Source organism: Aplidium turbinatum, chromosome 2 (genome assembly GCF_918807975.1).
Source record: "Aplidium turbinatum chromosome 2, kaAplTurb1.1, whole genome shotgun sequence".
Lineage (NCBI taxonomy): Eukaryota > Metazoa > Chordata > Ascidiacea > Aplousobranchia > Polyclinidae > Aplidium > Aplidium turbinatum.
Window position 1 is genome coordinate 16,135,175 of NC_137473.1, and position 144,179 is coordinate 16,279,353.

General features: G+C 38.5%; 4 protein-coding genes across 4 annotated transcripts; 1 reads left to right on the plus strand and 3 right to left on the minus strand.

The window, feature by feature from the left end:
- Positions 1–14,529: 14,529 nt before the first annotated feature.
- Positions 14,530–24,537, minus strand: LOC145765332 (fibrinogen C domain-containing protein 1-B-like). Its single transcript, XM_082577136.1, has 6 exons — positions 24,253–24,537; positions 23,738–23,841; positions 22,995–23,091; positions 16,482–16,578; positions 15,822–15,968; positions 14,530–14,707 (listed from the first exon to the last, which is right to left on the minus strand). Exons 1-6 carry the CDS (start codon positions 24,515–24,517, stop codon positions 14,563–14,565), a joined length of 855 nt encoding a protein of 284 aa, XP_082433262.1. The 5' UTR covers positions 24,518–24,537; the 3' UTR covers positions 14,530–14,562.
- Positions 24,538–27,145: 2,608 nt separating this feature from the next.
- Positions 27,146–39,358, minus strand: LOC145788369 (uncharacterized). Its single transcript, XM_082600142.1, has 6 exons — positions 37,108–39,358; positions 35,910–36,020; positions 34,875–35,035; positions 31,174–31,286; positions 29,001–29,068; positions 27,146–27,504 (listed from the first exon to the last, which is right to left on the minus strand). The coding sequence occupies exons 1-6, from the start codon at positions 39,356–39,358 to the stop codon at positions 27,251–27,253; spliced, it is 2,958 nt and encodes a 985-aa protein (XP_082456268.1). The 3' UTR covers positions 27,146–27,250.
- A 5,262-nt stretch (positions 39,359–44,620) lies between these two features.
- On the minus strand, positions 44,621–62,509 carry LOC145764932 (DEP domain-containing mTOR-interacting protein-like). Its single transcript, XM_082576636.1, has 12 exons — positions 62,396–62,509; positions 61,782–61,909; positions 61,296–61,412; positions 60,388–60,502; positions 59,519–59,700; positions 51,029–51,209; positions 50,377–50,456; positions 49,892–49,940; positions 49,282–49,381; positions 48,923–49,027; positions 48,274–48,431; positions 44,621–47,501 (listed from the first exon to the last, which is right to left on the minus strand). The coding sequence occupies exons 1-11, from the start codon at positions 62,440–62,442 to the stop codon at positions 48,309–48,311; spliced, it is 1,227 nt and encodes a 408-aa protein (XP_082432762.1). The 5' UTR covers positions 62,443–62,509; the 3' UTR covers positions 44,621–47,501; positions 48,274–48,308.
- An 8,243-nt stretch (positions 62,510–70,752) lies between these two features.
- Positions 70,753–86,129, plus strand: LOC145788370 (monoglyceride lipase-like). Its single transcript, XM_082600143.1, has 8 exons — positions 70,753–70,768; positions 71,104–71,218; positions 79,871–79,977; positions 80,508–80,644; positions 80,949–81,059; positions 83,138–83,227; positions 84,099–84,311; positions 85,841–86,129. Exons 1-8 carry the CDS (start codon positions 70,753–70,755, stop codon positions 85,946–85,948), a joined length of 897 nt encoding a protein of 298 aa, XP_082456269.1. The 3' UTR covers positions 85,949–86,129.
- The last annotated feature ends 58,050 nt before the right edge of the window (positions 86,130–144,179 follow it).

Here is a 144,179-nt window from a genome sequence, read left to right on the forward strand (position 1 = left end):
GGGTGGAAAGGTGATGTAAGATGCCTTCAAAGTGACTTCCCTTAATGTGACCCCCTCGGAAGGTTTATTCCACCCCATAAGGTACATGGACCAAACTTGGTCAAAATGAAGTCTTATGTCAGGACATCACAAAAATATCAAATCTAACAATATTTTCGGGTGGAAAGGTGGTGTAAGATGACTTCAAAGTGACTTTCCTTAATGTGACCCCCTCGGAAGGTGTATTTCACCCCATAAAGTACATGGACCAAACTTGGTCAAAACGAAGTCTTATGTCAGGACATCACAAAAATATCAAATCTAACAATATTTTCGGGTGGAAAGGTGATGTAAGATGTCATCAAAGTGACCCCCAGAGGGTTTATTTCACCATAGAGTACATGGACCAAACGTGGTCAAAACGAAGTCTTCTAGGGCACCACAAAATATCAAATCTAACAATACTCTCAGTTGGAAAGGTGATAAAAGACCTACCCAAAAGTGAATCTCCTCCTATAGTTTAATTTACTTCATCCCTTTCTCGAACCAACCTTGGTGTAACGAAAGTGCTATGCCAGGACAGTACGAATGGATTAAATTTAAAAATATTTTTATATAGGTTTTGATGAAATACATTCACAAGCTGTCCCATGATGCATGAAATGGAACTATAGCCTACTTTACAAAAAGTTTTTGTATAAATCATATTAAGTCAATCGAAAAAAGGCAACAGGACATGACAATACATGGCTTTGTAACACCAAAAACAGAAAGTACACAAGAAGCATATAGGCTACAGTAGCCAGAAAATTGATCCAAGATCTTGATACCACCACTAAATGTGGACTTAATCGAACAACTGACTATCCAAATCAAAACGTTTCGAAATGAATCATTTGGAACGTTAATTTAGGCAGTAATGAACATTTTCCAGCTGCTACAATAAATAACCTAATAAACCCAATGCAGTAAATTTTTATTTAATGCCATTTGCTTCATGTCTCCAATCAGTTATCGTAACTGTTCATTCATAAACAGAGATTGTTCGTGTAAATGTAAACGGTCGTTTCTTTATTCTTCATTGTCACTGCTGTCGCTTTCACTTTCTTCATCTTATTCTTCAGATTCATACAATTCTCCTGTTATATACAGAGATAAAGCAAGCTGTCTGCGATGTACCAGCCCCAAGCAATGTGGTTATCCGCACGTCTGACACTGACTGTCTTGTAATTGGCTTAGGTTGCTATGGAACTTTTGATCCTTCATTAAAGATATGGATAGAAGCTGGCTTGCAAAGCAATAACACGCAGCGGTACATCAACATCAACCAGCTGCATAGGCCTACCGCACTTGGAGTGACGATTTGCAAGTGTTTACCTGCATATCATGCCTTTACAGATTCTGATTACACCTCGTCATTTAGCAGGAAAGGGAAAGTGCGGCCGCTGAAATTACTCCAAGGAAACCACGAAGCGCAGGCAGCTTTTAGCCAACTCGGACACGACAAAGAAATTAGTGAAGACACTATCATCGCCATAGAGAACTTTGTGTGTAACATGTACAAAAACAAGAAAATTAATTATGTCAACGAAGTCCGTTTACAAATGTTTTTAGACGGCTACAAACCCAAAAAAGAAAATGAAAGGATATCATGCATACCAGAAGCTACTGTAGATAGTAGTACTCTACCACTTTGTTTACGAGTACTTCTCCAGAAGACAAGGCGCACACATCTCATCACAAGATGGTGGTTATCTTCAACTAGAAGTGAACAAGCAGCAACGTTGCTGCTAGAGTATGGCTGGAAAGAAGAAGGAGGTTCTTATAAAGTGGTGTGGTTTGAAGGTAAAGGTATAAAGCATCTTTAGATGTCTCTGCGTGGAATCTGATCTCATCCAGGAAAGTCAAGAAGAAGATAAACAGCATTGGATGTCGCTTGGGTTACCCTTTATAAATATAAAACTTTCTCCTGGTCTATCAGTCGTTTACTTTCTTACTGTAAACATTAGCCAATAACTGGCTGTAAAGTTTCGTTTTAGGAACCTATAACCAATAGTTTCTGCAATCTTGAGAAAAATGCCTGGGTGCACTAAATAACAAATAAATGTTGAACTTTTTCCAGTTAATAGTAAGTTGCAATGTTGCATTATTCGAAGAAAAATAGACGTCTGTAAAAGATAATAAAATTACTATTGTATGTTACGCATATCTGTAGTGCATAATAGCAATTGTTTCGTACAGTCTTTATTTCTCTGTATATAACAGGAGAATTGTATGAATCTGAAGAATAAGACGAAGAAAGTAAAAGCGACACCAGTGATTGATTGATTGATTGATTGAATCTTTATCCTCGGACTGGGAAAGCTTCTTGCAGAGCTTAATCCTGGCAGTTTCGCATACTTGTAGAGCCTTTGAATCACTGGCGCAGGCCCGGTCACCGAGATTGACAGAGTGAAGTTTCCGATTGTTGAAGGCTTGTTGTCGGGGAATTATTCCATCCATTAGATGCCGCTGAATGGAGAGCAGCCCTTAACGTGCGTTGCTCAAGCGCACACCCCGAGAGTCGAACCAGCGCCGCTATTGATCTTGAAGCTTCTTCGTTCCAGAAGTGACGCGCTAACCAATTGAGTTACCGTTTACATTTACACAAACAATCTCTGTTTATGAATGAACAGTTACAATAACTGATTGGAGACATGAAGCAAATGGCATTAAACAAAAATTTACTACATTGGGTTTATTGGGTTATTTATTGTAGCAGCTGGAAAATGTTCATTACTGCCTAAATTAACGTTCCAAATGATTCATTTCGAAACGTTTTGATTTGGATAGTCAGTTGTTCGATTAAGTCCACATTTAGTGGTGGTATCAAGATCTTGGATCAATTTTCTGGCTACTGTAGCCTATATGCTTCTTACGTACTTTCTGTTTTTGGTGTTACAAAGCCATGTATTGTCATGTCCTGTTGCCTTTTTTCGATTGACTTAATATGATTTATACAAAAACTTTTTGTAAAGTAGGCTATAGTTCCATTTCATGCATCATGGGACAGCTTGTGAATGTATTTCATCAAAACCTATATAAAAATATTTTTAAATTTAATCCATTCGTACTGTCCTGGCATAGCACTTTCGTTACACCAAGGTTGGTTCGAGAAAGGGATGAAGTAAATTAAACTATAGGAGGAGATTCACTTTTGGGTAGGTCTTTTATCACCTTTCCAACTGAGAGTATTGTTAGATTTGATATTTTGTGGTGCCCTAGAAGACTTCGTTTTGACCACGTTTGGTCCATGTACTCTATGGTGAAATAAACCCTCTGGGGGTCACTTTGATGACATCTTACATCACCTTTCCACCCGAAAATATTGTTAGATTTGATATTTTTGTGATGTCCTGACATAAGACTTCGTTTTGACCAAGTTTGGTCCATGTACTTTACGGGGTGAAATACACCTTCCGAGGGGGTCACATTAAGGAAAGTCACTTTGAAGTCATCTTACACCACCTTTCCACCCGAAAATATTGTTAGATTTGATATTTTTGTGATGTCCTGACATAAGACTTCATTTTGACCAAGTTTGGTCCATGTACCTTATGGGGTGGAATAAACCTTCCGAGGGGGTCACATTAAGGGAAGTCACTTTGAAAGCATCTTACATCACCTTTCCACCCGAAAATATTGTTAGATTTGATATTTTTGTGATGTCCTGACATAAGACTTCATTTTGACCAAGTTTGGTCCATGTACCTTATGGGGTGGAATAAACCTTCCGAGGGGGTCACATTAAGGGAAGTCACTTTGAAGGCATCTTACATCACCTTTCCACCCGAAAATATTGTTAGATTTGATATTTTTGTGATGTCCTGACATAAGACTTCGTTTTGACCAACTTTGGTCCATGTACCTTATGGGGTGAAATTAACCCCCTGGGGGGTCACTTTGGGGGGAGTCTTACATCACCTTTCCACTCGAAAATATTGTTAGATTTGATATTTTTGTGATGTCCTGACATAGAACTTCGTTTTCACCAAGTTTGGTCCATGTACCTTATGGGGTGAAATTAACCCCCTTTTTGGGCTTTTTAGGGGGCTCTAGGGTCCAGATCCACCCGGTGCGGTCAATCTTCCATACTTTTTGTGAGTGACATGGTTGACCCCAGTAACTTCAAGGGCTCAAACCTTTTGTACCTTATGGGGTGAAATCTTCTGTCGTAGGCTCTCGGTCTATTAAGCGTTATTACATTTTACTTATCGCTCAAAGTGATAAATTGGAAATGTCTTGTTCATGTCTTGTCATGTCATTATTGTCATCGAGCATTTTATTGAAATGAAAGTTAAAAAAATATGAAGATGAAAATGAGCAAAGTAACACAACATCACTGAAACAAGTCATTGCGTAATATGATATTGCTTGCAGCATTTAACATGCAGACCGACATCACATTTTTTGCATCTTGTAGTAGTTTTTGCATGACAATAGGCGGATCGAGTTATGTGGTAAAATTATGCTAAATACAGTATAACCTTTCTCATTTACTGTAGCCTACCTATGCGACATAGCCTACCTCAATCAAATATTTTTATTCCCACTAATATAGTGCCTACATTGTAATTCTTATCAACAACTCAGCGTTCTGCCATTGCTTTAATGATGGTGTTCACAAAGAAAAAAAAAAAAATTATCAGTAAATTACGATAATTATGTTATTGTTCACAAACACGACTAATTTGACAAGCTTGATGGATTTCACAGTAGGGGAGACTGTCCAACAGTGCCCCACTTTTTGGAAAATTGAGGTTTAGACATCAAAAAAAAAATATTTTTCAATTTATTTTTTCCATTATGAAATTCCTCTTGTTCTTTAGTATTTCCACATAAAAACAAGTTTAAAAGTTTTACACAAATTTCATAATCAGGCCTTAAAAATCACCTGTCAAAGTGGGGCACTGTTGGATATGGTATCTAGCTAGATATGGTATCTAGCTATATGGTATCTATATATGGGCACTGTTGGATACGCTGTCTAGCCGTCGTGGTGACTGTGCCTAAACGAAAAGATAGCGAATAAGTTCCAAGGAACCATACGAACACACTGAGCTGTAGTTTACAGAACAGCCCAAGTTGATTTAATTAGAGCTATAATTATTTTTTTAAAAGCTTTGGTGTTATGACTTAACTACCAATTGCAATGACAAGGAAGGTGTTTATTCAACAGTCAATCAGTGAAAGAACATGCAATGCAGGAAATTAAAGACATCATTGATTTGGCCTACATGGAAGGTGTGATTAACACAAGATACAGACACAACACACTTTAGTAGGCCTATATTGGCATGTGGTTCACAAGAAATGGCTTGGTTTATAGAGCAAAATAACTAAATTTGACAGACAAAATTACTAAACAATAGGCCTACTTGTAGTTCAGGCACTGGAAGCTTCTTCCACAGCCGAAACTTAACTTAACATAACTTAACCAAAAATAATATTAACATAACTTAACGAAACATAACTTACCAAAAACCCCCAACACCTATAACATTGTTGATATAACATAAAATGTTGATAATCACTTTGGCACTGTGCATTGATTAATAAAATCTTATGGATTCCAACAGTGCTCCACCGGGGCACTGTAGGAGACCTTAGGGTGGGGCACTGTTGGAACCGCGGGCCTACAAGATAAAATGGCGTCAGTTTTTTTTTATCGAGGCCTACGATCTGAAACGTTATTACTTCTTCTTCCATCGAGTCTTCTAAAGTTCGTTGATACACCACAGATTGACACATTCTTCAGCAACAGAGTTATACTCTGACAGGTGCCACCTACTGCACCGAGTGGCAAGCCGAGGGCAAACAAGAAGGTGGTCCACTGCTTGGGGCTCGGTGCCACAGATACATGCAACAGGGCCCGTGTCGTAGCCCCACTCCACCATTGCAGACTTAGTGCGTCCAACACCGGTTCGGAGTCGATTTAATGTTTTCCACTTTGCCCAAGGAGCGTTTGCTCCTGGGGGAAGGGACTCTGATGGTGGGATCTTCATTTCAGTGTATGATGGGTCATTTTCGAATAGTTGTTTCCATTGCTTACGTTATTACTGAAACCTAGTTTAGTGACTGACCAAGCATGAAAAACTTGTGAAGCATCCCTGAAGCCACCGTAAAAACTGTAACAAAAAAAGTTACAAAGTTCTGAAAATTTACTTTTTACCACCTGAAACAAACTTTCATCTCTACCAACAACAAGCAATGACTTATTTCTGCCTAACTTAGTTTCAGCAGCTTCTACGAACGACGTGACCATGGTAATGCACGGTGGAGTGAATAATTTGTCACGGATTGCGAAAAACGATGGGAGCGGCACTGTAGGCAACCGGGGCACTGTTGGACACTCTCCCTTATGCACATTTTTACTACCAATAACGCTTAAGATTACTGATAAATTTTCAAGAATTTTGCGTTTTTGGGAATTTTTTCAATTATTGCTGACTTTGCTGTAAACACTAAACAGCCCTTTAAGCAGAAAGCAAAATACAAAGTTTGGAATTTTTTATGGTATTTTCATTTGATTTAATTATTTTGCCTACTGCACGTAAGCGGCAGTGTAACTCAATAAATAAAAGCATCCAACTGGTATCTGAAGGTAAAATTATAAGCACGGCGGTTACCTCAGTGATTTGATTCTGGATCAAGAGGTTGAAGATTCGATACCCACTGCCTCTATTGCGATTCTATTTATGCATAACTTACAAAAAGTTTTGTCCCTTTACAGTATATTATGTTCGATTTTTCGGCATGTTGATGAAAACAGTTCGTGCTGCATGGGATGGGGCAGCGCTAATCAAGAAAAAAAAAAATTATCGTTATCGGAGATTATCGGCGATAATTTATCGTTATCGCTTAACTTTTTTTTGATTTATCGTTTATTTTTATCGCTTTAGGCATTTTTCGTTTATCGATTATCGTTATCGCTTAACTGAAAAATGAGTTATCGCGCCCAACACTGCCTACAAGTTGAAAACTATAGGCTTAAGTTAGTTAGTTGGCAAGAATTTAAAATTTAATTTAAAAGTTACTTGGCATTAAAATATTTCAAGAAAAAATTTGTAATGAGAAAAGCTAAGTTTGTGTTTGCATTGATGTGGTGTAAAAACATGTAAGGATATTGTATGAATAACAACCTACTTTGTACAATGAAAGACCATGAACCGTTACCTATTTTGGCCCAAAACTGGCAATTTGTGTTTTGGAACTCAAGCTGCAATATGGCGCAGATAGTTAGGACTGGTTTGGCTACGAAAATCATAAGTTTGGTTTTAACGATTCAATGAAGTTTTACAAAAACGCTCAGCAAAAAAGTGTGTCATAAACAAAACTAAAAATGTTACTTTTCCAATTAAAGATAAAAACACATCAACTGCTGAAGAGTCGTGTCATTGTAAGATTTTTGCAAGAAAAATAATACAATATGGCTTTAAATACTTTGTAAAAGCCAAATCTTGAAAATCAGAATTTAGTTAGAAGGATTTTATTAACGCAGAAGCAGTAATCTTAAGCAACCCATATATGCTTGTTTTTAAACATTTACTAGGAGCACCAGATAGGACGCTACGTCGCCCAGTTTGGAAACCGCTGTAAGATAAAAAAAAAATATGCACAGCCTATGTAGTTGTAATTGTATCTCTTCTTTTGCATTCGGACAATGAGAACTAACGAGACTTGACGCAAAGCCCAATCTAATAGCCTAGCCCTAGTGCGTAACACTTTGAAGCAAAATGAAAATGCTCTTATTTTTTTTGCGTAATGGTTATTGCAATCCACATGCAGTGAATGCGTTCAAGGTCAACTCTCTATTCAGCTGTGCCTAGGGGAGGAAAACATTTATAGATAACAGCACTTCAATCAATCAATCAATCAATCAATGTTTTATTTGTCAGTAACAGGAACTTCAACAACTTCAGGAGCCACAACTTCAACAATCAAAAAACTTTATTCTGTCAAACTCTGTGACCGGGTCTGCGTCAGTGGTTCAAAGCGTCTGCTGAAATGTGCGAAACCGCCAGGATTAAACCCTTAGGAAGCATTCTCAGTCCGGAGATAAGTGTTCCCACAGTCAATCAAGTATAATCAATTATTGTAACGTCATACTTGAAAATTGAAAAAAGACCTTGTCATTCTTTGCTCTCATAGCTATGATACCGGTAGTGGGAAGAAAAGTAGTTTATTGAAATTCATTGGTAAATGCAAGAAAAATTTTCGCAACCACACGTTATGCCAAAAAGTACTTTGTCAGCTCTTTCCAGACAGCAACCGTTTTCCTTTTTACATTGTTTTCTTGAATGGTTGTGTGACAACGCAACCATCCCCGATGAAAATATCAGTCACATCGAAACTTCATTGTGGCACGTTGAAATAATGTGCTTCGCCAATATCGCTGATAAGTTGGACTATTGAGATTAGAGTCTGCACAGTTTCCATACCACCATCCAACATTGCTGTATTGGGACGAACATCGTCCGCCTCTGAAAAATAAACCGAAAGCTAGAAAAATAAATTATGGAAATGCTTTGCCACCAAAAATTTGTAAGAATAAGAATCAAATGTTTACTACTTTATCATTTTCAACATTTTACATCCCGTATACCCTACTCTTGATATATTTTTTTATAAAAAGTAGGAACTAAAAATGTTAGTCAAGAAGAAACTTTGAAAGTCAAATGACTAAATTATATTGTGTAATGTATAGAGATAGAAACAATATTAAAATACCCATGAAACAATGTTTGTCAGCAACAAGATGCTTTCATTATGACATTATCTTAAATGAACATGAAAGCATAACCACAAGCCAAAAGCTTTTAGAACATTGTTGATGTTTGCATCTATGCGACCAATTAACACTTATGGGTTTGTGCTGAAAGGTTTTGAAGATCGTTCTATGTAAATTCTTAAATCTTGATCTACAGATAAGAATGACAGATGATTTAAAATAAACTAAATAAAATCATCTTCTCCTGATGAGCAATAGAACACGATGTTGATCACCTGATTGTGAAGTGCTTTATTTGCTACAGCTGTTATTCTTGATTACAAAGATGTTTGGAAAAAAATCTTGCGACAAATTTTATCTAGCTACCTTCCACTGCTTTCCCTAGTGACAAACTCTCTACTATTGTGACTGCCATCGGCGGTTGCATGTCCATTCATTCCATCACCAGCTGTGCCGCTGTATCCTCTCACATGTAACCTGTAGTTGTCGCTTTCATCTTCGATGCTGAAGTCACTAAAAAGCATCACAAAATCACATCAGATTTTGTTCAAAAATTAATTATCATATGAAACCAAGGAAGTTTCCAGAAATAGTTAAATAAAATTAATTATGCCGTACCAAAAACAGATCCACAGCGAAGCAATCAATAAGTTGAATAACTTTAGTCAAGGCATAACAAAAGAAAACAAACCTAAACGTTTTCGTTGCAGCACTGTGCCCTTGTCAGAAAAAATAACCACACTTGAAAAAAAATGCTTTTATCAGTAAGCAAATTGTGAAAAAATATATACTTTATTCATATCCTTGCTGATAGGTATGATGAAACAGCTAGACATTAGAACGTGCCAATGGAAGCTGGAACGCTGCTGATCTGATCTTCTGATTTTGTAACAGAAATTTGCAAAGTTGAAATGTTGAATGCCGAAGTTCTATTGCTGAATGTGGTAGTTATTGTATAGTAATCGATAGCTGATGATATCTTTACCAAAGTTGCATACTGAACAGCCTACTGAAAAGTTTGGGTATTTATCAGGAAAATTATCGTTTCTAGCACTATTTGCAACGTTCATCTGATGAAAGTAAAAGCAAAGACAAACAAGTAGACTTATCGCTTCACTGACGTTTCGTGCACCATCACAATGCACAACCTAAGAGCGAATAACATACAAAACAAAATTTACAAATATATATGCTGCAGTGCGGTTGAAGGCAAGAGAAAAAATGAAACACACATTATTAAGTAATCGCTCTCACATCTTTCGGTTCAAATTCAAAATAATGCATGCTTTATTTTTTTTTCTTTTGTCTTCAACCGCACTGCAGTATATAACTTTGTACAGTAAATTTTATTTTGTATGTTATTCGTTCTGAGGATGCCGATTGTGATGGTGCGCGAAACGTTGGTGAAGCCATAAGTCTACTTGTATGTCTTTGCTTTTACTTTCATCAGATGAACGTTGCAACTAGTTCTGGAAAGGAAAGTTGCATACACCGCGCAGTATTTACAAATCTCTCACTGGTCACAGTTGTAGAGATTTTATTTACTTAGTAGCAGGTCCAGGGAAGCCATTGGGATACTTGACTTCCAAAAAAACTGAGAAAAAAAGCAAATTGTCTGTTTTGGGAAAATTTCTAGCTCTCTTCGCTCATTAGCCCAACCAACGGCATATAAGTGCACGTATATTCTGTTACCCAGTAGAAAATTAATAAGGGTGAAAACAATTTTATCAGAAATTCTTTAAAACCTGAAAAATAGCCACATGCTATTTTTTCGTAAATTAAAAAAAAACTCATCATACTGCACAAAATTGGAAAGCGTAAAAAGAATTCTACACTATAGTGCTTCTCCGTTCTAACATCACTTTCCACAAATTAACGAACGTCGCTCAAGACGTTGTCAAAAATAAAATACCGGTATTGAAATAAATTTATTTTAAAGCCTACTGCACCTGTTACTTAAGGAATAGTTTTAAACGTTTGAATTCAGTTTTAAGCCAAAGCTTTGTAATTCAAGGTGTAGACAATAAAGCACTAGCCTACGTATTTTAAGGTATTTTGTTACATAGGCTATATTTCGCATGATGTCAGTTTAAACTTTTCTGTTGAGCCGTACTTTTATGGTAAGCTATCGCAATGCTGGACTTTGCAGCAAAAATGTGTTATTCTGTCGTATTTCATTAATGTGCTTCCTTAGTTTATGCAGGTTAAAACATCGCTTGATTGCAAATCGCACTCTTGGTTGGAGATCTTACTTGCAGGCCTAAGCAGAAAAGCATAAAAGGTTATGCATATATCAGTGCTTTTTCAACTTTTTTTCTTGTGAAATACATTTTATAATTTTTCAAGAAATTTATTTACCTCACAAATGGAAAATTTCAATTCCGTTTAGAATCGGGGCGGCTTAGAAAAAAAAAATCCAAAAATGAAAACTAGCATTAGGTGGCTCGTTATGTTATGTAAAAAATAATTGAACTAGTTTTGTGCTGGGCACTACAACCAGGGCACCAGTAGCGTAGCCAGGAAGTTTGGAAGGGAGAGGGGTTTTTGACCACCCAGCGGCGGAGGGCCTGGGGGGCTTACCCCAGAACATTTTGAAAAATTACTATGAATTTGGTGCATTCTGAGAGCATTTTCAACAAAAATGTGGGTATGAATATTCCTGTAAAATGGTGCTGTCCGGTGGCATAGCAATAGGATAAGATCATGTTTTCTTCGGCATTTTTCGGAAATAAAGCTAAGTCTCTGTTTTCTTGTTGCTAATTCCTAGCTGAGATGTTTGAATGTTTGGTATTGGCAAAACTCGCTCTTTCAATGCAGTTTTGTTTAAAATTAGGCATTTTTTTAGACTGAAAGCGTCATTCTCAATATCGTAACGTCACACGCGTGCCAAAGAGGGGGGGTTGTAACCCCCAACTCCCCCCTTGGCTACGCCACTGCAGGGCACTACAACTAATTAAACAAAGACAAAAAACCAAGACACGTCATTTCACATTGGCAGTATTCAAAAAGATTTTGAATCATTTGAACATCGGATTCTAGATCTTCGCTTGTGATAATATACGAGCAATATAAAAAAAAACAGTAAAAACATAAATTTTGAGAGGCACCAGAGATTTATGAGGCAAACATTTTTAAGAGAAAATTTACAATGTGAAAAAAAGAATTCCTAAAAACCAAACCGACTAACTCTAACAGTAAGTCTGGAAGGCAACTTTGACACATTTATCTTGTGTTGGAGGCTTGTTTGCGTATTTTGTAGCACGGTAATGCTTTTACTTTAATGCGAATATGTAAAAGTTGGAGTTATGACAGAAAGATTTTTATCACTTTCAGTTTTTAATGAAGTTTGTACATAACCTAGTTTTTTTCACAGTGCTGTAGGTTATTGTCTTTTATTGAAATTTTGTATCTCTTTTCCTAAGTATTCGCGATTTCCTTTACAAGGCTATAGTAGGATACGGACAGGTCCGGATTTAGGGGGGGGGGGGGCAGAGAGTGCAGGTGTCCCGGGCGCGAAATTTTTTTTCCCACGAGATTTTTGTCTCATTGATTCTAGTCACTCTAAAAGTAAGATTTTCCGAAAGTGTTTTGAGAGATTGGTTGATTCAGATTGCGAGATAACTATTTACCAATGAAATTGTGCAATGATAATAAAATATAAGCTTTCCCTAACCCTATTTTTTTGAAAAGCTCTTGCGCACCGCAAAAATTAATTTAAAGAAAAAAAAAGTTTGACTACGATGGGCGTCGAACCCCTGTTCTCCCGATCAGCAGGCAGAGGATGAAACCACTGAACCAACGAGAAAATGTTGCATTCACACGGTTTTAATACAAACTTTTACCAAAATATGTAAATGAGACAGAAATCTGGTGGGAAAAAAATTTTCGCGTCCCGGGCCCCCCCTTGGAAGGGCCTCCCGATGTGGAAAAAATGTGATTTTGTGTTATTTTTTTTCTTTTAGCCTTTAAAGTTTCTGAAAAGTGCGGTCAATGAATATGCTTGAGCGAACGAAACGAGCAATACAATTTTAATATTATTGGAAGCCCAAAGGTGATCTGTCTACCTTTCGTATGCTATAGCCTACACCCTTTCTCAGTTGTATACCACATTCGTGATCTGACATACATTTGGGTATACAGTATACTGGTTTATATACATGATAAAGAAAAACATCGTATTTTACGTTTGTGACATTTTTTTTTATAAAATTGGTTGTAACGTCCTACGAATATACAGAACCAATCAATCACAACGTAGCTTCATCGTTGCACGTTGTTGCACGGTGTTATGCCAAAATCGCTGAGAGGTAACAGCATTGGGGTTAGAGTCCACACAATTTCCATACCACCAGCCAACGTTTCTATAGGCAGCTGCACATCGTCCCCCACTGAAAGTAAAAAAAAGGAAACGTAATCGCTTAGCGATATCAAGACTCATCCTACGAAATCTTATGTCAATTGGTCAAAGATTTAGTTTCAGAATGAGTGCCAAAAGATGTAATTTTATTGCCATGCATGTCAGCACATGTGTTGCAAAAATTGGTTATGTAACAGAACTCTTTTTAAACATGCAAAAAAGCTTTCACCATTCGGCAATGCAGACGATGATACTAATCATCAAAGTAATATAGTATTGTTACCGTAAACAGCCTAACCGTGAAATACCCAAAGTTTTCTAATTAGTTTGTTTTTCATTTTGGAAAAAAAAATTGTAAAAATGCTACAGTAAAAAGTCCCACTTCAACACTCGTGGCTTTAGTCCACTTCCACTTTATGGCACTCAATTAGATAACACTGATTTTGCAGATGGTAGAAGAACTTCCGTTGGTCACATGACCAGCTCATGTTTCAAGCTAAGCAATTAGATTTACGAAAATTGTGAGCCACAGATATACTGTAGGTCCGGCCGGTTATCGAGATTGGCAAGTACCGGTATGCAGTTTTCGATTGTTGAAGTGTTGTTGTCTGCGCATTATTCCATCCATTAGGTGCCGCTGAATGGAGAGCAGCTGTCCTTGAAATGTGTTGCTCAAGCGCACACCCCAGAGCTGAGCTAGGAACTTTAGCTGAAGTCGTGATGAAGAAAAAATATAGGCTATATTTCCCATTTTTATCGTTTTCACTATAAGCGCTTACTTGAACCCCGATCTACCAAATAAGGATTATATGCAAAGCGTTTAATTTCGGACTGCTTTAGGTACCTAACAAGTACATCACAGCCTAGGCTGCTACAAAGACAATGGACATAAGGGTCATAAGCTGTAGCCTACAGTAGAACAAAAGCTAATAGGCCCCAATAACACCAGGGTAGATTTTAGTAACCTACGTTGCTTTCTGTTGTTTTCTTCAGTGGCAAATACCCCATCATTGTGAATGGCAATTAAGACTACATAAAGTTTTAAAGATAGAATATGATTTCTCAAGTTCAATTCAAAAGGTAGCGCCCAAATAAACCGAGTGCAATCATTCTCACCTGCAAAGTCGCAAGTGTTGATTACGTCATTGTGAAGTAGTTATATTTGCTCCAACTGTGTTGGAGAGATGGTTGAATAAAGGGTTGAGAAACTAAATAAAATCTTCTTCTGATGAACAATAGAACACGATGTTGATCACGCGATTGGGAAGTGCTTTATTTGCTACAGCTGTAGGCTACCTTATTCCTGATTATAAAGATGCTTGGAAAAAAACCTTGCGACAAATTTTATCTAGCTTCCTTCCACTGCTTTCTCTGGTGGCAAAAATCAAGAACGTTTGTGACACTTTTTTTTTATAAAATTGGGTTGTAATAACGTCCCACGAATATACAAAACCAATCAATCACAACGAAGCTTCATTGTTGCACGTTGTCGCACGGTGCTACGCCAATGTCGCTGAGAAGTTACAGTATTGAGGTTAGAGTCCACACAATTTCCATACCACCACCCAACGTTTCTATAGGCAGCTGCACATCGTCCCCCACTGAAAGTAAAAAAAAGAAACGTAATCGCTTAGCGATAATAAGATGTAATTTTATTGCCAAGCTTGTCAGCACATGTGTTGCAAAAATTAGTTATGGAACAGAACTCTTTTTGAGCATGCAAAAAAGCTTTCACCATTCGGCAATGCAGACGATGATACTAATCATCAAAGCAATGGAATAGGTATCCTTACCGTACACAGCCTAACCGTGAAATACCCAAAATTTTCTAATTAGCTTGTTTTTCATTTAAAAAAAAAAAATTGTAAAAATGCTACAGTAAAAAGTTCCACTTCAACACTCGTGGCTTTAGTCCACTTCCACTTTATGACACTCAATTGAATAACTCTGATTTTGCAATTGGTAGAATAGATTCCGTTGGTCACATGACCAGCTGATGTTTCAAACTAAACAAATAGATTTACAAAAACTGTGAACCACAGATTTAGGTCCGGTCGGTTATTGTGATTGGCAAGTATGCAGTTTTCGATTAGTACCGAAGTGTTGTTGTCTGCGCATTATTCTATTCACTGTAGAGTGTAGATGCCGCTGAATGGAGAGCTGCTGTCCTTAAAATGTGTTGCTCAAGCGCACACCCTAGAGCTGAGCTAGGAACTTTAGCTGAAGTTGTGACAAAGAAAAAATATAGGCTATATCCTATTTTTATCGTTTTCACTGTATGCGCAAACTTGAACCCTAATCTACCAAATAAAGATTATATGTGAAACATTTAATTTCGGACTGCTTTAGGTATAACAAGTACATCACAGCCTAGGCTGCTACAAAGATAATGGACATAAGCTGTACAGCAGAACAAAAGCTAAGGCCCCAATAACGCCAGGGTAGATTTTAATAGCCTACGTTGCTTTCTGTTGTTTTCTCAAGTGGCAAATACCCCATCATTGTGAATGCCGATTAAAACTACATAGAGTTTTAAAGATAGAGTATGATTTCTCAAGTTCAATTCAAAAAGTAGCACCCAAACAAACCGAATGCAATCATTCTCACCAGCAAAGTCGCAAGTGTTGATTACGTCATTGTGAAGTAGTTATATTTGCTCCAACTGTGTTGGAGAGATGCTTGAGTGAAGCGTTGAGAAAAGCATTAACTGGTTACCTTCCACTGCTTTCTCTGGTGGCAAATTCTCTATTATTGTGAATTCCATCGGCGGATGGATGCCCATTCATTCCATCACCAGCTGTGCCGCTGTATCCTCTCACATGTAACCTGTAGTTGTCGCTTTCATCCTCAATGCTGAAGTCACTAAAGAGAATACAGAACCCCATTGTAATGTACTTTGGTTTGCATACAATCGATAACGACGATAAAGCACAGCAATTTGGTACAACCAAGCAAGGAGCTTGTAGGTTACAAAACAAAAGGTATATACAGTATAAGCTTGTGCAAAAGAATCGGTGCAGTAGAATGCAAGAGATGCAATTCGCTTCAATAAATGTAGAAGTGGAAATCAAGAACTATCTTTAGGAAAAAGTAGAGCACTGGTGGAAAAGATTGCAAAGTAGGCTGAGTTTAAGCAAACAACCAGTAAACCAAAGGTGAAGCTCAGAAGCTCAGAAGCCCATAGGCCTACCACCGTCACCAGTGCTTTGGTAAACCTCAAAGTGCTTTCATGCAAAAACAATTGTACAAATTTTGATTTAATTTTAAAAACTAATGTTTGTCAATGTTGTGAGAACTAATTTTACAAAACAAACATATGAATAGACTTATATAGATTTGAAAAAAAAAAAAAATAGATGTAACTCTCCATGTTACCTGTAGATGGCAAATTTATGGTCATTGTCGGAGTCCCAAACGTCCACACGAAGTTTACAACCTCGATCTCTTGTCAGGTTGTAAATATTGTCGAGGCCTGGTTAGTAAATTGAAAAGTTCATAGAAAATTGTTTGACTTGTAGATTAAGATGTTCTATTGGATTAAAAATTGCAAGTGCGTTTCTAGTGTAGCTCACTTATCGAATTAGTATCTAAACTGTTTGATTAAAAAAAATCGTATACTCTTAGCTTAAAAACATATAATAAAATCTTGTAGTCTTATTTTATTCTATTCTGTAAGAGCATTCTACTTCCACCAACACAAATTACAAATATTTTGATAACTAACTAAACAAGTGTTTTGTGTTTTTCATGCAAGATACAAAAACCTTGTGAGGCTTCCGAAAAATGTAATCAAATTTTCAGAACTGTGAAGTTAAGAAATTCTAGACGAACTAAAATCGGTCTTGTCAAAAATTTCCGCACTGACGTGAAAATAGCAACACATGAAAGCAGTGGCGTAGCCAAGGAGGGGGTTTTGGGGGTTACAACCCCCCCTTTGGCACGTGTGTGACGTCACGATATTGAGAATGATGCTTTCAGCCTCTTTATGCTTGAGAATGATGCTTTCAGTCTAAAAAAATTGCCTAATTTTAAACAAAACTGCATTAAAAGAGCGAGTTTTGCCAATACCAAACATTCAAACATCTCAGCTAGGAATTAGTAACAAGAAAACACAGAGACTTAGCTTTATTTCCGAAAAATTCCGAAGAAAACATGATCTTATCATTTTGCTATGCCACCGGACAGCACCATTTTACAGGAATATTCATACCCACATTTTTGTTGAAAATGCTCTCAGAATGCACTAAATTTAAAGTAATTTTTCAAAAATTTCTGGGGTAGGCCCCCCAGATCCCCCGCCGCTGGGTCGTCAACCCCCCCCCCCCCTTTCAAAATTCCTAGCTACGCTACTGCATGAAAGGTCTTCTACGTCAGTAAAGTAGTGATGTTTATCCACGAGAGTAGCCTACACAATTGTGTTCTCTCAATCAAGCAAAACAAACAATTATTGCTTCATCCTATTGTAACTACTGTAATGTAGATATGTAAACATCTTGCATCAACTACAAATACTAACAGTAGGCGTTCTGATTGGTTAACTTTGGTTCTCAGGCGCTGGGGGCAAAATAACTAGTTTTGAAATAGTTTGTATGAAAGTGGAGACGGTGTGCAAACTACTTTTTGCTGTGTGGCACATGCTGTAGAGTAGACTAAAGCACCGTTTATTATTACTTAGTTAGACTTGTGTGCATAATTAACGCTAGTCGCTAGGTGTGGCAGGTTCTGTTAATAAAACTTTATTTTTGTTTGAATTTTCCCAGTGGTAAAATTATCCTCAAAATCTAGAGTTATTTTGCACGTCCCACAATTTCGGATTTTAGGCGTCATCAATTCATCACTGAAACAATTAAACAGCACCTGTAATGTATTGGAACCCCGCCGTTGCACTCTTAATTTTGTGTGGGAATTTGCCCTTACCACTTCTACCAGTGTCTCGCATTTTGCTTTACGCGCTTTTCATGACGTCATAATTGGTCGCCTTTAAATAGGCTTCCTTGACAGTGTTGCGCCAGTTTCTTACGTTTATTACGTTCAGCGCTTCCACTTTGGTGGAAATTACCACAATTGTGGAAATTTCATCATGCTTGTTGTAAAAATGTGGTAATGAAAAATTTGTGGTAATGTAGTGGTAATATGGAAATTTTGTGTGGAAATTATTAATTTTGAAAATTTGACATAAAATACTATCAATAAATAAGAGGATTTAAACTGTTGTCTTCCAGAATCGAACAGATATGCAAAAAGCTACTTAGAATAGCATGTTCGGCTGTTTTTCTGTTTGATTTTGGAATGCGTCCTGACTTTTAATTTTGAACGTAGGGTGACCATAGTCAAGATGTCTTTCAGATTCTAGCTGCGGTGTCAAATACAGTACTTTGCTTACTTATTTCGGACGTTTTAATAACTGTTAATAACCGGTACTGTTAATAAACTGAGTACCGGTAGTTTAAGACCTACTAGTCGAGGCTATAAAGTTTTTTACCGGTACTGTCAGTGTCACTACATAGTGTAAATTTAGCCAAATAATAGCGTTGCTAGATAAGGAATTCTACCTTATTTTGAGAAAAGTTTAAAGCTGTTAAAAACAAAAACTCGTATTTTGGAATTTTTTTTTAGTTTTGGGTAAAGATCAAAACCGTAACCCTATTTCTAAGTGTAACCCTTACCTTAACCCAGTGGTTCCCAACCTGGGGTTCGCGGACCTCTTGGGGGTCCGTGAGAAAGCACTTGGGGGTCCGTGATTACCTTGATGAATTTTGGAAAAAAAGAAAGAAAAGCGATCTTTTTACTTTCATTTCTCTCTACCCTTTTAAGTACACTGGTACATATAGGTACCACAAGTTAATTTTGCTCTTGCGCAAGCAGTATTTTACCTATCAAGTCAGTTCAAAGTTTTAAATCTAGCCTAAAGTACGCACTTTAAAGTTAAATAAAAGTTTGGAAACTCTGAGCACGTGTTCGCTAGATACCGGTGTTTAAACTTTTTCTTTTTTGGCAAGTTGAAGCAACAGGCGTTCAGGCTGTGCTGTGAAAAGGTTTGAGTGTGTTTGTTTACTAAAATTGAACTAAGCATCTTGCAAGGGTATCGAGATGACATTTCTAACTTACAAAAACGTTTTTTGTGACATGGTCAGCAGTGAGAAGGTTTTTTTTTGCTTGGTACCTATAGGTACCACTGTACCTCAAGGGTAGTAATGGCCGTGTTGTGGTTGATCAAGTGAATGGCTGTTATATTTTTTAGTAATTGTTTTATAATGTAACTAGAAAGTATTTGTTTACATAAAGAGTGTTATTATTGTTGTTTATGGTAAATTAAGCGTTCTTTTCAGTCTTAGGAAATTATTTTAGGATGAAAATCAGAACTTAAATTGGACTCAGGATATATTTTTTGAGGGATTTGTTATGCCACAGTCAAGAGAGCAAAACAAAATTCATAATTATTACTTGTTTTGTTGTAGGCTATTTACCGTTTGTATTTGCATAATAGTAGGCGACATATATTTTCTATTACATTGTATGATGTCGTCACAAAGTAAAGTGTTCTATTTGAAAGAGGCAGAAATAGACAGAATACTGTTTTGTGATGAAAGCGACAACGAAGATGGTCTTGTTCTCGATGAAGAAGATTTAGAATTTTTGGAAAATGATGTCGCACAAGTTGAAAGCACTGGTTGTATAGACGAGCCGATTGAAGTTATTATTGACCCACCAGATGCACCACAATTAGAGGATGATGCAACAACAGAAGATGTGGCAACTACATCAAAGGAAAATATATTTCTCTGGAAAAAAGTACCTCTGAACGAGGCAGCTGGCCTCTCCAAAGATGATGACGACCTATTATCTAATTATGAATATGGACAAGTTCTTGGCAATGGGATGAGTAATAATTCAACTCCATATGAAATTTTTGACTCAATCGCAAGTTTTGAACAGTTTCTGACAGAAATTGTAATCCCTCAGACTATGTTGTATAGTCAGCAGAAAGGCCATGTTCTTTCTGTAGGCTTGGAAGAAATGAAAGCGTTCTTTGGAATGCACATAGTCATGGGTTACCATGTTCATTCCTGTTTGCGAGACTATTGGTGTAGCGATGCTGACCTTGCTGTTCCCTATATTGCAAACATAATGCCACTGAGAAGATTTGAAGAGCTTCGTGCGTATCTTCACTTCAATGATAATCAATTTATGACAAGTCGTGATGACCCCAAACATGACAGAGCTTATAAGCTAAGGCCTGTTTTAGATCACTTTAATCGTTCCTTTTTAGCAGCCCTATCACCAAGTGAGCATCAAGCAATCGATGAGCACATGATTAAATTTAAAGGGCACAACATTTTACGCCAATATGTGAAAGGAAAGCCTATAAAATGGGGCTTCAAAATGTGGTGTCGGTGCGATTCAAAATCAGGATATCTGTATGAATTTGACTTGTACACTGGCAAAAAGAAAGGACAAGTTGAACATGGTCTGGGTGAAGGAGTTGTCTTGCAGCTCACTGAAAAAATCCGGGATCTTGGTTGTCAAGTCTATATAGACAACTTTTTTAATTCACCAGCTCTTCAACAGGAGTTGTTGAAACGAAAAATATACAGTGCAGGCACTGTACGAGTAAATCGTAAAAACCTGCCCAAAACCTTGGTTCCTACCGACAAAGAAATGACAAAGGGAGACATTGCTTGTTTTTCTAGTGGAAGTGTCAATTTTGTAAAATGGATGGATAACAAAGGTGTGTTTTTATTGTCTAACTTTTTGTTTGCCCAGCCTTTGCATGTCGCCAACCACAAGAAGAAAGGTTCTAGTGACAGAGTTGCCATCTCTTGTCCTGCTGTTCGGAAAAGATACAATGAGTATATGGGAGGTGTAGACATTATGAATCAGAAAAAAGTGACCTACCAATTTGACCACCGCTCAAAAATCAAATACTACCTTCGCGTGGTATTTGATCTGTTAGACATTGCTGTAAACAATGCTTTCATTGTTTACACCAAGTTGCAAAACGACAGCAGTGATCAACTTAATTTGAAGACATTTAGAAGGGTTGTTGCTAGAACTTTGATTGGGTACTATTCCAACAGAAAACGAGCATTTCCAGACAGTGCTATTCTTACTCAAAGAAAGGTCAAATACAACAAGACCTCAAATGGCCCTGTCAAGCATACTATGCAGAAAGGGGAGAAAAATAAGCAACGTTGCAAGCATTGTCGCAACGGCCGCACGAACAACATGTGTCTAGAATGTGGAATTTATTTGTGTTACGTGAATGGACGCAACTGCTTCCAAGCTTTCCACCAGCAGTTGTAATGAACTTGTGTATTCTATGTCGCTTTTCTGCATTAGTAACACGCATCCTAGTATTTTTACATTTGAACGTGCTTTGTCAAGTTTGCTATTCAACTGCGATATTTCAAGTTGCTAAGTAGCAGCAGTTGCTTGTCATTGCACATTTTTGTCTATAGTAATCGATTTTTGACAACCTAATTTGCATGTTTTCAATTTTCATGCCTAATTGGCAACATTCTTGTGCTCAGTACAAACGAAACCACTGCAATTGTGCTTCATTCTATTCGTTTCTACACGAGACTAAGAAAAACTCAAAATATAAATTGAAGATAAAAATTTACCTTTGAAGCACCGTGGTACCTCTAGGTACCACGTCATATTTCAACGATTACACCTGTTTCATAAAAAAAATAAAATAAATCCCTTTAAGTAACCTCAATGGACCTTAAAAATGTAAGATTTATGCAAAAAATCATCCCCCAACTTTAATGTGCATTAAAGGGTTAAACGCAAATGTGTCAAGCTTAAGCCATCGAGAATAAACTGTTCCGTATGCATTAAAATAAAGTGTAATGCTTTGTTGTGTCGTGAACGTTCATGCGGATCTGCGACATGTGTGTCAATGCTGCCATACACAGTTTTAGCTACAGTAAGTTTTTGATGTTTTGGATGGTGTGAATTAAAATTTAAATATCTGTCAGTGTGTGTGTGTTTTTTGAAAATTGTAGTGGTCAACGTGTTTGTGGTATTGTGACGAATAACTAAGGCGTCTAAAAATGATATGGAGTTGTTTTTTTCATGTTCTGTTGTGAATTGAATTGAAGAAGATATGCTGTTCAAATGTTGAATCATATTATTTAATTTAATGCCTGGTGAACAGCCTCATTCAATTCTCAGCTCTTGTTACAATAAAAACTAAACATCGAAATCGCCTGGACGTTGAAGATGACATACGTGTTGCATTGTCAAAAACTCAACCACAGTTCAGTCGTTTAGTTGAAGAAAAGCAACAACAGCCCTCTCATTCAATTTGCTTACGTTGAAAAAGTTTCGGCATGGTAGCCTACTTTGGGTCACCTTAATATTCAAATACTGCGGACATTTCTTGAACAATTCATTCATTTTGGCAACACCTCATTGTAACCATGGCAACAAGTGGGTAAAAATAGCCACTTCATTAATGCAAAACCAAGTCAAAATACGGTTGAAATCAGGAAGAAAATCACAATGAAAAATGTTGTAATCTGAGGACAAATGTGGTAATACAAGTGGTAATCTAGCTTTGTAAAAGTGGAAGCACTGATTACGTTATTACAATTATAAGTTCAATCGGCTTAGTGTCGGAGTCATGTTGTAGTTGTCGAAATCTGTGCAACATTAGTACATTACACAACTTAATTAAATGTCAACCGCAAACTTACCAAATGAATGTGCCGATAAAATTATCAATTTAACTGATACTTAAAAATTTCATGTTTTGCCAAATAAAAAATTAAAATTCACAGCTGTCACCGTGAACACCAAACAAATCTGACATCCGTGATCAGCGAATTATTCTTATGAATTTGCATTTAGAAGCCAAGCCTACATAAGGCTACAATTTACCTAACCAAAAATTTTCATCCAGATTACCAAATCCCGATTTATATTCTTGCCAACCACCAGTAAAATCTCCAACGTCGTCAAAATTTCGTTGAAACATCTGTCAAGTCAAACATTAATCAAAATCAGATTGTATAAAAATATCTACAATGAAACATCAGCTTTCTGGCTGCGCTGGTGTAAGTCGATAACTTATTACACGTAGCTTTGTGATAAATTTGCAATTCCTAGTTGTTCAATTTTCCTATTTTGTAAGTTCGAGTTCGGTGACTTATCATCGATTTCAAACTTGTATGCACAGCATAATGATTTTTTGTCGCATCTAGGGTTTCGCCTGGAGGCTGAAGATTTAGTTTAAGTGGACGGTTAGGCCAGGAAGCCAGTCTTGATGTCCACTTTCAGGCTCTTTCGAGTGCTGTAGGGAGTGTAGGCTACCAGGGCTCTCACCACTAGGCTAAACAGACGACAAATGATGTATGTTTGCTATGCAGCCGAAAACAGTATAAGAATGAGTTTAACCAATTTTAGAAGCTTGCAACATTCAATAATAATAGTAGGCTAAATCTGCAAATTATGGCTAGCTAGCAAACTTGTTTGATTACCATTCTACAGTAATTCAACGTTATTTTTCGAAGTTCCATTTTTTTTGCTTAGCTTGGTGGTAATACTATGCAAAGAATAAAAGACAAAATAGTTAGTTCAAACGTAAATTAATTTGTAGCCAACTAACTAAAATTGCTTTTTACCGTCCAGCCGTTGTCACAGAATGCTTCTTCGCCCGAACGCAAAGTTTGCCTTCCATACACTGATGACGTCAGGCAAGATGCTGGAGTGAGAACGGTTTCCAAGTCTAACAATACAATTACAAAGATAAGGTAGGACAAAATACGTTTATAACGACCCATGTAACAGACTTCCTTATTGATTGTTGAATTTGAAAGGACGTATTCCACTACTACGCCCCTACTCTAGACTTATGTTGCCATAAATGCAAGCAACTTGTTGATACAATTTTTTTTACAATAACATGCATTCATTTTCTTGAAGTGAGGCTTCTTAGTTCACAAACTTTGACAAACAGTTCAGTTTTGACAAACAATTGACAAACAATCCGGGTTCATGCTTCTTATTTAAAACTTTACGTAGAGTAGACGTAGCTTAAGGTATGAGAGACAAGTTCCAGCGTCATAGAAACTGTTTTGCCAAGACACAGTTGCAAACTTATGAAATGTATTTTTATGTACTTAGATTTTACACTTACTTGAGAGTTTTCGTCGCATTTCTGATTCAAACGATCCCAGAGCACAAGATTCTCCTTGGATTCCTTTCTCGCCAATTCCTCCAACTTCTCCCTTTGCTCCCTTCATTCCAACAGGTCCCGCCTTCCCGGGAGCTCCAACCTCTCCTTTGTCGCCTTTTTGTGATGTTGCTTGATCTTGATCACAAACGGTCACTTGACGACATTCTTGTGACTTTGTCAATTGTAAAAAACAAATCAATAAAACTGATACCAAAAGCAATTTCATGATTCTCTTCTATAGGCTACTCTTTCTCTTCTGTTCTTGTTGTTTTCTGTAACACATGAACTAACTATTAATTTTATGTGTGTCTTCTTATAAAGGTTTTAAATGTGGAAACTACGTAGCGTATTGAGGCCGTGTGCAATACAAAAAAGTGCAGTTTTGTCATAAGATTCTTGAGTTGAAAGTTTCTGAAGGCGTTTTTATTGTCATCTGCATATAATGTATAACGAATAGCATGATGTAAACATATCTAGCATGCCACCCGAAGTGATGAATGCTGTGACGGAAGTAACTGTTGAACTGTATATGCAGTGGAATACGAAAATTTAGGTGTGCACTTTATTTCAGCAGGCTTAAACACTCACTTTGTTTGCAGTTTGCTCAATTGCTGTTCAGATCATATCAAAATAAACTAATATGCTACAATATAAAGAGTCACTACGCAAATGAAGCATGTGTTTGAAACTTTTTAAAAAGTGTGAACACCCAAAAATTGTCACCACCAGTTCCGGTTCGTGGTTATTTTAAACGGATAGGCTGCAAATTGTTTTACATTGCATTTACATTCACCAATTTTACGAGAGTAGACTGCATCCATTCAGCCTATTGGGACGAGCCGCCACTGGTCACCACATGCCACTGGTTGTACGTGTTGTACTAACGTGTTACTGGTTGTACTAACAAATATTGATGATTTCCGGTTTAAAGAAACGCAATGATGACCTCAATTAAAGAAATGTCTAATCTTAAGTCAGCCAATGCAATGTTGTGTCCAAAATACAAAAAAAAAAAAAACTGCGTCAGCGCGGAGAAGAGTACAAACTATCGCATTAATAAATAAATGTTCTTAACTTTATAGAACTATTGACTAGAATGATTTCCGTACAAGCAAGAATTCTTTTATTTTCCAAACGCTGTGTGTATAAATTTAAATTTTTTTTTGCTTCAATAAGAATGATGTAGTGATGAAATTGCACTTGCATGGCGAACGCTCGACGGTAAATTTGGCTTGTCAGTTTAGCAGAGCACTTTCTATTATTTCTTTATCTTAATCCATTACACCTTTGCATGATGTATGTTTGTAATATGTAATATTTGCAACACAACGGCAAGAAGAAACCGACCTTAGAACTGACATGAAATGCTACAAATCTTTCCTTACTGGTATATACAGGACTGCATTATATTGAAAGTATTTTTTTAGATATCAAGCAATTCGTTTATCAAAGTTATAGTAAATTTAAGCCTCAAACGTCACAAGTGCTAACACAGCGTGGATAGCCTGGAAAGGTCAGCCCTAAACTGCCTCAAATGTCAACCAAACAAAGTTGTTTAATATACTTTTGAGGTAACTTTATAGTACGGTATCAAACCTAAAACGCTTATTTGTTTTTAGCAAACCTTTGGCAGATTAAGATAAGAGTGATCCTACGCTATACGGGACATGAACGTGCGTATCCTCCCAAATCAATCCAGTGTAATAATTTCGCTTTTTTAATAAAAAAAAAAAAAAAAAAAAACATTTCCAGCTTTCTATGGAAAATGGTTTCCCCATCTCTCCATTTTCACTTGACATTTAAATGTTTTTTACAACAGGAGCTTCGAGAGGGGGGGGAGTCCGGCAACTGTACCCCCTAGCATAACATTGTAAAGGAAAAACGAGTAGTTTTTCGTTTTTTCGCTTTTGAGGGGTCCATTTTTACTACTAAAATAAAACTGTTTTAACTTAAAAATGAACAAGTTTTTGCGTGGAATGGGTAGTTTGAAGTATTTTTCCATCATTTTACTGTAGATTCTGCTTCATTTGTTTCTCATCAAGAACAAATTGGGGTAAGGTAATATTAAGTCAACAGGTCTGCAATTGTCTAACACGAGTAAAGACTCTATCACGGGCGATTTACAACCTTGTAAGTAATCTAAGATTTTAATACGTAAACAGTGCTGTGAACAATTATTATCGATTTATTTCTCTCGCTTTTACAATTCAGCAATATCAAACTTACGCTATCGACTAACCCTCTGATCTAGGATAAGCTCACAGACTAGTGTAGGTGGAAAAGCGCCAAAGACAAATCGGCTTCATGCTTATTTGAAGCAAACTTTTGCAAAAAATTTAATGACTAAACGTAACTTTAGCTTCAGAGAAATGTCGCTAGTCGCAGTCAGATACTTTTAAAACTTACATGCGTGCGTTTCGTAGCACTTTCTACCAGCCCAGCAAGCTCAAACTGCAGTAGAACAAAAGTTACTGCCAGCCTCACAGCATAAAATATATATCAGTAAATACACAGTCTTGTTTCAGTCAGTCAAAATACTTTGCCACACTAATACATTTATTTCTCTTGATAAATCAAATACGTATGTACTGTTACTTTTTTCGAGGGTGCTAATGATCGATCGCTTGCGAACTGGGGTGGGCCGTTTCAATAATAACATGTTTCAATGAGGCCTCGCCAACTTACCATCTTGTGCATGTGGTTCAAGTTTTCAAACTGCATACCACATTATCTACCAATAACCTATATACCGAGCGCAGGATAGATATATTGACCTAGCAACGTTCCATAAACACACAACTCATTGGCTGTTGCGCCTGGATTTAACAACGTGACCTGCGACGCTTCAAATGTAAGAAATAGAAAAGGGTTACACCCTCTTTAAAAGCAATGTCTCAAAATTAATGTCGTTAAACAAAGAATTTCGGTCATGTGGATGAACTGTTCCTTTCCTCTTTGCTTATTCTGTAATCCTTGGACGTATTTTCATTTGACTTCTCCTCATCGAATATTGATTCCCTTTCCACAATTGCCAAACCATTCCTGTAGCAGATGCTTGCCCGCCTGTGAGGTACTTGCCGTTTAAATTGACGTCATGACAGCGTCCATACCACCAACCACCAAAATATTTGCTGGCACAATCTTCTGAATATATGTCGTTGTCGCGATCCTTCGTGGAAAACTGTCGGTTGTTGTGGGGCCCCAAGGCGTTTCCTAAAGCATAGCAAATCGAAAGAGATTGACATCACATTTTACTGTAGAACTTGAAAAGGCACGACATAGGCATAGGAAAACATTGCATGTAATTAATCAACATCAACCAATGAATAAAGAAATTGGAAACTTTTCATCGAATAAGCGCTCGCAGTCACGCCATTAGTAAACTCACGTCTCCATGCAGCAAAGTTTTTTCAAAAGTTGGATGAGTAGTTGATGCAACATTTTTGACTTTTGTCATTCTTGTTATTATACCAGACTTTTATGTTTTTCAAAGAAAATGAAGGGTGTGCCAGCAAACATCTATAGGATTGGCGATGATACAAGAGAAGGATCCACAGAGGATACAAACTGATATGCATAAATCAACAAATGAATAAAGAAATAACAGTAACCTCTTAAATACATGTAGCTCCACACAAAGTAAAATTTACATGACTTTTGACTCTTTTTTATTTGTTTAAAAATAATGTCTAAAAAGACATTATTAAAAGTAATTACGGACAGTGGCCAGTGTTTCGATCTTCCGATCTCTTCAGCGTAGTTAAAATCAGTGCCGGTCTTAGGGTATTTCGGGCCCTGTGCGGAATATGCTTTGCGGGTCCCAATGACAATGATCCAATTCAGTAGCGTAGCTAGGTATTTTGAAAGGAGAGGCAGGCGAAGCCTGACGGCAGGAGGTCTGGGGGTCTCCCACAAAAAATTTTGAAAAATTACTTTGAATTTGGTGCATTCTGAGAGTATAACAAAAATTTGAGTATGAATATTACTGTAAAATGGTGCTGTCCGGTCCCTGGTCCGGTGGCATAGCAAAAGGATAAAGGACCTAGGATAAAGATAAGCAAAAGAAAAAATATTAGTAATAGCAAATGCCAAAAGGATAAAGGACCCTAAAACCGCAACTGACTTCAAGGATACCAGTACTTGCTTGTGAATTGAATTGAATTTTTTCGATTGAAAATTACAAAAATACTGCATTTTCTGAGTAAATTGCGGGCCCCTTAATTTGTGGGCCCTGTGCAATCGCACGGTTTGCACACCCCAAAAACCGGCACTGAGTAAAATGAAAGTGGAATGTTGTCTTGAAGTTATGAGAAGATGGTTTCAAAGAGTAATTTAATAAGCCAATGAGAATTGATTTAATTTTTGAGTTCAGACTCCAGCGAAACGTAATTTTACTGCCAATTAGAAGATGTGATTTATTTCGAGAAAAGTTGTGCCAAGCAATGACTGGGATTTCTCGACAACAAAACTTCAACAATCGCAAAACTTCACTCTGTCAATTTCGGTAACCGGCCCTGCGTCAAAAGCCTCTACAAGTATACGAAACTACTAGGAATAACTTATTAAGGCTTTGTCAGTCCAAGGGTAAGGATTCAAAAATCAAATCTACGATATCAATACCCAAAAAAAACTTAGACTCACCTATTTAGGATATAGTTGATTATTGTATTTCAAACTAAAATCAACTGATCGTGCTTGTTGATACCAACCTGCATTTCCACTGAAGCCATCCAAGTTTAAACGATAATTTGTAGACTTGTCTCCAATCGAAAATGAGCTGTAACAATAAATGTTCAATTTAGATAAAAGGGGGCGATTATGAAGAGTAGACTAAGTTATTTATTACTTTTCGATTTAATGACTTGAATTTGCAAGGAAAAACTCGTGCCTTACTTCCCATAGCCAAAGTATCTTGGTGTAAAGTTAAACAGATCGCTCACGATCTTCAAAGTACAGTAGTTGCTCATGGACCTCCATTATTTTGTGCCATTGAGAAAAAAATAGCATCTTACGCTGCTTTACAAAAACGCCTAAAAAGCTCCAGTTGGGAAAAAAGAGCTGATTCATTATATGCAGGAGCGTTAACGTAGGCCCATATACTTTTCAACAGTGTACCGTACGCCATTTGAGGGCAATACATGCACACTGACAGCAATGACGTCCGACTACTTGTTTCAGTTCCCACTTCATTGCAAAAACCTCTATATTTTTGCAAGAATTTAACCTATGAACAGGGGCGTTGACAGGGGTGTCTAGGTGGTACTTTTCGATCCGGGCCCGGAACATTTAAGGGGCCCGGATTTAAAAAATTCCCGCGACTTCAAACATTATCAAGGTCTTAATATAATCAGATCTAAAGGAATTGCCATCAGAGGTTAAAACAGCCATTTCAGCTGTCAGATGGTAAAGTATCGGGCCCCCTTCTGGGTACCGCGCCCACTTCAGCTTTCTGGTGGTAAAATAGCCACTTCAGCCAGCTAACATTAAAATAAGAATTTAGTAGTCTATAGTAATTTCCCTAACCACGAATATTACCCGAAACACGAATTTCAAAATAAACAAACTAATATTTGTTCAAACTTAAAAACTGAAATGGCACAGGTAAGAAGATTGCTATCCCTATTTCTACACTAAAAATTAGACCAAAACCGCTTTTTAGATTGCAGCAATCAGCAAATGTTTGACCTAGGCCCAAACACCCTTTCCCAAATCAAATTGAATATTTTCTGACTTTCTGCACTAACTTTGCTGTAAATTCTCTTTTATGAGCTTAGAATGACCAGCGAAACATCAATGGAATCGGGAAGTAATAGCCTACTCTAGCGCCAAGTGACAAATAAAAGTTTGAAAAAAACAACCGCTAGATAGAGATACTAGTAAGTTTTGCGGTTCAAGAAATTTTAAGATTGCGCAAGATTTGTTAAATGACCATGCTTAAACGACATCAATAAAAGTTTGTACACAACCTTTATATTCATAACATTGTCGATAAAGGGGGCCCAAAAATAAATTGGTACCCGACCCCAGAAGTCCTGTCAACGGCCCTGCCTATGAAAAACAGTCGGAAAAATTCATCATTCTATCTTTTGGTCGACGAGTACTGATGCCAAACCACTTGCCTCAATTATGACTATGTTTTTCCAAATGAGGATGAGATTTTTAGGCCGTCGGACCACTCAGCAAGTGCTTCAACTCAGCAAGTACATTTCAGCTAATAGGCCTATCAAGTCAGCAAATGAGATTTATGTGCTCACGTCAGACTTGCTTAGTCATCGCTTGTCAAACTCATGTCGCTGACTTGTGACATACCAACTTTCGGCTTGATCAGTTGTCACTTTCTCAGTTTCATCATTCACCAACTTTAGCCATTTGCCCAGACGTTGTTAACTCAGTTGTCACTTGCTCAGTTTACAACTTCTGACTTGTAGGAGACTCAGATTCTTATGCATTGAAGTTGACAAACAAGAAAGCTTGTGGAAAGCAGAAAAACTAAATATAACCAGTCTCTGTGCAATTATTCCAGTCTCCGACACACTTCCAACCATGACAAGGGTTGATGTGTCTCAACTGTATCCATACGAGTATCGGCTTTTTTGCTCAACCATGCACCAATAGGAAGTGGAATCTTTTTTCCCTCCAGTGTGATTTTAAACCGACCGTAAACCGGCTTTAAAAAGAGATTGCTTTGTGTGTTGTATGATTAACTTATCTCTCATAGCAACTTTTGCACAGCACATGTAACTACTTAATGATTTTAAATAAAAGATTTAAAAATGTTAAAGAAATGGCCCTATTAGAAAGCTTTATTTTATTACCCGAAACAAAGAATGCAAAAAGTAATAAAAGCTTTTTCAAAATTAATTAAAACGACTCTATTTAAACCTGTATTCAGCATAAGCAGCATTTCCTTCCCAATCTTCGATGTCAACTCTCAACATATGTTGTCTGGTACTTAAAATTGCATATAGATGTTTGAGTCCTAAACACAGTTCAAACTATAAAATACGTTATCATTTATAGCAGACTGTGCTTTGCACAACTGCGTAGTTTTTGAATATATCTGCAGTCTGCACGGATATAAAAATCTGTATATCCAATCCTTTTGTCTCTATTTGTAGAAGCTTTTCTTTATTCAAACAATCGAGCCCTTATCCAACTGAGTTAACGGCGGGATAATAACTTAAATTAATTTCTTTTAAAAGGATACTAATTAAATAACACATATGGAAATATGGTACAATAAGTATAGTAATAAAACTGATATTATTATGAACATAAAATTTCAGTGTTCGCCACTGGTAGGCTGATATAGTTTTACTCATTTAACAAATTTGACTCTTCACCAAACTCTAGAGACAGCAGTTATAATATAAAATAATTAAATAAAACACTGAAAGTATATTCAATTATATCGATCGTATGTAGGTAGGTTATATACCTAAACTAATTGTTCTGTGAATATTGTCTTACCAAGCCAAAACTCTCCGCTTTTTTGTCCAAATCCTTCCTCATAGTGCTTTCAATTTAAGAAGAAGTCAACTTCTCCGGAAAACCGTTTTTGAAAAATGTATAAGAAAAATTAAACATTACGGAATCTTCAATGTTGTTATTTGATTTTTCGCTCAATTAATCTAACTAGGCCTAATGCAAGTCTTTGGGATCAATTGGATGGCTCTCATCATCATCATTATTCAACATATTTTGACGTCACACGAGATCGTAGCGTCATAACAATAGCACATTTAAACAAGCAAACAAAAAATAGATACACAGTGTCAATTATCTCGTAATAACATTCTGTGGAAACTTTACTTCTTTGCAGTGGATATCAATGTCAAAATTGTTGTATACTACTACACTTACCCTTTCATACTCAGTTTTACTGTATGTATGGTCAGAGTGTGAATTCACCTTACATCATTGGACACAATGATAAGCGACAGTTGCCGTCTGGTTAGCGAAAATTTAAGTTTAAAGACTCTGAAAGTTGCCCCTTGAAAACTAATTAATTTAAGGGATAGCTTTCATTTAATGTAGCTAGTTGAGATAATCCCTAATATTTTCTATACAGTAGCCTACTTTGATTTTATTACCGACCTTCATGTTTATCGGCTGTAAAAGACTTGTAGGCAATAGGACTGGTGGAATAGATAGCCTAAGGACTTTCCTCAGATCCCCCTCAGATCATTGAAAAAATTAGCCAAACAAAAATTGCGTTATCTTGTGGATCAGCCGCACGCTTCCAGTTTGTTATTTTGCAGTGTTGTGCAAAGTGCAATGCAGAAATATGTTGTCTGGTGCCTATTACGCCTATGCTGTTTAGTTCCAGAAGTATCATATGCTTTGATTTGTTACCGTATGCATTTAGATTCCAAATGGACACAGTAGGCTATATGAAAGTCAAATAGTTCGATTCTACTTTTATCTTATGTGTGTTAAATTAAGATTTGTATGCAATAGACTGAGTTTCGCTTTTCTTAGCATGATCGTTGTTTACTTCACAAATGTAGATTAGGCTAAAACAGGTTGCTTATATCTACATTTGTAAAGTAAGATTTGTATGATGTTCCAAAGTTTAAACCCTCTAGTGATAGGCTACATGGGTTTTGTATCTTTGCTACACAAGTTTGAAACTCATCTGGCGTTGCGGAAGTAATACAATAAAAAAAGCAACACATCAATATCGGCAATATGCTGACAAACTAACATTCTAAATGTTAAACGTAACATGGTCTCGTGACAAAAGCACAATGAATTGTTAGGCTACTTCATTTTATGTCGTATATGCGGACCACCGAATGTGGTTCCCTGGTGAAGTGGTGAGAGTTGTGGTAGTGTGATGTATGGAAGTTTAAAACAAGTGCTCTGATATGTGTGAAAACAATATTCTAAAAATCGGTTTTGAATTCGACGCTACAACAACCCAATATTTTGTAGGTAAGCGAGCAATTTTAAACCTGCAAACATAAAGAACATGTTATTAGTAGGGACATTTTTATTTTGATCTAAAAAACTTTTTTTTTGACTTTATTTTGACCTAACGAAATTGCTTATTTGTAGAGGCCACAGTAATTCTTTGAATTGATACCAGTTACCCAAACGTAATATTTTGTCGATTTCAGACCCAAACGTGTTCAAGAAAAGGGCCTTGATTGCGATGCGTTTACTTTTCCTGTGGCTTTCAACAAAATACTTTTTATCGCACTTCACTATAAACTCGCAAAAATTGCACCTTAAATCATCCCTGGGAATTGCATTAAATTCACCAGAAAAATCTCGACAAATCTGTTAACTTTTGCTGAAGACGATTTAGCTTGCTTAGGCATTTTTGTATTACAGAATGTCAGTAGCCTAAGGCAGGGGTCACCAAACTTTTTTTCTCTGAGGACCGGATTGCTGCGAGATTAACAACTGCGGGCGGATGCAACTTGCGAAAAGATATACTATTTAGAATATCCATTGACTTGAATTGAACACAATAAATAACAAAGTCAGCGGTGGAATAGCAAAGTTGTGATGAAAATCGAAAGGTTGCTGGAAAATTTATCCCCTGCTGTGATACACTACAGGGCATAGTGCTCTTGAAAAAATATTACATTTTACCAAAGTTGGCTTAGGCTGTCCCCATTTGTGGTGGCCAAGTGATAAAAACAGAACACCAATATGTAGGCTGCATGGTGGAAAAATGTACAAATTCAACATACAGCAACGAACTATAAGAACGAACAATTTTAACAAAAAACATTTTCACTTTTTTCCTTAGCAGTTGTAGTGCAGCTGTTATTTCCGCAGTAATACGTGGCGGCCGGATGAAATCAGTTTGCGGGCCGGTTCCGCCCGCGGGTTGTAGTTTGGTGACCTCTGGCCTAAGCTAGTCCTAAAATCCAAACTGTTTATTTTCGAAAAGATCACGTTTGTGAAGAGGAAGTGTTTTATAAGAATTATTTAAATACGTAACAATGAATAAACAGTGGACAATTTGCGATACTGTAGGCCTACAAGTTACTGCTGATCCAAGTGGGCATTGTGACATATTTCCTGCTTTTATGGGTTAATATGGTTTAATTTTGTCGCAGTTCCTGATTTACAATGCTTCTATAAGTATTTTGACAAAATTTACTCCCAAGAAACTCAAAAAGTTTGTCAAAAGCCATAATTTGACAAATTTTGACTTTATTGAAAATTTTGACTTTATTGTCAATTTTGACTTTATTTTGATCTATAAACGTTTTAGAAACAGTCCCCTAGGTGCTGAAAACAACTTTATTCTTTGATTCGTGGACAGACGAGGTCCTTAAAAATTGTTGACTGTATTGACTTTTGCGGCCCTAGTTATTAGATTGAAACCGAATAAAGTCTACAATAATCACTTAGTCATTATATCGTTCTACCGTTACTGCGTTGAAAGTTTTTTCAACGTGGTAGGCTAAACAATAAATCAAAATTATTTTAACATTCATATTATCATCATTTTGTGCCTTTCTCGTATTGAGGGTTGGATCTTAACAATGCAAGACTGAAATTAACAATAATGTTTTTATCGAGTCTCCATCTCAACTGCTACATGATTTAGGTCTACTAACCATCCAATTGTGACCATTTCTTTGAAATTCGCAGTACACTTCCAGTATATTCCCACCAATAGCGATGCTGTAGAACCCATTTAGAGTGGCACCTTCTTGGTACAGATCGTCGCAATTGCTATTGTTGGTCAAGATTTTTCCCACATCCGGTCTAAGTATACCTTAAACAGAGTATAGCAGTTGAAGTTAAATATCTTACTTTGAGGTGGTTGGAGTGCAAAAAGGAGAAAGTGGCAAAAGGAAGACGGGCATTGCAATAGGTAGGCTACGCTTCAAAGCTCAGCCAAAAATACTTAAGCTACTTTACTGCAGCCTATAATTAAGCTATGCTGCATTGAATTGCTAAATATTAGGTTATCCACTTTCAAAATCTAAAATCCAGTGTGAAAAAAGCTGTTGCAACCGTGTCAAATTTTTGTAGGCTTATTTAACAATTTATTTCGGTCTCGAGCACGTCTTATCATTTGCGTTTAGGAGCTTCTGCTTGTTCTGGACACCTGATGCTATATTATTGCAAGTTATTTTTGCTATGATTGCCAAAAATGAAAGAATGAATCTGAAACTAAAAAAATGAAATGTTTTGGCTAATGAGATGTACTTCTCAATATGTGTGAGAAGGCAATATAATTTTCCATTACTATTATAAAATAACGATTAGGGTTATCATGGCCGTTGAGGGGAAATTTTTGGCCAATGAGATCAACTCAAGACACTTCTACAAATAACGAAGGGTATTCAAAGAATATGTGGTGGTTTTCCGGGCCCCTTGGAAAGGTTACTGGCCCTAAAATTATTTTTGGCCCTGGTCCGAAAGTACCTCCTAGACTACTCCCCATCAACTTTACTGCTGAGTAGATTTACATTTTTTAACAAAACAAAAGTTCAGAAGTTAGAAAATTGAATCTGAATTTAAATCGAGTCACTTATTTGTGAACAACGTCTGAATAGTGTAAAAAGGTTTTTGAAGATTCATCAAAACCAATTCATCAAAATTAAAAAAAAAAAGTGTATCTTTTTAATGAAATAATCAGTTACGTTGTGTTTCATGAAGACTGTTTTCTAGTTGTGAAATTCTTTCTTGAAGTTGGTCAATGGTTTTTCTGCTGTCATCAGACTGTCCTTTGTTCCCTTTCGTTCCTTTTTCTCCTGAAAAATATTTGTTTTCAGTTTTCAAGAGAACAATGACAAAATAATTGCAAGGAGATATTTTTAGCTTTCCTCTTGTTCTATCTTCCAGCCAAAAATCACACCACATCATCACCACCAATCATTGTAATTCTTTCCACAAAGATAAGAGTTAAACTGACTGGTAAAGCGGCGGTCGATTGCTCAAGTGGCAAGGTTTCTTAAAGTCTTCGACCTGGCTATGTTTGTTTGTGCTCTCTCGTCGTGTCAATTATTTGTACCCGTGCGCTGTTGATGCAAATAAAACAGTTTAACACAATACGGTGCGATACTGATGAGCCCAGCCTCATGGGCGAAACACGTGTCTATCGCTGTCTATTCGATGCTACAATCGGCTGCCAAAATAACTTAAACGTTTAATTGGAGGTCTCAATGGCTGGCGTGGAAGCTACACCGTTCTGGTTAGCGAAGCGTCACTGCAGCTCGCTGTGCTAGTGAGTAATCAGCCTTGTGCTGATAGCCGGGAAGAACGCCTTTCTTCACAATCATTGTAATTATATCATACATCCGAAGGGAAAAATGATTTTTCTTGATGTATTATTGCCTTATGCCTATTTGAAGGCAGCCAGGTGCTTAACCTAACAATCAGTAAACTGTTTAGAGTACTGAGCCATTTCAGAAAAATTGAACTTGTATAGCAGTGGCGTAGCCAGAAAAAAAATTTGGGGGGGACCAAATATTTGATGAATTGAAGAGAACAACAAAGTGTTTGATTTAAGCCATCGCCACTTGATACGCAGTGGCGTATCCTGGTGGATTGCGCAAGGGTAGCAATAAAAGTGCCACTTTAGGTTTGTTGCTGTTTCTATGACATCTTTGATACAAGTTTTGTTTCTGATAACTTCATTTCTGATCTTGTCTTTTCTATTTATGTTCAATATTATTCTTTCCATGTTCTTTTGTGCTGCTGCCAGTTTTCTTGTTTGTTGTTTTGTGAGTGACCATGTTTCTGCTCCGTATGTTAATGTTGGCAATATTACTGTGTCCATGATTTTTCGTTTTAAGCTAATTGGAATATTCTTGCTCTTTAAAAGAGTGTTATATTGACCAAATCTTCTCCAGCCTGATGTTATCCTTTGGGTGATCTCAGTTTCCATGTCGTTTCCTGGCGTTATCATTTTCCCTAGATATTTGTATTGATCAACCTCCTCTATCTTTTCTCCATCTATCAAAATACCCGTCCTTGGTTGTTTCCCTGCTATCTCGTTACACATTATTTTTGTCTTTTTCTTGTTCATCTTCATTCCATCTCGTTTCCCTTCTCGATTCAGTTCCTCAAGCAATTGTTGCAGAGTACATTCTGACTGTGCAAAAAGGATGATGTCATCTGCAAATCTGAGATTGATCAGCAGTTGTCCATTAATGACAAGTCCAGTCTCAGATTTCAGCCTCTTGAATATCTCTTCAACTGCAGCTGTAAACATAACAGGTGAAAGAGTGTCACCTTGGCGCACCCCTTTCTGAATCTTTATTTTATCACTTAATTTCTCGGTTCTGATTTGTGCAGTGCCATTTGTGTATGTATTTTTGATAATTATTACTATTTTATCTGATATACCATGAATTTGAATTGCATTAAAAACAGAGGAGTGCTTGATGGAATCAAATGCCTTCTCATAATCAACAAATGCCATAAATATGGGTAGTTGGTATTCATTCATCTTCTCTAAGATCTGCCCAACTGCATGCAGGTGATCAATGCAAGAGAATCCTTGTCTGTAAGCTGCTTGTTCAGGGGGTTGGTTTTCATTTAGACTGCTGCTTATTCTGTTCTTGATGATTTTCATAAATAGTTTGTAAATATGAGAAAGTAGGCTAATGGGGCAATAGTTTGCAAGGTCTTTCTTGTTTCCTTTTTTAAAGAGAAGAGTAATTATAGCATTCTTCCATTGTTCTGGCACTTTTTCGGTTTCGATCACGTTGTTAAATAAGTCACAAAACTTTTTGAGTAGAATATCCCCTCCTGCTTTTACCATCTCTATTACTATGTGGTCTTCTCCGGGTGCTTTTCCATTTTTCATCTGTTTGACTGCTTTTTCAACTTCGCTTTTCAGAATTGGAGGAATTTGTTCGACTGGATTTTTAGTGACAATGTTTTGTGTTTGATCATTGTATAATGTTTGATAGAAATCAGCACATCTTTCAATTATCTTTTCTCTGTTTGCTGTTTCTGAGCCATCTTCATTCTTCAGTGCCGGAATCAATGCTCTGTTTCCATCTTTTTCAGTATTGCATTTTTTCAATCCCTTGCCTGTCTCAATTGCATTTTTCACCTGTAGGGTGTTGAATTTTCTTAGATCTTGTCTAATACTTTTTCGTATGTTCTTGCATAACTCTCGATATTCACTATTGCCTTTTGATGTTTCTCTCATCATTTCTCTACGTTTCTTCAGCATCTTTTTAGTCTCTGGTTTCAGTTTCTCTTCTCTTTGCCTCGTGACTATTCCACCAACTTTCTTTGCGCTTTTTTGAATAATATTGTTCAATTGTTTTGTCTTTTCATCTAAATCTTTGACGTCGCTTTCAAGTATTTCAAAACGGTTTTGCAACTCTATTTGGAATTCATCTGCCTTTTGAATCAGTCTCTCGGTGTCAATCTTTGGGTTTGATATTCTCATCATTCTAGTTCTTTCTTGTTTTACATTTAATCGTATAGTGCTGCGAACCATCCTGTGATCACTTCCGATGCTAACCCTTTGAATGACTTCAGTGTTAAGGACAATTTCTCGTTTGTTTGTTAAAATATAATCAATTTCATTTTTCACCTTTCCATTTGGACTTTTCCAAGTCCATTTTCTTCCATTTGACTTTTGAAAAAGAGAATTTGTGATGATCAGTTTCTCTGATGCTGCAAACTGGATCATCCTATCTCCCCGTGCATTTCTCTTTCCAATGCCATATGCTCCAGTGGTATTTCCGTCACTCTGTTGGTGTTTTCCTATTTTTGCATTAAAGTCTCCCATGATAACTTTGTAGTGACTTTTATTCTTTTCCATTTCTTCATTTATTTCTTCATACAAATCCTCTATTTCTTCATCTTCATGGCTTGTGGTTGGTGCATATATCTGTATTATTTGCATAGAGTATTTATTGTTAATTTTCATTGTGAGGGAAGCCACTCTATCACTAATTCCTTGTATTTCTGTAATTTTGTGTTTTATGCTTTGATGGATTAAAAAACCGACTCCTTTTGTTGAAGTATCTCCCCCTCTGGTGTAGAGCACGTGTCCTCCTCCAATCTGTACCAGATGCTCTCCTTGTCTTCTTGTTTCTGCTAGACCAATTATTTGCCACTTCATCCTTGTTTCATTTAGCTCGTGTGTAATTCTAAAAGCCTGTCTTCATCTTTCAAGCTTCTTACATTATACGTAGAGATGTAGATTTTGGGAACCCGGAGATTCTTTGCACCCTCTGCCTTTCGGCTGCCGGGGACTAAGGGCCTTTTTGAATGTGTGTTCATTTTTCATTGTGGGTTTGAACCTTTACTCACCACGCTGGTTCAGTGCGGGTTGGTGAGTGCCTGCAACTTGATTAAGCAGCAGGGCTATCCAACAGGTGGTACAGGATTACATTTTACCTGTAGCAGATCTATTAATGACCTGACCTGAACAAAAATCAGAAAATATAGATCTTAAAATGTTTCAATCATTCATTGTTTCTTACTGTGTTCTGTAAAAAGCTCTAGCCTAAATTGCAGATAAGTTGGGAATTGGATCATCACGTGAATGCAAACTTTCTACTGATTGTTTTGGAAACTTTTTGCTATGTCTTTGGTCTCTATATCAGTAGCCTAACCAACTAACCATATCTGACTAACAAGCGAAATGTGCAGTGAAACAAAGCTAGAAGGCTTTTATACTTATGAAATATATTTTGGTACGGTATGGAAATTAGTGACCAAGTTAAGAGCTGTGCACCTTATGTGATCTGCAGAACGCATCGGTCCAATTCAGATGACTGACCAGTGGCGGCTCGTGACTTTTGGTGATGGGGGTGCTGCAAATGTTGATGCTAAATATGACATCGTAACGTGACACGAACGGTCGAGCGCCAAAGGCGCGAGCTTTCTAGGGGTGTCTGGGGGCATGCCCCCCCAGAAATTTTTTCACTTTTATATGCTCTAAAATGCCATTCCTGGTGTTTTCAGGACAAAAAATACAAATTTTGAGCAGTTGAAAATGTGGACTTTTAAAACTTTGAAATAAAAAATTGTTTATACTTAAAGGTTGGTAGGCTACAAAATAGGAAACCTGAAGTTAATAGATGGGAACATTTTGGTCGTAATATGAATATCAATCATTTTATTTTTTGTCATTAACGCGTCCGGGACGAAAAGATACTTATAATCGATATAGACCTACCAGCACGTTAATGAATGGGAAAAGGTGGCAAAACCTGGAAAGATTTAAAACGTGCCTGAATAGAAAATCATGTAGTAGGCTATATATCTGTAGTTAGCACGGCCACAAAACCCAAAAAACAAACAGCAAAAAATAAAACAAAAACAAAGAGAAGCACACATGTACACAGTTCCAATATTGATGTGGATGAGCACTGAGCAACATTTTGATCATAATAATAATAGAATGGAGAAAGAAAACCGGACATAAAAGAAACCCATCCTCAGGCAAAAGCCCGTTTCGATGTGGCCCAGGAGAGCAGATGTTGAGCTCTTTCTATGGTCAGACTGCACATCACACAGTAGCCTACGACGATTGAGGTTTGAGATCCCGTTTAAGTTATTGTTTCTTGTCCTGGTGGGTGGGTGATGGAATAGATGAACTGGTAGATAATATGATGATGTCCTGATGGTGTTGATGAAGCTCTCATCCCCTTTGGTGTCGTGTTGGTTATGGAGTGTTGCGTTTGCTGTTAATATCTACAAACATAAAAGTACAGCACAAGCAGTAGACATTATTGTTAGGTAGGCCTAATCTTTTGTAAATTATTTCGGATTTCAACTGAAATCTTCACAAGAATGCAAAATAGCCTTTCTACGTTGTCTTTCTATTGCGTAACCGTTTTGCCTAAATGTTGTTTTAGTTTGTAAACAAAAAGTGGCTTTGTATCAGTCTTTCTAATTGAAGAAGGAAATTCGTTCCATGTTTTCGCACCTTTGAATTCTATTGAATGCTGAGTAAGCATTTTGAGAAGTATGGAATGTTTAGAGCAGTGGTTCTTAATCTTTTTTGTATGTTTTACCCTTTTAACAAAGATGAATATCAGATTTACCCCCAATAGATAAAATGGTAGCCTACCGGTAATCATTTATTAAAAAAGGAAAGTAACAAGTTCCATCAGTTATATTCAATGCGACGGCTGCCCTTGCTTTTTGGCAACGAGTTGTTCAATGTCTGGTAAAGTAGGAGATAATGCACAACAACTGCTTGTGCTGTCATATTATCTGAATGCACAACAAATATCGGATTCAATATGAAGTTGGTTTCGTGCTTTGGATTTGATAGTAGGCTAAGCAATGCAGAGAAGCCGCATTCGCATAGGTAAGTTGAAGAAAACGTGACCGTAACATTCAGAGCTTGAATACCTATCCTTGGATAGCAATGCTATATTTTAACATAGACAAAACTTTTCTAGGTTGCAAGAGTGAAACTCATCTTTTGCAAAAGAATCGTTTGTTAATTTCATAAATTCTTCTTGGATTACTTCAGGAACATCTTTCACTCCATACAGAAGGATTTCTCGGTACTTTCATCAAAATACTGCCAGTAGGCTATTGATCTCGGGAAAATATCGTTCAAACTCCTCCTGCAAAGTTTAAAGATAGCTGATGATGTCATCCTTTAAGATTTGATTGAGATCATCTCCAGTTATCTCCGTCAAGCGGTGAAATGATATCTACAATACCTTCAGCTGGCACAATTTTTCTGTCCCGTCAACTGATGTGGATATTTTGATTGATAGCTCATTTACCCTCCAAAACGAGGAAATTTGCCCCCAGGGGTAAACTTACCCCAGTTTTAGAAATGCTGGTTTAGAGAATCATTATCATGGTTTCTTGTACACAGGCTGTGAACCTCTTTGACATATTTAAAACGGTTGGAGAAGCAATCTGGTAGTAAATTGTTGTGAAACTTAAACACGAAAACACCAATTTCCAGTTTGAACAATTGCTCAATTGATATCGGGATCTTGCTACAACTATCATTGTTGGGACGGAAAATACAATGAATTTAAAGCAGACTTTTTCTCCTAATTTACAAGTACGGTAACAAAGAAGTGTCCAACAGGAGAGTGACAATATAGCCTATACATTGGTTGAAATTATTTGCTGTAACATATATATACATACATACAAGCACTGTTTTGTAAATATTTACCAGTTTTAACAAATTAGATAGGCTATTAGAGGCCTAACCCAAAACATTAAAAGATTAATTAATCAGTACTGTACTTAACTATAGGATGTCTTCTGAAGATTTGATTATGTGTGTCTGTGAATTAATAAATACAAAAATATTGCCATTGATTGTCCAGACATTTCTTTTCCCAAATTGGTGTTTTGCATCATTGACAAGTCGAACTCTCCACTTAGTGAGTGCCTCAGTCAAGGCCATAGATGATCCAGCAAAGTTTTTCTTTTGCTGAAATACAAGATTTCTTGCGGTTTTCTGACAAATTTTATTATGATGGGTTATTTTATTATTATGAATAACAAATAAACAAAAGACACAAAGTTCCTACAGTGCATGGTGCACATGCACTATGCAGGCTATAATTCGGGTGGATACAAAGGTAAACAGTGGGATAAACTACAAAACATAAGTTACTTACAAATAAACTGCTCCATGCCAACTGGAACCAAGCTTATTTATAGACAAAATCCATTCTTCTTGTTTTCTTTTGAGCAAAAAGGTTAATGACTTTGTCATTAATATGTGGGTGACGGTTGAAGAATTTTTTCTCCGTTGAAATGACAGCAAAAGCATTTAGCCTTTCTTGATTCATGGTAGGCCTACTCCTCAGCAAAGTTTTGATTCTTGTTGAAAAGCAGCGTTCAGGCTCTGCTGTGGTCATAGGAATGGTTCAAAGGAGGATTTTTAACAGTTTGGGAATTTCACTGAGAGCATCATTTAAATTACTTTTCTGAATAAATGTCAACAATTCAAATCACGTGGAATATTCATGTTTGTCTGATCTGCTGTAGAATACTGCAAGTTCAGTTTCAAACTTTTCTTTTTCTAAGATGGGATATGCTTCAACAGTTACTGCCACTTCATCTATGGGCAGTTTATTCTTAAAGCTATTGAAGCTTCTTTTGTTGAACCATTTTGCAGCAACTAATTGTTTGGTGAAGGAATATCTAGCCATTATGTCAACACATATGCAGTCACACACCTCCTTCGCTTCAGCCATAAGTGTTTTTGAAGAATTCTCACAGTACTTTGAGTTCCTTACAACAGAAATTGCACTTTTGAAATTGCTTATATATAATATTCATGTACGGTAAATACTTTGAACACATCAATATCTCGAGATTGCATTTGGTTGAAAATCACTTCAACATGAGGCATTATTTGATGAAAAAGCTGCAACCAAAAGAGGAATTTTTCGTTGTTAAGGTAATGCAAAATACCTGTTGCTTCTGAAATGGTATCATGATCAGTACCGGTAGTTGATGTAGACCAGTGGTTCCCAAAGTGAGCGCCAGCGCCCCCCTGGGGGCGTTGGTGACCATGAAGGGGGCGCTGGTTATAAAGTGGGCGATTGGGGGGCGCTGAGAGTAAATCGGGGCAGTTACAAGAAGAGGATTGCAATTTATTTTTGTCATGTTTTGCTTCAAAGAAATACAAAAGAAGACGGTGACTATAAGAGCTCCGTGGCAAATATTGTGGTAATTATGTAGGCAACCTCGCTTCGCATTGCCTTACAAGTTAGTTGAGGTCGTAACGTAACGCATGATAATTTGAAGCACTGCGATTACGCAAATCCGATCTTACAGTCCGAGACAGGCGCGAATCTAAGAGTTTTTTTCGGGGGGGGCCAGAAAATTTGAAAATCAATTAAAAAGAAAGAAAAAGCTAAACAGATATGAACAATGATACTACGACATATACGATATGCTATAAAATAGACATTAAAACAACCATTTTCATCAATTGTGATGCCGAGGGACTAATATCAGCTGTTTAGAAGCATATCAAACCATTTGATGCGGAAACATACAATTTCTACAATTTTTCACAAAATTTCGGGGGGGGCCCGGGCCCCCTGGGCCCCCGCCATAAATCCGCGCCTGGTCCGAGAGTATTTTGATCTAGCATTCGTCTTAATTTATCTTTGAAGACTGTCATCAAATCAGTGAATAAAATTCGGAAGACCCAAGAAAACGTGAAAAAGGCAAGTTGAGGAAGAAAGCATCAAGGTGGGCTTGACAAGAGAGGACGAGTTAGATTGATGTGAAGGCAGGGTGTGAAGGCGATTGCGGCATTTGGAGGTGAATCCGGCCACCCTCGCTAACGGGGACATCACCGGATTAAAACTGGACTACTACTACACTACTACTAGTCTACTACTACTACTACCACAAATGTTCATTTTGCGTTGTTTTATGTCACATCTAGCTCGAAAACAAACGGATATCAAAGCTAAGAAGAATGGTACAACAGATAGAGCAATAGAAAAATATTTACAACAGATAACAAACCATAAGTACATAACGCCTCAATAAATTGGATAGTTTTCCGCTTTTCAACAATTACTCAAAAAAACAAAACGAAAGTGACTATGAGAGGAATAACCTATTACACTAGTGCAGGGGTATTCAGCCTTATTGCTCTCGTTCACTCTCTATAAACTTTTTGAAGATAATTTATAAGCTTCGGATAAAAATATGGGTACTCAGCGTGGGATCAATTTTTTCTGTCGAGTGGTTAGCGCGTTGGGCTCGCAGTCGAGAGCCTGCATGTTCGACTCCAGCCACCTGCAATTGCTGTTGTTTCTCTGGGCAAGAAACTTTACGATAATTGCCTCTACCCAGTGATCGATTTCGAGTAATGGGTAGTACCAAATTTAAGTCATAAGTAGAGTAGTCAACCGGAAACAGACATTGCCGTCGGCTGCAGCGTGGGTCAGGTGTATGTCGGAAGGCGTACACCGATGCATAGCGCTCAAGTCCGCTTTCCCGCAATGCAGGATAAAGATAAACAAACAAACAAACAAAACAAAGACCCCTTTGACAGATGAAGTTTATTGCACGAGAGTTCATTTACCCTGGACTGAATACCCCTGTAGCCTATTAGTGGTTTTAACAAGTTTAAAAAATGAGTTATGCTGTAGATCAACTTGATTCCGTGCGTACGTATCAATTGAACAGAGTAAAAAAAAATAGCATACACGAGGCTTAAAAGTCTAAAGTATGATTATTTTGCACCTTCTGACGAACCAACATAATTTTAATTTCATCTGGGCATATGAACGTATTACGCACAATAGGTTAAACGTGAAAAGCAAATAAGAGGCAAAATTTTTGGAAGATTGCATAAAAACGACACGAGTTTTAAGTACCTGTATATAGTCAAGGTTTGAACATAGCACGTCTGGAATACAACATGGTTTAAAATGATGAGTAAAAACGTATAATAGATAAACGAACTTTCCACATTGTTAGAACTTTAAAAGAAATAACTTTTATTCCAATCTCGTAAAAATAGCAAGATGCTGGAGCCGTTTGCAAACACCAATTTTAGTTCATAATTCGCTGTCGCTGCTTTTTCTGTTTGATTTTGGAAATATAACGGCATGATTTTCATTGAATAGTTCAGTTATGTAAATGAGCAGCACTGTGTAAAAATTCAAGCGATCATTTGAGAAGAATTTTCACAGATCAACAACAGCTTGAGTGCCAACGATGGCTGACTAGTTAATGGCACACTCCACCTATAGCTACATGGTGTACAGTGGTTGCACTGATGCGCTACGAAAATAATGATTTATGTTCATAGGCCAATACAACGACATGCACAGTTAAGATTGCGCATTGACTTTGATGAGAATTACTCAAAATTAACACCATTGACTTACATAGTAGGCTACAACAAGTGAAATAAGATCAAAGTCAAACTTTTTAAAAGTAAGACAAAAGGTCGTGGAATTAAACGGCACAGAGGATTCGGGCAATAAAAAAGTTATTCGGTAAAGCCATATTCAGCTTCGGAGTTTTACCAAACTGTGGTTAGAAAATAGAACTTTCACAGTTTAAAAACACAAAAGGATTTTTATCGGATTTAGATATTTATCCACGTTATAACTATAATAAACTATTTAAGTGATGTAGATATTTCTTGAAAGTAAATTTCATAAACTTTTAGATATGCCAATGAATACACTCAAGCAATACTAAAGTTGTAACGAAGCAACAGTTAACTTTTAGATTAGAGAAGGGAAAATCATTAAAACTATGTATCTGTGACTGGTACCAAACGTTTAGTGACTAATGATGTGGTTTGAGTACTTTAAACAAAGGATAAAACCAGCTCATATTTTTGAAGAATGTAACACAGATTCGGTTTGGGGAAGTCAACGCCATCAAGTGACGACGAATTAAAAAAACTTAAAATGAAAAAAAAAATATTAAAAGAGCACCATTGGCAATGCGGTGTGATAACACATTTTCATTACGGGTTTATTGCTAAATCATGATTAACTAATTATACTGAGGACAAATGTCGTTCCTATTCATTTCGCATAAATTAAAATCTTCGAAAATTGCGTTTTGGAAACATAATGTAAAAACAACACCAGCACACCCCATCCAGCAAAAGGGTGCACTTTTTTTACATTTAAACAATGTGAAAATGGCAAGTTGTTCCATCCGGTAAAGTAAAAGACAAGTAAAAGCAACTTGTAACGTTCTTTCTGGTCTTAATTCGTCCTCACAGATGTCAAACATCGTTGACAAAATGCGTCGAACACTTTATCCAGCCAAAACCTTGAAAATTTATCGCTAACTTGAATAAATTTAAAATGTTCATTTTTACAAGAAAAAATATTTACTAAAATACAACGTTACAATTATGTTAGTGTAATTTTTCAAAATTAAACAAAACTCCCGTTGCTTTTTTGTTTTTTTGAATCAAAACAAGCCACGAAAAATGAATTATATGTGAGATCGCCTGGAGTTACAGGATCAAAAGAATTTCTAACTCCAGAACTTAATATCCTCCTCAGGTTCATGTCTCTGCATCCTGGACTGTTTAGTTTCTCAACAACCATCAAGCAATTCCTCCAGTTAATTTGAAAACAAAGTTTCGGAGACATCCTCCAGCAACTCTTTGAAATAGGAAGATTGAAATCAAACTTTGGAATCGTTAGATGGAATCAAACTGGCAGTAATAAGTAGATGAAGGCTCATCTTCATCAAGGAATCGGAAGATGAGATTAGTAGAGCCGGAGTATCTTGCTCTTCTATCTTGGGAGGAGAATCTGTTCATAAACACAGTTGGAAATTTAGATCCATTGAGATCTTATTGGTATCAAGTTAAATACTTGAACAGATTTTTTAAACAGTTTAACTGCACCGAAAGGACGTTGAAGATAAATATCGCTTCTTGGTAACTAAAATTCAGTTTTACTAGCATTCTACGTAACCTGATGGTAATATCGCTGAACCATGAATGATTTCTATGCATTGCCATAGTGGCATCAAAAACTACTGCCAGCAAAAATGCAATTTCGTTCAGAAGCTTTCCGTCAACTCCATGCTTAGTGTGGCCATGGCCACCTGGAGATGCAGTCTAATTTGTCACATTTTGCAGATTTTGATTACCACTACTGCTAGTGTTTGACTGACATTTTCTGAGATTTTTTTACTTTTTGCTGTCTCTTGATGATATAAAAGCTTTTTGTTGCCTTGGGGAAGCAGTAGCAAATGAGAAAAGTAAATTGAAAAACGCTCAATCAGACTGTTATTGAAAAATTAATAGTCTGACTAAAATCTTTGAAATTAAATTGTCTTTGTTTTCCAACATCTGAGGATGTTAAAACCTATTGTGTCATTTGGTGAAAATAGTCAAGAAAGCGTAAAAATATAATTAAAAAAAAAAAATCAATTAAACATTCGCCCAAAGCTGGCAAAATCTGGAAATTTCTGCAAAATGTGACAAATCAGGCCGTATCTTTAGGTAGCCATGGCGAGGCTAATTCAATGCAAATGCAACGCAATGATTTATCCAGTCCTCCGAAGAAAATCGCTTACCTGCATGCAACTTCAGAACTTATTCAAAGCAAATGCTATGTCTTCTGCATTATCGTTATCTTGAGGTGCTTTGGTCCATTCAAGATCAAGTCTTCGATCCCGGTGTGGGGGAGTCCCATCACGTCATTTCCGTTGATGTTAATAACATACTGAGAGGCCTGAAAAACGATGAGGTACACATTTTTTTCTGAAAACCGTATTTAATATCAGAAACGATACTTGGTTTACGTTTGTCTTGTAAAATACGCACCCACACTCAACAATAAGCTAAAAATTTGATGCAACACTGTACAAAGACATGCCTCATCTCTAATTGTTAGATAGCAAACCACAGTATGGTAGTTTCACTTGAACAAAATCGTCAATCTGAAGAAAAATATCAGTAGGTCAGGTATTTGATGCTCGTTTGTGTTTTGCAATTGTCGCGTTCGTACAAAGCTTTTGCAGAATGGATTTTAAGAACTAAATAAAGAGCGACTCGCTAGTTTAAGTTCGAAAGTTTCGTATGTTTCGGCAAAGAAACACGGTAGCCAAGGCATATACAACCAAAACAACATTTATTACGTAAGTGGGCGAACTGTAGTGGTGTCGGATTACGACTGAAACAAAAGGGCGCACACCCGTTTCGAATAATCTTTCACGTGTATACCTTTAAACCAGCTTTCCCAGCAGGAGAGTCAGGGTCAACTATCTTGATGAAACAAGGACCACTGCCGCGAACAACAAACCCATAACCAACAGGGTCGGGGTAAACCTGGAAAAATGTTGAAATAAGTTGAACAAAATGTACTTTGAAGATTGTGCTGACGATGACACTGCTTACACGCTTACACGACGACGACTTATTAATAAATATCGAGAAAAAGTTTTTTAAATCTCAAGGAACAAAATAGTAAAAGCAAATATGAAAACCAAAAATGTTGCCATTCTTAAAGTTTCAAAACTTTAGTTTTTTTTGCAGGGATTCTTTTGTACTAAATTGCCACCTTTAACATACCAAACACGTACCCACACATCTTTCTTAACATACGGCGCAGAGGGATGCAGCAAGGCCTCTTTGGTCACACCACCGTCGGCATTGAGGAGGGATTTGTACGAAGGTTGGCACCTAGAAAAATCACAAGCCTTCATTTATTGTTTAGCTTATAGCTGTTTCTAACGACTAAGATTTAACGTCTCATTTTTTCATGCCTACAATATGTTGGAATTCGGTGGAAAACTTATTCAAACTTACTTTTATTGTTAAATTCTAATTCTAAACTTCAAGCACAAATGCAAATTAGTTTAGAAATCATCATCATGGTGGTTAATTTTTTGTATTTTATTCATACTTGAAAACAATTTTATGTTTTTTAGTTTTGCTTTCAGGTATTACTTTTTTGCTTTCACTTTCTATTTCATCAGGTTGATGTAAACATCCTGATAATGTAGAACGTAAGTGTTAGTGAAGTATGATCTATATAGCTTAGAACTTAATGTCGTCTGAACTGGATAACATTGGGCGTGATCAAGACAATACAGACAAAAATCCTGCAGATTGAGAAAAAATAAGTGATCACCATCATAACAAAGAATGAAATAATTTATAAATTTTAAAGTGTTACACACGAAAACCTACTCAGCGTTATTGTGTGTGGAGGCATTGTTGTTGGCTGAAGGATATCCACCTGTTTTATAAAAAGCTTTATTACAAAGGGAAATGATTGCATTGTGTGTCCTTAATTTAATATTTTGCCAAGCAAAATTACTGTTAGTTGGTAAATATTTAAAGGTTGGAGACAATTTAAAAGTTAATGGAGAATCCATTCACAATAGCTAAATAAATACGAGCGGATGTCTTTAAAATCAATTATTTTTTTAAATTTATTTAACATCTATAAACGTTGAGTCTACGTAAAAAGGATATATTAGTAAGCTGGGATGAAACTTAGGAGAGGTTTGAACAAACTAAACAGTTAGAAGTTGCGCTTGGAAAAATACCCAGCCAGTACATTTGCAAGCTACTCAAGCCTTTGACAAACTATAGTACTACACTGTTGCTTTTCTATTGTTATACTACGATCAACGTATGGCAACACATAAAATTGAAAATTAGTTTTTCACCTTTTCTTCCATTAGACATTTGTTTGGTTTGTGATGTAAGAGACAGATAACTCAAATCCATTAATTGGTCGCTGGTTTGTCTAAAAAGTAGAGAGTTTGGTGTGAATACTTAATGATACAACGTCAAAAGCAAGTTATGAAAATACAAACTGAAATCAAAATATTGTGAAGAGAAATCTTCAGCTTGAAGTAAGTTAGCTGCAAGCTGGAATCCTATCTTCTTGTGTGGTCTTCCTGGTTTTTAAAACTTTATCGTTTCCTTTAAAAACCCTCAGGACTACAAGTTGTCAGCACTTAAGCGGTTTGTATCCATAATAAAAAGGAAATTATCCCGGCAAGTACTGGCAGTACAACGTGACCGAACAGACACCCCAGACAGCAAGAGAAGTTGAATCAATGTAAAAAAGACGGATTTTGTTGTCTGGGACTAGACTTGCAAGAGCTGCTACGCCTATCAGCCGTTTGCCCTCCCCCCCGGTTTGGCTTTTCCTTAGAATAGGGCGATCATGCACATTCAGCTTATTGCACTGCAAACACTTCAGAACTGTGTAAGGAATGAAACTGAAAGCGATTCAACGCAAGCTTATAACGATGCAATCAGCTAAATGTCAACATGAAATGTTATAATCAGCCAACAAAACGAATTCCGTACCGTAAATGGATCAGCTTGTTTCTGGAATGAGTTGGCGGTGCGTTATCATTGACTGGGCTTCTGTGGTCGTAGATTATGTTGTTGTCCAAGAACTGTTGCGCAGTTATGCGGGGACGTTTAAAGTCGATGTCAAATATGTAGAAGGCTGATCCATCTGTAAACTCCAGCACATCAGGATCGACTAGAATTAAGAAATCTGGTTAGAATGTCTTGTTCTTGAGTAGTTTTGACCACTTTTTAAATAAAAATAACGTTTTTCTGATTTGTATTAGGTCGAATTATTTCGAGCTAATTTTTGCACTATGACAGGTAAGAATACTGCTAAAATGCAAGATAATGGAATCCCTCATGAAAAGTGTGAATAAACCGTGTGAATAAATCCAGTGATTGGAAAAAGTCATTGGCTTCAGTCAGTGGAAACCAAATCAAGAACGTCAAAGAAAATCGGAATAAGTTGTGTTCAATATGGCTCATTCAGTTTATTAGCGTAAGAAAACATCCGAATGAACGCGTCCTGTTTCACATTGATTTTTCACGTTAAATCAACGTCAAAAAGCACTAATTATCTGCAGGGCCGGATTAAGCTGATGGGGGGCCCGGGGCACTTTTAGATCGGGGGGCCCCCCCGAGCAAAAAAAATTTTGCGCCCAAGGCGCGAAAATTTACCTCTACGTCCACAGTAGCATTGATCCAGCACTGCACAGCATTTTGTAGAAACTTCAAATGCTGAAGAAAAAAATATAACACATATTTTTTCCACGTAGGGGGCCCTTTAAAAGTCGGGGGCCCGGAGCACCTGCACCCTCTGCCCCCCCCCCCATAAATCCGGGTCTGATTATCTGGATGGGATAGCGCATCGTAGTGGAATATCAAAGCTAGCTATTTGTTCCGTTCAACTAGCCAAATATTTGACGAGTTTGATGACTTTGCATTCTAAGGATTCCCGTAATAAGTGTTGTGTGAATGTACACTGTACGGGCCTTTGTGAAAATTGCTGCACTCGAGTATTTAGTGTCGTCACAATGTTAGTACTGTGACCTTATATAATGTAACATAAACTGCGAGACTTGCAATAAAGCATTGGTTGACTTTCATCACGTAATACATTTGCTACAAAGTTTTCCCTTGGAAGGCAGAGATGCAATCATGAAACAAGCATTAAAAATGAAAAACAAATTCTTCCTTTAAACCTTTTCTCTTCGTCGACAGCTCAAAGGTAGAGGGCTCTGGCTGTTACTGCACTTGGCCACTAACGGTGGCTGGAGCTTGATATTAGGGCAGGTGTCAAGCAGACATTGAATTTGATATCAAAAACACAAAATTAGCCTTTCTGCAAAGTTTCTGTCATGTGTATTACAAGAACACCAAGCTTCTTTTTACAAATCGTCAACACAAAACCATAAGAAAATGGTATATAAAGCCCAAGCGTTCCCACAAAATTTCAGTCGCACCAATTTAAAGAATGAAAATGGTCAGTGGTAGAATCATGAAACTACACAAGAGACATTTTAGTACTTACAGCAGCTTTTATGGTAAAAAATGTCAAAATCAAGAAAAGAATACAAAGCACGACTTAGCCATCATTTCTCATGACGTTAATTAAATCTTGTGTCAGGTGTTTTTTTTCTCAACAATCTCAGCAAGACGTGTTTATGCTGAAAACTTGTTAATTTTTGCATCGTGCAGCAAAATTGCTTCATTGCGGATGAAAAACAAAACAACGTCAATGAGAATTAACAAACTCAGAAAATCCGATGCGGTGATAAATGGTAATGCATTAAGAATAAATATCACATTATCAAATTGATCTGAGGAAACAAGAAGTTGAAGTAAGGCAAAAGCATTTGAAGGCACTTTAACGCTGACTGCAGTTGTCTATCACTATCGGTATCATATCAAAAAAGTGAGATTTTGCGTGTTTCAAAATCCTTGGCTTTATGTTGATTCAATATAATTTACCATTCCATTAAACTTGCATTAATACACGCAGTTTCGGCAGCTATATCGGAATTGCAGAAAACATGATATGCAATATCGAGCATGTCTAATTGATTTAATCGTTCAGCCGACATCCTTTAGAGTTGAGTTCGACATTATTTCTTTGATAAAAATCATTTCAAGTAAATTTTCGATGCTTTTAATGTTAGGATTTTCGGACTTATTCTTGAAGTACCCAGCTATAGTTTTCATGAAACCACGTGCACCTCTTTGAAACTGGACCAGTTGCGAGTGTATGCAGCGGACATGCTCTGCAAAGGAGTTGTTCACGCGCCGCAAACTGCAAATCACGCAGAAGACGCGTGATTTGGAAAGTTTGTATGGTTCAGTGACCTCGTGCATATGCAAGTCAAAGTCACCACCAGAAAAAGTAACTATATTTGCGGATAAGAGCAAACGGTGCAACAACTGCTCGAATGCCCTGGTCTGAATGGAATGTGCTTTGTACGCGTCGCACAGCCGTAGGAGGTGGGGAGTAAGGAGGGCGGTCGCTCCGCCACTGAAAAAAAAACAAAACTCGCAAATTTGGGGAAAAATTTCCAGTTATTTGGGCAAAATCAATCTTACCATGATGTTTCGACATCTCACCAGTTTGCAAACTTTACATAATATACATTGATATTTTCCAATTATTTTCCAAAATGTACTACCATCGAGTTTGAGAACGATTGCATGTGGTATTGCAATTTGGACTAAATGATAAGTTTCGCTGTAACATTTGCAAAAAGTAACTGTAAAGGACCACAATTAGCGAGCAGAGGTAAGTTTATTCACTAGCATGTAGGTTATATTTCTTCACCGGTAGGATTCAAAAGCCTGCTGGGTACTGGTAACCGTATGAGATGTTTTGCTTTTTTTTTACATATCCTACTAATGCATGTCTACCGCCATGGACTTCTAAATAGTAGAATCTGGACTGGAAACGCAGTGACCAACCGTAGGCCAAACAGTTGGCCAACAGTGGGCCAACAGCCAAGTAACTAACCCTGTTGGCCAACTGTTGTACCAACTGTTTGGCCTACTGTTGGTCACTGCGTTTCCAGTCCAGATTCTACTATTTAGAAGTCCATGTCTACCGCAAACGTGGAATTGAACACTCGGCAATGATGGGGCGACTTCCTGGTCAGAGGCACCGAGGGCGTCCACGATTGGAAATCTTCAAAAATCTTACAACATGGACAAACCAAAACTTTGAAAACCTAATTAGAACTATGGACAATCGATCGTTGTGGAGACTCATGGTAGCCGACGCCTTATTCAGGCATGGCCGATGATGATGATGATGATGACTAATGCAGTTATTAATAAAATTATTTGGGAATAATGTTTAGTGATTTGGACAAATCAATTTTTACCATGAGTTTTCAACATTTTACCAGTTTAGGAACTTTGTATAGAGTTCTATTTTGAAGTACCGGTCCAATACATTAACATTTTTCTTAGATTTTAGAACGTAAAATGTAACAGCTCAACTTTGAAGGCCTTACGACAGCTAAAATCGACGTCGTACAAAGAATATCTCAACAACAAAAGATCTTTATCCTTATACTCCCAGAGACCCACTGCCACAGCGCAGGCAGACTAGTGATTCCAAATTACTCACAAGCTGGATGTTTAGCTAGGTGTTCTTGGAGCAAAGTAATTTTCCACTAAGAAACTACTGTATATTCAAAATGATTCGCAACCAAACCAAGACAAAATAACCATGTCCACAAGAAATGTCATAATGCGAAATATTTTCGCTTCGAACATCCCTGTGCGAAATGTGAGTTGGTCAGCCATGCACTTTGGGCTGAGCTGCGTGTTGCAGATTTGCTGACACAAGCAAAATATCAAAACGCAAGTGCAACGCACTAAAACGTTAAAATGAAATCAAACAACCAGCCAAATTTTTCAAAATGAAAAGCAAACACGTGGCATGCCAAGGTGATGCCTTGCTGCTCACACAATAAAAGGTCATAAACGTGACATTAAAACCCACCACTTTGATGTAAATAAACGCGTTGTTTCGATTCAAAAACCTATCAATTGGTGGGCATGACGAACATCGATTGCCATTTTTTTTTTAATGAAACTTTGCTTATCAAATGCAGCAAGGGAGACCTTGCTAACTGCTACTTTGGCTGAGTAAGTAAACATACAAATAATGTAACTAAGTACTATTTTTTACAGCCTAAATATACATACATGTGTTCGAACATGGAAAAGAAATCACAAATCAGCTAGAACTTATTTTTTTTACACTGATTCAATGTCTGCAGATGTTGAATCAACGCAAAATGATGTTCTAGCTGAGAAAATAAAAGAATACATCATTTTTTGAGCTTACATAATACATAACCCTTCAAAACGACAAAGCAAGCTGCAAATATGTACTCAATATGCTTTGTTTAAAAAAAACAAAATCAGAGCGTTGAAAGAAAATTATGAAGTTTTTTGTTTTGTATATGTAAGATCAATTACATAACTCAGCACACAAAACAAACGATGATAGTATTTACTAGACGATTGCAAGTGTGGGGACTGCCGGAACGGGATGACACCAGAAAACATCCATGCGGGCAGCTGAACAAACAAATTATTACTTCAAGTGCGGGTGGAAACTTCGGTCCTTTTTACATTAATTTAACGTCTTCAGACCTCGCTAGATGGATAATACATAGCTTTGATTTTGTTAGCTCGTAGCTATTTGCAGAATATGATGCAAATATAAAGCGGAAAAGACGACAAATTTAGGCTACAACACAATGATGAGACTGTTGATATGTTTATAATACAATTGAAGCAATGATCAGACCTCAAGAAATCTTTTTTCCAGTTGAAGATGTCCATTTCAATTTCAACCCGATTTAGTTTAACCGTAAAGCTTTACGAACATGGTAAATTAAAGTAATCGTAGGGTACTAATGGCATATCCTTAACATTTCGATTACAGATGCACGTCCAGGTCCAGACAAATATGAAAAGTCAAAAAATGTGAGGTTAAAATGTAAAATTGTACAGCAGATATCGGCAGGAATAAAACATTAATTTGAAATTTATTTACTGTGTAAAGCGACAAATATCTTTCGGTTTTCACTGTACGAATGTCGACAAGTTGCCAGCATGAAGGAGCAAAGGGTGGCAAACTCTTGACCTCAAAAGTTCATACGAAAACGGTGATACAAATACTGTGCCAGCAGCACTACAGAATTGCATCCAACAATGAAATGCTGGAATTTACATAACAACCAACACACATTGCACATGTTAATCGATGATTGATTAGCAACATGGCATCTTTAGGTTTTTCAAATGAAAATTTTGAGAGTTCATTAATTTTCTATAAAAAGGGAGTGATACGACACTTCATTGAACCACAATTTGTCAAAACAACAAGAAAAAAAATCGAAGCGGTCTTTCATTTGATAAGTTGCTTGTCAATATCAAGTTGTCAACATTCGGTTCGATAAAACCGCGTTTTAATGAATTGTTGTTTTGTATAAGCTGTTGTTGGATAAAGTTTCTAGTCATGATGAAAAGGACTGACTTCAATATTTGGATTGCAAGGTTTTCTCAAATCAATTGTTTTACATTGATTCAACGCTTGGGCACATTAAACAATAGAATCATCTGCTTAACAAAAAGTCCCGTGACGTTACCATATCAACCGAATTTCAGCGAAAACTCCATACAAGTATTTTTATTTCTTTGCAACTTATTTAAAGCTGTGAGTAATCTGCTGAGCAACGCTCAAGAAATCAATAAAATCGACACATGAACAAACTGTGACTAATAACGCACTAAAATCTAACCAGCAAGCAACTGTTCCAAACAGAAGCAATCGTTTATCTTCTCAGCGCGCAAAACGCCCACGAAGTTTTGTCTAAGATTTGTTTCACACAACAGAAAGCGGAAACATGTTGCTTTAATTTACGTTATCTTATAAAAAAAAAAAAAAAGAATCGATGTTGGTTTTGTTTCGTATGACACAACACACATATTTGATTACTAGTCCAAAAGGTTTACATTGAGCCATTCTTTGAGGTCATCGTTGCATTAGTGGACTGGGTCATGGAGTAATATCTTTCTTGAAGCGAAGTAATTGGGTTACGAGGCACTCTAATACAATAGGCCTGGTTTGGAGTGTTACATTTTCGTCTTGGAACAGTAAAATGCTATTCGAGTTGCTGATACCACGGTCTGCTGATACTCAACGTTTTTGGACAAATTTTCATTTATATATTGCATTTTTGTCGCTGCCGAATCCGGAACAAAAGAACAAGTAGCCTGCTAATGGTAACCGGAAAACTAGAATTTTCTTATTTGGTACGTTTAATAATGAAAGAAAAACAGAGATACTGGTTGAAGGGTTTTCAATTTTTAGCATTTTAATTAAAACCAGGAAAACGGGATTGTTGTGCTTGGTCTACATTCCTGCACAGTGCACACACTGTGAATTTTTGCTTGTAAATTTACTTTCATCAGTAAAATCAACAAACCAAAAATGCTTCTACGCTTGTTTCATTTATTTTTCATAAGATTACTAAGCATGACAACTGAGACAACTTCACAACATTTTTCCTTTGCTGTAGTCGTGCATCGTAAAAATGTGTACGAAACGGCAAATCAAAACGTCCTAACCGCCTTTAACCAAAATGCTAGCAAAACCGTTAAGGTGAGTTAAGAAATGACATGCTGATACAGTCGATAACTCATTACCTCAACCGCCTTAGACTGGTTGTTCTTAGCGCTGGTATTTGCGTTACCAAGAAGCAAAAATGTGAGAAATGATGGAATGTAATTCTCGTGTTACTGGGTCAACATGCCGATGCTATCAGCCTTTGCATGGAACAGGTTTTAAATTGGCGGGAAAGACAGGCGCACTTAACATGAGAACAATTCAACAACAAACGAAGTAAATTTCTTCGATATTTTTTAGCTGAAATTTTAGCCGAAATGACACAAAAATTAAATTTAAGCATTTCAAGTAAATTGAATTGCACACCATGTAAAGCGGGATGGATTCCAATAACAGTGTTTGTTGGTGTCTACCAGCAAGTCATGAGCAAGCGCAACACGATGGTATTAGGTTAACCTTGCACTTAGTAGCCTCAGCGTAAATCTTTTTCTCGCCCGTTATATAACCGTTAGATTATATCACTGTGCGAAAAATCGCCACAGTGCTGGTAAAATAAACTTGCTCGCGTACCCTCGAAATTTCTCTCGCGTAACCCTCGGATTACGCGTACCCAAGTATGAGAACCGCTGGGTTAGAGGTTACCACTGCAAGAAATATTCTTGGATTATGAAACTACGTATGTATAAAACTACAAAAAGTATGCATGAAACATCATTTTTAAAAATATCAGTTGTCACTCGAACAGGGGCATAGGCTACTGGTTTGCAGACCCGTTCAAGATCACGAACCACAAATGGAACAGAAAGGATAGTGATTGTGAATTTTCGTCATTTCACATAAATCGTACGTCAGTTTCTTTGATTGAATTTTCAGGATTGTGACTAATGAGATCGATACCATTCGTTCAAAGATAAATATTGATGTTTCAATCCGGTCACTGAGCTGTTCAAAGAAACTGGTCATACAACTGTACAGCCTACAATGAACAATTTCCAACTGTGTTGGTGAAACTAGCACGAAAAGCGCTAAGCTGATAGCTGAGAAAAGGATTAAACTAACTGTAATAATGCACTGAAAGTCTTACTCTTTAAAAAAAATTAACACAGTCTACCATAAAGGGTAAAGTTTCTTGCATTTTTCTGGTGACATGAGACCAAGCTATCACAAAATGCTAAAAATGGGAACCAAGTGAAGGGGTGTTCTTCCCGGCCATCAGCACAAGGCTGATCACTCGCTAGTACTTAATTAGTAATGGGAACCAACTTAATTTCCAAAATGTCGCCAATCAACACGACTTTCAGCAAAGGGCTGAACAAGATAAAGCTGACCTAGCCAGCTGCACAAAGCATAAAACTCAGGGTACATTTTCTAAGTCTTTACATAGTACATCTTATTGAGTATTGACTGGTGTGTATTATGATGCAAACGTTTTTTAAAAATGCAAAGAGAAATAAAATTTTGTTGATACCGCTATGGCCTTCCTTCAGTCTAAAACAAAAAATAATTAACAATAATAACCATTTTATCTAAAACTAGGTAAAGCTGAAATTTGATCAGGTGAATATTATGTAAACTACGACATCGTAACGATTTGCATCCGCAGTTCAAATGTACAATTGTACATAAGTTGCGCTATTGACAAATGTACAATTGTACATAAGTTGCGCTATTGACCGACATGAAACATATATACCATTTATACAATACCTTAATCTGACAAATTTAGTTTATGTTATTAACAAGTTGAGGACAAAACTATACCTCCAAAGAGAAAAGGGAAAGTGGCATAATTACCAAGAGAAAAAAGTGAGGTATCCTACATTCAAAGGATACTTTGACGTTGCAAAAAAAGAGAGACTAAATGAACTAACCTGGCTTTATGACATGAAATTCTCGCATCTGCTGGCCAAAGTCGACCGCAGCTTCACGTGTGCCGCATAATTCATTCTTCAGAAGCCAGTCCACAATATCAAGCGACTTGAGACACTCGCACGAGACCAGTTCTCCCAAAGAGCAAACTTTTTGAAACATTTTTCCACAAGAACACCGAGCACTGAAAAAAAAATCCAAGTATAGGTGGATTTGCAGTGCATTTGATTTTGGTAAAGTTCAAATTTTCTTCTCTGGGTCAGTGAAATAGTAAAGCAGTGTTTTCAGCTCATTTTTTGCCTAGAAACACTTTTTGAATTAAAAATATCTTCCAAAACACCAAACAAAACTGAAAAAATAAAATTGTGTTGTACCAAGCAATAAACGCAATCATAGTTTATAAAGTTTCTGTTGGTCGTTCAGTATGATATGTTGTTTTGTTGTCTATAGTGTGAACTATTCCTCGCCTACAATCAGGCCAAGCTTACTATTATTTAAGCTTAAATTTATTGCACGCAAACCAACAAACAAGCAGACTTCTTTGGTAATATCATTAAACAATATTTAAAGTCTTATGGCAATGATAATGGCGAGCCGCAGGAGAGTCAAGACTTTCTTGCAAAACACCTGACGGCTTTGCACGAAGCATTAGTAAATTAGTTATTTTTTTTTTGCAGTGCACTGCACCAGTTGCCAATCACTAACATCGGATCAATGGCTCTCAAAGTTTTAATATGATTCCATGTCAGGAACATATTCAAAACTTTAAACGTGTGGGAAGCAGTATGTAAGCAGATAACGGAATTTTATTTAAAAATAAAAAAAATAGCAACAACAATCTACACATTGGTTCAAACAAAACAGCACTCACCTGTCATATAGTCTGTACCCGATTGCCACGGCCCGAACGAGAGTTTCAGTTTCCAAATCATCAGACGAAAACCGAAACAGCGATTTGTCTCTTTTGAACTCTTCTTGCGTTGTTACTGCAGAAGACAAGTGGCGACGTTGGCAACCGACAGATACGAAACTTCGTGACATCAAAAGTTTTTACTGCTCTATTCAACCTTTTATGACACAATAAGGTGAACTCCCTACCAAAGATCTATAACTAATAACTCAACTAACAAAATTAGTCTTGCAAGTCTACGATAAATCGATACAAAACAAACCAATTTTGCTCGGTGGAAAAACTTGGTTATAAAAAATTTCCAGACATTTGGTTTAAAGAATAGTAAAACTGATTAATATGAGAAAGTTCTTATATATACATCTACGAAATCATACGGCTGCATTTTTACAGAGTGTATGTGTAATGTGCAGAAGAAATGTGATGATGATATGCGAGAAAATATTGAACTAGGCATCTATAGTGTGTGAACTAAAACCCAGTCACGTACTACCCTTCTGGCACATTTTGTTTTAGGTAAAATAAATGCTTACTGAGTCTATTCTCAATACTGTACAACAAAAGCATGAAGCTGTCCATGCGCATGACATGAGTGATTAGATGCAACAAAAAAATTATTAAATAAATAGCACAAATATAAACAGTGCTTGAAACGGGGAAGGGCCAGTTTTTGTATTGGATGAGATTGCATAAGCTTGTAGTTGGATTTACTTTGGTGCAAATGTATAACTATAAACCCAAGCCCAAATTAAAAACGCAAGCAAATAAATAAAGCAAATTTCGCAGTGATTAAACCACGCTGCAGTACTGGTTAAAATTGGTGCAATAGAGTTGTTGCTTCAAGTAAAACGTTCCACACAGACAGTTACCATTTTTGAGCAAGCCAGCATCCATTAACTTTTGGAACAAACTGCAAGCTTGTTTCTCGGTTAAGAACTGACTTGCTTTTTGGGCTTCATGTTCTTTTGATTCTTTTAATTTATTGGCTGAAAAATAATAATTTACATTAAAAATATATAATATATATATACTCCACAGTCCACATGTGGATACAATAACACACACGTTTACAAGATACCTTTGTTTGAATAAAGCTTACAAAACATCATTGTATATATAAAATAGAATTACACAATGAAATTATTATACATACAGTGTCATACCAACCTTCAACATTTGGCATCTAGCATAATTGCAACAAATCTAAAAGCATTAACTCTATTTCAGAATGATTTTTGCAAAGTTTGAAATTAAGATTGTGTATTATATAAAAACAAATGCTGTATTCAGCTGTGCTTGTTGCTCTCCTAACCAAATGAAACCCATTATCAAGTTTATGAAAAATTTCTTCATACTTTTTTCGATGTCAAGCGTCCTCACTGCCCATGCAGTGGCATCAAAACCAGTAAAGACATTTGCATAGCCCCGTAAGAGTGGTCGCCTGAAGCGTATCAGTGGAGGCTTGACAAGTTGCATTTCCTTCCTGACAAAAGACGTAAAGCATTACATAAAAAACTGAAAAGCCATATGATGCTCAAATAAGAAAGTCATAGTGGAACATGAAACTTTTGAAGAGATTTAAAGAGAGGTCTTATTCTCCATCATTATTTGACAGATAACAACAATATACACTAACATAAAAAAGTTGCCTTCATGCAGATATGATATAAAAACACTGTGGTGTAAAAACACACTGAAAGAGTACACATAATTTTTTTTTCAAGTTGTTAAAGACCACAAAACAAAAGATGCTGACACACAACACGATTGACTAATGCAAAATTTAGATTGGCAAATATTTTGAAGATATTTTGAGTTGAAGCATTTGACACCAACTTGTACAGGAATATACAATGCTTATATTGCTTAAGTGCAATGTGCAATTAAATGTACTGCAAGTGGATTTATGCAAAACAATTATAGGCCTACTGTTTCGGACAAATACCATTCAAGGCTCATAGTACATTACCTGACATATTCTGAAAATATTATAACATCCAGATTATGTGACTCCATTATATTTCACTTTTACGGCACAAAGCTGACAAACAATTAAGTTAGACACAAAAATATAACTTTGTTAAATACTGAGAATATCTAAAACATAAAATATCCATATTGCATGTGTATTATCAAATTTTTATATATTATAACACATGCATTACACACACTTTGTATATACTTGCTGACTTATCATAACTTGATCAGCTAATCCACAACAAAGTAAAAAACGACCAACAAATCAAACTTGTTGAGCAGCCTAACTAACCATACTGTACAAATAATGTAATAAAGTACAAATTTTATAGCCTAGCCTAAATAATAAGTATGCTTACATAAGTATGAGCATGGGAAAGAACTCATAACTTTAACTCAGCCAGAAATTCGATTTTTTTTCTATCTATCAAAACCAGTGGTTCTTAACCAGGACGACGCGCCACCCTAGGGGGGCATCAACTACTTCTCATAGGGGGTTCAAACTTTACAACAATATTTAGTCTTTTTACAGAGTGCAGTGGTTTCAATGTCCTGTAGGCCTACTATTTCATGCAGTTTAGTTTTTTAAAAATCGGTATCCCTAGTGATAGGTTTATATGCAGACGAAGCATTTGTTGCGTTTGCTCTGTAATCTGACTTCATTATGTATAATATACAGTATGCAAAAAAGAATAAAATCTATTTAGTGCTAATATTCATTCATCGCAAAACCTTAGTACTCAAAACTATGACTTCAGTGAATCAATAAAGAGTGTCCTATACTTACTTGTCAAAGTGCTCAATTTTACCAAGTTTATGAAGTTAGAGCTCTATGCAGTCGGCTTTTCAATCGTCTGTGTAAGTGTAAAGGCATACTGTATTATCTTATCGTAATATCCAGTCTTTGAAATTAGCGCCGGCAATTGCCAAGGTGATTGCCGACACAGATGCATGAATGGCGCATTAGCGTCGGCAATAAAAATCCCGAAGCCACACGAGCGCTTGTAAGGACCACAAGATTACAAAAAAACTAATTTTCTTAGACTACACCAGACCTGGGTTTGTTTTTTCGCTGACACTTTTCGGTCATTTGTCCGAAATGACTTGAGAAAATTCGGTCATTTTTTATTTATTTCGGTCATTTTTTCTGATGTAAATATTTCCTTTCAAGTAGCCGATACAAACCAAAATTTGCACTTCCTGACTAGCTACAACATAGGCGCCTAAGCCGTGGGGGCCAGGCCCTGACGCATATTTCTGCATGGGGGCAACTTTTTATGCTGTATTGATACATAAAACAATAGATGAACTAGCGATCGGCAGCAGGACAACATTTTGTGAATGCAAACCGCAACAGCTTTGCGATAAATAATCACTAGAACGAGTAGGATGCTACAATCCCACACCAGACAAAATTTGTCATTTTTACATTGATTTAACATCTGCAGACGTTGAATCAATGTAAAAATGACTGATTTTGCTGCCTGGGACATTTCAAAAATCTACCATTTTGTGTCGATTCAATGCCATCAGATGTTGAATGCACCCAAAAACAACATAATTTGCTACGTAGACGGAGCGTGCGTTTAGCTTTATGCACTTGCACGCTTTCGAAAGTCGAAACCTCTGCAGTGAATTGTGCGGCAGTGAATCGCTCACTGTGAAAATAAACTTGAAGTCTCGGCCCGAGGTAACCACTAACCAACGCAACAAGGGCTGGTACAAACCACTTTGCAGGCACGTGGCATAATCAACGCAGCAACGGACTCGCGCAAACTGCATGGCGCACACACAACTGTTGCCATAAAAACCCGATCAAAGGCGGGAATTTATGCGCATCTTTTGTTTCATCTGCTGAACACGAAAACAGGCGTTTTACAGCGAATTGAAAGTAGGTCAGTCATAAGTTGCGATATTGTAGTGAAAAGGGAGCAATGTCAAGTCGAAAACTTAATCAAACGTCTCTCTGTAACTATTTTTCAAGGGCTGTTTACGGATGTCAGCAACTTTTAAATTTATTCAAGGTGACGTGCTGTTGAATTGATGTAAACATGAATGATTTTACTTTCCACAGGTATATTTTCAAGTGTATGATCAAGTTAGTATTTGCATTCCATTTTCAAAACATTGTCATTCCATTTACAGTATACCTTTTAGTAAACCTTTTCGTCTCTTGTTTCATGCTAATAAATCTAGTACGTTGCTAAGCTGTATGTTGTGCTTAGCTTAAAAAGTCGCAGTCCATCAACCGCTAGCCAACGCAGACGCATGGCATGCGAAGTGGTCGAGCTTTGTTTATAATAATTAACGGTAGGTCGAACGTAGCGACAACTCCGAGTGTGGCAATAAAAGCAATCCTAGTGTGACGACATAATTACATCATCCATCTGCGTGACATTTTGCTGAATTTACGTTGCTGCTGATGAAACACGCTTTCTCCCCCACGGCCATAAAAATAGTTAGGCGCCTATGAGCTACAATTAAGTTTCGCTGAGAAACGTTGTCGTGTTTTATCTGAGAAAACTTTCTTCAACGTTCATCAGTGAAACTCAACCTTGCAATACCCGAATTGTCTATACATTTTTTCGGACATTTTGACCGAATTTACTATATTTTTTTCGGACATTTTGCTAAAAAATTGGTCAATGACCGATAAATGACCGAAAAAAAAATCCAGCACCAGACTAGGATGTTGAATTGTTGATTCAACTTTACTATTGCTGGATGTTTTATTTGGGTTACTTCCTACTTTGCTGGCACTAAGACACGTGCCCAACTGGGAGAATTGAATCTTTTATAGAAATATTACCCTATTTACGTTGATTTAACACCACTCTTTATTGCACCTAGCTTTCCGTTATCTCGTCCAGCTGATACAGCATCTGAGCATCTGATGATACCGATTCTGACTAGTTCTTTATCAAACAGACTTTGTGTTGCTCGCAGTGTCCCAATTGTGCTGAAATTATGTTAGCTTATACGTAAATCAAGGCAATCTTCTTGCAGGGAGCTATTATTTTGTTACCGGTATCTGGTTTAGCAAGACATGTTATTTTATGATAATTCAACATCGCTAGATGTGAGAAAAGTGAATCGATTTGTGCTGACTCGAACGTTGAATCAACCCAAAATTAACTTATTCCCCCCGTCAGTTATTTAACGTGAATTACCGTAACAGCGTGCGGATCACGTTGCTCGCTTTATCGCTACTTTTGGTATTATTACATCACAACAAATGAAACAATGCGATTGTGATAGACAACTCTAGTATATTTTTCGCTTCTCGTTTTACATGTTTTGGTACAATCTTTTCGTAATAAATGTTCACAGCAATTGCCGAGGCAATTTCAACTTTTGTCGTTTGGCCTCGGCAACATTCTTGCCGCCGAAGTAAAAATATGCTAATTTCGAAGACAGAATATCTGGCTTTTTACACGTATCTTTTATGGTTCGGTTGTCCAAAGAAACATGCTACATGAAACTTTGATTTTCAAGCTTTACCTTTACAAGAGTCAAGTTGAACAAGAAAATCTAGTAAGCTTAGTAACTTGGATACTGTACTCGCAGATGATAAAGTTGAGTAGACAAATCAACCAACAACTCATGTAAATGTCTTGAAAGTAAAGGTCACGAAATAGTTTCTGATTTGGAGGAAAATCTGGAAATCCAGAAAAATATTTTGAAAAACACCAAAACAAGTTTTTGTCTGGAAGTTTAACCCCATCAGTGCCAAGTAAGACTTTGAAAAACTGGAACTCCACACTTTACATCTTTTTTAGATTTATTCATTTTAAATCAGTTCATTCCTGTACTAACATTGCTCAGATTCATATATCCTTGTGAAACTTAATTTTCTACTGCAGTTGCTATCAAGACCAAAGACAGGCTGAGAATTGAAGACTTAGGCTACATTATGCAATTTCTGGAGTTAAACCTCAAGTTCAAACTTTATTTGCTGAGAAGCAATTTCAAGTATGGTAGGCTAACTCACTAACACATTATGTATGGTCATTATAGCCCATACACCATAAAAAAATTGTTTTTAGTGTTACAGTACCTTGTTCAAAATTAAGGGGGCATAAAGCATGTTATCTTTGCTGAAGGGAGGCGTGTCAAAGAAAAGGTTGAGAACCACTGATCAAAACTATCATACAACCAGTGGCAAAGCCAGGGGGGGGTTAAAACACCCCCTTTGGCACGCGTGTGACGTCACGATATTGAGAATGATGCTTTTAGTCTTTATGTCTCCAAAACAAACTTTGCCTAATTTTAAACAAAACTGCATTAAAAGAGCGAGTTTTGCCAATACCAAACATTCAAATATCTCAGCCAGGAATTAGCAACAAGAAAACATAGAGACTTGTAGCTTTATTTCAGAAAATGCCGAAGAAAACATGATCTTATCCTTTTGCTATGCTACCGGACAGCACCATTTTACAGGAATATTCATACCCAGACCCTATTTACAGGAATATTTATACCAAAATTTTCTGGGGGAAGCCCCCCAGACCTCCCGCCGCTGGGTGTCGCTTTTGGCAAACACGCCGCCAGGCTTTGCCTTCAAAACCCCCCCTTTCAAAATTCCTGGCTACACACCGCATACAATAATAAAATAACTTGCATTCTTCTAGTCATCTAGTGACTGTACTATGCTACCAGAAACACGATGTCTATCGCTGTCAATTCTTGCTACAAATCGGCTGCCGAGAAACACAGGATGAGGATGTTGAGCATAATACCAAACTTTTATTTTCAACATTTAGTCAGTCATGTTGACTGACGAGTGACAAAACTTCAGAAATAAAAGCTTCGTATCATCCTCAATCAAACTTGTTCAACTAGAATTTTTGTAGTCTTTCGAAATTAGATTAGAATTAGACTATATAATTCAAGTTTTTACAAATTAGACTAGGATTAGAATTAGACCTACCCAAGTTTTCACAAATTAGAGTAGAATTTAAACTAGATAAGAATTAGTTGGACGCAGTTGTCACATATTTTTTTTAGTTGGATAAAAACGCCAATGTGACAACGGGATCAAAGTGTCATTCCACCATCACAGCGCCAAAGCCACTTACATTATAATATACATCGTAACGTCAGTGAATTGATGAATTAATCAAATTTTTCATGACTTTGCTGCTCAAGGGATGGAATGACACTTTGATCTTGATCGTTTTGTTGCATTTTCTTTTTGTAATGTTAATAAGAGCGCAGTATCCTTCCATTTGCCAAAAATACTTTTGGACAAACTAAAATTTTTCAGTAAAACTGGAGACTGGATAAGAACTACAATTAGAACACACAAGTTTTTACCGAATTAGATTAGACTTACCGATATTCCGCTCTAATTTATCGAATTAGACAACTAAAATTATTCAGTTGTCCAAGTCTGCTTGCGACGCATTCAGCGATAGGAATTTTAGTCATTTTTATTTATTTTTGTGTCTTGCTTTTATTTGTTGTACGACGAAATGAATTTAGAATTGCGCTACCGGTATAGGATTGTTAAACCATAAGCATTTGCTACAGTTTCGCAATGATGAGTTCTCATGCACATGTCAAGAGATAACAATATCTGTGAGAGCTTTATCATGCAATTGAGTTTAGAAGCGGAATCATTGTGCGATGCCCTTGAAAAGTTGAAACTATGCACAGGATGAAAACCTCTGACCTAGGTTGTTCAACAGACAAACCAAAATGTTTCAGGTCTCAATGTTGCTACAGATAGTAGTCAGTAGTACGGTAGTGCACCCTATTGGTCTTCTACTAATCCGACAGAACAGCTTACTGTAATTATATTTAGTCTAATATTAAAATCTTTTAGTCTTACAGCGCTATACTAAAATTCGTTAAACGTTCTTGCCTTTTATTGTATATATTTGAGATTTTTGGTTGTAGCTTCGGTGGTAAGCAGGGATGCCAGCAACAAATTTCCAATAAACTTAGATTGTGTGCTAAAAAAAACCCAGATGAGGCAAAAAAACCCAGGTCCAGAAAATATGTAGTAAAGCGGTTAAAAAAACCTGCGAGTGCTTTTAGCACCATTTTAAATCATTACACAGAAGCCTCAGAAAGCTACAAATAGTAACACGTATATAAATGTAATTATACCTTGCTTATGTTGGTATGGTAGTTAATATACCGGTATATGGAATCTGGGTTTTTTTTGTCGCTGAGACTTTTCGGTCATTTGTCCGAAATGACTTGAAAAAATTCGGTCATTTTTTATTTATTTGAGTCATTTTTTCTGATGAAAATATTTCCCTTCAATTAGCTGATACAAACCAAAATTTACACTTCGCCCTGACCAGCTACAACATGAAGTTTCGCTGAGAAACGTTGTCGTGTTATATCGGAGAAAAGTTAGAACAGACAAACGTTTCTTCAACGTTCATCAGCGAAATTCAAACTTGCAATTTTTTTCGGACATTTTGACCGAATTGACTATATTTTTTTCGGACATTTTGCTAAAAAATCGGTCAATGACCGATAAATGACCGAAAAAAAAAACCCAGTATGGAATATAACTATATACAAAAACAAGAGCTTGGTAGACCTACCGTATATGGGCCACAGCAAAGATTTGGTTCAAAATTGCCTTTATGGTAAAGCGTCTAGCTAGCAAGGTTCAGTGTGTGTTTAACCAAAATTTCTAAAACTGACTAGATGTATGAGTGTATAGGCTAGCCATTGAGGTTAGTTTTGACTTTTGAACTAAACTTTTTGCTGCGTGAGTTGTAGACTGCGGCTGAGGAGAATCATCATGCCTGCTAAGTGCTTACAGTTTGGTGTACAACTACGGTAGCTTAGTTCTTGGCAATAAACCCTGCTTAGCTTTTTTCATTTAAACATAATGTTGAAAAGAATAACTCAAATTCACAATAAATAAATGTTCAATTGTTCAGTAACACAAATAGTTGTACTACCGGTACTCCAATTTTTAGTCATCCACATTTTCATAAAGTTGGATCATTTCTTCAGCATCCTGTACCTCACTGACTGCAGTAGCTGATGCAAAAAACATTACCTTATCATTTTTGTATTGCAGTGTGGACCATTTATCGAGGATCCCAGTGCCTTAATACCGTGCAAGCTCTGTACAAAGTTAAAAACCAAAAAACCTAGATTTATCTAAATTTGAATTAAAAAAACTTAAAACCCAGATGTGGTAAAAAAAAACAGATCTAGGTGGAAAAACCAAGCCCTGGCATCCTTACCCTTGGTGGTAAGCGAACACTGTATGAAACTGAGTGCTAAATGGTACGCGAATAGAAAAAGTTTGGGAACCACTGCCATTGCCCATAGATGACATTGATATGGTTTGTTACTTTGTTTGAGCGTGTGGTTACTCAACCGTGATACGTGGTATTGGTTGAAAGAGAACAATATTGCAAAGGAGCCCAGTCTGGCCGATCGCAAGATTGCTCATTATCTGATCTCCTTATTATTCATGTGTAATTGTCATGAAAAACTCAGTAAAAAAATAAACCATTAATTGATTTCAACTTAGTCACAGTTTGAGCAAAATGTGTAAAGTTGTTGATTTTAAATTTTGAATAATTTAATTTTGACATCAATTGCACGTGTCAAAAAACATAAAAAAGTCACACTGCAAGCAAACAAACCAAAGTGCTATGAATTTGCGCAGATATATGGCCAGACATGATATTATATCAAAAAAAGTGATACGCCTGAGATAAATAGCAATTCAATAATGTGGTAAGCGTATTTATAAGGTAAAATATTGAATCGAAAAATTGAAATGAAATCCTGTTGTGCTGATACACACTCAATTTGTATTTACTTTTTGTTTGTTTATTGCCAGCAAAACAATAAACTGAACTGAACAGCCTCCAATGAAAAATAAATTGAATTGTAAATGGTATAAAATCTGGCAACACCTTCCTGAAAAACTCACTTTTGGATGAATTTTTAGAGCTTGTCATTTGCAGTTTTTGTTTTGCACTTTTGCAGGAATACAATACGTTACCGTACTGTATCCATCTTCAAAGAGCTTTTTAATTAGTTGGATATTAGTTCTGGTGAAAACGTTTTGGTTTTGGAAACCATGCCATACGGTAATGATGCTTATTTAGTCTGTATCTTAAATGTGCTTTATTTAACCAGCACCTGCGTGAAATCCTTATAGAGACTAGTTTCTACCTATAGCCTACTTTACAGCGAAGGCTTACACTTCTCACTTGACTGTTTTTGCTTTTATTTACAATTTCTTTTACATGCTGTTGATTGCTAGTGTGTACTGCCATAAAAGCTGGCGCAGGATGGAGTGCAAAGCTCTTATACAAAGAAAATGTACTCAAGACGACTGCAATTTTTTCTGCCAACATGTCACAGTGTGCAGGTAACATTGCATTTTTGTACAATGTTTATGTGTGAATTTTGCTACACTAGTAGTCCATATGATTATGCAACAGATTGATTTTCGCTTTTGGCAACATTATTGTTGCTTGCTTCACAAATGTAGATCGACTTTTGCTTGTGGTATGGTGTATTATTCAAGTTTGAACCTGAAAGTTTGTGCAATGTTGCTTGTGTTTTATGTAGACAACTAGACATGTGTAATTGTGTAAATCCACTGAGCTATCTAGGCAGATTATTGTTGCTGAATTGTCAATTCTTCAAATAGGCTATCTTTGCCATGTAATCGAATTGTACATCTGTAGCCTTTTTTAACAGGGACAACTACTGCAAAAACTTACACAGGAAAACGGTTTTCCGAAATTGATCATTTGGTCAATGCTGATCAGCAACACCTTCGGTGCATGTACTGGAGCCCTGCAAACAAAGCAAGGTAACAAGAAATATACTTATTAGCTAGGCTTTATTTTGTTGCTGGTACGGTACTGTCACGGATGTATTAATGATCTGGGACAAAGACTAACCTATGTCTGGTATTGCATAAGGCTAGCTACAGCTCGGAAGTATATTTAAAAACTGGCAGAAAACAACAAATCGCAAGTGTGAAAATGCCAAATGAAGCCATTATTTATATATATAATTATATATACAGTCTTCGAAATTAGCATATTTTTACTTTGGCAAAAACGTTGCCGAGGCCAAACGGCAAAAGTTGAAATTGCCTCGGCAATTGCTGTGAACATTTATTACGAAAAGGTTGTACCAAAACATGTACGGTAAAACAAGAAGCGAAAAATATACTAGAGTAGTCTATCACAACCGCATTGTTTGATTTGTTGTGATGTAATAATACCAAATGTAGCGATAAAGCGAGCAACGCGATACGCACGCTGTTACGGTAATTCACGTTAAATAACTTCCGGGGGGGGGAGTAATTTAATTTTGGGTTGATTCAACGTTCGAGTCAGCACAAATCGATTTAATTGTCCCGGCGAATGGCGGGTTATATTGCGTAACAACAATGCCTAATAATTTTTTTTCTTGTTTGTTTAAACATTAATTAGACATCTAGCGACGTTGAATTATCATAAAATAACGTTAATTGTTCAACCAGGTACAAGTTAATACATCACTGCGAGAACATTGTCTCGATTTACGTATAAACTAACATAACTTCGGCACAATTGGGATACTGCGAGCAACACAAAGTATGTTTCGTTTCTAGCACTAGTTGTTTCGTTCATCTGATGAAATTGAAAGTAAAATTAACAACAAACAAGATGGTTTATTGCTTCACTGACATTTCGCGCACCATGACAATGCGCATCCTCAGAGTGAATAACATACAAAATAAAATTTCACCAGGTTATATACTACTGCGGTGCGATTGAAGGCAAGAAAAAAAAAACGCAATATTTTAAAAAATTGGCCAATGATGTGTGAGCGGTTACTTTTCATGTTAAAATTACGTAAAAACTTCCAACAAAAACATAAAAATTCGAAGCAGTGACAACCAACAGAAAAAAGTGCGATTGAAGGCAAGAGAAATAGAACACAATGTTTTAAAGATTGGCTTAATGATGTGTGGCGTTGATTTACGTAAAAAACTTCGTAAAAATTACGTAAAAAACTTCTAGTTTTGTCTCGAATTTCTAGTGGTCTTCAGTGCTTCAAATTTATGTTTATTGTTGGAAGTTTTTTACGTAATTTAACGTCGAAAGTAACCGCACATCATTAGCCAGTCTTTAAAACCGGAATGGCCCGTTTCGGCGAGTCCGATTCGGCGAGTTCCCTATTCGGCGAGTTTTTGAAATTTTAATTTTGAAAGGTAATTATCGGGTACCGCAGCCTAACTGTTTTCACATCGTTTTAACGTCGCTGAACGTGCAGAAAGAAATAAAAATAAAATGTTTGAACTATTAAATTAAAATTCGTTAAGTCAGTTCAGTTGTTTTTATTTCAGACCATCATATCACAAACAATACACGTCAACATAGCAAAGGTAGAAGCGACAAAACGCGAACGCTAAAACGTGCTTGAATTCGTCATGTCAGTTCAGTTGTTTTTAAGGTAGAAGCGACAAAACGTGAACGTTAAAACGTGCTTGTGACCGAAGTAAGTTATTGAGTTCAAAGAAATTTGGCACGGTCGCAACACCTTCAGAAAAATTTAAGATGTAAAGGGAAAATAAAAAAAAGAAAATGTTACAAAAAAAATCATGTTTATATCCATAAGTTAGTACTTTTGAATAGTTAAAATGATTAGTTTGGATCAACAAATGTGTGGCCTACAGCTTGGATTGAAAGGAAATTATCGGGTATTATACCATAGCCTAGTTATCCCTACCAGCAAAAATTTGTTCCAAGAACCCAGTTAGCCTAACAGTTCATTTTTACATTGTAGTAACAGAATGAAAAGACTCACCAAATGTGTGGCTTCTCGTTTTAACGTCGCTAAACGTTGAAATCGTGTAGTAAAGAGAACTTTGATGACTAGGATACGTTGCAAACCTTAAAGGTGCACTGCAACGAAAATACATAGCTTTTGTATTTGTAGATCTTTCTGAAATAAAACGTTTTTCAAAAAATTTTTTATTTTTTGTGTTACCATTAATTAAAAAACCTAAAAAAACCTTTTTTGAATTAAATGATTCTGATTGGTCAAAGTGTTTTATGACGTCATTGGCTGGCAAAGCGGCATCCAAGGTCTATTGTTTTGCGTACAAACACAAGGAACAAATCGCGTAGGCTACCGAAACAGCAAACAATTTTGTGCTAAGGGAGTTTTTACACCCTTAAAATGGTGGCTACTTGTATGGCTCCCGGTCGTACTAACCGGGAAATCGTCAAACCTTTCATCGTTTACCTCTGAATAATGACGACAAGCTGAAGAAATGGATCTCAGCGATGAAATTCAAAAACCCACCTGTAAATAAGCACTGGCATGTGTGCACCAATCATTTTCTGGCCAGCGATTACCAACGCGATCTACAGGCAGAGCTACAAGGCACCAAGTCCAAACACCTGCTCATCCCTGAAGCTGTTTCTTCTGTCTTTGATTTTTCAAGATATGTGAAAGCCACTGTCAATACAATACAGTACAGTACCCACAAAACTCGATCGACCTAGGTACAGGTCTGTGAGTACGATCGGGCGTTTGGATCGAATAGCAAAGCGAGAAAACAACAAGACTTTGAAACAGGTCAGTAGGACAGTAAAACATTGGCAGGGTAGGCAAAGGCATATTAGGCAACTCTGAATACATAGGCTACTTTTAGTTGATATAAACCACTTGGTTCAAGCAAATTATTTTCCTACATTTTTTTCAATGTAAATTTTCCATCCGACTGCTGTCTGAACTGGTGTTGTCAGAGCACGAATCAGAATGATGTTCTTCGCTGTCAAGTCGCCGTCTTTTTGGTTCAAAGAGAAATCCTTGTCTTGTTTCAGACATCTTGTTTATGTTCAATATACAATGACCTATGCGACGTTTCTAAGGCAAGTGCATGAAGCTGTTTACTTGGTTGCCAGCCGATGACATCACAAGACACATAGCGCCATCAGGTGGCCGATTTTTATTTGGTTATATCTCTCAAACAAAAAGGCATATCAAAAAATTTTTTTTGAAAAATATAATACTTAAACACTAAAGAATCACCAAAAAAATTTTAATTTTTCATTTCAGGTCCCCTTTAAAGCAGCCAGCGACCATCGCGGCCATGGCTGCTAAGTAGTGCTTGAATGACCGCCTGTGCTACCTCTTCCGTCGGCCAAGTTTGGCCGCCGGTTTCTTCTAGCCAATTATTTAATTTCGCAATAGAATGATCGTGGATTAAATGTCGAAAATATGTAGTATCAAAGAGTGACACAGAATTAGGTCAGCGCATCATAGTCACCACTGTTGTATTGAATATATCCAGCTGCGATCACCAGCGCTGTAAGTCTTGTTTGCAATTCCCGATGTTTATTTTAACGAAGTGTTAATCCGAAGTGCTAATTTACATCGGCTGGCAATATTGTCGTTTTTATATCGATTCAATGTTGTCGAATATTGAATCGTTGTTAAAAAGGAGAACTAGGTTAGTTGACATCCGTGGGTAAAACACGTGTCTTCATAGTTGAGAACGCTGTGGGTTAGTGACTTCACACCCTCAATGATGACATTATAGCGGAATAAATGGCCAGGTTTTATGAAAGGCGGTATGCAGTTGAAACAATTTACTGAGCTGCGAGCAGTTAAAACAATTTAGGGTTGTTAGATGGTCCCGCAATACTGGATTACAATCCCGATAAAGCATTTAATGCGTGGTGTGGTACAACGATTCTATTGCAGGACGTCGCCCAGACTTCAACAACGCTAAGTGATCATTTTAACATTGTTGCAAGTTTAATGCTATTTACTTGTGCTATCGTTATTGTATTTTGGCCTCCAAGCACGCAGATTTGGCCGCCGAGAAAGAGCTCTCGGTAGGCCTCGATGGCTGCCGGAAAAAAACATGAGTTTTAAGGCCTGCGTTGAAACTGAAAAACATTCACAGAAGCCCTTCGATACGTTGCATTTTTAAGATTATGCATTTTTAAGATAATGTATTCGGACGTTGAATCAATGTACAAATAAACTGTTAGGCTAAATTGCTTCTTGGAACAAATTTCAACGTATTCTAGTCATCAAAGTTCTCTCTTTTACACGATTTCAACGTTTAGCGACGTTAAAACGATGTAAAAACGGCAATTTCTGCTGGTCGGGATAACTAGGCTACGGTACCCGATAATTTCCTTTCAATCCAAGCTGTAGGCCACACATTTGTTGATCTAAACTAATCATTTTAACTATTCAAAAGTACTAACTTATAGACATGAAACATGATTTTTTTTGTAACCTTTTCTTTTTTTATTTTCCCTTTATTTCCTAAATTTTTCTGAAGGTGTTGCGACCGTGCCAAATTTCTTTCAACTCAATAACTTACTTCGGTCACAAACACGTTTTAACGTTCGCGTTTTGTCGCTTCTACCTTTTTCTACACCTTTGCTATGTTGACGTGAATTGTTTTTGATATCATGATCAAAAATAAAAACAACTGAACTGACATGACGAATTCAAGCACGTTTTAACGTTCGCGTTTTGTCGCATCTATCTTTGCTATGTTGACGTGTATTGTTTTTCATATGATGGTCAGAAATAAAAACAACTCAACTGAACTGACATAACGAATTTTAATTTAATAGTTCAAACATTTTATTTTTATTCTTTTCTGCACGATTTCAACGTTTAACGATGTAAAAACGGCAATTATAATTACTAATTAGGCTACGGTACCCGATAATTCCCTTTTAAAAATAAAATTTTAAAAACTCGCCGAATAGGGCACTCGCCGAAAAAGGCTCTCGCCGAATAGGGAACTCGCCGAATCGGACTAGTCGAATCGGACTCGCCGAATAGTAGCAGACCCCTTTAAAACATTGTGTTCTATTTCTCTTGCCTTCAATCGCACTTTTTTTTGTTGGTCGTCACTGTTTCGAATTTTTATGTTTTTGTTGGAAGTTTTTACATAATTTTAACGTGGAAAGTAACCGCTCACACATCATTGGCCAATTTTTTAAATTATTGCGTGTTTTATTTTTTCTTGCCTTCAATCGCACCGCAGTATAACCTGGTGAAATTTTATTTTGTATGTTATTCGCTCTGAGGATGCGCATTGTCATGGTGCGCGAAACGTCAGTGAAGCAATAAACCATCTTGTTTGTTGTTAATTTTACTTTCAATTTCATCAGATGAACGTAGCAACTAGTGCTAGAAACGATAATTGTCCTGATGAACACCCAAACTTTTCAGTACAAAGTATGTCGGTACACGACAACTGGGCGAGACAAACTGGGCGATACCCACTTGGGCGAGACCAGGTGGGCGATGAGTCAAGTGAGCGACGGACTAAGTGGGCGACGAGTCAAGTGGGCGACGAGCCAAGTGGGCAACGGACCAAGTGGGCGACGGTAGCGAAAGTTTCGCTTGAAAATCACTGCAAAAAATTCAAATGTCTAATGCATGTACCTACCAAACCAGCTACTCAGTAGTTAAGATCTCAGCACTGGCTGATCTAGTGACCCACCGCAAGTGTTTATTTACTTTATAATATTCAGAGACTGGATTGTGTGCTGCAAAATAATGTGTCAACATGACGTCACAATGAAAATTAACATCAAACAGCAAGCGCTATTACTAGACTACAAAAAATAATGAAAATGTTGCTTCCAATGCTTCGTGAAACTCAGCGTGAGAACTCTCATTGCCTCCCTTCCACAAATCAATCATTGTATTTTAAAGTAAAAATAAAAGTTATATTTTACGATCTAAAACAGAAAATGTGACTTTATAACGACTGACAAGCTTCGATGACTTCAACCACTCTTTGGCCATTCGTTTGTTTCTTTTCTGAGGGGTTTCTCTTAAGCTTCACGATAAACCGTAACGCCGCAAAGCGATTAGATAAATTATATATGTCACCACCGTTCCGAACGGCTAAACTTTCGCTACCGTCGCCCACTTGGTCCGTCGCCTACTTGGCTCGTCGCCTACTTGGCTTGTCGCCTACTTGACTCGTCGCCCACTTGACGCATCGCCCACCTGGTCTCGCCCAAGTGGGTATCGCCCAGTTTGTCTCGCCCAGTTGTCGTGTACCGAAAGTATGTTTGATAAAGAACTAGTCAGAATCGGTATCATCAGATGCTAGATGAGATAACGGAAAGCGAGGCGCAATGAAGAGTACATGCTTACAATAATTTAACGTCTTCTGGCGTTAAATCAATGCAAATAGGGTGATACTACTATAAAAGATTCAATTCTCCCAGCTGGGCACGTATGTAAGCGCCGGCGAAGTAGGAAGTAACCCAAATATAACATCCAGCAATATTAGTAAGATTGAATAAGCATCCTAGTCTGGTGTAGTCTAAGAAAATTAGTTTTTTTGTAATCTTGTGGTCCTTACAAGCGCTCATGTGGCCTCGGCATTTTTATTGCCGGCGCTAATGCGCCATTCCTGCATTCCTAATTTCGAAGGCTGTATATTGTATATAGTTTTGGGGGAGAGTTTGCTTTTTTATACCAAAGACAGGCAAGACACAACATATTGTAATAACCCTATATATTGCATAATAGTCCATGTTTCACCATCGCAGGTCTGGAAACTACACTTAGAAACATGTACTGCACATTTTCAATCTACAAAATGACAGCTGTTTTAATTTTTGTATAAAAACAATTTTAGACAATCCTTTATTGCATTTCAACATTAATCAATGTAAATTTTGTATTTTATAGCAATTTGCGGTCACTAATAAGAATAACAGTTTATTTCACAAGTTGTATGAGTTTTTTTGGGGGTTTTGTGTCAATCTGTTGAATATTCAACGTGGAACAAAGTATATGTATTTATTGTATATATATATACCAAATGCAATGCATGGTATGAACGCACTTGACAAAGCTACACATGATTTGGCTTTTCATCATGTACTTTAAAATAGTATGAAAAAAGTGAAAGAAAAATGTCTAATGCATTATTCACAACATGTTGCACATGTTCTTTTTATAAAAAAAGATATTTTTGAAGGTTTATGGGTAGTTAGTTTTAATTTTGAATTCTTTTTTTGGAGTATTTCTACAATGTTGAAAAAAGTTTGTGTCAATAGCAGTTTATCCAGTAGACATTTGCACTAATAACAATAATGTTAACTTGCTTTCTATTATAACCAACATTTGATTTATTATATTGTATAATATTTTGGACAGCTTTATTCAACCTACCGTATTTATCTGTGTATATATATATCTTATAAGTCGCACCCCAAAATTTGGCTCAAATATTGGTACAAGTTTTTTTAGCAAATTTTCCTATGCCTTTTTCTCATTGCAATCAAGCGTGCCGCACACGCACATGCGAGTTGTTCGCATTAAAATTCACATGCATGCTGTGCAGTGAGCATGTTAATACAATGCTCGCAATCCTCGCACGCAAAATACAAACGCTTAATAGCAGCGCTAACGCGCGATCTGTAGCATTCGTTTGTCAGAAGTTCAGAACCTTGTGTATAAGTCGCACCCAGGCCTCGAAATTCACGGCGAACATGTCCGCCGTCACAGCATGTGAATCGGACATATTTGTCCGCCGAGAAATAACACGGGAACTACCGATACAAATCGTCATTGCATAGCACAAACAATTGTTGCAAGAATATAATTTCCCGCGCATCTAGAAAATGTGAATACTGTATCTCCTAGCTTCCATTCAAAAAGGAAAACTTTCGACTTTTACGTTGCTTCAACGATTGATTAACGAAGGTAAATTCTTCGCTAAGAATCGATGGGAATACCGGTACTTCTACACTAATCACGTGCAACTTAATTCAAGTCTTACGTCACAATGTCTGGCTTTGATCCAGTAATATTGATAACACGCAAGGTTAGTTACAAAATTAGATTATGCGAGTAGGCTATAACAGCAAGATGCAGCAAAATTTGTTAAGTTTTAGTATTACAATAAGAAAGAAAACGCCTACGGAAAAGTAAACTTCGCTCACAAGACACACAAAAATAAACCTAAAGAAAAAAGCCCAATGAAACTTCGCACAGCAGAAAATAGTGGCATTAGTGTAGAAGTTTTCCGACTCCTGCCCAGAGCATTGTGACGCAAGAAGCCACACGACCTCGTTCGGTGGAAGTTAATCAGTTATGCGTCGTATTAAGCATCTACACGGCGCTTTAACTCTTCGAGCGCATATCGTTGGTCTGATGAAAGCCTTTCAGAGTGACTTCACTGAAATTTAAAAAAGCCTTCTCAACCGTAGCTATACAGTAGTTCTCAAATGGCGAAGAATTATCAAGATAAAGTGATTAAACATGACGATCAACGCTAAAACTGGTGTGTCCGCCAAGATAGCTGCTCAGACCGGACACGTTTGTCCGCCGTCAACAAAAACGAATATCGAGGCCTGGTCGCACCCCAACCTTTTTGGGCAAGATTTGGTGCAAAATTCTGCGACTTATACACGGATAAATACGGTGTACGTTTTGTAATGAATAATGTTATCAGGTTTTTATTATTCATGATTCATGGATTCGGAGGACATTGTGGACGTTTTGAAGAACTGGCTTTTCGTTTAAACTCTCATGGGGGTCTGTTATTTTCACATGATCATGGTAAGCTATACGTTTTTTTTAAGGATGAATGATCAAGGAATAGTTGATTTCAAAACTTTAAATATTTTGTCTTAAATGAGGTACGGTAGGCTGTATAAGTGTATTGTATATCTATTATGTAGCATGATACATGCTAATAATGGCTGAGGAAAAAGAGGCAGGTGAAATACTGAAAATTTTCGCACATATAATTGGTTTGCATAATTATGTTGCTAGTAGGATATTCCTTTAATATAATGCTTTATGTCAATATATGTTTGTGTTCATCTTTTTCACAATAATGTTTTAAAATATTAGATATTTGGTCTGTCATGTCAATGTTTGATTAATGTTCCTAATCTACTTTGAAAATTTACTTTGACACCTGGGTCTTTGTGTGAGGACTAAGAAACAAAACTTGGTAGACTAACTGCATTTTGGATTAATATTTTATATTTCCTTTTTGCTTCATTTAACCTTAACTTTTGTGAAACCAGTATTTATGGAAACGGAATGTGATTTTTGATTAAAACTTTATGTTATGATACCAGTTGGTCATGGAGAAAGTGAAGGAGATAGAACCACAGTGAAAGATTACTCTATATTCATCCGCGATGTATTACAGCATATTGATCACGTGAAGTTGCAGCATCCAAACTTGCCTGTATTTCTTTTTGGACAGTCCATGGTAACATATCGTTTTATTAAATATTAAAAGTATAACTATTGTCGATTTCTTGATAATTCTGCATATTTGTATTTATTACTCTATATAATAGCCTACTGTATCATATGTAATTGTAAAGAGTTGTATCAAACCTGCATGTACATATGTTATCTTGTATTGGCACTAAAAGAAGAGTTCAAATTTGAAACTAAGTGGAGTTTTGCCTTGTTACATCACGTAAAGTTTCAGTTGCAGACCGATATAGTATACAGACGCTTTTCTGTTGCATTAATTCCAACAACCTCCCTCATGCTTTGCTTCTTAGGGGGGAGCACTGGCTGTGCTAACGGCTCATCAGAAACCTGATGCTTTTCGTGGAGTTATTACTCACGGGGGGATGCTAAAGTTGGACCCAAAGTTTGAAACCCCACTCTATGTAAGTTAACATATTATTAATGTTTAACTCTTTTTCGATTGTCACTGTTAGTAGCGATTTGTTATCGTTTAACAGAGGTATATTTAGGCCGACAGTGATTGATTATGTGAAATATCGAAAGTCTTATTCTTGTTTGATATGACCATACGTAATTGATCTAAAGCATTGCTGATAAACAGTAACACACACTCACATAGGCGTCGAAATAGGGTGGGCCGGGTGGGCGACGCCCACCCTGCCGTGAAACGAGGGTGGGCAAAATATGTTTCGCCCACCCTGTTTTCATGACACTTATGAAGTGTTCGTTACAATTATTTCCGTTTTTCTTAAACGCTGGATTATCCAACTAAGTGCAACGCAACTTCTTGATTTATGCTATGTCTCTCGCTAAGTATCCGACAGAACATTAGAACAAAGCAATTCCGCAACAACGCTGCATGGAAAAAAGGGGTACTCAATGCATTGTTGTTACGGCAACTGCCACAGCTGGCAATTCCTGGTGAGAGAAAGCCACGTTTGATCTTTTCTCCGAATGGCTCACTTTCGTTACGTCACAATCAAACTTCAGTTCCCGGTCAGCGTAAGGGAATGTGAATATGACATCATAATGAACATGACAATAAAATAACTGATACAAACTAAAGACGTACGGTACTGAAACAATCGCTTATACAAATCCAAATGCGGCAAATCCGAAGGCGCCACTTTAAAGATAACAGGTCACGAGTCACACGCTTTTTAGGTCACAAAGGAAAACATAAAAGAAGTTTGTTTAGTTTAGCAGCACTCATAAAATCGCAAGGTGCAAGAAAGAAAACATCCAACCTATTAAAGCCTAATTGCTGCAGCGACGCTAAACGCAGTCTTTGTGAGAAAGACTAACCACACTCTTCGAAATTACCGTCGGCAATTGCCGAGGTGATTGTAAGGACCACAAGATTACGAGAAAAAACTAATTTTCTTGGACTACACCAGACTAGGATGTTGATTCAATCTTACTATTGCTGGATGTTTTATTTGGGTTACTTTCTACTTCGCCGGCGCTTGGACACATGCCCAGCTGGGAGAATCTTTTATAGAAATATCACCCCATTTGCATTGATTTAACTCCAGTAGACATCAAATTATTGTAAGCATCTACATCTACTCCTTGTTGCGCCTCGCTTTCCGTTATCTCGTCCAGCTGATACAGCATCTGATGATACCAATTCTGACTACCTAGTTCATCAAACAGACTTTGTGTTGCTCGCAGTGTCACAAATTGTGCAAAAATTATGTTGGCTTATAAGCTTACGTAAATCGAGGCAATCGTCTCGCAGGGAGCTGTTGAATCTTGATATGTTACCTGTACCAGGTTGAGCAATTAACGTTATTTTATAATAATTCAACGTCGCTAGATGTCGAATTAATGTAAAACAAACGTAAATTTCTTATTGGGCATTGTTGTTACACAATATAACCCGCCAGGAAAACTAATCGATTTGTGCTGACTCGAACGTTGAATCAACCCAAAATTAACTTACTTTCCTTCTACCCGTGAGTTTTTTAACGTGAGTTGCTGTAACAGCGTGCGTATCGCGTTGCTCGCTTTATCACTACTTTTGGTATTATTACGTCACAACAAATCAAACAATGCGTTCGTGATAGACTACTCTAGTATATTTTTCGCTTCTCGTTTTACATGTTTTAGTACAATCTTTTCCTATTAGGCTAAATGTTCACAGCAATTGCCGAGGCAATTTCAACTTTTGCCGTTTGGCCTCGGCAACGTTTTTGCCGAAGTAAAAATATGCTAATTTTAAAGACTAAACCATTGCGAATTTGCAAACATACACATTCAATGAAATCTGTTTGAAAACTCTCGCCCACCCAGAATTCCTCTCTTCTAAGAAAAAATCGACGCCTATGCACACTCATAGTTTTTGTTATAATGGTTAAGCATTCCAAGAACATTTTAATCAACTTTTCATTTGTGAACAAACATTCTCAAGTTCATTGCAATGAATCCATTGGCAGAAGTGTATACAAAACCATTTGTTTTTTCTATGACACTGATTGACACTGACCTATTTTTTTAGAGATTCCTTATAAAATTTGTGGCAACAATTGCTCCAGATTATCAGATTTCAGAATTTGACAGCGCTGGGTCAACTCGCGACGAAGACCAGGTATTGGTTTGTTTGCTGTAAATTTAAACCGATCGATTTTGCTTGCGAGGTATGTGGTCTATTTGAGCAGTTGTGATTGTTTTCTGTCATATCCATTCCTTATGGCCGGTAGTTGAAGGCTTAGATTGAAGTCGACAAAAAGGTAAAGAAGATAATTTTTGTTCATCTTTCCTATCCAAACAACCCCTTTGATGATTGGTGATACAGCATTTTAATCGTGGATTTAATGCTTTGAGGCAGAAAACTTAAGTTGTTACTTTACATGGATTGGATCATTCAATGAATGTCACTGGGTATGCAGTGAGTACAGTACAGGTTGTCGGTATTTTACACAACCCAAAAAAACGCTGGTGTTTTTTTTTTTTTAATGAACCAAAGTACTACAAGGTACTTAAAACAAATTCAGATTAGGACTTAAGAATGTGATTGTGAAGAAAATTTCCAAGGATAAATTGAAAACACAGTGGATATTTCTGTACACAAAAATCAAGTAATGCCAGTTTGTACTACACTAAAACTCATTTATGCAAGAAGGCCTCATAGTTAAACAGCCCTAGTGCATTATTTTATTGAGTTATACCAGCATGTACTGTGAGTGAGAGGCACTTCATTGGTAAAAAGTAGTATTTGAGGTGAAATAAGCATGAATCTACCTTTTTTGCATCTTTTTTAAATAAAACCCCCAAAAAAACGGGTTTTTCTCAACCCTGATGCTGTACATCTTTGTACATATGGAATATTCATAAAAAAACCTGTGTCTGACATTATTTAGGCCTTGTTTCACAATTACAGGCCTGGAAACTACTTGTAGAAACATGTATCGCACATTTTCAATCTATAGTGCGACAGATTTAGGTATTTTTATTTGTAGATGAAGATAATTCTAGAGGATCCTTTGTTGCATTGCAACATCAAAAGCCACATGGCTCTCCAACTCCTTCGCATGGCGCAAATGATACTGGAGATTGGAAAAGATTTTTCCTCCCCATTCCTTGCTGTACATGGTGGAAATGATGCGGTTTGTGATCCAGATGGATCACGTTGGCTCCATGATTGTGCTAAAAGTGAAGATAAGACTCTTAAGGTAAGTTTAATTTAGATGCAAGTCCACTGTGGTGGAAAATTAAACAACATCTTCTAAATTTTCGTTACCAGCTTGTAGCGACAGCAACAAAACATAAACACCTAAATACAATTTAAATTAATCGTTGAAATTCTTCTTAGAGTGTTAAATTAAACTTTGTACTTATATCCAGCTACCCAAATTCATCTTTTTTATATTAATCCGACTTCTGCCGATGACGTGAGTCGGTGGTTACTTTTAGTTACTTGTGCACTAATCTGTACTACGCTAATCTTCAAGCGTCACTGCAATGTTAGCAGGTCACTGCAATTTGTTTACCATGGCCGAATAACAACACTGTTAATAGCTGCTTGCACTCGTACAGCATTATAGTGGAAGAGGATTGTGGGAGCAAGTCTTTTAGGCGCTGACAGTTAGGCGCTGGTCTAATAGGCGCGCACACTGTGGCGGGATATTTAGGTGCGGAGCAATGTGGCGCCCGGTCATTTAAGTGCTATTCCTAGTAAAGTCTGTAGATTGTATCAGCTTGGCAGAAAATTATATCACGGCTGCCGTGTGTGAAGCTGCTTAAACCGGCAATGCTTTTCACACAAAATGTTATATTGAACAGAAAAATATATTGTTGTTTTATTGATTTATTATTGTTTTGTTTGTTGTTAGTCCTTAGTCCAAGTTTGCGTTGGTGAAAGCTTTATCAATAAATTATTCAAGCTTCCGAACCTTATTGAGTTCATTTTTAGTTAACTCTTTCGCGACCACGGACGTATACACACGCCTTGGGATTTTTGTCATGATGACCAAGGAAGTATCCCTACGTCCAAGGTTAAAAGGTAGCTTATTTCAAGCTAAAAAATGTAAATGATGGCAAATCCATAGTCTTTGCCTGTCCTTTTTTGGCTAATTAAAAAAAAATATATTTTGGCGGTGCAGTTATCAGATGAGGACTTCTTAAAGATGGGGACGCAGTGGATTTTTTTTCTTTCACTCATTGGAATTGGCAGTCAAAACTGACTAGGCAACCCCTTACTTTGGAATTTCTCGATGAAAAAGACTGTAGGCTAAATTACGTAAACTTTTTGCTTAAAATTATAATATAACGTTTTGTGTGAAAAAGCATTGCCGGTGTAAGCAGCTTCACTCACTGAAGCCATGACCAACAACGCACACGTATTAACAAAACAATATGTTTTCCTGTTCAATATAATATTTTGTGTGAAAAGCATTGCCCTACGCCCCTCCCTGCCAAGCTGATACAATCTACAGACTTCACTAGGAATAGCACTTAAATGACCGGGCGCCACAGTGCTCCGCACCTAAATATCCAGACGCCACAGTGTGCGCGTCTATTAGACCAGCGCCTAAAAGACGTGGACCCAGGATTGTGGGGTTGGCTGAATCACTCAATTTTGTTTCAAGGTTAAAACAGCTGACCTCTCTTGACTTTTTTAGGTTTTGTTGCTTAACCATTTTATCACATTCTGAAAGTAGATATTTGCACTCGTACTTAGTTGCAGTCTACTTGGTTGCAGATATACGAAAGGTGCTTTCATGATGTGATCCACGAGCTTCCTGAAGATAGAATGCAATGCATTAGTGACATTGGATACTGGATTAACAAAAGAATCGACAGCACTTAAATGTGTATTTCATATATTTCAGTATTTTCAATGATGTATTTTACAATTTAAGGATCTACCTCAACTAATGTTTTTGAGGCTAAAATCTCATCATGGACGTAATTGCCTATTTCATGCGTCGACGATCCCAACTTTTGACTTTAATTTTTTTTAAATCAGTAATTTTTTAGCCATCTTTGCATCTACGTCACTATTACGACTAGGCCCTGGGCAGTAGGTTACCTATTCGTGCTGATTTCTTCTCAATGACAAGTCATTAATTAGTTTGAAGAATAGGTTACCAGTCTTTTTTCTATTCCATTGGTGAGAATGAAATTATTAAATTTCTGTTTTTGGCTTTGGTAGGCTCGTAGTTGTAGTCCAGTTGCCTCCCCCCCGTAACTACGCCCCTGAGCAAGGCTTGTCAAAATTTTTGCTCTCGACCCCTTTTAATCTCTTAAAATTTCCCGCAACGTTTTACTGTAAAAATGGTAAACGATGCGAAGTATATCTTTGTAATATTGAATGAAAGGCTTAATTCGAGCAAAAAGTAAAAACAAACTACCTGTATTAATAGCCTACTACTTTGCACGTTTAGCCCACTGGAAACAAAACAAAAAAGCAACATATTTTTTTAGTGGGATGGGTGCGACTTCTTTCTGCTACAAAGCAAGTCCAGTCGCATTGCGCACGATTGTGTGGGTCGCCTGTTGTATTCGTCTTATTAACTTAGATACACCACACTCCAATAGATTGCATACAGACACAATTTATTGTACTTATTCTCAACTAACCGCCTGAACTTCTAGTCTCATAACTCTGCAATGTTGCCAGATGCTTGAAGATGCTTGGCACCAAAAAGTAACTAAAATTTTACCAGGTTGCATACAATTTCAAACATTTAAAACACCCTAAAAAGCAATTTCGCCCAAAAATACAAATAGTTTATAAGACATAAGACTAAAGTAAAGCGAATATGCAAACATATGTTTTGTCACACATTGCATACACGGATTATAACTATAGCAATCATATCAAAAGTTGAATCATGATTGAAATCATGATTGACAGTAAACATCAAAAGTTGCTGGTTTTACTTTAAAAGTGGCAACTTTTTCTGCCAGGGTTAAAATGCACTCAGATACAATAACATCCCCATGAAAAAATTTGAAAGAATTCATCATATCCTGCTCAGGATATCCATGAATATTAAATAATTGGTCAGTGTATGTATGTGGCCTATGTAAGGTCACTGATGTTGATAAACTTCTATGTTTTGTCTTTAACACTCAAACAAAATGGTTGAATAACAATCTACTAGGTGATGGGCCATAAATAAAGGCAGTTTGTAAATTCACATAAACAGACAGTAAGCAACAAACACACATGGAAGGTGCATTATTGGATTAGGAATCGTATTTTGTATACTATTTGTTCGTAACGCTCACAATTCAAATTTATCTGTCCTTGTGAGTTTGAACTATCTTAACCAGTTTCATGACTTTTCTGATACATTCCTTGACAGTGTAGTGTCATATACAATTACACATACATTTCAGAGCTAACAAGCTTAACATGTCACCATTCACAGTTACATTTTTGCATCAACTGTCTTTGAGAAATAGGCTTGTTCGAATTCTGATAATAATAGCATCAAGCATCTTTAGGGACATCTGGTTTCTGTATTTTGTTTTTCACAAGATACTTGGCTAAAAATTATTTCTATGGTGACATTGGAAATAAGGCACGATAAACCAGCAAGAGCATAATGTGCCAGCTCCTTGTATAGGTGTTCATTCCAAGCATTGTCGTACTTGTAAATCTTTACCCAGAACTCTACAGAGTTATCAGGAATTGATCCACCGAAAGCTGCCTCTTCAGACCATAAATGCATTATAATTTTCCTGTACTGCTCCTCAACGTCTTTACTGCTTTTGAGCAAATGTGGAAATGGTAACTGTGAAAATGAAAGGCGGGCTGGTTGAGATTATGGGACCTTAGATGGATGAAGTCCACTGAGGCCGTGAAATAACGATTTGCTGACAGGAAGCCGTTTTTGGACAATTATTAACTAAGCCACATAAAAACTCCTGATGTCTACTTTTCATACCATCTACTGCAGCTGAAAAGTTTGCATCATCTCTATACTTCTAAATGTATTGTTGCAGACTTATAGAACACTGGCTCCTAAAGTCTGTAACAGCCAGAGAAAGGAGATTATCATGCCCATCATATACTTGACACCTTTGAGTGCTTTATGATGAACTTCAAGTTCATTTGTGAGTTTTGCAGGATCAGCGTTTGCTAATTGGAGGAGAGCATTAATTCTTTCGAATTCTAAAATGACTGGTAGAAGAAAAATAAAGTATAAGTGATTGATGTCATGTTGGAGTATGTCATTAACCATCCGTGCTTTGTATCTTGCAAACTCTCTCCCATAGCTGTATTAAAGTAGACTTTTCCAATTTCCCAGTGATTCAAAAGCCTTGTTATGACACGACCCCAAGCCATCTGGTGCATGGATAATTTCAAAAATGGCATACAACAAGCATTGTCACTACCATTCTCTCCATCTATATCATTGAGATCATGAAACAAGGGCTTGTGACGCCGAAGTGTAGGTACTTTGTGAGAACCAACTGAGTATTTCGGATAGCAAGAATCCAAGGCGTGAGGACAACACTTCAAAAGTTTTTTTGCACACAGAGTGCAAGAGAGTGACAGATACACTTATTTAAAATGCAGTGAGGAGATTCTTCTCGGATTCTAGACCAAACGCTGTTGTGCTCACCAACCATCATAGCTGCACCATCACATGCAACACCAATGCAATCACATAGAGAAAGATTAAACTGAGAGAGGCATTCTTTAAATAGAAACAGCTTTTCCAGTAGCATGCACCACTGGATATAGCCCTAACAACACGGCTTCCACTTTCATGAAGTTTTCAGTAAAATAGATGGCACAGATAGCCAAAATCTTTTCTACGCTTACATCGGTCGAAACATCAAGCATGATTGAGAATTTTCTACCTTGCGTATCCCATTTTAATTCATCTTTAATCGATGGGCAATAACAGACTGAATCAAAGCCGAACATTTTGTTCGAATCAAGCGGCGTTTTTCAAGCACACTGTCAGCTCCATTATGCTTTATGACTTCTCCAAGATGATCTACGGCCATAGTAGAGAAATGGCAACAAGTGCAAATTGCCAGCAATATCTCAGCTTTTTTAAAATCATCACTCACAACAAGTGCTTTGCGTACCTGTATCTTTCTAGTGTGAGAAGCTGCACTGACATTTTCCTTGTGTTATGTTTTGTAAGTGTTCCTTGTGTGGCTGCATTGTTTTACGGCATACTTTACAATATGAAACCTTCGTTTTTGTTTTGTTGCACATCGTGCTGGTTAGCCAGGTAAATTCTTTTTTCCAGACATCTGAATATTTTCTATTTCCCTCATATGTCTGTTTTTGGTGGACCCAGATGAGTTATTCCATTTTCGTTTTCCTATTTTCACTGCTCTATTGAACACAAAGCCAGCTTCAGTATTTTAACCACCAAAATAAAAAAATTTAGCACCAACTTTACTACAATTCCACAAAAACATCAGAGTGTTACTCTTAGCCTTTTATAATTCTATTCTGTCCAAGCCAAACTACACTAGGTACCTTGCTGCTTATGGTGCTGTTCAAACGTCAACCACCGAAAGGTTATTACCTAAAGCAATAAACATAGGCAATGCCTGCAACCAATGGCGTAATTGCCCCCCCCCCCCTTCACCAATTTTACATTATAAACTAACTATTTGACTAGTTTTTGGGCAAAAAAAAAACAAGAAATGGCCCCCCCTCCTTCACTAATTTTAAATATAAAACTCACCATTTCTGCCATTTTTTTTGGTTAAAAGAACTCTCCGAGAAGCTGTGTCTCGCTACTGCCTGCAACCATGCCAGTGACAAAAGCTACACGATTGCTGTTACAGTGCTGCTGTCAGATTCAGAAGATTGATTAAAGAGCGCAAATTTGTCACTCTGAATCAGGATTGCCAGATTGATAAAACAAAAAGGCTGAGGTTCTGTTCTCTTTGTTGAAACCAGTGGTGTTTTTTGCACTTACTTTACATCCATCGACAACAAATTAGATAATATTGATATGCCCAGTTTCTATTGTTCTATAGTCTACACGTTATATTATGTTAAAGAAGAATTGCTTAGCAAAATTCCTGAAAAAATGCAATCCGTAAAATACAAACACATAGATATGAAAAAAAAAACAATTACAATACAACTGAAATATATACAGTAGGCCCATACACAATAACATTAAACTAAGCATCATCCATCCTGTAGATCAGGGTTACTTAACTAATGTTAACAAAGGTCCAGTTTGACAAGTTAAATATTTTTAGCGGTCCGGTGAATAAGTTATTTCACACGCAACCCCGAAAGTTAAACTATTAGGCCACCTGGCAATCCCAACGGTAAATACAATTTTTGTACCAAACTGCCTTCTAGCTTTTTGTCACATTTCAAACTAGACACGTTGTAAAAAAAACGTGTGGTAAGCAAGGTTATCAGCACAGTTATCAGCAAACCATCACCCGTGGCTCAGTGGTTATCGCCTTCGGCTCTGGTGCTGGTAGCCCTGGGTTCGATTCCAGGTCGGGTCATACCAAAGACTTTAAAAAAGGTACCGATTGTGTTGTTTCTTGCATAACGCAGTGAGGATAAATCGGGTAATAATCTGGTGACATATCACCCTCTTCCAATCTGCCTTGAGCCAGCATGGAAGCAGTACGGCTCATAAAATCACATGTAACCCTGTCAAGTAACCCATGTTGATGCGCAATCTGCTGCAAGCGGAGATAGCGAATGATTATTATAAGCAGGGTTATCAGGAAGGAAAACACAAGTAATAAGAACACGAAAAGGTGGAGGATCACGCTGCCGCTGCCATAGAAGGCATAGGCTACAGGTGACAAAACTGTAACACTGTTCAGCCATATTGAGTGTTGTTTAATGCCAAAATAAATAAACTTAATGCTTCTTCGAAATACAAACGAAACAACGAATTGAAAAATCATACCGGTAAACGTGCATTTATGCATCTTGCTGAGTGGTCAAGGGCGTCCGCACATAGGGGTAAATGAGATCAGCAGACCCCCCCCCCCCCTGGAAAATTGTTAGATGAAAAATGAAAAGCAAGAACATGCAAAAATAGGCAATTTTCTGAAAGGGGGGTGAAGGTGATACGAGTGATGACTGGCTAGTCAAGCTCTAAGATTGTGATCATCACCCTTCTTCGGGAGTATCCCACTTCCTCTATTAATTTACGAAGATACCTACGAGCTACCCATAATCGCAAAATTCGACAACTTGAGCTCCTGTACTCTCAGAAGTCAGAACCACATTACTAGTGCGGGCACTGGCTTTATCTCACATAAATCTGAAGAAAGATAATTCACAGTTTTAGATTAAATCATCTCGTATTTCGTGAATTCAATGAAGCTGTTCGTAACATTGAATCATACAGAAAAGAACAATCAGCCACCAGTTTAGTTAATCAGTTCTTGAATAAAAAGTGAAGTCGACGTGGGTCTCTGCCGAATTTTTCGATGCCTTTTTGATGAACAAATTTTTGTCCCGAGTTTCTTCGGCTTCTGTGGACACTCGTCATACACAGCCCGGATAGCCTGCCGTCGGTTGATCTGAGCCATATTTTGACCCTCCTCATTGTGCTGAATGATCTCTCTACCGTACAAGTAGTGGCGGGGAGGGTCAGTAATGTTATCATCGCTTGACGTACAGCTGGAAAAAGTTCCCTATTTTTCACCAAGTTCACAAATTCCAATTCTTCCTGGTCTTCGGACTGAGGAAATTTTCCTTTTATGGTTATGTCATACCAGGACATGGCGTCCTGCTGAAAATTGTCAAAGTTGTAGAATTGGTGTATGGTTTTGACCAGGGCTTTGTAGTCTGAACGGTTAATTTTCTCCATCTGCGCTGGATGCAGTTGGTATAACATGAATGCCGGCATGTTCGTCTCTGAGAAGCGGCTTTTTAGAGACTGGATGAAAGAGTCCATCTAAGGAACATAAATGGAGCGGCGATAATATTCCTCACTGGTGCCACCAGTATTTGCTCTGAATACTTGATGGACACATTGCCGTGGAACAGATATGGTGACACCGATTTCTTCGGCTGACTTCAATGCCGCTGTATAAATGTTTTCTGCAAAAAGTGTTTTTGCATTTTCCGATGATCACAAAACATTGATGCGAGTTTGTCAATGTGCTTCTTGACACCTAACATGTTCAGTTGGACTGCCTGAAGGGCTTGGGTGACAGGCTCCAAAATTGATGAATACTTGGCGATGATATATAGCGTTACTACAAAAGTAGCGGTTCCAGAAGCGGTCCGCAGCTGGTGTGCGGTCTGCCGTCCCTTTGCATTTCATTCGTGCTGCGCTAAATTCTCCAGCTGCCTGTGAATTTCGATGAAATTTTCCGGGAGAGTCTTATACTTTTATATTTCGCGCTCCACCTCGTTTCACATAACAATGGCGTGTTTGGTATTAGGCATCTTCGTTTCGGGCTCTCTAAAAAATTTCATTACAGCCTTCACCGTTCCAATAGTGTTCCGTACATCCGAAACTGCATTCAGATCGTTGACCACGAGGTTAAGGCGATGGGCTGAAAACAGTGGACAAGTATTGCCAACGGATACTCGCTTTTAATACGTGCCTGTGCTCCATTTTCTTTGCCTGCCATAGTGGAGCATCCATCGTATCCTTGACCACGTAGTTTATTTAAATTTAGACCGTACTTATTACACTGATTTATTATTGTCCCTGTAGGCTAATCGTTTCTGCTTCCATTTCGTTCAGTGACGCAAAACCAAGAAACTCTTCTCGAATGACGAGATTTTTTTCGTCGAAAAACCTCACTCCAATAGCCAGTTGCTCTTTTCCTGAAATTTCAGCGGTCTCATTCGCTAAGGTTGAGAAGCCAACGGAATTGTTTGCTGCAGTAACAATTTCATCTCTAACCGTTTCTGCTAATTTTGATAAAAATCCGTAGAAATGTAAACACTGATAAAAATGATAAATTGTCTGGATGGTGTAATGTCAAATTGTCAAAAAATTTTTGCATCCGGCCGAAAGGGCAGAGTGAGCTCACCTTGACCCCCTCCCCCCCTAACCGAAAACCTGCGGACGCCCTTGTCAGTGGTGCATATGTATTGGACAAAGTGTGACATGCACATATCAGCGATGTATTTGTCCATGCTACCAAGTTTGGCAGCAATGAACTGACCAAACAATGCTGCTTCATCTGCACTGTTTGCAGAAGCAGACAGTGCTGTCTGTATTGCTTTTGAATTTTCTCTCAACATTGAAAACTAATGGTCATGGAAAGAATATTCCACATATGATGCAGGCAACATAAAAAAAGAAACACAATAAAGTAGATATAGAAGCTCAATGATTTATGTCAAAACCTACCACAGTACACACTTAAATAACAATATATAAATAGCATGCTTGGTCTTAAAAAATTTTCAAGGACACGGAACACAATTAACTCTACGTCAACGTCTGTCACAGTTTTTCTTTGAAACAGTCCACCGTCAAAATTAATATTCTTACACTTACAGTGCAATGGTTTTTTATATCGTGATGTTGATGCACCATTCACGCAACAGACATGATAAACTTTTATTTTTCATACTTGCATTTCAATCCTGCATGACGTTTTTGGCTTCTCTTTGTTACCCCTAGGAAGATTTTCACCTTGTATTCTTCTTCGTCGTATGATCATTAGCTCTTGTTTGACAAGCTTCGTTTCGCATACGTATTTTATATAATTTCGTATGTTACAGACGGGGGGGATCACGTGAAGGTGCTTGTCTTCCTCCCCTTGTATTAAACAATTTGGGGAAAACATCTGCTTCTTCAGTGGCAAGTGAAGCCACATCACAGTCTTCAAACGAATTTGTGGTTTGAGACAGGTCATCCAAAATGCTCTCACCATCATCTTGGTCTGTCCTTCTACAGCTATACATAAAATGACTAGGTTATTTACAATTTATTTTTATCAATTTTTAGCATTAGATTTCCTAACTTAGCCTACAAATCTCCACATTTATCAATTTGTTTGGTGATTTACAAAAATATGTTTGTATCGTAGGTTAACCACAGTTTGGTTGCAAACTTTGATGGCATTGTATTTATATAGCCCATAATCTTGAACATAACTTTAATAGGTTATCTAACTCCAGAGGGTTGTGTGAAAACAAAGCATGTCTGATTCATTTATTTACATCCTTGCATTACTCTTAATATCCCAAAAAGGTCATATGTAACAAAGTTGTTCAAAATAACCATCAACTGTTCTCACCTCAGTCATACTTATAAAAATCCCTTTACACAATAAGTTAAATTTATACATGTGATAGAGCCCCTCAATGCAATGTTCAACCGTGCATATTTCATTTGTTGTTACAAATGTTGAAAAATTGACAACCTCAACAACATTCATAGACAAGTTTGAGTTAGGTAGTTTGATCTGGTAGGCACTTTAACATGCAGATTCCCAATCCGAACACGAACCAATCAGATGCTACGTTGTCTGTCCAATTGTGACCATTCCAGCATTCAGCCAGAGAAGTAATTATTACTTTGAACTTTGTTTCGTAATTACAGAAGAAAAAAGAGTTATAGCAGTGGTGGGAATCAAACCCAGGTCAATGAAATGACTACCACCTCCCTAACCCTCTGCACCAAGTCAACCGATGGCAAAGCGATGACTTAATTTAGCTAGAATATGCGTTTTTCTTTTGTTCTTTCTAAACGCATCCTTGATGACGTCATGAACAGCGTATCTTCTGATTGGTTAATAGTTCGTGTTCGGATTGGGAATCTGCATGTTAAAGTGTCTACCGTTTGATCTAAGTCCTTTGAGTTGACAGTTGCCAGCCTTATTAAAATCATGACATAAAAGATTCATTAACATACTTTTGAAGTCCAAGCAATGAATGAAAGGGGAGACATTTCTGTATACGTAAGGCTGATGGCGCAAATGGTCATTTAGAAATGACATCTGCTCATAAAGGTGGAAGTGTTTTATGGCAGTAGCTCCTGATCCACTTGGGGGGGGGGTACGTGCAATGGATGTTTTGTATTTTGTAAATGCATTTCGAAGGGTCTTCCACCTTGTGGAACACACTTCAACTGACAGTGACAAATTGAAACTACTTTAAACAAAGCTTTTGTGATGCAAGGTTTACATCAATGTAAAAGACATATCTGCACAGGCCTTGCACAATTGTTTTTTTAATTTTTTCAATTTGAGATAGCATATGGGATTAACTATTTTCTCCCATATATATCTTCTTTTTTTTAAACTAATTTTCTAACTCACAACATAGAATTGTAGTAGCATTTGTCAGTTTATGGCAGAGTTTTAATAAAATTTAATATATTTTATCAGTTTATCAACATTACCCATCATTGCTAATTTCAATAAAAGTGTCTATTCATCAAATACATACATACGTAGCGCATCACAAGACTTTGTTTCTATAGCTTAGTTTCCACCCTTTAGATCAGTATTATGTTTCAGATTAGTACGGTGTACTGTTTCAGATTAGTACTCTCCAAATCTGTTGGCATACTCTCTAAATTGAAACATTGTTTATCAACCAAAGCCAGGCTTCAGCTTTACTATTCTCTCGTGCATCCTTACCTAATACACGGACTGACAATTTGGGGGTCGTCTTACAAAACACATATTGGAAAGCTTGGTGTTTTGCAACATAAAGCAGTCAAAGCTGTTGTGAAAGGCAAACGGGCTGACCATGTCACATTGTCACACCCTTTTATAAAGATCTGTACAACTTTGATATTGCTAAATTTATGTACCAGTTTAGTTTTAACTCATTACCCGACTCTTTTCAAAACTACTTTAAAAAATGCAACGAAATTCACCACTTTACTACTAGAAACTCGACCAACCTAGATTACTATTATTATCGATACACAACCACAAAACTACAACGCTCAATAAAATACTCTGGCACAAACATTTGTAATAATATACCAGATGAAATTCGCAAATCCTTCTTCACAACTTTTAAAAGAATGTACAAAAAGAAAATTATTGACACATATTAGGCAAATTCTAAATTACTAATCTGACTTGCAAATGTAACACAGGCTACGTTGGCCTACCTGATTTTTTTTTTTAATTTCTTATCATCTTGGACAGCTTCACTGTTTTCTGCAAAAATACTATTTATTATTATGTTTTTTTCTCAATTAGCCAATTATAATTAAGTTATCATTGATGAGTTAAGGGGTGGCTGCTTGACTTGAAGACCTTGAATGGTCACTTCGCAGCCTCCCGCTGTTGTGATGCTTTCAACATTTTCTTTTTTTTTAGTTGTAATCATTTCAACAGTTTTGCTATGTACATTGTGTTTTGACTTGTTATGCATCTTTTTCGCAGCAGCTAATAAACATCTATCTATCTAAAAAAAGGTGTCACAAAGCAGCAACACATCTAATGCAGTCAATTCAAAAAAAAAAAAAAAAACGGTTTGCAAATGAGATGTTGATGTTGCCACACTAGTACTAGATTTATCTTCAACTCACTGGCGGCAGCAGCTAGATGCATGGCAGCAACAGCAGTAGTGGTCTCTTTACAGTTTCCATAACGTTTTCCAACTCAGTTGGTTTGTTATCAATCCCTAGGCCTATTTGTTATTTTCTATGTCAGAAACTGAATTAATGACTACGTGGTTGACCTAAACCTTTTCCCACTTCTTTCCACAAGTTTTCCTTCAACTTCTTGTCTTTGTAGCCCTGATGCATTTTATGAAACAGAGCAGAAAAGTTCCGGACAAGTTCTACTTATTTTTCATTAAACTGCATGCTTTCTTATTTAGTAAATATAGATGCAATATTGGCTGCAACATTAACCAGAATTATACCACCAGATCAGTATCATGTAACTTTGATATACGTAGTCTATGCCATGATTTCTGTTTATTTTGTTATAACACAAGCTTGTTTGCTTTATCAAAGTGATAAACTTCACTTCTAGAGCACAGACCTATATAGATTATGTTATACTGATTACACTGGTCACCAGCCAATTTGCTTCTGAAACGAATGAGGTCAATCTTGGCTAATTTGAGGTCGCTGATCACTAGAGCAACCAATTTTTTGACCTAAAAACTTGAAATTTTGACTTTATAATTTACAAATTTTGACCTAATTTTGACCAATAACTTTCTGTGTTTGCAATCAAAATATAAAATACAAAGCATATTAGAAATCAAACCGTTAGGTAAGGATATCTTCTTTTTCTAATAAAATATAAGAAAAATGTGGAAGACTCAATGACACCACAGCTAACAAACAGGTAATGATAGTCACTCGAAAAACTGCAAAAGATAAATATAAAGTGTCTTTAAATATCCCCAAATTACAAAGAGGGTTCTGCAGTATTATACTTCAACATCAAGTAATGTTTCACATTATCGCCTCCGAAGTTCCTGTTTCTCGCCAAATTTTTTCTTAAAATACAAAAGCTTCTCTCTACTGATACAGAAGTTGCTTGGGAGTTCCTCAGCAGGCTATATGAATGTGGTAAAATATCATCTCGTTCCATTTTCACAATGCTTTTGATGTCATACCTTGAGATTCTTGCTTGAATATATTTTCCAATTTGGCAGCCATCAACACCAAAGTTAAGGGACCTCATTTTCTGGTAAGCTTCTTGAATGGTGTAACGGCTGTCTTCCATCTTCTGAATTATATCAAACAGTGCATTGTATTGCTCCTCTATTTCTACAAGGTGAGTAGCTGAATTGGGAGCTTTTACAGCATCTTGAGCACGCCGCAGCAAGACACCACCATCATGGAAGCCTTCCACAATATCTCTTACTTCTGGTAGACTTCTTGAATAATAGAAAGCAGCTTTCAACCAAGTGTCCCATGTAATTACAATTGGCTGTGGAGGTTGGCCAATGGAAGTAAAACTAGCTCTTGACCTGTTTTTAATGGTCACTACTTTAACCCTGGCAACCAACTCATCAACAGCAGGGAAGTTGGCTAATATTCAATCGTCAGTAGTGCGCGAAACAAGATTATTACCTCAGAAGTTGTAACAAATGGATTATTACATTAGAAAAACAACAGAATTTGCAACAAAAAATCAGTATCTGTGTAACTTTAATAAAATATCAATAGAGAGAAGAAAAACTACGTTAAAAGAAAATTTTGACCTAACCGTGAAATTTGACTTTTTTTTTACTTAATAACTTTGAAACCTCTCTTCGTGTCAGCCTGAAATTTAGTTTATGGACGTTTTATAAACTTTGAACAAGGCAGAAAAATTTTGACTTTATTGACTTTTGGTTGCCCTACTGATCACGAATATCAACTTGAAATTTGTTGATTAGTATTAGTTTTTGAGATATGGCACCATGCCAAAATGTGCTTTACTTGCTGAGGCGGAAAGCAGTGTGCATTTTTCTGTTATAGCTTACATCGGTCAGATAGAGTTGGGCCAGTGCCGGTCTTAGGGAATTTCGGGCCCTGTGCGGAATATGATCTGCGGGCCCCAATGACAATGATCCAATTCAGTAGCGTAGCTAGGGATTTTGAAAGGGGAGGGGGGTGGTTTCACGGTCGGCGGCGAAGCCTGACGGCGTGATCGCCGAAGACGGCACCCAGCGGCGGGGGGTCTGGGGGCCCTCCCCCAAAAAATTTTGAAAAATTACTTTGAATTTGGGGCATTCTGAGAGCATGTTCAAAATTTGGGTATGAATATTACTGTAAAATGGTGCTGTACGGTGGCATGGCAAAAGGATAAGATTATGCATTATGGGCATTTTTCAGAAATAAAGCTATGTTGAGCCTAGATGCAACCTATTTCATCCCCTGCAAAATTCGTACCCTGAAATCGGAGTAACAAAATCAAATTTCGTCCCCTGAAAAGATCGAGAGAAATTTGAAATGTTTGCGGCAACTCCGATCAGCAACTTCGGCTATGTTGTTTTTTTTTCTTGATCTTTTCAGGGAACGAAATAGGTTGCACTCGTTGAGTCTTTCTTGTTGCTAATTCCTTTGTTGAATTCACTTGTTGAATTTTTCCATTGGAAATGACAAAATTACCGCATTTTCTGAGTAAATTGCGGGCCCCCTAATTTGCGGGCCCTGTGCGATCGCACGGTTTGCACACCCCAAAGACCGGCACTGGTTGGGCACTTAATATATGGTTGGGCACTTAATATATTTGTTGGAAGCAGAGGCGTAGCAACCGCCCTCCGAACCCTTCGATCGAAGGGGGCCCCGCAAGAAATGAGGGCCCCCTGCGCCGAAGTTTTTGGAAGACTATCGAAATACAGGATATAGGCTAATCACGTGGTTACAAACGCACGCGAAATAGCAGAGCTTATTGGTATTGAGCAGGTGTTTTCAAAAAACACGGTACGACGTAGGAAGAGAATGTTTGGTTACGAATGTGCTGATGATTCGAGTGTCGTCTTTCTGCTGAAGAAAAATTCAAATCGCAATTTTTTCTTGTTCTCACTGATCAGGCCATGTCTTCTGTTTCTTTGCACTTTGACCAACTCGTGGAGTGATAGGCTACAAGTTGTTGGAATTTCTGTACAACGCTAGCAGCCTGAAGAAATGTCTCAGAGACAATGGTTGGGTTGGTTGGTTTTGAATCTTTATTCTCGGACTGACAAAGCCTTGATTGGTTATTCCTGGAAGTTTCGTATATCTTGAGCTTCGGTAGAGAGTTTGTCTTGTTGAACCATAGGCATACGAAGCCGAGCAACGTGATCAAGTTTAGCATCTTCAAGTTTATTACATTTACATAAACATAAAACTACGCAACAAATTAAGTATCGAACGTTTTCGACATCACAAGATGTCCTCTTCAGGAATAACATACATACAAATTAACTGCATCTGAAAAAAATACAATGGTTAACTAAATCTATTCTGACTAGCTCAAACTAAACGATATAGGCTCCACGAGAATCAAAGGTAACTACATCAAAAGGTGTTAAACAGGTCACATGATACGGTAAAAAGGCAAGGTGCGAAAAAACTAATTTTAAAATACAGAGAGCAAGAAAGACGAGCCGCAAGCATACAATTGTCTGTTTAAAAGTGGATTGTGACGTTTTATGTACAGGGCTTCCAAGATCTTAGTTTGATACTCAGACCTGCCTCTAGACATGATCTCAAACTGCTTGATAGAAACGTTATTTTGATCTTTAATTGCGCTTTTCTGTATAGAATTCAAATTCAGGTGTTCCCCAGCTCTAGTCGATAAATGTCTTGTTGACATACCGATGTATGTCAGGCTTGCATCACGCAAACAACTGAATTTATAAACGACATTAGAACATAAAGCAAAGGGCGTAGGCGACTTCAGCTGAAAATATCTGCCTACTTTGAACGTTCTATAAACAGGGTAAATGTCACAATCAAATTTCTTTTTGACAATTTTAGCTAGATTTTTTGAAAATCCTACCGAATCTTTTCCCAAGAATGGTATATCAAAAAAGTTGCTAAAATCGTCTTCTTCGGGTTTATCTTTCGGTTTCGTATCCAAAAAAGTTTTTAATATTTTATCAAAAAAGTATGACGGGTATCCATTTAAATGTAGCATATTTTTCAACTTTTTAGTTTCATTGTGGAACAACAAGTCCGTCGAGCAAACCAAACGGGCACGAGATAAAAGACACAAGATTAATCCAGATTTCCACTTATTTGGGCAAAAAGCATTGTAATTTAAAAGTAGGCCAGTGTTGGTGGGTTTTCTCCAGACTTGTGTGTCAAACGAGTCATGATTTATTTTTACTTCAACGTCTAAAAAGGCAATAGTGTCATCAGATTTTTCAACAGTAAATTTGATGTTGAGCATTTAAAAGGTTTAAAAACTGCGAACAAGACTGATCGTTGCCAAAAATTGCAAAAATATCGTCAACATAACGTACATACATTTTAGGGTAAAAATCACGGAACACTTCAAACATTTTCGTTTCTAAGTGCGCTAAAAAGAAGTTGGCCAAAGTCGGACCAAGTGGAGAACCCATGGTGACGCCATCAATCTGCTTAAACAAGCGATTATTAAACATAAACATACCTTCAGTGGCCAGATTTAACAATTTTATGAAATCCTTTTTTCAATGAGTGGTCGATGCGGTTGGTTGTCATTAAAAATGTGATCAGCAATAATATTGATGGTTTCTCGAAGCGGCACGTTAGTAAATAGCGATGTCACATCGAAACTCACCATAACACTATTCGGAGGACATTTAAAATCCTTCAGTTTTTCCATAAATTGTTCCGTCGAATTTAGCATGTAAGTGTTGGGAATGTACGGCTTTATGATATTGTCCAGAAATTTTGCCAGTTGATATTCCGGAGTGCCAATCATGGAAATTTCGTATACTTGTAGAGGCTCTTGACGCAGGGCCGGTTACCGAGATTGGCAGAGTGAAGTTTTCTGATTATTGAAGTGTTGTTGTCAGGAAATTATTCCATTCACTAGGTGCCGCTGAATGGAGAGCAGTCCTGAAATGTATTGCTCAAGCGCACACCCCGAGAGTCGAACTTGCGCCGCGTGGTCTTGAGCGGGCACGTAACCACTGAGCTAATGGGGAGGACAATGGAACTGGACAATCACTGCAAAAAATGTAAAAGAAAAATGAGAGACATTGATGCCAACGAACTAATAATGGAATTGAATCGTTTTATTTATGTCATCGAGAAAGAGAGAGGACTTGTCACGGCAAGCATTTTTCGTGCAAGAACAGCCTTCAGGAGATATATCCGAATCTTAGCATTTGCACCAGAATTCTTCTGACCGACCACACCAGCTACTGTCGCCAGTGCTGAGTGCTGAAAGGACCATCAGCAGAATGAAACTGATCAAGAATATCCTGCGCTTAACCGTGACAGATGACAGGCTTTCTGCTCTTGCAATTACCATCGAAAACAAGATTGCCAAATCTCTGGACTATGACCCAGTAGGCTACAACCTGCGCAGAACAAGGCACAAAAGAAGCGCTTTGCGTAATTATGGAATATATGTCCACACTGTCACTGTAGATCTATGTATACACAGTGGTGGGCGCAGCTAATGTAAAAGTTGGCTTTCAACAAAGAAATCAGCGGATTTTCAATAAATTTACTTTCGCTAACGAGTCCGCTAAAATTTCTAAATATTAGCGAAAATGCTAATCCGCTAACCAAACCGTTAGCTTTGCTAATTAGCGGTTAACGGAACTGTGCCCTCTACTGTGTAGGCTATACATAATATGAACCCTGCGTGTTATGTAAAATAAATACCACATTCCAGTTTCTGCGTTGGAAGGGCCCCGGACATATGTTCGGAGGGGGCCACGTTCTTTGTTGCTACGGCCCTGGTTGGAAGGTAGATGACGTGTCTAATGTCTATTCATATTATTTTTATTTTGACATATGTTTGAGTTGGGTTGTTTGTTTGCTTCTTTTGTAAAAACTTCATGTGTTTAGCCTTAGCTGCTCTTTCTGCAGACGCCTTGTATTGCATAAATAAAGCAGACAATTTCTGCTACAGTTGTGGTGAAATAACTTTTTCTTCACAAAAGCGAAGTATAACGGCTGTGGTCAGGAAAGCATACCACTTGTATTTTAGATGCAAGAATGTAGAAAACAACATTTCTATCAAGCAATTTAAGATCATGTCCAGAGGTAGGTCTGAGTATCAAACTAAGATCTTGGAAGCCTTGTACATAAAACGTCACAATCCACTTTTGAACAGACAATTGTAGCCTATGCTTGCGGCTCATCTTTCTTGCTCTCTGTATTTTAAAATCTGTTTTTTCGCACCTTGCCGTTCTACCACATCATGTGATCTGTTCAACACCTTTTGATGCAGTTACCTTTGATTCTCATAGAGCCTATATCGTTGAGTTTGAATTAGTCAGAAGTACTGTGCAGTTTTTGTCTTTTCCTGTTTATAAATTTAGTTAATCATTGTATTTTAATCAGATGTAGTTAAGTTGTTACTTGTATGTATGTTATTCCTGAAGAGGACATCTTGCGATGTCGAAAATGTTCGATATATTATACAATTCACCGGTAGCCTACTTAATTTGTTGGGTGGTTTTGTGTTTCTGTAAATGTAATAGACTTAAATCTGAATATGTTAAACTTGATCACGTTGCTCGGCTTTGTATGCCTATGGTTCAACAAGACAAACTCTCTACCAAAGCTCTAACATTATTTTTCCTTGCCAAAAAAAACAACTAGCCTAACTGAACTGATGATAAAACAGCTTGAGATACACAACCTAAAACAGTAGGCCTACAGTGCTAAACCTGAGCCAGGCTTTCCTTTAGCCTATTTGCCATTAAAAATTGCAAGATGAATTAGCCTAGTTGATCTCTTTACAATGTAGAAAAAAAGAACTTTTCTCTGATGTAGCCTAGTTTCAAAACAAAAAGAATTTTTTTTCCTGTAAATTTTACTTATTTGTCAACTATTTGCATCTCACTTAAGTATGTAGGCTATAGTAATAGGCTATTCTTTTTAGTCTAAGCTAGTAGGCTACAATCAGCCTACGTCTTCCAAACCTAGAACAGATCGAGTTCTCACTCAAGCGCGTGAGGGAAAAGTTGAAATAATTCAACTTCTGTTTTTACTCTTGAAATCGAGATCTTTAAACCGGTGGCGCGATTCGATCACGCTTTCAGTGTAAACACTTTGTTTTTCAGTGTGAACACTCGTTTTTTGACACGCTTTATGATTTGCGCTTATGCTTGTCAGTGTGAACTGTGAACCCCGCATTGAAAGTTTCGTTTCACGCTAGCACAATAACGGCGCGTTCGCGTAGAAAAGGTGCCGCAAAGACAAAAAAGAGCATGGACTGCATTTACGGCGCCGTAAACGTAGCTTACCTACTTCCAATAAAATAGCTTTCAATGGTTTACTTACAAACAAATAGGCCTAGTGTGCAGTAAGTTTGTCTGACTGATAAACTATTACCGTCAACCGGGGCAACTTTGTTTAGCGGGGTAACTTTGTTCTATTGGGATAAGTTTGTTCATACTACAAGACAACATTATCATAATAGAAAATGAAAGGAAACAGCAGAAACAAGAATAAGAATTAAAATTTAGCGATAACCTACGTCTGTGTAACGCTTCAGTTTTTAATTTATTTTTAGGGGTGTATATAGACCAAGGGTCACCAAACTACGGCCCTCCCCGGCCCCAAACTACGGAACTGATTTCATCCGGCCCGCCACGTGCTGCGGAAATAACAGCTGCACTACAACTGTTAAGGAAAAAGTTACCAAACTTTTTGTAAAGGACTAACTTTGCTGTTGAACTACACGCAACCTGCTATTGATTTTTCCATATTCGCAAATATTAATGGCAAATAGCAATATTAGTGCCCTATGCCTATCACAAATTATTATAGATTCTAAAACTAAAATAAGAATTGTTTTTATAATAGGCCTAATACTTTTTCTATAGGATACCAGTAGGCCTAATAGAAAAACTGCCAAACACTGTTATAATTTCTGTAGCCTACATGTGCTTCCTTTGGCATTAGCAACCGTCTTTGGCTTTGCCTTTTTGTGTAGCCTAATTAAGTTAATAGAGACTTCTTTGTTAACACTTTGCTCCTCAAAGGGAGGCCAGATTTGGCCCCCCCCTCATATTTCCTTTAATTATTTGAAGCACAGTAACGCCATGCACTTGGTTTTTCTTGACTTTTCCTAAAATTGCCAGGCGGATCTGATGATATTAAATTTGATGCTAAAAGTTGTGTAGTTTTCTTGTAAATTCAAGATTTTGGTGAATTTTTGCTATTTCTAGCTAACTTCCAGCAAAGCGTGAAATGGATTACATTGCGATGACAAGCCATAAGCTCATAATTGCTTCGTGCATCGATATGCGCGAGCAGAGAGAAGCATCCTCTTGCTTTCTTTTGTTTAGTTTGACCTCAATAATACAAAGCGCGTTATTTCTTATGCTACAAAGAAAAGCCAGTGATCACAAAGCTGTTAATTAGAAACAATAATAGCAAGCTTTTTTGCGTTATCAGCTCTACAAAGAAGAATAGCAATCCACGATCAAAATAGTAGGCTATGGAGGCCACAAACTATTCAAAACAGTTGTTTCAAGCAGATAATATTCATTGACGAATAAAAAACGTTACAATAAGAAACCTTCTCTTGGATAAAGACACGAAAACCTGGTTTCGAAATAAACGTTCTATGGAAATGCTCTCATTGACAAAACTTGCAATTGTGGAAATGTATCACTGCAAATGCTTTTGGGAGAAGCCGGAGAAATAGCGTTTTTGCAAACAGTAATTGTGAGATACACTCAAAATTATGAGATAGGCTCCATTTACACGTAGCAGCTAACTCGATGGCGTCCCTTCACTGCTTTATGTCGCCTACTTGTTGTTATGTCCTGTATTTTTTGTTTCACAGTGCACTGTGTTTTGTTCCAAAGAGCGCAAAATAAAGATGATAATGCCTCATCTACATTACAAAATATTTTGTAATGTAGGCCTACAAACAAAATGTACAATGTACATTACAAAATATTTTGTACTGTAGACGAGGCATAAATTTAGGCGTCACATAAGACAAACAACAAATCAGCTTTCTTCATCATTGATTCAACATCTGAATACGTTGCGCCAATGTATAAGAGGCCGGCTATTGTGAAGACCCGCCATTTATAAACGATCCGATTATACCAAAAGTGGGACAAACTAGTGGATCAAAGAATGAATAAATAATGCTGAGAAAAGTAAATCTAAGTGACGAACAATACCGATGTCTTCATTTATCTTGGAAAAATGCTGCCTAAACTTATCAACAAAAAATACAGTAAATAACGGCAAGGATCCCGAAAGCAGAATTTGCTCGACTTTGGCATGAATTTAGTCAGACATCTACAGTAATAATTCCACACATACAATAACGGGCTCTCAACTGCTGTAAGATACATAATAATCAACCTGGTTCTGGGCGATTTGTGTAACAGTTTAGGGAAAGACACTACTTGAAATGATGCACCACACAAAAGATTTTCAATGAAGACTGAGTCTAAAAACCGATGTGGATAGTGCTGCACAATAACTTCAAGTTTAGGACAGAAGAGGCACAAAATATCACGATAAAAATAAAGACCTTGTGGGAAATTTTCGAGAATCATAACACGATGCAAATACCATAAACGCTTAGTTTGCATGCTGCTCTAAGCTGGCCGGCAACCACAAAGGTAGACAATAGCCTACAGGCAGTTTATAATTCGATAACAGCGCAATAAACATCATAAATACGTAAACCGACAATTTTCTTTTACAAACGTTTTACGTCTAATAGTAAATTTTCCCCCAACAATTTTTTGTGAAGCACTTGCAAACCACGGTTTTGTAAAATAATTCATCATTATTATTTTTTACTTCTCGGATATGGTAAAACGTCATCAGCAAAATCACAAAAAAAATTTCATTACTTCAATGTAGTAGGCCTAAGAATTTTTTATAGAATTGTAGCCACGTTGTTTCAACAAAGAAGCCATTGTTTAGCAGTGTAAAGTTATAGAAAATAATTTGCAATCATGCAAATGGTTGGAAAGAATCTAGGAAGTCTTCTCACAATCTGGCACAAAATGATTATGTTTATTGTATCTCAGTAAAATGTTTTACGACAAACTTTGAAGCTTCGTTATAATCATTTTTATCTTTGAAGTCAAACGTTATTTTTTTTTGGCCAGAAACATAATCACTGCCTTGCTGACGTTGTCCCTTTTACGCGTATTTTTAGTGCTTCAAACAATAAGGACCCAGTCAGCAATCCAGTCCTTTTACATTGATTCAACATTTGTAAACGTTAAATTTATGTAGATTTGCTGACTGTGGGTTATTTCACATTTCCTTTGTTTACGCATGTTCCTCAATTCGCTGTTGCATTATTTCGACGCTGGCTGACTAAAAATGTATTTTCAAATTGATTGACACAATCTTCAATAAAAAGTGAGCTTCGAACTTAGCTTTGTTGATGTAAATGCTGTATTTTTTGTGGATGTAATTTATGAGTCATGTTTATAAACACCCGTAAGCGAAATGACTTATGATGTGGCCTGCATGATATTTGTGATGCGACTTGACACAAATCCACAATTTCAAAAGCACCTAATTTGAACTTAGAAATTTCAGATTATTTCAACAACTTGTTCAATTGTCTTCTCTCTACTAAAAATATTCATACTACAAACTCAATTGTAGACCTAAAATACACAAACGAAGATGTAAAGAGCTATTCAAGCAGGCTAAGGTGTTACTTATGAGAAATTTGGTTCCATAAAACTAGAAGCTAGCCATGAGTTTCGGAATGCATTAGTTTAGGATAAAAATGTAAGACAACAAACGCAATTTTGTTTTTTTCAAATTCGTGTAACAATATTACTCTGATTGTAACTATTTTAGAATCAGTAAGTAGCTTACAACAAGATTTGCTCGCAAGTCGTAAATTCAAATCAATGCAATGATTCGGCACACCGCACACACACTTCGTGCGTTCGATCGAGCTCTTTGTTATTTAGAAGTTTGCATGAAATCGGATTAGCACGGTTAATTAAAGGCGGCAAGTTAAATCAAAATTGTCGTTTTTGGGTACCTTTGCAAAAATTGAAATATCAAGTTTAACATATAAAATTTTAAAATAATGAGTTTTCAAACTTATAGACAAGTGATTTGCTTTCACACCAGTGCAACTTCTGTTGAAATAGCATCAGCGGATAACTCGTAACAGCTGATTGAATTTGATCCAAAAACGGCCCCCCCTTGAGCAGTTAACTTCCAAAAAAACGTTGAAAAGCAAAGGGTTAAAATTAATCGTTCTTAGATAGTTCGTTGTTGTAGCTTATGTTGAATTGTAGGCTACATTTTCCACCAGGCAGCCTACATGTTGGTGTTCTGTTTTTATCGTTAGGCCACCACAAATGGGGACAGCCTATAGGCCAAATTTGGAAAGATGTCATGTTTTTTCAAGAGCACGATGCCCTGTAGTGTATCACAGCAGGGGATAACTTTTCCAGCAACCTTTCGATTTTCATCACAACTTTGCTATTCCACCGCTGACTTTGTTATTTATTGTGCTCAATTCAAGTCAATGGAGATTCTAAATAGTTGTATATCTTTTCGCAATTTGCATCCAGCCCGCAGCTGTTAATCTCGCAGCAATCCGGCCCTCAAAGAAAAAAGTTTGGTGACCCCTGATATAGACTAGGGATAAATATAGACTATAGTGATTGCTTTTCATTTGAAAATGGTTCGATGCTACAAAAGGAAACCTGGCAGCAGGAACTATTACACCGGATATACAGAAGACCCATTCGAAAAGCAGCAAAACAGTTCAACATAGCCTAGCCTACCATTCAGAACTTTGCGCCACAAAGTAAAAGGACTTCATTCGGGAAAGATTGCCAGGAAATGATCGGCTGAGCAATTTCACAAAAACACACGGTTTAACCTAACGCATTGTAGACAGAGATGGGCAAGATCACCAGTATTGGTGATCTTGTTTTTCATATCTTTATCCTGCATTGCGGGAAAGCGGACTTGAGCGCTATGCATCGGTGTACGCCTTCCGACGTAGGCTACACCTGACCCACGCTGCAGCCGACGGCAATGTCTGTTTCCGGTTGTCTACTCTATTTATGACTTAAATTTGGTACTACCCATTTCTCGAAATCGATCACTGGGTATATAGAGGCAATTATCGTAAAGTTTCTTGCCCAGAGAAACAACAGCAAGTGCGGGTGGCTGGAGTCGAACATGCAGGCTCTTGACATCTTGAAGATCAAGATCACCAAGAATAGGTGATCTTGAAGATCAAGATCGTGATCTTGAAGATCAAGATCACTTTTTGTGTAGGAAAAAAAATGAAATTTTTGATCAATGATGTTGCAAAAAATAATTAATATAAGCAGCCTAAAGGTATATACCGTAGTTGGTATTGCTAACTTTTACTTTTAACTACTCGATCGCTGGCCTAAGAATTGTAATAAGTTAGTGACTGTTGCTATTAGGCGTAGCGTATCAATTGTTGAGTAGTTGCGTAGAGTCGCAACGTCACACCCAAGGCCGAGGTTAATTACAGTAGTACTGAAAAAGTCGCAAAATTTGCAATTAGTTTTATAATTTTTATTTATAATAAATAAATAAAAATAAACTTTGAACTGCATCATTTTTTTACCAAATGTTTGTCTGGTTCATGTGGGAGTTTTTATTCGTGTTAGGCCAATGCCTTCTTGAGTAAGAAGGCCATTTCATGAAAAAGGCAAAACTTGTGACGTCATCACAGGGATATCTATAACTACGGGATTGGAAACTCTATCCAGTGCTATACATCAGTAGGGTCATCACATTACTACGATTACAGAAAGATTAACAAAATAAAATACCGACTAAAAGATATACAAAATTCGATTTTACAATAATACAAAATGTACACTCAGTACATTAACACTTAATGGATGTATAAAAGTACATTTAGGCCTACGCAGCAGCTAGAAAAAAAACGCTGAATCCAAAAAATGAATGAATGCAACGAGTCCAAAAACCGCCTACTGTTGTTCTTTAGCATTTTGCGTACTGCAATTCGGATCAGAAGTAAATGAGGAGTGTTCAGCAATCAGTGAAATATGCTGTTGTATCATCAACTTGTTTACAGACCAATCCAGTACGAAACCAATACGTTTACGATATCACCAGAACTAAAACCAATAGTCATTCTGGAGATTTTTTAACCAGCAAACAAAATACAACATGACTGCATTAATGGAATACAAACAAATAAACAAACCAGGCAAACGTATACATTACAATTTACAGCAGGTGAATTGATGGTTACACTTTTGGTTGTTTGTTTAGCCTACTACTTGATGCCCTGTGAGGTCAATTTATGTGAATGTTTATCACAGCAGCGCACAAAGAAAAGTGACCCTACTGGTGTATATAATGGTTTTCAGTTCCACAGAGTTTCCAATCCCGTAGTTATAGATATCCCTGCGTCATCACGAGTAGTTCAGATTGTCAGCGAAGCGCGTATGGTGAATAGAGTTCTGCAATGGCTTTTAAGCTTGCTTCATTGTGTTTTGTTGTAGTAAACCAGCAATCTGTGTCTTAATGTCACACGAATGTAAGAAACCATTGTGACCCCTGTGTTTGTAAGCAACTGTAAGTACCACAAATCAACACTTTTTTTATTTTAAATCTTCATGACCATAGTTCCACGCACACAAACAAATACACTAGATCAAGTGATAGTATACATAATGCTAGTACATAATACGTATAATACGTAATACGTAAACGTAAACATAATACGTAAACATAATACGTACATAACTAGTACATAATACGTACATAATACATAGTACATAATACATAATACATAGTGATAGTATTGAAACATGAATCACGATTACAAATGAAAGTCAGATCTCATTTAAAATGTATCGATTGATCAACATGCTGTCAAAAATCATTCAACAATAAACAAATAATTGTTGTATTCAAACACAAAATGCCACAATACTGTAATAAAAATTGATACGCACAATTGATAAACATTACAATTTTTTTATAAACTATTATTTGAGAAAAGAGCATTATCACACATGAAATGTTGTACTTATATACAATTCTATCACAGTTGGTGATCAACATCATACACATGATTAGTGCTATTGTAAGTGACTTTGAAATTCATATAACAACATAAAATAGTTAACCTATTCAAAGGCAGCATTGTAAACAGACCAGAGTAGGCCTTCATAAATTGCACAATCACTAAATGCCATATAAATGACAGCAGATTACAAATTAACAGTTTGCAGTTTACGTTTCTTTGCCAGTCTTTGTTGAACAATTACATCATTTTCCTTGCGACAAAAATAATTGAGTAAAGAATTTGTGGATGCACAGCAAGTCATGTTTGTTATTGTTGACATGCTGTGACCATTTTCACAAGTGTTTGTTGACAAGTAATCAACATCGCAATCTAAAATACTGTAGTACATAACGTTGTTTGTAAAACCAGCTGCCGTTGGTTCTTTGAGAATAGAAATTATTTAGTTGCAGATAGTTGCTCCATAATAAGATAATTTATTTGAACAATGTTTATAATGTTATCATCAAGGTATAATAATCCTCCTTTAGTGATGCACTAATATAGCTATTTACATTCGACATTGCACAGGTCATGCGTTTTTTGCATTCCTCGCATTTCATTTTTTACTAGCGGTATCACAACAATATCCAGCAAGGTAGGTAATGACAGGCAACACAGTTTCACATTTCACACAAATAATGACTGTCACAATCAAGGTGCAAATGCCTCGCGTCGGGCTGCCTTGCGTCTTGACAGAATGTGCTGTTTTCATTATGGAATTCTTGAGCGATGTGTTATTATCGGTTATGACCTGAAGTAACCTCTGATTGAGAAATTTGTATTATGTACCGTATTTCTAGAATCATCTGTAAGCATGCAAATCTAGAAGGTTCTGTTGTTTTTCATGATTTCTGAGCGTCGTTTGTCATGACGTCATAAGGTTGTTTATCTGTAAATGTCCGATTGCGAAATCGTTATTATGTAAGAATCTTCTTGCGAACGTGACATTCTTTAGACTTCTATAAGCTTCTGCTTGTTGACATTTAAATGCTACGTGACCGAACGATGGTTCTTTATGATGTAACCTTCTCGAAGTTACTGGACTGAACAGCCAACTATAAATAGTGGTGTAGTTTGTATTCTGAGATTATTATTATGGTGATTATTATGATGATTATTATTGAGTTGGTTATGAGAGTTGTGCTATGAGTTGTAGATTGGTAGTTGATGCAGAAATTAGAGTTATTTGAGAAGCCGTTCGTTAAAGTTCTTCAAGAAGTCAGATTATCATTTCTCTAGTAGAAATATTCGACATTTAATTGACTGCTTTTCGGTTGACCCATTAAACTACGTCATTGAACCTTTCCAAGTCTTGTGAGAAGTCGACGTGGGCTACCCAGTTAAGCATGTTATTATCGGGACAAGCTCTTGATGTATATTCAAGACTTTCGCAAGAAGAAGCCATGAACTACGACAGATTGAAGTTAGCTCTGTTAAAACGATACAATTTTACCGAGCATGGATACCGTCAAAGATTCCGTGAGGCAAAGCCTGAAAAACACGAAAGCCCAGGTCAATTTATTGAACGTTTAAGAAACCTTTTGTTAAAATGGTTTGAGCTTTCGGGGGCCGAACAATCATTGGACGGATTGGCAAACCTTATAGTTAAGGAACAATTCACAGATTCATGTTCAAAAGATTTGTCTGTTTATTTAATGGAGAGAAGTCCAAAGAATCTAGAAGAAATAGCCAGTGTGGCAGAACAGTACTTAGTTGCTCATGATGAGAAGTTGTCGACTGAAGAAACGTTGTCATGCGATAATGACGAGGAGCAAACAAATAATTTTAAAGGAGGTGCTGTTCCAAGAGAAGTACGTTGTTTTAATTGTAATGGCTTAGGTCATAAATCTGTTAACTGCCGGAGGAAGACTAACAGAAATCATCAGGAATCGAGGAAGTGGTGCAATCGTTGCAATAGGCAGGGACACGAAGCGAAGGAATGCAAGGACAAGTCGTTTTCCTTACCTAATCAGTCTGGAAAAGATAAAGACACGGACGTTTATCGATGCGGTTGTGCGTTAATGATTCCTGAACCCACGCTTGACGAGGAGAATCCGGATGAAGATGTTTGCGGAAAAATAATACCTGAAGATCACCTGCCAGTAGTGGATGGAAAAGTTGGAGACAAAAAGGTAAAAGTTTTACGTGATTCTGGTTCTACTGGTATAATAGTGAGGAGAGATTTGGTTAAAGACAGTCAATTAACGGGAAAAACTGGCCATGTGACAAAAATAGATACCACTTCAATCCAAGGACCGTTAGCGATGATATCTATCGAAACTCCGTATTGTAGTGGGACTGTGAAAGCGTTATGTTTACAAAACTCTTTAGTTGATCTGATAATCGGAAATGTTTTTGAGAGAGATTCTGAAGTTACTTGTTATTCTTGTGGCAAGAATGGTCACTTTGCTCGAGATTGTTCTGCAGATAATCAGCAACGATCTCACGATGACGGATATTACGAGCGCGAAGAACCGAGGAGAAGAGGCAGGCGACGACCATTTGGAGTTTGCTATAGATGCGGTAGACGCGGACACTTCGCCAGGGAGTGCGTTGCTGACGGCGGACATTCGGAAAATAGACGTTGCCGTGACAACCACTGCTACCGATGTGGGGAGATTGGACACATAGCCAGGAGCTGCTCTTTTGATGAAAAGGCTTGCTACAACTGTCACAGAGAAGGTCATCTCGCCAAGGACTGTCGGGAGAGGAGGTGTTTCCGATGTAGGAAGATGGGTCATCTCGCTCGCCGATGCACTGAAGATGTTGAGGACGTTGGAGACTTTCGCTGAAAACGTGACTATTGTTTTGAGAAAAGCTATCGTTGGTAGATCATGCAACGATAGACTTATGAGAACTGATTATTGAGTAATTAATTGTTTTATGGTGTGTTTTGTATTGATTGTGTTGTTATATTGTTTGCAACAATATTCTAAGGGGGGGCGTATGTCACAATCAAGGTGCAAATGCCTCGCGTCGGGCTGCCTTGCGTCTTGACAGAATGTGCTGTTTTCATTATGGAATTCTTGAGCGATGTGTTATTATCGGTTATGACCTGAAGTAACCTCTGATTGAGAAATTTGTATTATGTACCGTATTTCTAGAATCATCTGTAAGCATGCAAATCTAGAAGGTTCTGTTGTTTTTCATGATTTCTGAGCGTCGTTTGTCATGACGTCATAAGGTTGTTTATCTGTAAATGTCCGATTGCGAAATCGTTATTATGTAAGAATCTTCTTGCGAACGTGACATTCTTTAGACTTCTATAAGCTTCTGCTTGTTGACATTTAAATGCTACGTGACCGAACGATGGTTCTTTATGATGTAACCTTCTCGAAGTTACTGGACTGAACAGCCAACTATAAATAGTGGTGTAGTTTGTATTCTGAGATTATTATTATGGTGATTATTATGATGATTATTATTGAGTTGGTTATGAGAGTTGTGCTATGAGTTGTAGATTGGTAGTTGATGCAGAAATTAGAGTTATTTGAGAAGCCGTTCGTTAAAGTTCTTCAAGAAGTCAGATTATCATTTCTCTAGTAGAATTATTCGACATTTAATTGACTGCTTTTCGGTTGACCCATTAAACTACGTCATTGAACCTTTCCAAGTCTTTTTCCTGGTAAGAGATAGAAAGAAATCGTGACAATGACAAAAACATTAAAAAGTCTGATGGACAAACCGGTAGGTTTTGTGTCATTAAAGTTAGCTGTTGACAAATAAACCAAATAACATTTTCATAATTTAAACAACCTTTAATAGACATTAAAATACTAATAACAAGTTTGCACTTTAATAAAAAGTCGCTTTCACTTGGTAAGGTACAATTTTCAGAAGACAATAACAACAATTGTAATACACTCTCCAATGTGGATATGGAATTTACATGCAATGGAAAAACGTAATCACCAATGTTTAGGCAAATTCACTGAGCTTCTGTATACCGTCATGCTCAATTGTTCATCTAAAACCGCTGTAGGCTACTGGTAACAACAGGCACAGTTATAACATGGCTCTTTATTCCACAAATCAATATTTTATCACGTTCGTCCACAATGTGCCATGAAGAATTGAATTTGAACTTTTTCCTCACAGATCTTCAATTGAAGTCAAACTGTCTTTTTCCAGAGCAATGGCAAACTCTTCTTTGCTGTTTGCAATTGCTTGAGAGAGCTGAGCGTTATCTATTGTATCAAGTTTGTCATCATGATTTGCTCTTTTGGATGTAGAAGGTTTGCTCAAATATGATGCGCGATTTGGTTATTGAGATGGTATGGCGCCAGGTAATAATGTCGAAACTTTCAAATCATAGGACAGCTGTTTTCCTGTTCTCTCACCAAATGCAGAAACAGCCTTTTTGATGTCATGTTTGTAAAAGAAGTGCACATACCTAAAAATTACAAATATTTTTAAACAAAACCGACATTGCATTCAGACTCATTAATTTGCATTTACTTGCTTTTGTACATATATTCCTCATTTTGCAGCTCAGCCATTTCCCAGACTGCAAATCAGACGTTTTTTCATTGATTCAACGTCTGTAGACGTTGAATCGAAGTAAAGAAACGAGTGATTTGCTGTCTGGGTTGTGAAAGCTGTAATCCAGCTAACAGCTCAGCAGTCTGCTAAGAGTAAGCAGCTAACAAGCATCAGACAATGTAAAAACGCTGTTAAAAGGAAACATTTGCTAGCTCAAAAAGGCATCACACTGTTTCGAACAATTAATCTATATCTAAACAAGCAGAACAACGCTATTCAAGCGTAAACTTAAAGGGGTTGTTTCTTTTGCCAAGTTGCTGGCTTGAAAAACTATTTCTGTGTTGGCCTACAGAGAACATAGGCTACAATACATCGAAAACACGTTAGAGTCTAGAGAGGATTACTAGAAAATTTCGTGAGAGCAGAGAAATCAGAGCAGATTAAGCAATGCCATTATTTATGAATAGGATTTATTTGAAACAGTCAAACTAAACTAAACGGCTCAACATAGCGCTAAATTGCTAAAAAACACTAGATAGCGAGAAAAAAACACTAGAACACTAGATGCAACCCAAAAACACTAGATCTAGTGGAAAAACCCTAGCAGTTGCACCACTGCTCTGAAGTTGTCTGAACTTTTTTGATAGCAAACAACATTATCAAGATTGCCAGATGGGTAATGGTGCAATAAACATTGACATAATACATGATCGATTGATTGATTGAATCTTTATCCTCGGACTGGGAAAGCTTCTTGCTGAGCTTAATCCTGGCAGTTTCGCATACTTGTAGAGGCTTTGAATCACTGACGCAAGCCCGGTCACCGAGATTGACAGAGTGAAGTTTCCGATTGTTGAAGTCTTGTTGCCGGGGAATTATTCCATTCATTAGATGCCGCTGAATAAAGAGCAGTCCCGTGCGTTGCTCAAGCGCACACCCCGAGAGTCGAACCAGCGCCGCTTGATCTTGAAGCTTCAGTGAAAGTTAAAACTACTTATAGTCATCATCATTACGTTCCTTCCTCGTATTGAGGGTTGGATTGGATATGTAGCGGACGCTGCTTTCAGCATATCCGCCCATACACAGCCATCAGTGGGATGGCAACATTCCTGGGCAAAGTCGGCAAGGAATGATAGGACACGAGGTCGATTACGCTGCTATATTGTTTACTAACCCAACTCAGAAGATCAATGCTTGCTCACAACGTAATTGTTTATAGTTTTTAATCTTCGATCCAGCAACACAGAAAGTAAAGGAAAACACCGGAATATTAAAGCTCCACCACCAACAATTGGATACGAAATGTCGTCGCTGCTACATTAACAATAAACTGATCCAAACGTCATCCTGGCAATGCCAAAAATAGAAAACAGTGGCAACAACGAAACTGATATATTGCTTTAGAATTACCAAGACTGATTTCTTGATACTGGTTTTAAGTTCTGACTTTTGATATTGCATTCAACTGATTTCCATATTGAAAGAACCGACTTTTCATATTGAACAAAAACTCAACAAACTATTGATTTTCACATAGCAAAAACTTAACACACTCTGATTTTTACATGTTGTAGAACTCTACAAAAGACTAAATTTCACATAACAAACGACTGATTGATTTTATAGCAAGAACTGATTTTACATATTGCAAGAACTTAACAAAAACTGATTGATTTTAAATCGTGAGCTTAACTTCTTTAAGAAGGTACTAGTGTGAGATTGCGAGTTTTACATATGATCACACAACGCAACACGACTGCAATTCTACATAACGATGAACCAAGGTAGGAATTCGGCATAGTGACGTTGATTACAGAAGTTGAATTCCCGATTGCTGAATTGAATTCCCGAGACGTGCAGTTATGCGCTCAAGGTGGAGTCATCTGGAAGATTCTAGTGACGTGTACGTGTGACGTCAGAGACGACAGAGCTCTCTGGCGCTACAGACACCCCCGCAAGAAGGAAAACGGGGTGGCCGTTTGACTTCTGATGAGATGTTTGCAGCATGAAATGAAACAGGCGAGGCACAAGATGCGTATTATAACATAGACACACGGTGAACAACAAGACGGGGTCGGATCCCCTCCGCACGGCGCGAGCGCTAACAGTTCCTCTGATTCCGGGGAGCGGCTGGTCGGCTCTCGATTGGTTGAAGCAGAGGTCTCGTGCGGCGGACATCCGGCTAGTGACACGACTATTCTGTGCAACAAAAATGCGGTTTAGTGAGGGCGATAACAATCATGAATTACAATTACATACAGGTTACTATTACAACAACGAGGTTACAACTACAACGAGGTTACAACTACAACGAGGTTACAACTACAACTACAAGGTTACAATTACAACTACAACAAGGGTACAATCTAAACACAACGATTAGGGGAAGGGAAGGTAATTTGATACACTTTTAACATTTTTGCCTGTTAACTGAAAATTACGTGACACAAACTATTGATTTTAAGCTGAAATGAAAGTCTGATCCCTTACACACTTTTTAAAAACATTTTCACTTTTCTATTTTTGTTACTTTTTTTTTAATTGAAATTTTAAAATCGTCACTCAAATGTATCATTTTACCTTCCACGGAAGGTAAATTGATACACCCGGAAGGTAATTTGATACAGTAAAACTAATACAGAAATCCCTTTTGACAACAAAGCAATAAATGAAAATTTAATATGTGGTTGGCGTGCTTGGGTGCAAGGATGACTGTTGAGGACCATGTGTGCGGCGAAGCTTCTGCAGCGGGATGGACATGGAAAAGATCATTGGCTGGAGTTCTTATTCAAGGGGGGTGCTTTGCGCTTTTCTCATTTTTTGAAAGCAGATAGCGTGTAAGCCTACGAAAGCCCATATAATTGTTGTTTCCCAAAGTAGCAGGTCTTGTTAATAAAGAATAACTTATTTAAATCAACTAGATCAATGACAACATTTATTACAGTCACAAAAAAGAGTTTAATATACTGTATCAATTTACCTTCTCCACATGTATCAATTTACCTTTTTCAAAAAAAGTTATAAAGGTCTGATTTTTGTATGCTTGGATGCACATTGCAGAAAAAACGTGACAAGCCCTTGAAGCCTTATCAATGAACTGTCAAATGAGTTTGGTTTCATCTTTCAGGAGCTTTTCTTTAATTTTCCAGACGAAAATAATCATGAGTTAAAAATTTTACGAAAATACTCAAAAAACACACTTTTAGAATTTTATGCCATAAAAGCACGAGTTAGCTGCATGGTGCAATTTTTGTAGGAATTATTTTCACAGATCTTCCACCTAATGACAATATTTTTGACTAATATTTTTTGTACATTTCTGTAGGGGGGGTGTATCAAATTACCTTCCGTATCAAATTACCTTCCCTTCCCCTACAGCAGGTGAGCACTGTGGAAGCATTTAATGTGTGTATGCAGTGCTGCAGGTACAGGGACCAAACGATAGATACACTGAAAGCATGATAGCTATGCGAAGCGACTGCGCGGAGAACCGGTCCAACAGGGCAGGAAGCAGTGGACAGATGAATGCGAGCAGCTGTGACGAAACAAGGCCAATGAGGCAGAAAGCGACGGGCAAGCTAGTCGCAAGCAACATGTCGGCTTATATCTATGACAGCTGGGCACCAAAAGCAGAACAATGCCTATAGAGCAGAAAGCAACGGGCAAGCTAGCCGCAAGCAACATGTCGGCTTACATCTATGACAACTGAGTAACGGAAGCAGTGGCAGGACAAGGCCAAAAAGGCAGAAAGCGACGGGAAAGCTAATTGCAAGCAGCATGTCGACTTATATCTATTACACCACCTTAACAAGCAAGTTCCTAACAGTGGCTACAAGGGTGAACAACGAGGCGCTACGTGAACAAAACGGTGGCCGGTCGATTGGTCGAAAGACATTTGGTCGACAGTCATTTGGTCGACAGACATTTGGTCGACAGGACGTTTGGTCGACAGACAATTGGTCGACAGACATTTGGTCGACAGGACATTTGGTCGACAAGACATTTGGTCGACAAGACATTTGGTCGACAAGACATTTGGTCGACAGACATTTGGTCGACAGACATTTGGTCGACAAGACATTTGGTCGACAGGACATTTGGGTTACAGTTAGGGTTAGGGTAGGGTTAGGGTTAGGGTTAGGTTTAGGGTTAGGTTAGAGTTAGGGCTAGGGTTAGGGTTAGGGTTAGGTTAGGGTTAGTTAACCCTAACCCTAAAATGAATCGTTCTGTCGACCAAATGTCCTGTCGACGAAATATCTTGTCGACCAAATGTCTGTCGACCAATTTTCTGTCGACCAAACGTCCTGTCGACCAAATGTCTGTCGACCAAATGTCTGTCGACCAAACGTCCTGTCGACCAAATGTCCTGTCGACCAAATGTCTTGTCGACCAAATGTCTGTCGACCAAACGTCCTGTCGACCAAATGTCTGTCGACCAAATGACTGTCGACCAATTGTCTTTCGACCAATTGACAGGGTACCAACAAAACAACGGTGAACAGACAAAGATTATGACAAGTACTATATACCGTACAAGAAGTGTGCTGCATCGCACGCCTATATGAGGAAGCGCAGCTCCTAAAGACAACTACAGAGCAGGGAACTTCTAAACGAGAGAGTGATTAGCTGAGGCAACTTATGCAGTTCCAAGTCTTACCCAGGACTAAGAAGTGGTTGAGAGCTACTGTAATTCCTTTGAAGACTGTATGCAAAAACGATGACTAAGCTAACTAAGGAAAGGTGGAATGGATGGATGAATGGATGCAGTTTTACGTCATGCCCAGGACGAAGACTGCTGTAATTAATACGATAACTTTATGCAAGAACGGCACCTAACTGATGAAAGATGGGATGGAGGGATGCAGTTTTACGTCGTACCCAGGACGGAGAACTAAACAGTGAACGTGTAACAAAGCCTAAGATACCTACAGGCACCACAGTCCAGACGGGGGCGAAACACATTGTCATCGCTGCTGTCAAGACGCCCCGATCGCGAGCCACGAGTGGGGCAACGACCAAGGACGACAACGGCGAGGGAGATTAAAAAGCTTACGGCTACTACGATAATGTAAAAAGAGTATTCAAACATCATGAATTAATGTTACTTAACTTGAGTCCCACGGCGTCGTCGTTGAAGGAGCGTCCGATGAAAGGCAGGCTTGTTATAATCCGTGATATAATCCAGAATAATCCAGTGCATCCAGCGATCAGTTCACATTCAGTCAATTCACAGTTAAGTCAAGTAATTAATTCACAGTAAGATCGCGTCGTTACAGCTCACAGTTAGCAAAAACAAATCACGTCGGGGTCACCAGATATATGTAGCGGACGCTGCTTTCAGCATATCCGCCCATACACAGCCATCAGTGGGATGGCAACATTCCTGGGCAAAGTCGGCAAGGAATAATAGGACACGAGGTCGATTACGCTGCTATATTGTTTACTAACCCAACTCAGAAGATCAATGCTTGCTCACAACGTAATTGTTTATAGTTTTTAATCTTCGATCCAGCAACACAGAAAGTAAAGGAAAACACCGGAATATTAAAGCTCCACCACCAACAATTGGATACGAAATGTCGTCGCTGCTACATTAACAATAAACTGATCCAAACGTCATCCTGGCAATGCCAAAAATAGAAAACAGTGGCAACAACGAAACTGATATATTGCTTTAGAATTACCAAGACTGATTTCTTGATACTGGTTTTAAGTTCTGACTTTTGATATTGCATTCAACTGATTTCCATATTGAAAGAACCGACTTTTCATATTGAACAAAAACTCAACAAACTATTGATTTTCACATAGCAAAAACTTAACACACTCTGATTTTTACATGTTGTAGAACTCTACAAAAGACTAAATTTCACATAGCAAACGACTGATTGATTTTATAGCAAGAACTGATTTTACATATTGCAAGAACTTAACAAAAACTGATTGATTTTAAATCGTGAGCTTAACTTCTTTAAGAAGGTACTAGTGTGAGATTGCGAGTTTTACATATGATCACACAACGCAACACGACTGCAATTCTACATAACGATGAACCAAGGTAGGAATTCGGCATAGTGACGTTGATTACAGAAGTTGAATTCCCGATTGCTGAATTGAATTCCCGAGACGTGCAGTTATGCGCTCAAGGCGGAGTCTTCTGGAAGATTCTAGTGACGTGTACGTGTGACGTCAGAGACGACAGAGCTCTCTGGCGCTACAGACACCCCCGCAAGAAGGAAAACGGGGTGGCCGTTTGACTTCTGATGAGATGTTTGCAGCATGAAATGAAACAGGCGAGGCACAAGATGCGTATTATAACATAGACACACGGTGAACAACAAGACGGGGTCGGATCCCCTCCGCACGGCGCGAGCGCTAACAGTTCCTCTGATTCCGGGGAGCGGCTGGTCGGCTCTCGATTGGTTGAAGCAGAGGTCTCGTGCGGCGGACATCCGGCTAGTGACACGACTATTCTGTGCAACAAAAATGCGGTTTAGTGAGGGCGATAACAATCATGAATTACAATTACATACAGGTTACTATTACAACAACGAGGTTACAACTACAACGAGGTTACAACTACAACGAGGTTACAACTACAACTACAAGGTTACAATTACAACTACAACAAGGGTACAATCTAAACACAACGATTACAGCAGGTGAGCACTGTGGAAGCATTTAATGTGTGTATGCAGTGCTGCAGGTACAGGGACCAAACGATAGATACACTGAAAGCATGATAGCTATGCGAAGCGACTGCGCGGAGAACCGGTCCAACAGGGCAGGAAGCAGTGGACAGATGAATGCGAGCAGCTGTGACGAAACAAGGCCAATGAGGCAGAAAGCGACGGGCAAGCTAGTCGCAAGCAACATGTCGGCTTATATCTATGACAGCTGGGCACCAAAAGCAGAACAATGCCTATAGAGCAGAAAGCGACGGGCAAGCTAGCCGCAAGCAACATGTCGGCTTACATCTATGACAACTGAGTAACGGAAGCAGTGGCAGGACAAGGCCAAAAAGGCAGAAAGCGACGGGAAAGCTAATTGCAAGCAGCATGTCGACTTATATCTATTACACCACCTTAACAAGCAAGTTCCTAACAGTGGCTACAAGGGTGAACAACGAGGCGCTACGTGAACAAAACAACGGTGAACAGACAAAGATTATGACAAATACTATATACCGTACAAGAAGTGTGCTGCATCGCACGCCTATATGAGGAAGCGCAGCTCCTAAAGACAACTACAGAGCAGGGAACTTCTAAACGAGAGAGTGATTAGCTGAGGCAACTTATGCAGTTCCAAGTCTTACCCAGGACTAAGAAGTGGTTAAGAGCTACTGTAATTCCTTTGAAGATTGTATGCAAAAACGATGACTAAGCTAACTAAGGAAAGGTGGAATGGATGGATGAATGGATGCAGTTTTACGTCATGCCCAGGACGAAGACTGCTGTAATTAATACGATAACTTTATGCAAGAGCGGCACCTAACTGATGAAAGATGGGATGGAGGGATGCAGTTTTACGTCGTACCCAGGACGGAGAACTAAACAGTGAACGTGTAACAAAGCCTAAGATACCTACAGGCACCACAGTCCAGACGGGGGCGAAACACATTGTCATCGCTGCTGTCAAGACGCCCCGATCGCGAGCCACGAGTGGGGCAACGACCAAGGACGACAACGGCGAGGGAGATTAAAAAGCTTACGGCTACTACGATAATGTAAAAAGAGTATTCAAACATCATGAATTAATGTTACTTAACTTGAGTCCCACGGCGTCGTCGTTGAAGGAGCGTCCGATGAAAGGCAGGCTTGTTATAATCCGTGATATAATCCAGAATAATCCAGTGCATCCAGCGATCAGTTCACATTCAGTCAATTCACAGTTAAGTCAAGTAATTAATTCACAGTAAGATCGCGTCGTTACAGCTCACAGTTAGCAAAAACAAATCACGTCGGGGTCACCAGATATATGTAGCGGACGCTGCTTTCAGCATATCCGCCCATACACAGCCATCAGTGGGATGGCAACATTCCTGGGCAAAGTCGGCAAGGAATAATAGGACACGAGGTCGATTACGCTGCTATATTGTTTACTAACCCAACTCAGAAGATCAATGCTTGCTCACAACGTAATTGTTTATAGTTTTTAATCTTCGATCCAGCAACACAGAAAGTAAAGGAAAACACCGGAATATTAAAGCTCCACCACCAACAATTGGATACGAAATGTCGTCGCTGCTACATTAACAATAAACTGATCCAAACGTCATCCTGGCAATGCCAAAAATAGAAAACAGTGGCAACAACGAAACTGATATATTGCTTTAGAATTACCAAGACTGATTTCTTGATACTGGTTTTAAGTTCTGACTTTTGATATTGCATTCAACTGATTTCCATATTGAAAGAACCGACTTTTCATATTGAACAAAAACTCAACAAACTATTGATTTTCACATAGCAAAAACTTAACACACTCTGATTTTTACATGTTGTAGAACTCTACAAAAGACTAAATTTCACATAGCAAACGACTGATTGATTTTATAGCAAGAACTGATTTTACATATTGCAAGAACTTAACAAAAACTGATTGATTTTAAATCGTGAGCTTAACTTCTTTAAGAAGGTACTAGTGTGAGATTGCGAGTTTTACATATGATCACACAACGCAACACGACTGCAATTCTACATAACGATGAACCAAGGTAGGAATTCGGCATAGTGACGTTGATTACAGAAGTTGAATTCCCGATTGCTGAATTGAATTCCCGAGACGTGCAGTTATGCGCTCAAGGCGGAGTCTTCTGGAAGATTCTAGTGACGTGTACGTGTGACGTCAGAGACGACAGAGCTCTCTGGCGCTACAGACACCCCCGCAAGAAGGAAAACGGGGTGGCCGTTTGACTTCTGATGAGATGTTTGCAGCATGAAATGAAACAGGCGAGGCACAAGATGCGTATTATAACATAGACACACGGTGAACAACAAGACGGGGTCGGATCCCCTCCGCACGGCGCGAGCGCTAACAGTTCCTCTGATTCCGGGGAGCGGCTGGTCGGCTCTCGATTGGTTGAAGCAGAGGTCTCGTGCGGCGGACATCCGGCTAGTGACACGACTATTCTGTGCAACAAAAATGCGGTTTAGTGAGGGCGATAACAATCATGAATTACAATTACATACAGGTTACTATTACAACAACGAGGTTACAACTACAACGAGGTTACAACTACAACGAGGTTACAACTACAACTACAAGGTTACAATTACAACTACAACAAGGGTACAATCTAAACACAACGATTACAGCAGGTGAGCACTGTGGAAGCATTTAATGTGTGTATGCAGTGCTGCAGGTACAGGGACCAAACGATAGATACACTGAAAGCATGATAGCTATGCGAAGCGACTGCGCGGAGAACCGGTCCAACAGGGCAGGAAGCAGTGGACAGATGAATGCGAGCAGCTGTGACGAAACAAGGCCAATGAGGCAGAAAGCGACGGGCAAGCTAGTCGCAAGCAACATGTCGGCTTATATCTATGACAGCTGGGCACCAAAAGCAGAACAATGCCTATAGAGCAGAAAGCGACGGGCAAGCTAGCCGCAAGCAACATGTCGGCTTACATCTATGACAACTGAGTAACGGAAGCAGTGGCAGGACAAGGCCAAAAAGGCAGAAAGCGACGGGAAAGCTAATTGCAAGCAGCATGTCGACTTATATCTATTACACCACCTTAACAAGCAAGTTCCTAACAGTGGCTACAAGGGTGAACAACGAGGCGCTACGTGAACAAAACAACGGTGAACAGACAAAGATTATGACAAGTACTATATACCGTACAAGAAGTGTGCTGCATCGCACGCCTATATGAGGAAGCGCAGCTCCTAAAGACAACTACAGAGCAGGGAACTTCTAAACGAGAGAGTGATTAGCTGAGGCAACTTATGCAGTTCCAAGTCTTACCCAGGACTAAGAAGTGGTTGAGAGCTACTGTAATTCCTTTGAAGACTGTATGCAAAAACGATGACTAAGCTAACTAAGGAAAGGTGGAATGGATGGATGAATGGATGCAGTTTTACGTCATGCCCAGGACGAAGACTGCTGTAATTAATACGATAACTTTATGCAAGAACGGCACCTAACTGATGAAAGATGGGATGGAGGGATGCAGTTTTACGTCGTACCCAGGACGGAGAACTAAACAGTGAACGTGTAACAAAGCCTAAGATACCTACAGGCACCACAGTCCAGACGGGGGCGAAACACATTGTCATCGCTGCTGTCAAGACGCCCCGATCGCGAGCCACGAGTGGGGCAACGACCAAGGACGACAACGGCGAGGGAGATTAAAAAGCTTACGGCTACTACGATAATGTAAAAAGAGTATTCAAACATCATGAATTAATGTTACTTAACTTGAGTCCCACGGCGTCGTCGTTGAAGGAGCGTCCGATGAAAGGCAGGCTTGTTATAATCCGTGATATAATCCAGAATAATCCAGTGCATCCAGCGATCAGTTCACATTCAGTCAATTCACAGTTAAGTCAAGTAATTAATTCACAGTAAGATCGCGTCGTTACAGCTCACAGTTAGCAAAAACAAATCACGTCGGGGTCACCAGATATATGTAGCGGACGCTGCTTTCAGCATATCCGCCCATACACAGCCATCAGTGGGATGGCAACATTCCTGGGCAAAGTCGGCAAGGAATAATAGGACACGAGGTCGATTACGCTGCTATATTGTTTACTAACCCAACTCAGAAGATCAATGCTTGCTCACAACGTAATTGTTTATAGTTTTTAATCTTCGATCCAGCAACACAGAAAGTAAAGGAAAACACCGGAATATTAAAGCTCCACCACCAACAATTGGATACGAAATGTCGTCGCTGCTACATTAACAATAAACTGATCCAAACGTCATCCTGGCAATGCCAAAAATAGAAAACAGTGGCAACAACGAAACTGATGTATTGCTTTAGAATTACCAAGACTGATTTCTTGATACTGGTTTTAAGTTCTGACTTTTGATATTGCATTCAACTGATTTCCATATTGAAAGAACCGACTTTTCATATTGAACAAAAACTCAACAAACTATTGATTTTCACATAGCAAAAACTTAACACACTCTGATTATTACATGTTGTAGAACTCTACAAAAGACTAAATTTCACATAGCAAACGACTGATTGATTTTATAGCAAGAACTGATTTTACATATTGCAAGAACTTAACAAAAACTGATTGATTTTAAATCGTGAGCTTAACTTCTTTAAGAAGGTACTAGTGTGAGATTGCGAGTTTTACATATGATCACACAACGCAACACGACTGCAATTCTACATAACGATGAACCAAGGTAGGAATTCGGCATAGTGACGTTGATTACAGAAGTTGAATTCCCGATTGCTGAATTGAATTCCCGAGACGTGCAGTTATGCGCTCAAGGCGGAGTCTTCTGGAAGATTCTAGTGACGTGTACGTGTGACGTCAGAGACGACAGAGCTCTCTGGCGCTACAGACACCCCCGCAAGAAGGAAAACGGGGTGGCCGTTTGACTTCTGATGAGATGTTTGCAGCATGAAATGAAACAGGCGAGGCACAAGATGCGTATTATAACATAGACACACGGTGAACAACAAGACGGGGTCGGATCCCCTCCGCACGGCGCGAGCGCTAACAGTTCCTCTGATTCCGGGGAGCGGCTGGTCGGCTCTCGATTGGTTGAAGCAGAGGTCTCGTGCGGCGGACATCCGGCTAGTGACACGACTATTCTGTGCAACAAAAATGCGGTTTAGTGAGGGCGATAACAATCATGAATTACAATTACATACAGGTTACTATTACAACAACGAGGTTACAACTACAACGAGGTTACAACTACAACGAGGTTACAACTACAACTACAAGGTTACAATTACAACTACAACAAGGGTACAATCTAAACACAACGATTACAGCAGGTGAGCACTGTGGAAGCATTTAATGTGTGTATGCAGTGCTGCAGGTACAGGGACCAAACGATAGATACACTGAAAGCATGATAGGTATGCGAAGCGACTGCGCGGAGAACCGGTCCAACAGGGCAGGAAGCAGTGGACAGATGAATGCGAGCAGCTGTGACGAAACAAGGCCAATGAGGCAGAAAGCGACGGGCAAGCTAGTCGCAAGCAACATGTCGGCTTATATCTATGACAGCTGGGCACCAAAAGCAGAACAATGCCTATAGAGCAGAAAGCGACGGGCAAGCTAGCCGCAAGCAACATGTCGGCTTACATCTATGACAACTGAGTAACGGAAGCAGTGGCAGGACAAGGCCAAAAAGGCAGAAAGCGACGGGAAAGCTAATTGCAAGCAGCATGTCGACTTATATCTATTACACCACCTTAACAAGCAAGTTCCTAACAGTGGCTACAAGGGTGAACAACGAGGCGCTACGTGAACAAAACAACGGTGAACAGACAAAGATTATGACAAGTACTATATACCGTACAAGAAGTGTGCTGCATCGCACGCCTATATGAGGAAGCGCAGCTCCTAAAGACAACTACAGAGCAGGGAACTTCTAAACGAGAGAGTGATTAGCTGAGGCAACTTATGCAGTTCCAAGTCTTACCCAGGACTAAGAAGTGGTTGAGAGCTACTGTAATTCCTTTGAAGACTGTATGCAAAAACGATGACTAAGCTAACTAAGGAAAGGTGGAATGGATGGATGAATGGATGCAGTTTTACGTCATGCCCAGGACGAAGACTGCTGTAATTAATACGATAACTTTATGCAAGAACGGCACCTAACTGATGAAAGATGGGATGGAGGGATGCAGTTTTACGTCGTACCCAGGACGGAGAACTAAACAGTGAACGTGTAACAAAGCCTAAGATACCTACAGGCACCACAGTCCAGACGGGGGCGAAACACATTGTCATCGCTGCTGTCAAGACGCCCCGATCGCGAGCCACGAGTGGGGCAACGACCAAGGACGACAACGGCGAGGGAGATTAAAAAGCTTACGGCTACTACGATAATGTAAAAAGAGTATTCAAACATCATGAATTAATGTTACTTAACTTGAGTCCCACGGCGTCGTCGTTGAAGGAGCGTCCGATGAAAGGCAGGCTTGTTATAATCCGTGATATAATCCAGAATAATCCAGTGCATCCAGCGATCAGTTCACATTCAGTCAATTCACAGTTAAGTCAAGTAATTAATTCACAGTAAGATCGCGTCGTTACAGCTCACAGTTAGCAAAAACAAATCACGTCGGGGTCACCAGATATATGTAGCGGACGCTGCTTTCAGCATATCCGCCCATACACAGCCATCAGTGGGATGGCAACATTCCTGGGCAAAGTCGGCAAGGAATAATAGGACACGAGGTCGATTACGCTGCTATATTGTTTACTAACCCAACTCAGAAGATCAATGCTTGCTCACAACGTAATTGTTTATAGTTTTTAATCTTCGATCCAGCAACACAGAAAGTAAAGGAAAACACCGGAATATTAAAGCTCCACCACCAACAATTGGATACGAAATGTCGTCGCTGCTACATTAACAATAAACTGATCCAAACGTCATCCTGGCAATGCCAAAAATAGAAAACAGTGGCAACAACGAAACTGATATATTGCTTTAGAATTACCAAGACTGATTTCTTGATACTGGTTTTAAGTTCTGACTTTTGATATTGCATTCAACTGATTTCCATATTGAAAGAACCGACTTTTCATATTGAACAAAAACTCAACAAACTATTGATTTTCACATAGCAAAAACTTAACACACTCTGATTTTTACATGTTGTAGAACTCTACAAAAGACTAAATTTCACATAGCAAACGACTGATTGATTTTATAGCAAGAACTGATTTTACATATTGCAAGAACTTAACAAAAACTGATTGATTTTAAATCGTGAGCTTAACTTCTTTAAGAAGGTACTAGTGTGAGATTGCGAGTTTTACATATGATCACACAACGCAACACGACTGCAATTCTACATAACGATGAACCAAGGTAGGAATTCGGCATAGTGACGTTGATTACAGAAGTTGAATTCCCGATTGCTGAATTGAATTCCCGAGACGTGCAGTTATGCGCTCAAGGCGGAGTCTTCTGGAAGATTCTAGTGACGTGTACGTGTGACGTCAGAGACGACAGAGCTCTCTGGCGCTACAGACACCCCCGCAAGAAGGAAAACGGGGTGGCCGTTTGACTTCTGATGAGATGTTTGCAGCATGAAATGAAACAGGCGAGGCACAAGATGCGTATTATAACATAGACACACGGTGAACAACAAGACGGGGTCGGATCCCCTCCGCACGGCGCGAGCGCTAACAGTTCCTCTGATTCCGGGGAGCGGCTGGTCGGCTCTCGATTGGTTGAAGCAGAGGTCTCGTGCGGCGGACATCCGGCTAGTGACACGACTATTCTGTGCAACAAAAATGCGGTTTAGTGAGGGCGATAACAATCATGAATTACAATTACATACAGGTTACTATTACAACAACGAGGTTACAACTACAACGAGGTTACAACTACAACGAGGTTACAACTACAACTACAAGGTTACAATTACAACTACAACAAGGGTACAATCTAAACACAACGATTACAGCAGGTGAGCACTGTGGAAGCATTTAATGTGTGTATGCAGTGCTGCAGGTACAGGGACCAAACGATAGATACACTGAAAGCATGATAGCTATGCGAAGCGACTGCGCGGAGAACCGGTCCAACAGGGCAGGAAGCAGTGGACAGATGAATGCGAGCAGCTGTGACGAAACAAGGCCAATGAGGCAGAAAGCGACGGGCAAGCTAGTCGCAAGCAACATGTCGGCTTATATCTATGACAGCTGGGCACCAAAAGCAGAACAATGCCTATAGAGCAGAAAGCGACGGGCAAGCTAGCCGCAAGCAACATGTCGGCTTACATCTATGACAACTGAGTAACGGAAGCAGTGGCAGGACAAGGCCAAAAAGGCAGAAAGCGACGGGAAAGCTAATTGCAAGCAGCATGTCGACTTATATCTATTACACCACCTTAACAAGCAAGTTCCTAACAGTGGCTACAAGGGTGAACAACGAGGCGCTACGTGAACAAAACAACGGTGAACAGACAAAGATTATGACAAGTACTATATACCGTACAAGAAGTGTGCTGCATCGCACGCCTATATGAGGAAGCGCAGCTCCTAAAGACAACTACAGAGCAGGGAACTTCTAAACGAGAGAGTGATTAGCTGAGGCAACTTATGCAGTTCCAAGTCTTACCCAGGACTAAGAAGTGGTTGAGAGCTACTGTAATTCCTTTGAAGATTGTATGCAAAAACGATGACTAAGCTAACTAAGGAAAGGTGGAATGGATGGATGAATGGATGCAGTTTTACGTCATGCCCAGGACGAAGACTGCTGTAATTAATACGATAACTTTATGCAAGAGCGGCACCTAACTGATGAAAGATGGGATGGAGGGATGCAGTTTTACGTCGTACCCAGGACGGAGAACTAAACAGTGAACGTGTAACAAAGCCTAAGATACCTACAGGCACCACAGTCCAGACGGGGGCGAAACACATTGTCATCGCTGCTGTCAAGACGCCCCGATCGCGAGCCACGAGTGGGGCAACGACCAAGGACGACAACGGCGAGGGAGATTAAAAAGCTTACGGCTACTACGATAATGTAAAAAGAGTATTCAAACATCATGAATTAATGTTACTTAACTTGAGTCCCACGGCGTCGTCGTTGAAGGAGCGTCCGATGAAAGGCAGGCTTGTTATAATCCGTGATATAATCCAGAATAATCCAGTGCATCCAGCGATCAGTTCACATTCAGTCAATTCACAGTTAAGTCAAGTAATTAATTCACAGTAAGATCGCGTCGTTACAGCTCACAGTTAGCAAAAACAAATCACGTCGGGGTCACCAGATATATGTAGCGGACGCTGCTTTCAGCATATCCGCCCATACACAGCCATCAGTGGGATGGCAACATTCCTGGGCAAAGTCGGCAAGGAATAATAGGACACGAGGTCGATTACGCTGCTATATTGTTTACTAACCCAACTCAGAAGATCAATGCTTGCTCACAACGTAATTGTTTATAGTTTTTAATCTTCGATCCAGCAACACAGAAAGTAAAGGAAAACACCGGAATATTAAAGCTCCACCACCAACAATTGGATACGAAATGTCGTCGCTGCTACATTAACAATAAACTGATCCAAACGTCATCCTGGCAATGCCAAAAATAGAAAACAGTGGCAACAACGAAACTGATATATTGCTTTAGAATTACCAAGACTGATTTCTTGATACTGGTTTTAAGTTCTGACTTTTGATATTGCATTCAACTGATTTCCATATTGAAAGAACCGACTTTTCATATTGAACAAAAACTCAACAAACTATTGATTTTCACATAGCAAAAACTTAACACACTCTGATTTTTACATGTTGTAGAACTCTACAAAAGACTAAATTTCACATAGCAAACGACTGATTGATTTTATAGCAAGAACTGATTTTACATATTGCAAGAACTTAACAAAAACTGATTGATTTTAAATCGTGAGCTTAACTTCTTTAAGAAGGTACTAGTGTGAGATTGCGAGTTTTACATATGATCACACAACGCAACACGACTGCAATTCTACATAACGATGAACCAAGGTAGGAATTCGGCATAGTGACGTTGATTACAGAAGTTGAATTCCCGATTGCTGAATTGAATTCCCGAGACGTGCAGTTATGCGCTCAAGGCGGAGTCTTCTGGAAGATTCTAGTGACGTGTACGTGTGACGTCAGAGACGACAGAGCTCTCTGGCGCTACAGACACCCCCGCAAGAAGGAAAACGGGGTGGCCGTTTGACTTCTGATGAGATGTTTGCAGCATGAAATGAAACAGGCGAGGCACAAGATGCGTATTATAACATAGACACACGGTGAACAACAAGACGGGGTCGGATCCCCTCCGCACGGCGCGAGCGCTAACAGTTCCTCTGATTCCGGGGAGCGGCTGGTCGGCTCTCGATTGGTTGAAGCAGAGGTCTCGTGCGGCGGACATCCGGCTAGTGACACGACTATTCTGTGCAACAAAAATGCGGTTTAGTGAGGGCGATAACAATCATGAATTACAATTACATACAGGTTACTATTACAACAACGAGGTTACAACTACAACGAGGTTACAACTACAACGAGGCTACAACTACAACTACAAGGTTACAATTACAACTACAACAAGGGTACAATCTAAACACAACGATTACAGCAGGTGAGCACTGTGGAAGCATTTAATGTGTGTATGCAGTGCTGCAGGTACAGGGACCAAACGATAGATACACTGAAAGCATGATAGGTATGCGAAGCGACTGCGCGGAGAACCGGTCCAACAGGGCAGGAAGCAGTGGACAGATGAATGCGAGCAGCTGTGACGAAACAAGGCCAATGAGGCAGAAAGCGACGGGCAAGCTAGTCGCAAGCAACATGTCGGCTTATATCTATGACAGCTGGGCACCAAAAGCAGAACAATGCCTATAGAGCAGAAAGCGACGGGCAAGCTAGCCGCAAGCAACATGTCGGCTTACATCTATGACAACTGAGTAACGGAAGCAGTGGCAGGACAAGGCCAAAAAGGCAGAAAGCGACGGGAAAGCTAATTGCAAGCAGCATGTCGACTTATATCTATTACACCACCTTAACAAGCAAGTTCCTAACAGTGGCTACAAGGGTGAACAACGAGGCGCTACGTGAACAAAACAACGGTGAACAGACAAAGATTATGACAAGTACTATATACCGTACAAGAAGTGTGCTGCATCGCACGCCTATATGAGGAAGCGCAGCTCCTAAAGACAACTACAGAGCAGGGAACTTCTAAACGAGAGAGTGATTAGCTGAGGCAACTTATGCAGTTCCAAGTCTTACCCAGGACTAAGAAGTGGTTGAGAGCTACTGTAATTCCTTTGAAGACTGTATGCAAAAACGATGACTAAGCTAACTAAGGAAAGGTGGAATGGATGGATGAATGGATGCAGTTTTACGTCATGCCCAGGACGAAGACTGCTGTAATTAATACGATAACTTTATGCAAGAACGGCACCTAACTGATGAAAGATGGGATGGAGGGATGCAGTTTTACGTCGTACCCAGGACGGAGAACTAAACAGTGAACGTGTAACAAAGCCTAAGATACCTACAGGCACCACAGTCCAGACGGGGGCGAAACACATTGTCATCGCTGCTGTCAAGACGCCCCGATCGCGAGCCACGAGTGGGGCAACGACCAAGGACGACAACGGCGAGGGAGATTAAAAAGCTTACGGCTACTACGATAATGTAAAAAGAGTATTCAAACATCATGAATTAATGTTACTTAACTTGAGTCCCACGGCGTCGTCGTTGAAGGAGCGTCCGATGAAAGGCAGGCTTGTTATAATCCGTGATATAATCCAGAATAATCCAGTGCATCCAGCGATCAGTTCACATTCAGTCAATTCACAGTTAAGTCAAGTAATTAATTCACAGTAAGATCGCGTCGTTACAGCTCACAGTTAGCAAAAACAAATCACGTCGGGGTCACCAGATATATGTAGCGGACGCTGCTTTCAGCATATCCGCCCATACACAGCCATCAGTGGGATGGCAACATTCCTGGGCAAAGTCGGCAAGGAATAATAGGACACGAGGTCGATTACGCTGCTATATTGTTTACTAACCCAACTCAGAAGATCAATGCTTGCTCACAACGTAATTGTTTATAGTTTTTAATCTTCGATCCAGCAACACAGAAAGTAAAGGAAAACACCGGAATATTAAAGCTCCACCACCAACAATTGGATACGAAATGTCGTCGCTGCTACATTAACAATAAACTGATCCAAACGTCATCCTGGCAATGCCAAAAATAGAAAACAGTGGCAACAACGAAACTGATATATTGCTTTAGAATTACCAAGACTGATTTCTTGATACTGGTTTTAAGTTCTGACTTTTGATATTGCATTCAACTGATTTCCATATTGAAAGAACCGACTTTTCATATTGAACAAAAACTCAACAAACTATTGATTTTCACATAGCAAAAACTTAACACACTCTGATTTTTACATGTTGTAGAACTCTACAAAAGACTAAATTTCACATAGCAAACGACTGATTGATTTTATAGCAAGAACTGATTTTACATATTGCAAGAACTTAACAAAAACTGATTGATTTTAAATCGTGAGCTTAACTTCTTTAAGAAGGTACTAGTGTGAGATTGCGAGTTTTACATATGATCACACAACGCAACACGACTGCAATTCTACATAACGATGAACCAAGGTAGGAATTCGGCATAGTGACGTTGATTACAGAAGTTGAATTCCCGATTGCTGAATTGAATTCCCGAGACGTGCAGTTATGCGCTCAAGGCGGAGTCTTCTGGAAGATTCTAGTGACGTGTACGTGTGACGTCAGAGACGACAGAGCTCTCTGGCGCTACAGACACCCCCGCAAGAAGGAAAACGGGGTGGCCGTTTGACTTCTGATGAGATGTTTGCAGCATGAAATGAAACAGGCGAGGCACAAGATGCGTATTATAACATAGACACACGGTGAACAACAAGACGGGGTCGGATCCCCTCCGCACGGCGCGAGCGCTAACAGTTCCTCTGATTCCGGGGAGCGGCTGGTCGGCTCTCGATTGGTTGAAGCAGAGGTCTCGTGCGGCGGACATCTGGCTAGTGACACGACTATTCTGTGCAACAAAAATGCGGTTTAGTGAGGGCGATAACAATCATGAATTACAATTACATACAGGTTACTATTACAACAACGAGGTTACAACTACAACGAGGTTACAACTACAACGAGGTTACAACTACAACTACAAGGTTACAATTACAACTACAACAAGGGTACAATCTAAACACAACGATTACAGCAGGTGAGCACTGTGGAAGCATTTAATGTGTGTATGCAGTGCTGCAGGTACAGGGACCAAACGATAGATACACTGAAAGCATGATAGGTATGCGAAGCGACTGCGCGGAGAACCGGTCCAACAGGGCAGGAAGCAGTGGACAGATGAATGCGAGCAGCTGTGACGAAACAAGGCCAATGAGGCAGAAAGCGACGGGCAAGCTAGTCGCAAGCAACATGTCGGCTTATATCTATGACAGCTGGGCACCAAAAGCAGAACAATGCCTATAGAGCAGAAAGCGACGGGCAAGCTAGCCGCAAGCAACATGTCGGCTTACATCTATGACAACTGAGTAACGGAAGCAGTGGCAGGACAAGGCCAAAAAGGCAGAAAGCGACGGGAAAGCTAATTGCAAGCAGCATGTCGACTTATATCTATTACACCACCTTAACAAGCAAGTTCCTAACAGTGGCTACAAGGGTGAACAACGAGGCGCTACGTGAACAAAACAACGGTGAACAGACAAAGATTATGACAAGTACTATATACCGTACAAGAAGTGTGCTGCATCGCACGCCTATATGAGGAAGCGCAGCTCCTAAAGACAACTACAGAGCAGGGAACTTCTAAACGAGAGAGTGATTAGCTGAGGCAACTTATGCAGTTCCAAGTCTTACCCAGGACTAAGAAGTGGTTGAGAGCTACTGTAATTCCTTTGAAGACTGTATGCAAAAACGATGACTAAGCTAACTAAGGAAAGGTGGAATGAATGGATGAATGGATGCAGTTTTACGTCATGCCCAGGACGAAGACTGCTGTAATTAATACGATAACTTTATGCAAGAACGGCACCTAACTGATGAAAGATGGGATGGAGGGATGCAGTTTTACGTCGTACCCAGGACGGAGAACTAAACAGTGAACGTGTAACAAAGCCTAAGATACCTACAGGCACCACAGTCCAGACGGGGGCGAAACACATTGTCATCGCTGCTGTCAAGACGCCCCGATCGCGAGCCACGAGTGGGGCAACGACCAAGGACGACAACGGCGAGGGAGATTAAAAAGCTTACGGCTACTACGATAATGTAAAAAGAGTATTCAAACATCATGAATTAATGTTACTTAACTTGAGTCCCACGGCGTCGTCGTTGAAGGAGCGTCCGATGAAAGGCAGGCTTGTTATAATCCGTGATATAATCCAGAATAATCCAGTGCATCCAGCGATCAGTTCACATTCAGTCAATTCACAGTTAAGTCAAGTAATTAATTCACAGTAAGATCGCGTCGTTACAGCTCACAGTTAGCAAAAACAAATCACGTCGGGGTCACCAGATATATGTAGCGGACGCTGCTTTCAGCATATCCGCCCATACACAGCCATCAGTGGGATGGCAACATTCCTGGGCAAAGTCGGCAAGGAATAATAGGACACGAGGTCGATTACGCTGCTATATTGTTTACTAACCCAACTCAGAAGATCAATGCTTGCTCACAACGTAATTGTTTATAGTTTTTAATCTTCGATCCAGCAACACAGAAAGTAAAGGAAAACACCGGAATATTAAAGCTCCACCACCAACAATTGGATACGAAATGTCGTCGCTGCTACATTAACAATAAACTGATCCAAACGTCATCCTGGCAATGCCAAAAATAGAAAACAGTGGCAACAACGAAACTGATATATTGCTTTAGAATTACCAAGACTGATTTCTTGATACTGGTTTTAAGTTCTGACTTTTGATATTGCATTCAACTGATTTCCATATTGAAAGAACCGACTTTTCATATTGAACAAAAACTCAACAAACTATTGATTTTCACATAGCAAAAACTTAACACACTCTGATTTTTACATGTTGTAGAACTCTACAAAAGACTAAATTTCACATAGCAAACGACTGATTGATTTTATAGCAAGAACTGATTTTACATATTGCAAGAACTTAACAAAAACTGATTGATTTTAAATCGTGAGCTTAACTTCTTTAAGAAGGTACTAGTGTGAGATTGCGAGTTTTACATATGATCACACAACGCAACACGACTGCAATTCTACATAACGATGAACCAAGGTAGGAATTCGGCATAGTGACGTTGATTACAGAAGTTGAATTCCCGATTGCTGAATTGAATTCCCGAGACGTGCAGTTATGCGCTCAAGGCGGAGTCTTCTGGAAGATTCTAGTGACGTGTACGTGTGACGTCAGAGACGACAGAGCTCTCTGGCGCTACAGACACCCCCGCAAGAAGGAAAACGGGGTGGCCGTTTGACTTCTGATGAGATGTTTGCAGCATGAAATGAAACAGGCGAGGCACAAGATGCGTATTATAACATAGACACACGGTGAACAACAAGACGGGGTCGGATCCCCTCCGCACGGCGCGAGCGCTAACAGTTCCTCTGATTCCGGGGAGCGGCTGGTCGGCTCTCGATTGGTTGAAGCAGAGGTCTCGTGCGGCGGACATCCGGCTAGTGACACGACTATTCTGTGCAACAAAAATGCGGTTTAGTGAGGGCGATAACAATCATGAATTACAATTACATACAGGTTACTATTACAACAACGAGGTTACAACTACAACGAGGTTACAACTACAACTACAAGGTTACAATTACAACTACAACAAGGGTACAATCTAAACACAACGATTACAGCAGGTGAGCACTGTGGAAGCATTTAATGTGTGTATGCAGTGCTGCAGGTACAGGGACCAAACGATAGATACACTGAAAGCATGATAGGTATGCGAAGCGACTGCGCGGAGAACCGGTCCAACAGGGCAGGAAGCAGTGGACAGATGAATGCGAGCAGCTGTGACGAAACAAGGCCAATGAGGCAGAAAGCGACGGGCAAGCTAGTCGCAAGCAACATGTCGGCTTATATCTATGACAGCTGGGCACCAAAAGCAGAACAATGCCTATAGAGCAGAAAGCGACGGGCAAGCTAGCCGCAAGCAACATGTCGGCTTACATCTATGACAACTGAGTAACGGAAGCAGTGGCAGGACAAGGCCAAAAAGGCAGAAAGCGACGGGAAAGCTAATTGCAAGCAGCATGTCGACTTATATCTATTACACCACCTTAACAAGCAAGTTCCTAACAGTGGCTACAAGGGTGAACAACGAGGCGCTACGTGAACAAAACAACGGTGAACAGACAAAGATTATGACAAGTACTATATACCGTACAAGAAGTGTGCTGCATCGCACGCCTATATGAGGAAGCGCAGCTCCTAAAGACAACTACAGAGCAGGGAACTTCTAAACGAGAGAGTGATTAGCTGAGGCAACTTATGCAGTTCCAAGTCTTACCCAGGACTAAGAAGTGGTTGAGAGCTACTGTAATTCCTTTGAAGACTGTATGCAAAAACGATGACTAAGCTAACTAAGGAAAGGTGGAATGGATGGATGAATGGATGCAGTTTTACGTCATGCCCAGGACGAAGACTGCTGTAATTAATACGATAACTTTATGCAAGAACGGCACCTAACTGATGAAAGATGGGATGGAGGGATGCAGTTTTACGTCGTACCCAGGACGGAGAACTAAACAGTGAACGTGTAACAAAGCCTAAGATACCTACAGGCACCACAGTCCAGACGGGGGCGAAACACATTGTCATCGCTGCTGTCAAGACGCCCCGATCGCGAGCCACGAGTGGGGCAACGACCAAGGACGACAACGGCGAGGGAGATTAAAAAGCTTACGGCTACTACGATAATGTAAAAAGAGTATTCAAACATCATGAATTAATGTTACTTAACTTGAGTCCCACGGCGTCGTCGTTGAAGGAGCGTCCGATGAAAGGCAGGCTTGTTATAATCCGTGATATAATCCAGAATAATCCAGTGCATCCAGCGATCAGTTCACATTCAGTCAATTCACAGTTAAGTCAAGTAATTAATTCACAGTAAGATCGCGTCGTTACAGCTCACAGTTAGCAAAAACAAATCACGTCGGGGTCACCAGATATATGTAGCGGACGCTGCTTTCAGCATATCCGCCCATACACAGCCATCAGTGGGATGGCAACATTCCTGGGCAAAGTCGGCAAGGAATAATAGGACACGAGGTCGATTACGCTGCTATATTGTTTACTAACCCAACTCAGAAGATCAATGCTTGCTCACAACGTAATTGTTTATAGTTTTTAATCTTCGATCCAGCAACACAGAAAGTAAAGGAAAACACCGGAATATTAAAGCTCCACCACCAACAATTGGATACGAAATGTCGTCGCTGCTACATTAACAATAAACTGATCCAAACGTCATCCTGGCAATGCCAAAAATAGAAAACAGTGGCAACAACGAAACTGATATATTGCTTTAGAATTACCAAGACTGATTTCTTGATACTGGTTTTAAGTTCTGACTTTTGATATTGCATTCAACTGATTTCCATATTGAAAGAACCGACTTTTCATATTGAACAAAAACTCAACAAACTATTGATTTTCACATAGCAAAAACTTAACACACTCTGATTTTTACATGTTGTAGAACTCTACAAAAGACTAAATTTCACATAGCAAACGACTGATTGATTTTATAGCAAGAACTGATTTTACATATTGCAAGAACTTAACAAAAACTGATTGATTTTAAATCGTGAGCTTAACTTCTTTAAGAAGGTACTAGTGTGAGATTGCGAGTTTTACATATGATCACACAACGCAACACGACTGCAATTCTACATAACGATGAACCAAGGTAGGAATTCGGCATAGTGACGTTGATTACAGAAGTTGAATTCCCGATTGCTGAATTGAATTCCCGAGACGTGCAGTTATGCGCTCAAGGCGGAGTCTTCTGGAAGATTCTAGTGACGTGTACGTGTGACGTCAGAGACGACAGAGCTCTCTGGCGCTACAGACACCCCCGCAAGAAGGAAAACGGGGTGGCCGTTTGACTTCTGATGAGATGTTTGCAGCATGAAATGAAACAGGCGAGGCACAAGATGCGTATTATAACATAGACACACGGTGAACAACAAGACGGGGTCGGATCCCCTCCGCACGGCGCGAGCGCTAACAGTTCCTCTGATTCCGGGGAGCGGCTGGTCGGCTCTCGATTGGTTGAAGCAGAGGTCTCGTGCGGCGGACATCCGGCTAGTGACACGACTATTCTGTGCAACAAAAATGCGGTTTAGTGAGGGCGATAACAATCATGAATTACAATTACATACAGGTTACTATTACAACAACGAGGTTACAACTACAACGAGGTTACAACTACAACGAGGTTACAACTACAACTACAAGGTTACAATTACAACTACAACAAGGGTACAATCTAAACACAACGATTACAGCAGGTGAGCACTGTGGAAGCATTTAATGTGTGTATGCAGTGCTGCAGGTACAGGGACCAAACGATAGATACACTGAAAGCATGATAGGTATGCGAAGCGACTGCGCGGAGAACCGGTCCAACAGGGCAGGAAGCAGTGGACAGATGAATGCGAGCAGCTGTGACGAAACAAGGCCAATGAGGCAGAAAGCGACGGGCAAGCTAGTCGCAAGCAACATGTCGGCTTATATCTATGACAGCTGGGCACCAAAAGCAGAACAATGCCTATAGAGCAGAAAGCGACGGGCAAGCTAGCCGCAAGCAACATGTCGGCTTACATCTATGACAACTGAGTAACGGAAGCAGTGGCAGGACAAGGCCAAAAAGGCAGAAAGCGACGGGAAAGCTAATTGCAAGCAGCATGTCGACTTATATCTATTACACCACCTTAACAAGCAAGTTCCTAACAGTGGCTACAAGGGTGAACAACGAGGCGCTACGTGAACAAAACGGTGGCCGGTCGATTGGTCGAAAGACATTTGGTCGACAGTCATTTGGTCGACAGACATTTGGTCGACAGGACGTTTGGTCGACAGACAATTGGTCGACAGACATTTGGTCGACAGGACATTTGGTCGACAAGACATTTGGTCGACAAGACATTTGGTCGACAAGACATTTGGTCGACAGACATTTGGTCGACAGACATTTGGTCGACAAGACATTTGGTCGACAGGACATTTGGGTTACAGTTAGGGTTAGGGTAGGGTTAGGGTTAGGGTTAGGTTTAGGGTTAGGTTAGAGTTAGGGCTAGGGTTAGGGTTAGGGTTAGGTTAGGGTTAGTTAACCCTAACCCTAAAATGAATCGTTCTGTCGACCAAATGTCCTGTCGACGAAATATCTTGTCGACCAAATGTCTGTCGACCAATTGTCTGTCGACCAAACGTCCTGTCGACCAAATGTCTGTCGACCAAACGTCCTGTCGACCAAATGTCCTGTCGACCAAATGTCTTGTCGACCAAATGTCTGTCGACCAAACGTCCTGTCGACCAAATGTCTGTCGACCAAATGACTGTCGACCAATTGTCTTTCGACCAATTGACAGGGTACCAACAAAACAACGGTGAACAGACAAAGATTATGACAAGTACTATATACCGTACAAGAAGTGTGCTGCATCGCACGCCTATATGAGGAAGCGCAGCTCCTAAAGACAACTACAGAGCAGGGAACTTCTAAACGAGAGAGTGATTAGCTGAGGCAACTTATGCAGTTCCAAGTCTTACCCAGGACTAAGAAGTGGTTGAGAGCTACTCTAATTCCTTTGAAGACTGTATGCAAAAACGATGACTAAGCTAACTAAGGAAAGGTGGAATGGATGGATGAATGGATGCAGTTTTACGTCATGCCCAGGACGAAGACTGCTGTAATTAATACGATAACTTTATGCAAGAACGGCACCTAACTGGTGAAAGATGGGATGGAGGGATGCAGTTTTACGTCGTACCCAGGACGGAGAACTAAACAGTGAACGTGTAACAAAGCCTAAGATACCTACAGGCACCACAGTCCAGACGGGGGCGAAACACATTGTCATCGCTGCTGTCAAGACGCCCCGATCGCGAGCCACGAGTGGGGCAACGACCAAGGACGACAACGGCGAGGGAGATTAAAAAGCTTACGGCTACTACGATAATGTAAAAAGAGTATTCAAACATCATGAATTAATGTTACTTAACTTGAGTCCCACGGCGTCGTCGTTGAAGGAGCGTCCGATGAAAGGCAGGCTTGTTATAATCCGTGATATAATCCAGAATAATCCAGTGCATCCAGCGATCAGTTCACATTCAGTCAATTCACAGTTAAGTCAAGTAATTAATTCACAGTAAGATCGCGTCGTTACAGCTCACAGTTAGCAAAAACAAATCACGTCGGGGTCACCAGATATATGTAGCGGACGCTGCTTTCAGCATATCCGCCCATACACAGCCATCAGTGGGATGGCAACATTCCTGGGCAAAGTCGGCAAGGAATGATAGGACACGAGGTCGATTACGCTGCTATATTGTTTACTAACCCAACTCAGAAGATCAATGCTTGCTCACAACGTAATTGTTTATAGTTTTTAATCTTCGATCCAGCAACACAGAAAGTAAAGGAAAACACCGGAATATTAAAGCTCCACCACCAACAATTGGATACGAAATGTCGTCGCTGCTACATTAACAATAAACTGATCCAAACGTCATCCTGGCAATGCCAAAAATAGAAAACAGTGGCAACAACGAAACTGATATATTGCTTTAGAATTACCAAGACTGATTTCTTGATACTGGTTTTAAGTTCTGACTTTTGATATTGCATTCAACTGATTTCCATATTGAAAGAACCGACTTTTCATATTGAACAAAAACTCAACAAACTATTGATTTTCACATAGCAAAAACTTAACACACTCTGATTTTTACATGTTGTAGAACTCTACAAAAGACTAAATTTCACATAACAAACGACTGATTGATTTTATAGCAAGAACTGATTTTACATATTGCAAGAACTTAACAAAAACTGATTGATTTTAAATCGTGAGCTTAACTTCTTTAAGAAGGTACTAGTGTGAGATTGCGAGTTTTACATATGATCACACAACGCAACACGACTGCAATTCTACATAACGATGAACCAAGGTAGGAATTCGGCATAGTGACGTTGATTACAGAAGTTGAATTCCCGATTGCTGAATTGAATTCCCGAGACGTGCAGTTATGCGCTCAAGGCGGAGTCTTCTGGAAGATTCTAGTGACGTGTACGTGTGACGTCAGAGACGACAGAGCTCTCTGGCGCTACAGACACCCCCGCAAGAAGGAAAACGGGGTGGCCGTTTGACTTCTGATGAGATGTTTGCAGCATGAAATGAAACAGGCGAGGCACAAGATGCGTATTATAACATAGACACACGGTGAACAACAAGACGGGGTCGGATCCCCTCCGCACGGCGCGAGCGCTAACAGTTCCTCTGATTCCGGGGAGCGGCTGGTCGGCTCTCGATTGGTTGAAGCAGAGGTCTCGTGCGGCGGACATCCGGCTAGTGACACGACTATTCTGTGCAACAAAAATGCGGTTTAGTGAGGGCGATAACAATCATGAATTACAATTACATACAGGTTACTATTACAACAACGAGGTTACAACTACAACGAGGTTACAACTACAACTACAAGGTTACAATTACAACTACAACAAGGGTACAATCTAAACACAACGATTACAGCAGGTGAGCACTGTGGAAGCATTTAATGTGTGTATGCAGTGCTGCAGGTACAGGGACCAAACGATAGATACACTGAAAGCATGATAGGTATGCGAAGCGACTGCGCGGAGAACCGGTCCAACAGGGCAGGAAGCAGTGGACAGATGAATGCGAGCAGCTGTGACGAAACAAGGCCAATGAGGCAGAAAGCGACGGGCAAGCTAGTCGCAAGCAACATGTCGGCTTATATCTATGACAGCTGGGCACCAAAAGCAGAACAATGCCTATAGAGCAGAAAGCGACGGGCAAGCTAGCCGCAAGCAACATGTCGGCTTACATCTATGACAACTGAGTAACGGAAGCAGTGGCAGGACAAGGCCAAAAAGGCAGAAAGCGACGGGAAAGCTAATTGCAAGCAGCATGTCGACTTATATCTATTACACCACCTTAACAAGCAAGTTCCTAACAGTGGCTACAAGGGTGAACAACGAGGCGCTACGTGAACAAAACAACGG

Excerpts from the sequence above, each read along its gene's own strand:
- LOC145765332 (XM_082577136.1), bottom strand. The coding sequence starts at position 24,517 with ATGAAATTGCTTTTGGTATCAGTTTTATTGATTTGTTTTTTACAATTG. Across the intron at positions 23,092-23,737 it reads TCTGTGACAACGGCTGGACG|ATGTTTCAACGAAATTTTGA; the intron begins GTAAAAAGCAAT and ends TTGACTTGACAG. Across the intron at positions 14,708-15,821 it reads ACCAGAGAAAGCAGTGGAAG|TGGGGGACGATGTGCAGCTG; the intron begins GTAACCAGTTAA and ends TTTTACTTTCAG.
- LOC145788370 (XM_082600143.1), top strand. Across the intron at positions 80,645-80,948 it reads TTCTTTTTGGACAGTCCATG|GGGGGAGCACTGGCTGTGCT; the intron begins GTAACATATCGT and ends TTTGCTTCTTAG. Across the intron at positions 83,228-84,098 it reads CAACTCGCGACGAAGACCAG|ATGAAGATAATTCTAGAGGA; the intron begins GTATTGGTTTGT and ends TTTTATTTGTAG.
- LOC145788369 (XM_082600142.1), bottom strand. The coding sequence starts at position 39,358 with ATGAAGTGGCAAATAATTGGTCTAGCAGAAACAAGAAGACAAGGAGAG. Across the intron at positions 35,036-35,909 it reads CAGTCTTCATGAAACACAAC|GTATACTTAGACCGGATGTG; the intron begins GTAACTGATTAT and ends ACTCTGTTTAAG. Across the intron at positions 27,505-29,000 it reads TGGCTTCAGTGGAAATGCAG|GAAACGCCTTGGGGCCCCAC; the intron begins GTTGGTATCAAC and ends GCTATGCTTTAG.
- LOC145764932 (XM_082576636.1), bottom strand. The coding sequence starts at position 62,442 with ATGGAGTCACATAATCTGGATGTTATAATATTTTCAGAATATGTCAG. Across the intron at positions 60,503-61,295 it reads TGCTGGCTTGCTCAAAAATG|TAACAACGCAAGAAGAGTTC; the intron begins GTAACTGTCTGT and ends TGTCTTCTGCAG. Across the intron at positions 48,432-48,922 it reads CTGGGAAAGCTGGTTTAAAG|GCCTCTCAGTATGTTATTAA; the intron begins GTATACACGTGA and ends ATCGTTTTTCAG.